Below are 144179 nucleotides of genomic sequence, written 5' to 3'. Positions count from 1 at the left end.
CCCGCCTCCCTCAGCGCCTTGAGACCCTCGCGGATGAGTAGCGCGCTCTATAAATGTATTGATTGATTGATTGATTGAGTGTGTGTTAAAGGGGGAGTAGCGTGGGAAGTAATTTTTTGTTATTTAAGTAAATATTAATTATAAATATTTGGTATTTAGTAATATTTTTTTGTAAATAAAATATTACATCTTTTTTTGTTTAAAAAAATATGTATTTGATAATTATGTTAATATAACGCCTACGCTATCCTGCGCTTTCCCTACTATTGCACCCTCTGGAGTGGGAATAGTAATTTTTACCCATACGCTATCCAACGCTTTCCCTACTGTTGCACCCTTTGGAATGGGCATAGTAATTTTTCCCCTACGCTATCCAACGCTTTCCCTACTGTTGCACCCTCTGGAGTGGGAATAGTAATTTTTATCCCTACGCTATCCAGCGCTTTCCCTACTGTTGCACTCACTGGAGTGGGAATAGTAATTTTTACCCCTACGCCACCCAACGCTTTCCCTACCGTTGCACCCTTTGGAATGGGCATAGTAATTTTTTCCCCTACGCTATCCAACGCTTCCCCTACTGTTGCACCCTCTGGAGTGGGAATAGTAATTTTTAGCCCTACCTATCCAGCGCTTTCCCTACTGTTGCACTCTCTGGCATGGGAATAGTCATTTTTACCCCAACACTATCCAACGCTTTCCCTAGTGTTGCGCCCTCTGTAGTGGGAATAGTCATTTTTACCCCTATGCTATCCAACACTTTCCCTACTGTTGCACCCTCTGGAGTGAGAATAGTAATTTTTACCCCCACGCTATCCAGCGCTTTCCCTACTGTTGCACCCTCTGGAGTGGGAATAGTAATTTTTACCCTTACGCTATCCAACGCTTTCCCTACTGATGCAATATGTGGAGTAAGTATGTTTATTCATTTATATGTAGAGTTTTTAATTTATTTTAAATGTATATGTATTAGCTATTATTTTTTAAATATGTTTTAATGTTTATATCTACAATTTGTTAAATTATATGTATTTTAAAAATATTTTTACATTATTATTAATACATTTAAAAAAACGATATTTTTTACTTCGATATTTTTGTACTACGATATTTTTTCTCTCGATATTTTTGCACTTACCTTTATGTAGATAGAACTTCGATATTTTTGATGTCGATATTTTTGCTTCGATATTTTTGTATGTCTATATTTTGTCTGTCGATATTATGTCATTGTGGGAGGGCGGGTTTGATAAATAGGCGAGGAGGCTGTATAAATTATGGAACAGGAGGCTTTTTATTCTCAATAGCAATAGACGGGGATAGGGTAGGGGTTTTCTCCTCTGGTTCCTCTTCTGATGTTGGACTTGTGCTTGGTGTAGCTCTCCGGCTGAGGGACTCTTGGTCTTCTTCCTCGGCGACAAGCTGTTCTTCCCGGAGGCTCATAGGAGGAAAGCAAAGAGGAAGCCGGTGTAAGAAATAGAGGTAGGACAGAAGATTCCAGTGTGCTTAATAAAAAATTTGCGCCCATCTAAGTTCCTAAGATATTCAGAATGAGTGAAGATAGAAGTTATGATAGCAGTGCACAAATGTGAATTAGCGTGTCTACTAGTGTTCACAGTAGACTTTGCATGTTCTCACTTGTTGGTTATGACATACATGTTAACAACTTTTTCACATCAGTAACATGACAACAGTATTCAACAGTATTCACCACTTCAGTGACATGATTATACAAACTGTTCCCTGTGCTAAACTGATCAAACCAAACATATATAAAAGTTGGATTAAAAGTTGTGATAATCTGATGTTCAGGTTTGGATATTACAATTCAGTTGCAATTCACAACAAGCATCCGTGTACTGGCTCAATATTATGAACATGCAGTCTGAATATACCAGCATTTACTATCTAGGTGACCCAATGACATATCAGTGCTTCATGCTTAGGTAACATAATTGTGAGTTATGATACTCTATCAACATGTAATCCGCATTTGCTATTTTATTAGTTTAAACATATGACGACAGTTCACGTAGGGTTACATGATTTCTGAAATTGCGATGTTCTATCAGCCGCTATACTCACTGCTGATCACAATCGCCTCCTAAGTTGCTGGACCTACATTTAAAAATGCCCACCCTGTAATTATACAATTGTTGTCACAACCATCTTTATTATGGTTAAATTACATATCTAAACTGCTCTTACTATATATGTTCACGAATGGCTTGACTTCTCTGATTTGTGTCCTAGAAAAAACTGGTGGTAGAAATCTCTCACTTATGTTACACTCTTATCAAACTATAATCATCTACCTAGCATATTGGGGCATCAATGATCGCAAGCATGCAATAACCATAAACAGTGTAACTCCACTATTGCTAATTAACTACTTTTGTACTTCCTCCCTGTCTAGCTCTCAAAAAACTAGTTTTGTTGTAATTCTATCTAGGACCCTAATTCAATATTTCTGATTTATGCGCTTATGTGATTATAATAAATAATATCCTTATAAAGGCATAAGAATCATATCCATGTTTAGTCGTAGCCCATGCAGTCCAAATTAAGCAAGGTTACTTCCCCAGGCTCCTAGAGAGTACAACGAGTTCTTTAAACAAACCAAGCCTCCAGCAGCCCGGGAAATCCCCCTGCTCTTGTTTTGATTTGCACAAGAACTCCTAGAGTAAGAAAGAACTGTTAGTTCTTGGTGACGTCTTATGTCCAACCTTACGTCAAACCCGGCACCTTTCAGGTATAAATATACCAACGTTGCCTTAAGCAAACACATGGTGGTTTGGAGCAGAGCGGCTATCTACTTGCCCGAGAGTCCAGCTGATGCGAGAGCACACAGACGCCGCCCCTCCCTTTTGACGCACTGAGAAAGACGCTGTCTTTTTCTCCAGCCGAGAAAATCCAGCTCCGGTGTTTTCAGCCGCCCTTGCGGGTTGCTGGGATATCGAGTCCTGAGAGAGAGATACCAGACCTCCTGCTTTCTATTACCCAGGTACGGAGCTGACTAAACCCTTAAAGAGCATTCTTGATTCAGATCCTTGGCAAAACCAACTTAACTTAAACTGCTACTAATTTACTTCTTCCAAAGTTTAGGCTGAGGTCAGGTACACCGGGGTAGGTGTATTTAGAAGCACCAGTTGAGTACGTTAGTCAATGTATATATGTATGTATATATTTTATCCATTTTAAAGTATCATATGGCTAAGAAACCATATCAATGCTTTTACAGTATTATTTTATAATACTCCTTTTACTGTACGCACTTTACTTTATGCTAAGTATTGCAATTGTGGTAATTCATTTCTCTTGCATGAGAAAGAAGACTGCTCAATAAATAACACCTTTTATTGAAAAATAAAAATGAGTAAAATAGCTGTCTATTGTTTTCACACAACTCTAGAGATACACTCTTATTCTGAGGGAGCAAAGTTGTCATGGTTATGGTTGTCAGAAGCTAATCCCTTCTTGTCTATCCAGGGAAGTTAAACTCTTCCTTGTTTATTCGAGAAAGTTTCTAGTGACCTCTGAGCTAGCTGGCAAAACTAATTAAGTCTAATATAGTCAGTAGAGACCTAGTCGACCTCAATCCTACGTCTACACTGCTGTTTATATTATTCCAATGCAGAGAGCCTATTAGGAATATAGGAACTACACTACATGGCGCCCAACGTTTGGTAAGGCGATAATCTAACGCAAGACACTAGAGTAACTCAGTCGTGCTTTTTCACACAGAACCCCTTTTTCCCGTAAATACTCCAAAAGACGTCTGGAGTGGGTAAAAGTTTAAAATCCGCCGGAACTTAGTAGGATGAGAATCCTATGTATAGTTTTTGGTTTAGTCATCGTTGAAGGATACAGTGTTCCAAAATATTGTGCACCTAATCTTTGTTTCCCTTGAAACTTGATCTGCAACAAAAAACTTTCTGTTAGTAAAAATTACGGAAAGTGAAGACGAAAGGGAGACTATAACTATTAAACTTATAGAAAATGGACTGACACCAAGAGGTGGTACAGTCATATTCGTGGTAGAGGCCCATGAATATCGGCAGATAGAGGTATTCTACTCATTGATAAACTTTCCTGAGCAAACGCTGTAACACACGAATTCCACTATTACAAAATAGAGGAACCTCTGGATGAATACACTCCTTTCGAGGAGGTTGAAATACCATTAAATTACCAAGAGCACCTGCTCTGGTTTAAAGGCACCCTAAAACATAAAAATCACATCACCAGGCTCGGTCCACTAGGTAGACCAGGAGCAACGTGGCCGGTTCTAGCCAGCTACACACCACACCCCGACATTGAAACAATGACAGACCAGGAACTTTTAGCTCAGCTAAAACAGCTAATTAAAATACATAGACAATTAGTCCAATATGTAATGCGAACTTCAACAGTCCAACCAGCGATTAACATTCCACAGCTGACCCCTCATCAGGGGAACACAAACAAGATTACACCACAGAACATACAATCATGTCTTGGTAAAGTACCTACAAAACGGGAACAAATTCCATTCTGGTTAGCACAAAAAATCACTCAAATAGAGGCAGTATTTCCTGATATTACACCTACTGAGAAACACAGAATTCTGACTATCTGTCTTCCAATGGGGACCGCACCACATGTGGAGGACTGTGACACTTGGGGCACAGTCTTTGCTTCCATTTACTCCAAAACACATGGTGTTCCGTCCATGACGGTTATACCAGATGTGTTAAGACAGATTCAAAATGAATACGGTCCAGAACCTGCTTTAACTCTGGATATGAAATTACTGAAAGACTTCAAGCTGGTCTCGGCTCTATTGTTAGCCAACATAAAAGGAGAAGCAGCATCTGTGGCGATCCGCCAGAAATTGAAAGAAACAGATATAGCAGAACAACCATTTGAACTTGCCAGAATCATAGAAAAATCCTATGAAGAACTAGGAAGAGATAGTTTTGGTAGGAAACCAGTAAAACCCCAACTAACTGAAAATCCTGAAAAAAACCTTTATTAAAAATAATCTAAATACTCCAAAAAAGAGCTGGGATCAAAATAAACAATCCACTCTCAGAGAAAAATGATTCCAGTCCAGAGGAAGGTCTCCTCAACGGAGAGAAAGATCTCCGGACCGAGGAAACAAGTCTCCCCAGAGGGAGCCCTCTGAGAAAGGATACAACCTTAGAAATAGGGATAATCTGAGAAAACCTGATAGATATCAAGATATTGATACAAGTCCCTCTCAATCTTTTCCGACTTTCTCACAGAAATCGGAAAGAAGAGGACGGTCAGAACACAAGGAAGAGCACGTCAAGTCCAAAGACAAGGAACCTGCTCATCAAAGTAAAAAATACAATTTCCAAGAAAGAAGGTAGCCAGCATTAAAAGAATTAAACATGCCGAGGATACTGAGGACACAACTGAAAAACGGAGAGTGGGCTCAGACAATGCTAGACAGCGCAGCAGAAGTGACCATAGCTCGCAAGATCCTGATGAATCTTCTGGAGACAGTGGACACGAATGAATACATTCAGGTGGAAACTGCAGATATCAGAGTTAGCAAACCTCATAAAATATACGAAATAACACTGCGTATAGAGGGGGACAAGACTAGGAAAGTAAGGGGTCTCTTTTGGCATAACCTTTCGAAAGGCTATGACATCCTGTTAGCTGAGAAAGACTGGACACCAGAGTTTGTCAGGGAGTGCCCTCATGGCGAAGAAATGATTATGCCTGCCTTCTCAGATAATATTTCAATTCATAAAAAATCCTATATGCAAGAAAATGGGCAGTAGCTCAAGCTCCTGCATTATATAAAAAATCATGTAGGATGGGATGAGGACTCTCCTCCTCACAAAATCCAGTTTAAATGTCAACCCACTGCACAAAGGCAGTACCCAATTAAACAAGAAGTTAAAAAACAAGTCAGGGAGATCTTAGATCAACTTGAATACCAGGGGGTGATTGAAACATGCACCTCACAAATGAACAATCCTTTGTTTCCTGTCTCCAAACCAGACGATTCATATCGTCTAGTTTTGGACTACAGACACCTTAACTCATGTTGCAAAACATATCCAGTACAAAACTCACACAGTGCAGCACTAATGAATAACATTGTGCGCAAAAAATACAAAACGACATTAGACATCTCTAATGGATTCTTTTGTCAAAACATTGCACTTGAGAGCAGGTATTTGACCGCGTTCTCAATCATGGCGTCACAAAAAAACTTCTGTCGACTCCCACAGGGATTCAAGAATAGCCCAGGATTATTCTCAGCAAGGGTAACAGAGTTACTACAAATATATGATGATGAAGCATTATCCTATATCGACGACATCTATCTAACAGATATTGACCTGGATACTCACTTGAAAAGAGTGAACACCATAATACTTGGTTTCGCAGCTGAGGGTTACAAATTCAACTTTAAAAAGTCAAGAATTGCCCATCTAACTGTCCTATTTTTAGGATATGAATTATTAAGTGAAGGCAAGAGCCTAGCAGACAACTTCTTAGAGTAGTGTGCTGTACTCCAAGCACCGAAAACGCTGAAGAACTTACAATCAATACTAGGTTTCCTGAATTTCGGAAGAACATACATTCTAAATTATGTGGAGAGGGTTAAACCTCTCTATGAATTAATAAAACCTTATTTCAAACCAATCAATTGGACTCAGAAACACACAGAAATTTTAAGATCATTGCAAACAGACATGTTAGCTAAAACAAAATTGCAAACTCGCAAAAACATACGCAACCTTGTAATCCGAGTCATCCCAGGAAGATGCGGATTCACGTACCTGACCTCTAATGAGGGAGAAACGGTACCTATAGCTTACAAATCACACTTGTACACACAAGCTGAAATTAAAATCAGCCGTACTAAAAAAATCCTAATAGCGGTTCAAACTGCTGTAGCAAAAGAAAGAGCCCAAGCCCAAGGCAGAAGGATAACTGTTTTAACAGCAGAATCAGCCCTTGAGGCATTAACAAGCCCATGCAATTTGACTACCGTGGCATTAGATCCAAAATGGATACAATGGTAAAATTCTCTTGCTGCGGAAGACGTGAAGTACTATTTTGACCCGAAAATGAAAAAACTAGAAAATCTAGAATATGAAGAAGAATATCCTCTGCCAATCGAAATTCTGCCTCTCGAACAATACACATGTGTAATCTATATGGACAGATTTGCACAACACTACGATGTAGAGAAAAAATACTACAACGCAGCGTGCGCAATTGTTAAAGGCCGCTGGTGCTTGGGTAAATTCAGACCATTAATTACCAAAACTGAATCACTCAGAAACTGCTCAACTCAGCGAGCTGAAATAAGATCTTTAAAGATGGCCCTTGAAAATGCCGATCGTGAATTCCCCACACTAATAGTGTGCGATTCGCATTACTGCGTCAAATCTTACAATAATGACTTGCAGAACTGGGTTCAAAACAATTACAAAGATGACACAGGTGCCACAATAAAGCATAAAAAGCTTTGGGAACAGGTAGTTCTTTTGCAGAAAGAACTACAAAAGACTCACGTGATACATACACTGAGTCATCAACGTGATGGCGTTCACGTTGCAGGGAATTCATTGGCTCACAGAGCCACAGCGGAAGCGGCTCAACCGGCTTCCGTAGCCACAAAAAAGCGTTCAGAAAAATACATAGACGGGGAAACAATGTTGGCGGTAAAAACGTCTTTGCAAGGCGACTGTGCAGAATTACCTGTGAACTATCGACTCAATTATACATATATAATTGATGCAAACTCCGTTCCTTTTGCTCGAGTCCCTGGAGTGGGGGATAGAGTAATTCCAAACACGAAACGGAGAGTCTTCTTGATTCAAGAAGCACATATGGGAGAGGGTCTAAGGCACCAAGAGATCGTGAAATCTCTTAACGAATTACAATCAGAATACTGGTGGCAGGGGATGAGCCTGCAAAACTACAAATTTGCAATGAGCTGTCCAAACTGCAACAGAGATCGCAGTGGCGAACCGACCGGAGTATTGCCAGGACCCTTCTTTTAGAAAGCATAAGGCTATCTATACGCAGAAATCCAATAGGAGAAATGCGTCCCATTTATATTTAACACTAGATTCACGTAGACACCAGCGCTCGGCTGACGCCAGAACTGTTATAAAAGATTTGCGAGTCTTTATCGGCACATACGCAATTGGCATGCTACATTCTGACCAGGGTCCTGCGTTCAGCTCTAGGGCTTACAAAGAGGCCATGACCAGCATGGGCATTGCATTGCGGTACTCTTGTCCATTCCATCCTGAGGGAAATGCGGTAGTGGAAAGAAAAAAACGGGACATAAAGCAATCTATAACGGCGAGGGTATTAGGTTCGGGTGCTGGGTGGGTCCAACAGTTAACAAGTGTCCAACGTAGTCTTAATAATCTGCCAAGAAATTCTCTAAAAGGTCTCAGTCCGTACGAACTATTGTTTGGTACTAGAATGCATATCCAGGACCTTGATAGTCAAACTTCAGTGGTAGAAGAAAAATGCTTTGATATCAAAGACCGTTTGGCTGTTTTACAGGACTTAAACGAAACAAGACGAAACCTGAGCAACGTAAAGTTAAAGCAACAGCCAACAGCCACTGAAGAAAAACCACCTGTCCCAGCAAGACCTGTCTGGATTCCAAAGATTGGGGATCTGGTCAGAGAGAAGATCGCGGTAAAGAAGGAATTTGGTCCTTCTTACAGAAAAGCAGTACCTGTCTTAGCTGTCAGCGGAACAAGATCAGTAGTACTACCGCCCCTTGCTGGTAAAAAGTAGAACCGAGTTGTATCAATCGACCTGGTAAAACCACAATCATGTGGCCAATAATAAGTAGTAGGCCCAGTGGACTCCCAAGAAATAGCAGAGTACCAAAACTTGCTACAATACAAGAGGTTCAAACTGAGAGACTAAACACATTCGATAAACCTGCAGTAAATAAAAAAGGACTATGCAATAATGCCATGAAACTTATGCCTCTTGAAACCCAAATTGCAACAGTTCGTCAAGAAACACCAGTCTACAACGATGTAGCCTTAGACTGCGCTAATGAAACAGAGAAAAATCCAAAAGCAAATGAAAATCGGGAAGCAATTCCAACAATTGACAGAACTGCATCTGGCTACTTCATCAATTTCGATGACTTTTCTGAAGATCCAAGCGAACCCGAAGAAACGCCAGCAACAAAAACTTTCAAAGAAAAAGTAACAATACTCTTTCATCACCTCAAAGAAACCTATCTGATTTCTCCATGGATTGAATTTTGGATTGTGTTAGGTGTACTTTTCCTCTTGCTTTGGCTCATCATGGTTCTTTGTTTGGGAAAATTCATTGAAGGAAAATATAGTACAATGGACACAGCAAGTCAGAACATCAACTTGGTCCTAAAGCCTCACAAGTCATCTTACATCGAGAAAAGAGAACTATCATCAGTGAACGTCACAGCCAATCCAATACCCGGCGGGGTAGCATGGGATAGAACTGATTTTTACATTTTTGGCCCGATTGAGCTCTTGAAATATCTACATCAGTTCAAGATTTCATTAGGTGACTTTGTAAAACCAAATACTTTTTCTGATGATTGGGACTTTGAAAATATAAATAAAATGATGTCAGATCTAGTAATGTCAGCAAAATTCACAGAACATGATTATTTACAGGGTTCATCAAATTATGAAGAAATGTACTGCTATAATCACTTTGGTCATCACTATTTGCATAAATCTGCACAGCCTAGAAATGTTTTTAGTTATAATCAATGGGAACATTGTGCAACTCCACCTAAAAGCAGCTCAAAAACATTTTATGAGAAATTCCCATACTTATCAGGGTTTAAAACAAGTGATGCAGAAACGTTTTATTTTAAAATGTTAAATAAGACAGGAATGAAAACAATGTTGACAAATTGATCTATTCTGAAACATTTTATGAAAAAATGATTACATTTGGTTTTGAATTTTGGAAAAACAACATTGAAACAAAAACCATCTGGGGTACAAAAGAATGGCAGGTCCAAGGTTTAGAAGCATTGTTTAGAGCCTGAATGATCCCAGAACAATTAATATTCTTGAATGACACCATTTAACAGACGACCTGTCTTGGCCTAGCCAAAATTAAAGACTTAAACAAACCGTCTATTCCAAAGCCCTTACCTGATAGTATTAGCACTACTGATATGGAAATAGACGTATCCCATATTTTATACCAAAACAGAACACATCCTGATTGGAAAAAATGGTTGATCTGGCCCATAGACACAAATAACTGTCAAGATAGATTCCTGAACAAAATACAGGGGTTCAAAATGACCAGGCCAGACCCAAGATACTCCCAGAGACAACATCCAGGGATAGTTACAACATATAGTGTAGGGAAACTATGCCTCGAATGGCTACAAAAATCCACACTGGCAGAAATTAAGCAACACTTGACTTTACTTAAAGACGGTGCTGACTTGCGTGATCAAAAGCGGTACAATAAGGGGGTGGTGATGGACGGAGCATCAGAACCAATCAAACACTCACACCCAGTCAAAAGATCTGGGTTTGATCCATCACCGTTCTTTAGCCCACTCTGCCACCCCAGTTCAGACATGGCTATATGCAAATCAGTCTGACCCTGTGCCTCATGGGAACAGTCCATCCCGAACTGCCAAGCCATGCCTTCTCTGGACCGGAAACAAGCTTCCGAGGACCGGTTTCTGGCATTCCAGCCGTCTTCAGCCCGGCTTGCTTGAATCCAGTGGCAAAGTGAGCAAGGGACTCATGTCTGAGCATACCCTGCCACACTTATGGTGGCCAAAAGTGGTACAAAAGGGGGTGGTGATGGATGGAGCATGAGAACCAATCAAACACTCACACCCAGTCAAAAGATCTGGGTTTGATCCATCACCGTTCTTTAGCCCACTCTGCCACCCCAGTTCAGACATGGCTATATGCAAATCAGTCTGACCCTGTGCCTCATGGGAACAGTCCAGCCCGAACTGCCAAGCCATGCCTTCCCTGGACCGGAAACAAGCTTCCGAGGACCGGTTTCTGGCATTCCAGCCATCTTCAGCCCGGCTTGCTTGAATCCAGTGGCAAAGTGAGCAAGGGACTCACGTCTGAGCATACCCTGCCACACTTATGGCGGCCAAAAGCGGTAAACAAGGGGGTGGTGATGGACGGAGCATCAGAACCAATCAAACACTCACACCCAGTCAAAAGATCTGGGTTTGATCCATCACCGTTCTTTAGCTCACTCTGCCACCCCAGTTCAGACATGGCTATATGCAAATCAGTCTGACCCTGTGCCTCATGGGAACAGTCCAGCCCGAACTGCCAAGCCATGCCTTCCCTGGACTGGAAACAAGCTTCCGAGGACCGGTTTCTGGCATTCCAGCCGTTTTCAGCCCGGCTTGCTTGAATCCAGTGGCAAAGTGAGCAAGGGACTCACGTCTGAGCATACCCTGCCACACTTATGGCGGCCAAAAGCGGTACAAAAGGGGGTGGTGATGGACGGAGCATCAGAACCAATCAAACACTCACACCCAGTCAAAAGATCTGGGTTTGATCCATCACCGTTCTTTAGCCCACTCTGCCACCCCAGTTCAGACATGGCGATATATCAAATCAGTCTGACCCTGTGCTTCATGGGAACAGTCCAGCCCGAACTGCCAAGCCATGCCTTCCCTGGACCGGAAACAAGCTTCCGAGGACCGGTTTCTGGCATTCCAGCCGTCTTCAGCCCGGCTTGCTTGAATCCAGTGGCAAAGTGAGCAAGGAACTCCTGTCTGAGCATACCCTGCCACACTTATGGCGGCCAAAAGCGGTACAAAAGGGGGTGGTGATGGACGGAGCATCAGAACCGATCAAACACTCACACCCAGTCAAAAGATCTGGGTTTGATCCATCACCGTTCTTTAGCCCACTCTGCCATGTCTGAAATGGGGTGGCTGAGTGGACTAAAGAATGGTGATGGATTAAACCCAGATCAGTTGACTGGGGGTGAGTGTTTGATTGGCTCAAGCGCTCCGTCCATCATCCCCTTTTGTATCGCTTTGTTCGCCCTAAGTGTGGCACGGTATGCTCAGACGTGAGTCCCTTGCTCACTTGGCCACTGGATTCAAGATAGCGTGGCTGATGAGGATTATGAATCCGAAACCGGTCCCAGGATGCTTGTTTCCGGTCCATGGAAGACATGGCTTGGCAGTTTGGGCTGGACTGTTCCCATGAGGCACAGGGTCAGACTGATTTTCATATAGCCATGTCTGAAATGGGGTGGCTGAGTGGGCTAAAGAATGGTGATGGATTAAACCCAGATCAGTTGACTGGGGTGAGTGTTTGATTTGCTCAAGCGCTCCGTCCATCATCCCCTTTTGTATCGCTTTGTTCGCCCTAAGTGTGGCAGGGTATGCTCAGACGTGAGTCCCTTGCTCACTTGGCCACTGGATTCAAGATAGCCTGGCTGATGAGGATTATGAATCCGAAACCGGTCCCAGGATGCTTGTTTCCGGTCCATGTGAGACATGGCTTGGCAGTTCGGGCTGGACTGTTCCCATGAGGCACAGGGTCAGACTGAATTGCATATAGCCATGTCTGAAACAGGGTGGCTGAGTGGGCTAAAGAATGGTGATGGATTAAACCCAGATCAGTTGACTGGGGGTGAGTGTTTGATTTGCTCAAGTGCTCTGTCCATCATCCCCTTTTGTATCGCTTTGTTCGCCCTAAGTGTGGCAGGGTATGCTCAGACGTGAGTCCCTTGCTCATTTGGCTGCTGGATTCAAGATAGCCTGGCTGATGAGGATTATGAATCCGAAACCGTTTTCAGGATGCTTGTTTCCGGTCCATGGAAGACATGGCTTGGCAGTTCGGGCTGGACTGTTCCCATGAGGCACAGGGTCAGACTGATTTGCATATAGCCATGTCTGAAATGGGGTGACTGAGTGGGCTAAAGAATGGTGATGGATTAAACCCAGATCAGTTGACTGGGGTGAGTGTTTGATTTGCTCAAGCGCTCCGTCCATCACCCCCTTTTGTATCGCTTTGTTTGCCCTAAGTGTGACAGGGTATGCTCAGACGTGAGTCCCTTGCTCACTTGGCCACTGGATTCAAGATAGCCTGGCTGATGAGGATTATGAATCCGAAACCGGTCCCAGGATGCTTGTTTCCGGTCCATGGAAGACATGGCTTGGCAGTTCGGGCTGGACTGTTCCCATGAGGCACAGGGTCAGACTGATTTGCATATAGTCATGTCTGAAATGGGGTGGCTGAGTGGGCTAAAGAATGGTGATGGACTAAACCCAGATCAGTTGACTGGGGGTGAGTGTTTGATTTGCTCTAGCGCTCCGTCCATCACCCCCTTTTGTATCGACTTGCGTGATTTCATATTGGGACCATGCAAACAGCGTCAAAAACGTTTCATAGCGGCCGGTATATACGCTGCGTACAACGAAGCTTGGAAAGTAATGCAATTTCAAACAGCAGAAAAAATACGAGAAATTGATCGTATTAATTTGTAAAAATCACTTTCTGTTGTGGACAATGGTTTAACGACTCTGTCCTCCAGAATATATTCACTGGACAGTATCGTATCATCTGCTATTGATATAATAGAGCTGGACTTACTAATGTTACAACATGGTCAGTCCCAATTACGTTCTATTGTACAGCTTGGCTGGACTTTGCAAAATCTGCGTTCAGGCTACGTACCATGGAGTTTAATCAACGTAACGTCATTATTCTCTATCTTTAACCTTACTGATAAACGAATCAGTTTGGCACAGAAAGGAGCAGACTATACGATTCTGAGCATTGAAAAACTTGAGAGATTACCGTTGACAATGTCAGAAAGACCTGTCATTGAATGGATAAAACACGGAATCATCACAATTCCGATAACAACTTTCCAGTTTAAATATTGCCAAGAATATATACCAGCGGGCCAGTATGAAAGGTTGGGTAAAGGGTACATCAAGTCAACATGGAATTTACCTTATACACACACATGTTACAGTGAAAAGAAAAATAATGTATTTCTTAGTGGTAAAAATTGTAAACGATCACTAAGCGGTAAACTTCTGTGTCAAGGTATTAACTTGCATGGAACCTGCGAAGGGTCTTCTAATAACCTTTCATGTCACCTGCACGGCACTCCTGCAACACAGATAGAGCCATTCTTTAGACAACTCTCTAACGGGAGTTATATTCTAATAAATGACCACAGCTGTTGTGGCATGGTGCCAGGGAAAGCCTATCTCATCAGCGTTAGTTCCATGGTCACTTGCTGTATGCAAGTATTATATCCAAACAGCACTCCAGATACAGAGGCGGCAATATGGCCTCGTTTGAATATCTCTTCTATTCGAATTGATACTTTAAGCAGAATGAAGTCTATTCTTTTACAAACAACTGTGCCTCTGACCTCGTCCAAAGAAACGTATGATCTGCAAGTCGCAAGGACAACGGCAGAGATACATACCCTTTTATCAACAAATTGCCCCGCGCATTTCGTAGAAATGCTAAGCCAAATCCTAAACATGTCAGATACCAGTGGCATCGCACATGTAGTTAAGACAATTTTATCGGGACTGTTAACACCCTTTGAAACAATTCTGGGCATCTTCCCCAATTTTGTCCATTCTGTCTTTGGCGGCCTACCTTTACTTGTGGGACTCGTGGCAGGAATTTTATTTTTGATTCTTCTGCTCCGATATGGCAAGCCAAGTCGCAGACAAGACTCTAGCAACGATGGAAGAAACGATCCTAGCTATACGCTATCGGGACCGCATAACTAAAGTCCTCGGATTAGCCCGGCTAAGTGATCTGAATATGACCTGGTTTCTTTCATTCAGACCTATCTGGCAAAATTGCATCTTACTTGTGCTTCGATGTATGCTATGCTGAGAAGAATGCGTGTTGGACGTCTATCTTACACTACCATCAGCAGTACCAATGGATACAGATAACTTGCGAGGTCCTGTAACGGCTCATGCATCGTGTTGTCCCCAGCGGCTACCTATTCTGATGACGGCATTCGTTGAGACTTCACCACTACGAGTATGTGGCAGTGGAGTACGAGATGAGAGCAGCATCACACAGGTACAACCTTCAGTGAGCATTGCTGATCCTGACATCGATGATAGCAATCATTCTCACGACTGCACTGTTGCAGCATTTTCAAACCTGGTCGAACTTTAACCTGATGCTGTAGTCCAATTTTTTGCGAGTCTTGCTGAAATGATGTTCTCCCCTGACAGAAAGAATAACTTTTTAAGCAACAAGCACACAGCGTTCCCTGAACTCTGAATTCAGCCTTCAGCTTTGAAAAACAAAAGCTACTGAAAACAAATGGAACTATTTTTCCCCTTGAGAGCGAAATTATTTTTTTTCTGAATTCCAAAATATTTACCTTTTTCAGGCACATGTACTCTGCTTAAAGTAGAACTATTCTTAGAGAACAGAGCTTCAATTTTAGGAACTCTGGAGACAATATTTTACCTCAGCCTCTAGCACATGTACAGCAAATTTGTATTATTATGTGATGGAATGGTCTCGACCTTCTCTTCTGTATTAAGAGCCATTTCATGTGTAAATTTTCGCAATTCATTCAGCTGATATATATATGCATTTTTAACTGAATGATACCACTGCTTGAAAAGCGTACAGTACCAATACTCATTTTTCGTGTATTTACCATATACCATTTCAAATACGAATTATGTATTTTGGGGTGGGTTGGAAAACACATGCACCATTATATGTTTACTATTGCTTAGTTTTAAGTAATGAGGGCCATTAGATCGTGGAGTGGGTGTTGTAATTCTATATAGGACCCTAATTCGATATTCCTGATTTATGCCCATATGTGGTTATAATAAATAATATCCTTATAAAGGCATAAGAATCATATCCATATTTAGTCGTAGCCCATGCAGTCCAAATTATGCAAAGCTACTTCCCCAGGCTCCTAGAGAGTACAACGAGTTCTTTAAACAAACCAAGCCTCCAGCAGCCCGGGAAATCCCCCCTGCTCTTGTTTTGATTTACACAAGAACTCCTAGAGTCAGAAAGAACTGTTAGTTCTTGGTGACGTCTTATGTCCAACCTTACGTCAAACCCGGCACCTTTCAGGTATAAATATACCAACGTTGCCTTTAACTATAACACGGTGGTTTGGAGCAGACTGGCTAACTACTAGCCCGAGAGCCAAGCTAATGCGAGAGCCCACGGACGCCGCCCCTCCCTTTTGACGAACTGAGAAATACGCTGTCTTTTTCTCCAGCCGAGAAAATCCAGCTCCGGTGTTTTCAGCCGCCCTTGCGGGTTGCTGGGATATTGAGTCCTGAGAGAGAGATACCAGACCTCCTGCTTTCTATTACCCAGGTACGGAGCTGACTAAACCCTTAAAGAGAATTCTTGATTCATATCTTTGGCAAAACTAACTTAACTTAAACTGCTACTTACTTACTTCTTCCAAAGTATTAGGCTTAGGTCAGGTACACCGGGGTAGGCGTATTTAGAAGCACCAGTTGAGTACGTTAGTCAAGGTATATATGTATTTTATCCATTTTAAGGTATCATATGGCTAAGAAACGATATCAATGCTTTTACAGTATTATTTTATAATACTCCTTTTACTGTACGCACTTTACTTTATGCTAAGTATTGCAATTGTGGCAATTCATTTCTCTTGCATGAGAAAGAAGACTGCTCAATGAATAACACCTTTTATTGAAAACGCCCGTCTCTCTATTCTCTGCACTCTGGTGAAACTAAGTATGCACGATTGACTGAGTAAAATAGCTGTCTATTGTTTTCACACGACTCTAGAGATACACTCTTATTCTGCGGAAGCAAAGTTGTCATGTTTATGGTTGTCAGAAGCTAATCCCTTCTTGTCTATCCAGGGAAGTTAAACTCCTCCTTGTTTATTCGAGAAAGTTTCTAGTGACCTCTGAGCTAGCTGGCAAAACTAATTAAGTCTAATATAGTCAGTAGAGACCTAGTCGACCTCAGTCCTACGTCTACACTGCTGTTTATATTATTCCAATGCGCAGAGCCTATTGGGAATATAGGAACTACACTACAGTTTGACTTCTCTACTACTATGATTTAAATTGAACCTGTACTCTGCTGAAATAATGAGTGAAAAATGCTAATGAATCTCTGCTAAATTACTCCCCATGGTGATTATACTCTGCGAACCCTATGAAAAAAACATCACTGCTGGCTGTTCAGGGTCCAGTCTCACAATAGAATGACACTGCCTCTCCAAAAAGTATCACGCTAACATGAATATTTGCTATTCTCACCAGAGTAAAGTGGCAACTGCCTATGTTTGTACTAATCATGCTCACAAGAAAAAGGGTAACTCTAACTGGTCATCTAGATCCTTAGGGGTCAGAGTGTCCAAGTACTATATCCAGTAAGTTTCTCGTTGTGTGATGAACTTCGATATGTCCCTGTCATTGCGACTCTTAACAATTTCCAATACGGTGAATCTAAGCTGGGCAATGGTATGATGAAACTCGATCCAATGGCTTGCTAATTGTGAGCTCAAAACCTTAGTCCTAATTCTACTCTTATGTTCTGTTATACGTGTTTGCAATGATCTCTCTGTCTTACCCACGTAATATAAACCACATGGGCATCCTATTGCGTAAATTACATTTTGCATGTTGCAATTAGCAGTAAATTGTAGCTTCACTGGCTCTCCTGACCATGGATGTGAAATCAATGTGCCTGTCAACACGTTGTTACAGTGAGAACAGTTATAACACTTTTGCATACATTTTTGTTGATTTAGGTCGTCAATGTCTTTCTTCATGATTAACTCCTTAAGATTGCTTGATCTTTTATATGCGGAGATTGGAGGATCTTGATAAAGAGTACCAAAATCAGGTTCTGTTTATTAAAGATACCAGCGATTAAAAATCACCTTTCTGATAGCTGCTGCCTGAGTAGAAAACGTAGAAACATACACTTCTCTTCTGCCCTGTGCCTTCTTCGTCTTCTCCAGCAATGTGGTTCTCGGAGTTTCATCTGCCCTTCTTGCTGCTGTTTCTCTCTGGGGTACCCCGTTCCATGAAACCTTTCTTGAAACCTTCCAGTGATTCGCTATACGTGTGCTATTCAAGTAATCTGTTTAATTCACAGGAATTGGGGAAAGGTAAGTTTTTTTTTTAAAGATTCAGGATGAAAGCTGCGTATTGCTCCGATCCATGGGTTTTTTAAAAACCTTTAGTAATGATGTTGGTATTAACCAGCTCTACGCTGACATCTAAATATGAAATTCTCTGACTGTCAATTGTGTGTGTGAACTGTATCCTGGGATTCTTGTCATTTAGTTGTTGAAGTTTTCCTTCCAACTCCTGAAACGTACACTCCCGTATGATAAGGATTTCGTCAATATACCTGTGATATACAATCAAATGCTCCATCCAAGACGGGTCATTCAACACAAGGTCTTGCTCAAATTTCATCATTAAAATGTTTGCATAGCTGGGGGCTCCTGAAAAATCCATGGAAGGTCCATTAGTTTCTAAAAAATATCTTTATTGCCATTTGAAATAGCTATGAAACAAGCAAAACTGCAAAAGTTCTAAAAGGAAAACTGTCTTGGCCTGTATCTCTTCCTGCTGGAGAAGAGCCCACTCAACACCTTCTATCCCCTCTACATGTGGCATAGTGGATTACGGTGACACTACGTCCACTGTACATAACCAAATCTCTACTCCTGATGGCAATACTAGATTCCCTAACAATTTCAACAAATGGGTAGTGTCCTGCATAAACATAGGACTTGATTGTACAATCGGCTGGAGAAAAGTATCCAAATATTGTCCCAGTGGCTCATGGATTGACCCGCAAGCAGATACAATGGGGCGAAATGGTGGGTCCTTTAGATTTTTATGAATTTCTGGTAACATGTAAATCAGAGGTTCACGAGGAAGCCTTATGATATAGAAATGCAGTTGTTTTTTTCTGAAATTCAACCCATATCCTTAGCGTGTGACAAAATCTTGAGTAAGATTGCCTGAAACTCTGAAGTGGGATCCTGCATCAAAGGTAAATAAATGGATTAAGCTGATAACATTAGTGCAACTTTTTGTTCATAAAAATTCTGGTCCATAACCACGAGTGCACCTCCCTTGTCTGCTGGGAAAAATGATAAGGATTCATTGCCTCTCAAAGATTTAAGTGCCTGTTTATCTGATGTAGTCAGGTTCTGTCACTTTCTTGATGGGACAGATAATTGAGCCAAATCTTTTTTTACTAATGTCTTAAACGTGTCTAAGACTTTATGAGATGTAGGTGCAATAAAGGTACTTTTTGGTTTAAACTCCTTATATTCAGAAACACTCTGATCAAGTTGTGTGCTCTCTTCATTAGAAGAAAAGTATTGCAACCTTTATTTTCCCATGAATTTATAAAGATCTAACTCTGTGTTGAAAGGGTTAGAGTGAAATGTGGTTACAAATTAAATACCCTTCTTTAGAACTGCTATTTGGGCGTTAGTTAGTTTAACTGCTGAGATGTTCATCTCTAATGTTTCTCCTGTCTGCGACTTGCACTGGTAGTTTTTGTGGCATCCACAACCACTACAGGGTTTGTTGTGTTGGTTTGTACTGTTACTTGCTCTAGTGGTGGATTGTTGGCCGCAGGGCTGATTTCTAAAGAAAAAACCTTCGGGCAGATGTAGAAGGTGCTTCAGCTTGTGCAGTTCCAGACGTAGATGGAACTGGTGCTCTAGTTAAACGTGTGTCGCTAACTGACACTATACTCTCCTCTGAAGAGGTGGTTCCAGATTTCTTAAAAGTACTTTTTTGTGCGTATACCTCCACCCAAGAGTACACTTCACTTAACTTGTAATCTATCTTGTCTCTCCTGAACATACGCACCTTCCTCTCATGAATCTCTTTTGCGTAAACATCTAGCTTTGTGTTAATTTCCTCTAATGATGTTGTCCAACTCTCTGCCTCCATACGTTGTTTGAGAGAATCTTGTAATTCCTGAATCTCTTGCTCCAGACCCATTAGGACTTTGGATAATTCTTCTATTATTAAGAGTATAAGATCAAGTGAACACTTATTGAGAATCGAGTACCACTTCTCCATAAACCTTATATTCATCTTGAACATCATTGGTTTTAATGGTAATCTCAACCCTCTCTGTATCCTGCTTGCCTTATGGTACTAGATATGAGTAGTTGCATGCAGCCTTTGATTATTCCAATTGTCTTAACTGTTACATAACTAGTCCATGGACTATGTCAAATGTCCGGTCCTCCCGTATAAGGCCATATATATCTTGTGCTTCTGCTGCACTATATACTTTAGTCTCTGCCTTGCCTGTAAGATGTAAAATATCTTCAAATGACATATTGTGGTGGGACTGATTCCTGTGTCGGGTAGAAAAATACTAAATATCAATTTCAGAACAGCTGTGATGCACTCACAATTCAAATTTTAAACACAATATTCACTAGAATCCAACTTTCTCAATGTTGGTGTGCACCCTCTGCGGTGGTTCTACCCTACCACCTATTTAACTGTGAAACAAAAAACTAGGACATTCCGTCTTAGACAGAACGTGCACTACCGGATACACTCAAATTGAGTGTTTTAACAAACTTTAGTCCACTATTATATGTAATTGAATTATGTACAAAATATCACTATATGAAAACAAAATCTTTTCAAATTTTCTCCAAAAATGCAGTGACGTCATGAACTGCTTTCTTCTTACTCCTTGTTTATTGAAGAGAACGGTTTAAAAAAAAGTTAATGTTCGTTCACAACACAAATGATCAATTCTGACGTGAATTACATCACTCCCAATGCACGTCGGGTGTAAAAATCACCCTTCGTCAGGGGAAATCTACAAATAAGCCATATGTACAATAAATAACTGATACAAAGCTGTTATATTGATAATAAAACAAAGATGGTCACTACAATCCAGTAAGGTCAAAGTGACTGCGACATTATAATGAGTAGCAGCACACTAAGTGCTGTTTGGATAGCCATTCCAAGTACATGCCTGGAGAAATTAGAGCGTGAAGAAAACATAAAATAGAGAAGCATGTGAGTCAGAAAGTAAAAAGACCAACAACCCTGGGATCTCTGGAGACACCAGTGCTCATTCCATATTAGAACCTTGTTGTGATCCAAATGTCCATTTAATAGTTAATCCACTATGTGGAATTAGCGTGCTTCAATATGCCAGACTGTTAAAAAACTTGCCAATGTACCTCCACATTCTTGAACATAAGCAGTAATGTCCTCAGTGGGGCTCCGCCAGTGCGCACCTGATGTCAGTATACCACAGCTCCAAAAATTCAAAGGGATCAGTTGTAAATTTGTCCCCAAATCCTGTATTATTATTGACTCTGTAATCAATAGAGTTTGCAGTAAACTTCCACCCTTGAAGGAAGAGATAGTACTTTGAACCTACTTATATTGCTGCAAACCAACCCAGCGTGGTGACTCACCTACTTAGCAATGTGCTAATGGATTAGATAAACACGTATCCGGCGTAACTCAACTGTTTATGGCGCCCCTAGTCCTCGAAATTATGTTCCTCTCAGTTTGCCAAACCGCCCACTATAAAAATACCAAAACGCGCACAAGGTTAAGCAGTTGATGACGTCATTGCATTTTTGGAGAAGATTTTAAAAGATTTTGTTTTTCATATAGTGATATTTTGTACATCATTCAATTACATATAATTGTGGACTAAAGTTTGTTAAAACACTCAATTTGAGGGTATCAGGTAGTGCACGCTCGGTCTAAGACTGAATGTCCCAGTTTTTTTTTGTTTCGCAGTTGAATAGGTGGTAAAATGTAAATGTAAATCCGTATTTGTAAAGCGCAAACTACTCACCCTTATGGGTCTCAAGGCGCTGGGGGCTGTCATGGAAATTAAGTGAGCTACTGCCCAGAGTCATATTGTGCTGAGCTGAGCAGACACAGTGGCCGAACCATGAACCCTGTGCTCGGAAGTCAGCTGCCCTGGCCACTGCACCAAACCTCTCCACCAGGGTAAAACCCCCGCAGAGGGTGCACACCAACATTGAGAAATTTGGATTCTAGTAAATATTGTGTTTAAAATTTGAATTTTAAGTGCATCACAGCTGTTCTGAAGTTGATATCTTTCTAAAAGTGGCATTTTTCAAAGGCCAGTTATAAATTAGTCTTCAACAGTAAAGATGATTTATCATTAGCATTCCAATAATATGAAATATGAAAGACCTACTGCTTCTCAATCAGCAATAACAGTTCATAAGTATAATAAGGAATTCCCAATATGAGCTTAAAAGAGGGGTAGGTCTCACAGTATAAAAAATATATTTGAGATTTTCTCACTACCAGGACATTTAGTATTTAAAAGTACATGTCATACACAACAACCTGCCCAGTGGGATGCCTAGGGCCTACCTTAGGGGTGATTTACATGTAATAAAAGTGGAGTTTAAGGCTTGGCAATGGGTTTTAAATGCCAAAGACAGTAAAACTGCACACACCGGCTCTGTAGTAGCAAGTCTGAGACCTGTTTAAAGTGCTACTGGTGTAGGTGGCACAATCAGTGCTGCAAGCCCACTAGTAGCATTTCATTTACAGGCCCTGGGCAAGAGTAGTGCACTCTACTAGAAACTTATCAATAAATGTAATGTGCCAATTGTGGAAAAATCAATCAAACCATGTTTTATGGGAGAAGCACATGCACTTTAGCAATGGTTGGCAGTGGTAAAGTACTCAGAGTCCTATGGTCCACAGAAGGAAATCACAAACAATATGAGACAAGCAGGCGAAAAGTTTTGGGAAGATCACACAAAGGCTATAAGGTTTAACAAGCCCCTTCTGTAATACTGATGGCTCTAGTGCACATGTAACGCCGGCGCTATCATGAGATGCCATTTCCTCATTTGCACGGGGGCGTGGCTACATTCAAACGAGGAAATCACTTTGCCTCTGTTCTGGCGCCATATTATGATAGGAGGTGCAGAGGCAATCATGGCCTTACAGAGTGCGCCACAAAAAGGTGGTTCACTTTCAGTGCGACTCCTAAAGGCAGACCTCTGGAGGGGACAAAGAGGGTCCCATGGACTGCTCTCCCAGATACCCCCCTTGCAGGTGTGTGCACTCACTGCACCCGCCTGCATGGGGATCTCTTTCCCCTGTTCAAAGTGCAGGTGGGTTCCGTCTGCACAGTTAAACACGGAGTGGCTGTGAAGCAGCTGCTCCATATTTCACTTGAATATGCTACCCCCGGGGCAGCGTGACTTCACACCTGCCTTAACATCAGCACATAATAAGGTGCACTTTCCCTGTTTGCATCCAGCACAGATGTTTAAAGGTGCGCCATGGAGCAGACAGGAAAAGTGCATCCTTCTGTTCATACAGACCCTAGTGCTCAAAAACCTGCAGACCGGGGATAAACATTATCACAATTTTTAATACATTTTAAAGTTAATCTTTTTACGATTTTGCATTCCTCCCAGTACTTGGAAGCGAGAGCATTCGGGATATCTGTTACACCTGTTTAGCATGGATTCAGGAATGGTTCTACAGGCCGCAATAATATTGTTTGAACATGATATACTGGTGATGCTATTCAACCTCATAGCTTTAGAAGTAGAGTCAATGCCTAATTGGAGCCTGTGGTTTCCGGTGCTCAGCACTGACATTTAATCGCCAGCACCAGCACTTACGATGGTCTGCCACATGGAGGCGCGGGTTGTGTAATTTAGATATGAGCACAACAACAGTTGTTTAATAATTCGATGTACATTAAGAACAACTAATTATAATACCTACCGCCCAAGCCTTTCAATCCTCAATTTGAGCCTGTGGGTTCCGGTGCTCAGCACTGGCATTTAATCGCCAACACCAGCACTTCTTATGGTCTACTACATGGTGGCACGGTTTGTGTAATTTAGATATGAGCACAACAACAGTTGTTTATTAATTCAATGTACATTAATAGCAACTAATTAGAATACCTGCCGCCCAAGCCTTTATTATGGCGTTTGGGGCTTGGAATAGTCTGCATTGTCACACCTGTAGGAGTTTGATGGTTAGTAGTCAGGTTGCTTCTGTCATTACCAGCGCTGGCAGGGGCAATGGGTAATGCAAGCTGCAGTGGCCTCCTGACAAGGGCTCTGGCACATATTTATTTTTACAAATTAAGCACTGTCTGTACAGCAATAAACGTAGATCTTCATATTTTGTGACATCACTTTCCCAATAGTTATGTTTCTGTTCTATAGTACAGAATGATTATATAGTATTATGTCACTATGGTTGCGTACTTTTTGTGATTCCTTGTTGATTCCAAGAAGCCAAGAATATTAGTTTGTCATTTTGTTGAATGCATTTTATTGAATGGATTACTCCAAATGATAGCGTCATCTGGGTTATTTATTCAATTTGTGCGGTCATTATTCATATTATATCCATTCTTTTACAGCACAGTTATTACCAGCCATAAGAGAGCAGAAGCCACCCTCTTTAAATCCACTGAGAGTCTCACAATACAGATGAACAAGGACAATTGTTCCAAGAGTGAACACAAGCCAATAGGAACCGCATTCAAACCATGTGCTAATGAGAGAGAGATGCAGGGTCACGTGATATAGAATTCCATTAACCTATAAATGGTTCACTAATATCGAACATACAAATATCGTGTGGACAGAATATTGTGTCACAAATATCGAGGGCAAGAATATCGAGTAGGTAAGTGCAAATAGATAGGTATAAATGTACTATTCTTAACTCCAGACCTACGTACCGTGAAGATATATATATATATATATGGTCAAAGTACGTATATGTGGAGTTATATATAGTAAAACTTTACTTACCCATAAGAAATTACCTTCACGTTATTCTTGTCCTCGATATTTTTGACACGATATTCTGTCCCACGATATTTGTGTTTTCGATATTTTGTCCACACACCTTATAAATCATTACCAAAGAGGTAGAAGAAGGAAGAGAGGACAGTGGAGGTCAGAGTAGGAGAAGAGAATGGAAGCTACAGACCAGTAGTCTCAGAGTACAGTGAAGCAGAGTGAGGAGATAGAATTAGTAACTTAAACAGTAGAAGGTAGGGACATGAGAGTGGGGTGAATAGGAAGAAAGGGAAAGCAAGATGTCAAACATGTATGTATAGAGATAAACTGAGGGAAGGAGCTATGGGAAAGGAGGCAAGAGGCAAAATGAATAAGAAGACAAATTTAGAACTTAAAAATGTCAATATTATTTTATGGGGTCCGTTAAAATACATATTTTTAAATTTGATGATAGTGGCAAAGAGAAAAATAGTTTTGGGGGGCATATATGCTGAAATATTAGAAAGAGGAAGATGAAGTGGGTAAACAACAAAAGGGTGTGAAGATCTGAAAAAAGATCAAGAAACTCTAGAACTGCCTCCAAAAATGAGTTGAATTTTCTCGATATTTTGGTGTTGACTGCCACTTCTAGTGAAGTTTGGGTCAGACCAAACTCTATCCGAGATGGACTTTCTGGGATTCCTATTTCGTACAGTGTATATTTCCAGACTTTGTGATGACAATATATAATCTCTTTCCACTGGTGTTGATTGAATAAAGGCGTTTTGCATCAGTGCCATTAAAGACTCAATGAGGAGACTCCTGGAGGTGGATGAAGGATAATCCTCGTTATATAACTTAAAATCAACGTGCACAGAGGCACAGTAGGCATAGAAAAAGTAACAACTTCTTTCAAATTCAGCATTCGTGCCATCAAGAACTCCTCTGTAATTGGTTAGCGGTGTCCATTTAAAGGCAAAAAGAATAAGTTGAAACTTTGGCAAATTCTGCCCAAAAAGGGAACCAAAAACAAGACTTCCTGATCATCTAATAACTGTGCAGAGCACAATGATAATCGTGATAACAACAATTCCAATGGATAGCGCCAGATTGTTCAGTAACAGGGCCATTCGTGAGTTCTTCATTGCCTTCTGAGTATCTCCAGATACATTGGAACTCTGAGTCTGAAAAACAAAAAATATGATAAAGAGTTTTTATAACAGTTCACATCCGGTGTTTAGCATTTGATCACAGTTAACCAAATCCTCTCCAAATCACCACGTCATAGTCAAATCTCCCCAGCGAAGTCTGTTCATACATTCCCTGATGAAATATTTCTATAGTTGTACCGTCCAGCATGTAGGGTTGCCTCCTCACATTATATTGTCACTACACTATGGGGCATAATTATGAGCCCCTTTGTGTCGCTCTTGCACCACGCCACGTGGTGCAACAGCGATGCAAATGTAAAACGAGGTTTATCAAGCCATGTACGGCCCCCGTACATGGCCTTGTGTGGCTTCATAAATCTCGAGTAATGTAACGCAGCACAAATTGCTGTGTTGTATTACTGTGCACCAGGGAGGCATTTCCATGTATGTTACATAGGAAAACACACTCAATATCCATGGATTTTGAAGCATTACCAGATTTAGAAGAACAGGTAAACCTGGAAATTCGCTAAAATTATACGCCTCCCCAGGACAGACGTAACTAGGAGAAATGTGTTTTTTTTCTCCTCATTTATTCCTCTTCCTATGTGAGCTCCATTCTGCACACATAGAAAGAAGGTGCCCCTCCCTGCATAAAAACAATCCTGGCTACAACACAGGCACCTAAAAGGCACCAAGGAGTAAGGGTGCCTGTGTTGGCGCTATACTGCCAAAATGGCGCCGGCGCAAGGAAAAAGGATAGGAATGGGCCATATTGGATGAATGTTGCGCATTCCGGCCCTTTTCCTGTAAAGCAGGGCAGCTCAGCAAGGGGACTTGCTGCGCTGCCCTGCACCACTAATGTCTAGTCGTTTTCTTTTTTTGAGAGCATAAAACTTTGGGGCAGATTTGTGATAACTGGCGAATCCCCAGGGATGCGCCAGTTATTTTGTGCCGCAGCTCCGCCACCCATGGTGCGCCGCATTTACAATGCGGCGCACCATGGGGCAAAAACGGCACAGATGTGTGACGCATCTGTGCCGTAAAGGTGGCGCATTGCTGGAGTTGCGTCGCAGCTCTAGCAATGCTCGGGGGTGCCCTGTCTGTCCAATGCTGCGTCAAGCCTTACGCCTGCTTCAAGCAGGCGTAGGGTTTTGACGCAGCATTGGCCTGAAAGTGACTGAGTGAAATCTTATAGATTTCACTCAGCCACTTTTGCGAGGCGCACCTGCCCCGGAACGCCCACCCTGCGCCGGAACGCCCACATATGGCGCAGGGCTTTACAACGTGACGCATCTGCCTAGATGCGTCACGTTGTAAATGGGTCGTAGGGATGCGCCACGTTTACGCCGCAGTTGCGTGACGCAAACGTGGCGCATGACCAACATAAATCTGCCCCTTTGTGTCAGTTGTACTCTTGCTTTTCGTTGTACAAAAAAACCTTCCGGCAACGATTTACAGAAGGAATGCCCAGGACTTGTAACGCGTTGTTCATGGAGTGAGTTGGCATCCCTAATAGTACAAAAATATAGTCAGGGATCTGAGATTTATATAGGAAAAAAATACACAGGTAAATACTAAAAGAGAAATTTAATAATACCGGCATGAATCTAACCATGTAACAACAAACAAGGCATTGTTTTCCCCAAACTAGCTGAAGTATGACTGAAAACTTTGTTGCAGACACAGCGATACCGATTTGGGGTTTCCAGTCCACGAATATTTCCTGACTTTGGATCCCGAGACACACTGACACAGTGTTGCTTTCGAAAATATGAAGTGTTTCCAGTCCATTTATATCTCCTATGTGGTGGAGTGTGAATTCAAAATTCTGCACGAAGTTTACAACGTTTTACATAGTGTAATTTCAAACTTTGTGGATTAATGAAGTTTTCACCTTCATCTCAACATTCCCTGGATCATTTTTCCAAAGAAAGGTTGAAGCCAAAGAAAAATCCTACTAAAGTTCTGGTTACAGAGCAAACAAAAATCCCACCACTAATTATGTTCATTATTGGGTGCGCACTTTCCACATAATTCTGAATTGTGCCCTTGGGAATTAGTAGCAATTAGGGCCTTATATGACCCAATCATGGATGTACGAACTGAAATTTCCCACCCTGTGCTCCTCCAATTTGCATCCAGTTAAACTGCCACCAATTGCTAGGGCAATCTCCTGCATCAGGGTCACTTTGTGATCGACTTCCAGTTCTGAAACAGCATAACCTGCCAAATTGTTATCAATTTTACAAAAAAAATCTTATTAATTGGGGAAGTTGTGAACGCTGTTTTACCTTTTTTTAATCATACCAGGAACACCAAAGATAAAGGAATACGTAGGTGTTCCGAAGTATTTTTATTGTAGAGAACGTAACAGATAATATCCAAAGTGCTCCCTGGAATATGGTTGAACTCACGCTGGGTTTTAAGGACCTGGATGAGGTCCGATAATGAAGCATGACACTAATAGGGTGTGTGAGGATAAAATAAACAAATAAAATAGTTTATGGATTTAAAATTCTTTCGGCACCTACTCTCTAACACTTTGCATTCCTTTTTTCAAACTTGAAAATGATAATAAAACCAGTGAACATGAGGTTTTGATGGTGTAGTAGTCACCGTAGTTAATGGAACCAGCGTATCAAGGGCATCCAGGATCCTATATTAAAATTTACATAGCTTCAACAAGAAAGCCAATACAAATTTGGATTTTAATCGAAAAGATGCCAGGTTTTGAGTAAGGTTAACAATCAACTCTTCCAAAAATGAGACAATATGTTGAATATCTTCTTAAATCATTCTTTCAGCATGTCTATCAGATCCAAGTGATCATTGGTTCTCAATATCCAATCTCTCCTAATCTTTCTAAGCATCTGTGATGTGGTAGGTGATTATATTATAGGTTAATCCCAAACCGCAGAACCCACACCTGTGTATGAATAAGCCAGCTGTGAAACAGAAAAATATGCTTGTGAAAATAATCGGTGTTGCTTCTTTTTCTCCATGTTGATATAAAACTTACATTGACCATTTTAACTAGTACCAGAGCTTAATTATGGATCAATATAAAACAGAACTAAGGCAGTTATGAGTTTCTACAGAGGTATATTAAATACTTTTTGGCCCTCTAGAGTCTTTCTGAAAATAAAAGGCTCACATACTTTACATCAGGGTGCTTGAGCTCTGTTTGCACAATCGAACTTTTGTCACATATATCAGTGGTCTGTGAATCTTTGTTTGAGTTCCTCTACTTTCAATCTGTCTAGCATTTTCAACAGTCTATTGTTGTGTTCTTCCAGAGGTTGGTCAGTCACCAAGATGTCATCAAGATACTGGGGTGATGGTGTTCGAATCATGGAAGGAATATACATCACTATAGATACACCAGCACTTCCAAAAGACTCATGTCATCTTCAGTGTTTTCCAGCCATCAAATGCTGGTATGTCTCAGGATTCTTGAGAAGCCTTGGGGCACCCAGATGAGAAATCCAAGCAAAGAAACGATGGTGGCCCTGTTATTTCTCGGCATATCTTTTCTTTAGCTCCAAAGATATTAGAATTAGTTGTTAGTACTGATGGAGTTTGCTTCCCATAATCAATGGTCTTGCTGGTGAGTGCAATGGTGCCTAGGTCAGTGTGCACGCTAGTCACTTCCTGGGGTATATAAATGCTCATCTTGCTGTAAAATACTGCACATATAAACCGCATCCTCAACTCTAAGTGTAGGTAACCACTGTACCTAATCCAAGGGTAAATATGTCAGCTATTTCTGAACAGTCCCCTGGCTCTCACGATCCAGGTGCCTAGTTGTCCCTTGTCTGTCATCTGGGCACATCCATCTTCTCTCCAAAAAGTCCAACTGGAATGTTGTTGTTTGTAGTGATCCTTGAAACCTCAGGAAAGGGAATTAGAGCTCACAATTCTCTAAGCTTTAAGATGTTCCTGATTATAACCTCTCACGTCTATCCTGCGCTTCTCACAGCTGATGTACATCCAACCTGCCTCACCTTTGCAGTAGTTCTACTTCTTCTAAAAAACCTTTTGCCGATCCCTTGTGTCCTGCTACCTATCATCCAGTATCTTAACTCCCTTTTCGTCCCCAAATATTGGAACATTTGGTCTTAACTTGCCTTACACTTTACCTTTCTTGAGGCAATCTACTACCTGGCGTCCATACCGTTCTTTCTATGGAAATAAGGGATTTCATAAGTATATAACTTTATAACAACTGCCTATCACATCTTTTGTCCATCCTCATATGGCTTGTCTTGTATGCTGCCTTTGGCACAGTGGACCTCCATACCTCTTTATCACGTGGACCTCAGTCATGAGCATCTGCTGCTCTTCCTATATGTGCTCTACATGGCTACATGCTTTTCCACTCCCCTTCTCTCTGTACTTCTCTTCCCTCTGTTATATTTTCTTGTTGTTTTTACTTCGTTAATCACCTCTATGCCGATGACATCAAAATCATACTCTTTTTTTCTATTTTCAGACTCCATCTTCAGACACACATCACAGACTGCCTCACAGATAATGGATGGAATTACATTCACTGATGTTATTCTCCTCAAAACTGAGGTCCTAAACTTCCCCTTGTTATGAACACTTGTCTCTCCTGTTGATAGCAAATATTTTCCCCCTACTCTCTGATGGTCACTTCCTCATTTAGACCCCTTATAGCTCTTTTATGCCCATCCCTGTAATTAGAAGACCTTTTGTACTATTGCAAATACTGCAATATGCTTCCAAGTATGCATAAAAAAACCCACACATAGCATTTAACAAAACCAACAATTCAATAGACTAGACTATTTGAATTGTCTTCTTGTTGGATTCTATCAATATTCCTCTCCTTTATAAAAGGTCACACATTTTGTACCTGAACTCTGTATACTTAACCCAAATTAAACCCCACAAGAGCTTATCACCACCAAGCCCACTCGCTCTCTGCTGAAAAACCAAGCCTTGTACAAGTATTTGGTACTTGATTTCAAGCAGCAAAAGGTCTGACTCTTATCTACTGAGATGGTGTTCTATCCAGATATGCACCTACTGAAACTGAATGATTTACTGACCACAACTTCAAGTTCAGTTCTTTACACCTGCTAGGCACTCTGTATTGGAATTATCTTCCACCCGACATTCAGGACACTCTGGGGCCGATTCACAAAGGTAAACTTACACACAAGTAAATCTAAATGTCTTAACACTTTTAAATAACTTTACTACTTTTGGCTATTCACTATTTCTGAGTGTTGTTACTCAAAAGTGTAAACTTACATGTCTCCACTCCATGAAACGGGGTGGAGCCAAATGTGCAATTGTAAAGTCACTTCAGCCAAAAAGGAGCAGTAGCTGTCCACAATCACTGACACTGCAACACCATCCTAGAGAATATAATCGAGGCATGGACTTCGAATAGAAGCCCATGGGAAATATTACATGAAAATAATGTATTTTAACTTCTTAATATTATATATGAATTAGATTGAATGTTGACAAAATTAGATAACTCTTTAAAAAATTAATTTTACAAGATGCTAAAATATTTTATCACATTTTTAATTTAAAACAAATTAAATGTTCTTTTCTATAAAATGTAAATTAATACCAATTAATTATATACATAACTCTTTGTAATTGCTATGACACTATGTAAATACAAACATACCACTTTTAGTGTGCTTATTAAATACATCTTTAACACTTCTTTTACATTTCTTATATTTAATTTGAATAAATATTTAATTCAAAATTAAGTTAATAGTGCTGTAGCATTTTTTATTTGTTTTACATGTGAAATAAATATAGTACAATAATTTACATTAATATTTAACATAAAATATTTTTACAGTTTGGTTTCAAGTTTGACTAAACTTTTTTAACTTTCCAGAGACTTAACCAAATGGAGATCTCTGCCAGACTTCCTTTCTCTTATCAAAGGATTAAATACATAAAGTTGGGCTCAGGTAGATTTAAATCGTTCCAGCCGATTGTCTAAAAGAATTAACATGGGGGCATGGCCAAGATGGCGTCCGGTTGCGACGTGTCTCTGTGTCTTTCCGCTTGTGCCCGAACCGGCCCTATGTAATGCCCATCAATCCAAGGGGCCATTGGTGAATATGCATGGTGTTTGACCCCCAGGACCCTTGAAGAAGCAGTGGACTCTAGTGGAGTGGCCTATAGAGGTCACGCTGCCGGAGAATGCTGAGCTTCTGTTGGCAGCAACTGAGGCTGACTGAGCAGCGCTGGCGAGGGGCGGCCCAAATAAAACAGTTGAGTGACATTAAGTGAGATATATACAAGGTTTCTACAGAATGTATTTTCTCAAGGAAAATGAAAAACGACCATGAAAGCAGTAGATACAATTGAATGTTACAGTGACTATCTACATTCATAGACACTATTTGTATGGTTCGTTTTCATAGAGCGTCCATACAAATAGTGCCTATGAATGTTTTAATTTTCCTTGAGAAAATATATTCTGTAGAAACCTTGTATATATCTCACTTAATGTCACTCAACTGTTTTTTTTGCAAGTTTGGTTCTCATTATACACTTGGGACACTTTGCACTGTTGAAAATACTATGTGTATAATGTATATGTGATTTATTTCATTGAAAATAATACAAACTTAACTATGATATGAAACTTTGTGTTATGAGCTTTGTCTCTCTCCCGGACTTCCCCTTTAAACCCTCAAACTGTTTTTGATATTATGTTTTGTACTGATTAATGACCGTACATACATTGCTTCACTGGAACCATTGTTTTCCTATATATAGTAAGCACCCTGGTTCCTTAGTGAGTGGGGTTCCCTTGTTCTTCCCTTTGGGCAGCCAGTGGGAGACAGCAATAAATGCCCATATAGCATACTGCCGGGACACCTGGGCAGCCTTAGATTCTGCTGGGCGGTGTGTGGGTGGAACCCCCGGAGGCAGAGTCGATAATAAGAGCATTGGAGAACCCAATCGCTAAGAATACATCGGAGCCGTTGGTCATGGCTCAACCTAGCAACGCGCCCCCCCTCCAGACCTGGCTACGACCCCTGATCCACAGTGGAACAGGGCCCTAACAGCTCACGGAGGCCTGAACATGATGTCTACCAGCAAAGGGAAGAGTGACAGGTCAGTGAAAGACAGGCTCCTTAAAACTCCCAACCCTTCCCCTGAAGACAATATCAACCAACCAACAACGGAATGCGGACAACACTGGGGAGACGAGCAAAACAGAGGCCCCGATCTGCCATGCCTTCATACAGTCATTGTTCTTGTCCCTGGGGGAAGACCTCCAGTCGATGAAGAAGGAGCTTTCTAGTGACCTGAGAGAGGTCCACGGGGATATCGATTCCCTAGGCAACCAAATCATCACCCTGGAAGAATTATGAGACCAGCAGAGACGGGAAACTCGAAGATCTGCAACACGAGGTCCTCTGCCTTTGTGAGCCAAATCTGGATTTTCAAGCTCACACAGAAGATGTAGAAAACCGCTCCTGGCGCAACTGGCACTAAGGACAGAAACTTAGAAGACTTCGTCTCTGATCTCTTGCGCGCAATTTTGGAAGAGGCCCCAGACATTGTTAAAGACCCCGTACAATTCATGGACCCAAATGCCACCGGGGTTAACTCTGCATGTTTGCATTTTGATATTTAGTCTTTGCATATTATAAGGTTTTGTAAATTTGTGCATAGTGAAAGGCCACCTTTCTTGTAATTATGTTTCAGCATTTTTAAACTTGGTAACACGATCCACACAAATACATTCCCCACAACGCCACAAAGTTTCAATCAGCTTCATTTCACTCAACGTCACACACTTTCACGCCACACAGTTCAACTCTGAGCATTTCCATTCCACATAATTTGACAACAAGCCACATATTTCAACTCAACAACACAATTACACAACACTCCACAAACATCCAATCCACACCACAGAATTCCACATCATGCCACAAAATTCAACTGCCCGCCACATAATTAAACTCCACAAAATAAAATGCCATTCCACCTATTTACCCTCTATGACACACAATCCCACTCCACATTATACCAGTAGACTCAATACCACATATTACTTTCCACATATTTGCACTGCACACCATGCCATATAATTCCACAGCAAACAATTCCAATCCAACCCACATAATTCCACTCCACACCACATAAATCAACTCCACTCCAGATGTCACACATAATGCTGGCCATATGCTGGACTGTATTTGCTCTAACTTGGAAACCCTTAAGGTTATGCCCCCATTTGAGCAAACGTGGACTGATCATACATTTATCCCTTTTGAGATTTTGTCAAAAAATTAGCACCCCCCTAGGGGAAATACTATCAAAGCCCCTAAACAGGTTAAACCCAGATAGAAGGAACTATCAGCTTACCCAGATTTGCTCTCAGAAGCACTGACGTGTAGACCTAACTTGCTAGGAAACCCTATTGCAGATACTCTGCTTTTTGGCTAGTGGATGCATGCCCTTAAAGATCAGTTGGCACTTCGGGCTCCACATCACAGCAGACCAAACAAGGAGCCTTCTGCCCCTTGGTATTCGCAAGCTCTGAAGGATTTGCAAAGCCAGGTCAGGTCATTAGAACCCAGATGGTGCCGAAATTATGAGGATACAGAGCAAAATAATTTTAAAGTGGCCCTCAGGAAATATCATGCCCTGATCAAAACTACCAAAAAAGACTACTATACCAAAGCAATTAATAACACCAAGGCAAACCAGAAAGTGATTTCTAAAATAGTCAATCAATTTACGAACCCTAAAAGTTTACAACAGAAGATCCCCCCCCTCAGAGCCTCTGTAATGATATTGCAGATTTCTTTGAAGAGAAAGTTTTCATACTGCAAAAAGACTCCACCCCCTGCCTATCCTTTCCTTCACCAATAATGACTTGTCTGCAGATTTGGACAAAACTGGTATAAATATGTTTAAACCAATTTCCCTTGAAGAATCACGGCAGGCAATTTTGTCTATGAAATCTGGATCCCCTTTTGATCCCTGCCCCCTTTACACACTCTTATTGATATTGTGAACCCTAATATAAACAACATAATAAACTCCTCTCTTTCCACTGCTAAGATTCTAACAGATTGAAAACTTGCAGCTGTAAAGCCTCTTCAGAATAAAAAAATTCCGGACCCTACTACCATGTCTAATTTGCGCCCCATTTCCCTCTTACCAAGTCTGTGTAAGCTGACAGAAAAGTTTGTAAATAAGCAACTCACAACATATTTGGAGAAAACAAATTTGCTTTACTCGAATCTGAATGGTTTTAGAACCCAACACTCTGCAGAATCTGCACTACTGCATACGGCTGAAACCCTCAAAGCCGCTATGGACCAGGGCAAAAGAGCTGTATTGGTATTATTAGACCTGTTGGCGGCCTTTGACACAGTCTCACATGCCATCCTTTTAGACCGCCTTGCTTCCTTTGGCCTCACAGGTATCGTCCTGGCATGGATAAAAAAAATCCTGCTGGATCGCAAGCAAGTGATTACATTTGGCCAATATAAGTCACAAGAGAAGGCCCTCCTCTCAGTGGTACCACAGGGATCGAGTCCCAGCCCGACCCTCTTTAATGCCTGCATGGCTCCTTTGATTAAGCTGATATTGTCCTTCAATATTGATACCATCTCATATGCGGATGATACACAGCTCATCCTGGTACTGGAGAATAACACCACACAGGCAGAAGAAAATCTCTGCAAATGCCTGACTGCAACTTTCAGTTGGATGAATGCAAACCACCTTAGGTGTAATTCTGAGAAAACAGAAATTCTACCCCTAGGCCAAGAACACTTTTTCTCACCCAAAAGTTGGTGGCCAGCCAATACCACCCCTCCTCCAAACACAGTAAAATTGGTTGGGAATTAAATTTGACACCACTCTGTCATTTAAACAGCAATCACTGGATGTTGCTGGAACTTGCTTTCTCATTTTAAAAACTCTAATGAGATTCTTTGACCTGATTCCCTTTTCAGCAAGGCAAACAGTAGCCATAGCCCTTATTACATCAAGGCTAGACTACTGTAATATGCAGGGACCAATGAGTCAGTCTTGCATCGGCTACAAATGGTCCAGCATGCTGCAGCACGATTAGTACTGAAGTGGCCAAGGAAGTCACCTGCATCAGCGGCTCTAAATACACTTCATTGGCTGCCAATTCACAAACACATTCTTTTTAAGGTCCTTCTCATCACCTTCTGGGCCCTCCACTCTGTGGGCCCTCAATATCTTCACTCACGCTTTAAGCGATACGTTCCATCCCGAACTACAAGATCATCAAATGCAATCTGTTAAAAATAACTGCCTTCAGACTGGCAACGAAGGGAGGAAAGTCACTTACAGTCTTGGGCTCAAAGGCATGGAACAAACTTCCTCCACAGTTGTGCCAGATCACCTCAGAGTCCCACTTAAGGAAAGCCCTAAAAACTTGGACTTTCACCGCATCTGACTCTCTTTGCAAAATTCTGATCTAAGGTCCCTCTCTGATTCTTAGCAGTTTAACCAGGTTCCTGAATTTCCATCTCTGGTTTCCGTTTTAGCGCCGTGATGCTCCTAGGAGTGACAGTTGAGCTTTACAAATGGACCATTACATTACATTACATTACATTATATTACTCCAATCCAACACACATTGTTAAATTACATTGTCCTGTGCAACGCCAATACCTCTAACTCTCGCAAATGCTAGACCAATTTGCATTGCACTTGTTAACACTGTATGGGCATTGTTTGCACCTTATTTTAATACCCACATATCATATGAAATTAAATGAAATGTGGCATTTGTAGAGCGCAAACTGTCACTCCCAAAGGAGCCTCCTGGCGCCATACAGATAACGAATAAACTAGTGAGGAGTTAGGGCCTCAATAAGGGCAAGACAAGATTCCTCACTTATTCCATAGATCCAGGTCTTTAGAGCTTTCCTGAACTGTTTTTCTGATACCATCGATCTCAATTTGTTTGGCATAAGATTCCATGCTTTTACACCTAATACTGTAGCAGTCTTCCCTCCCCTGGTTTTAAGTTTAAAGCCAGGCAATTTGAGGAGGTTAGCAGATGTAGATCTAAGTATCCTCCTTGTGGTGTATGGTGTAAATCTCCTAGAAAGATATTCTGGTCCAATTTGACTGGTAGCTCTGAAGATAATAACCAAGAGTTTGAAAAGGATTCACTTGTGTAGCGGGAGCCAATGAAGAATTTTCAGAGCTTCTGATGCTGATGACCTACGTGGAAGTTTCAAACCCAGTCTAGCAGCTGTGTGTTAAACTACCTGTAGTCTCTTCAAAGTTGATTTATTAACCCCTGCTAGAAGGCTATTACAGTAGTCTAGGCATGAGAGTATTAACGTCAAAACCACTGTTTTCCTTGCAGCCAGGGGAATCAAGTCAAAGAATGTTTTCATAGTTTTAATTAGGCCAAAGCAAGTGCCCACCACCTTAAGGGTATGATGTTTGAAAGAGAGAGAGGAGTCAAACCACACACCAGGTTTTTGGCCACGTCCACTGTGGCTGGGGGAGCTTCTGCCTCTTCTGGCCACCAATCCTTCGGTTGAAAGGGATTGTCTTTCCCAATCAACAGGATCTCTATCTTATCCGTATTACAACGGAGATGGTTGTTTTTCATCCATGTGATGACCGCCGTGAGACAGGCTTTAAAATGTTCTTCAGCCTCTGTGGAGTTTTTCTCAAGGGACAGGATCATCTGTGTCGTCAGCGTAATTCACAATCCCATTAATCACGGGGTTCACTATGTCCATAATGTGATGCAATATCATTGGTGGACAAGCATCCAGTGGGGAGCCTGATTTACATGCTAGGACAGCTTCATGTGTCTGAGATAGGGTAACTGTTTGAAAGGTATGAAGAGAGGGTCTATCCTGCCTGTGATTTGATCCCAAATCGTTCACCACTTCTTCTGTTCTTAGTACTCTAAAGTCATTTTGGATCTTGATGATTTTTTCCTCAAAGAATGTAGAAATGTCATTACAGAGAGATTGAGAAAGGGGGGACTTCTGAGTGAAGGGCTTTAGGATCCTTAAAAAGATTTACGATAGCAAATATCTCTTTTTGGTTTTGCTTTGCCATAGCTAATCTATTCTCAAAATAGTCTTTTTTTGCAAGTTTGATAGCTGTATGGTATTGCTTCCTGTATGATTTAAAGATCTGTAGATTAGCTATCTCATAGCCCCTTCTCCATCTACGTTCTAGTTGTTTACTGTGTAGATGGAGCTTAGCTAGATCTTTAGTAAACCATGGATCATTATGTGATTTTATTTTGCCCCTTCTGGTGGATTGTTTTAGAGGCATTAGGTCACCACTTATGGCCGTCATCCAGGTATGGAAGCGATGGCAGTCTTCAGCTGGCTCTCCAGTCAGCATCAGAATTTTTCTTGGGCAATTTTGGGCAAGCTGGGATTAGTAGCTAGCAGATGCCATTTCTGTTTTGGAACCTCAATAGAGCTATTCTTAGAAGCTTGTGGCACCTTGGATATTAGGATAGCCAAGGGAATAAAATGATGGTCTGAGGGATAGATGCATCTATCCGGATCGAGGGAGAATTTTAACAAACACCATCCAATGTGTGTCCTGTGGAACTTGAACTAATTGATTCAAACCAAGTGGAGTAACAATTTCCAGGAATATAGTGACCCCAGGATTATTGCCACATTCAAAGTGGAGATATATGTCCGCAAGCAATGTAAAGTTAGCATATCTAAGCAGAGCTTGGACAAGAGTTTCCCCTAAAGAGTCTAAAAAGGTACCACTGTTGCCTGGATGGTGATAGATTAAGGCTCCAGCGAATCAGGTTGATCCATTTATGGCACAACAGAAACCAAGGCTTTCGACTCCCTTGAGTTCATGTGAAATAAAGTTCTCCAACAGTAGAGTATCTCTGTGAATGATAGCCAATCCTCCCCCCATACATCCTCTCTGTTTCCCACAGCTGGTGTAATTAGGGGGTAGGGCGACTGCAATATCTGGGCTGCAGTCTTCCTTTAGCCATGTTTTGGTAATGCATAGGAAATCTAAATCATTATCAATGATTAGTTCCCTGATGTCAAATGCTTGTTAAACTAGGGAGCGTGCATTAATTAGGCCCCCCTTCATTAGCATTTCATAATGGGCCATAAGCAACCTTTAGAGTCTTCAAATGGCCTTACAATATGCAGCAACACGTATTGCTGAGTTTTTAGTAACTTTTGAACTGTTTAAGCCAGAAACATTTTGTAATCTGTAGATTATAAAGCCAATGGCAGATTATATAGCTAATTTATAATTATGCAAAAAACACCACACAAGCACATAATTCAAGTAACCCTGCTCGTACCTTTTTACACTATTTGTCACAGTTGGAGGTGCACAATAAAAATACCTGTAATTAATACAATGTACTGACGGTATTGGTGTGTCTCTTTTAAGCAGCTTCCTTGTTCTATCCTTAGCCTGTCCATCTCCTCCCCATTGCCACCCGGTGTCACTGCTAGAAGTGTTTTTTAGGCCAGGCCACAAGTTCAAGTTCAAGTTCAAGTTCAGAAATTTGTATAGCGCGCTACTCACCCAGAGGGTCTCAAGGCGCTTGAGAGAGGGGGGGTGCTTTACTTATCGAAAATCCAAGTTTTAAGTTGTTTTCTGAAGGAGGGATGGTTCTGTGTAAGGCAGAGGTGGATGGGGAGAGAGTTCCAGGTTTTGGCCGCTAAGTAGGAGAAGGATCTTCCCCCCATGGTGGATCTATGGATGCGCGGGATTACGGCGAGGGCTTGATTGGACGATCGTAATTGGCGGGTGGGCGTGTAAAAGGACAGGCGCGTGTTGAGGCATTCGGGTCCTAGGTCGTAGAGGGCTTTGTGTGCGTGGGTGAGGAGACGGAACGTTATTCTCTTGTTGATGGGGAGCCAGTGGAGGTCTTTCAGGTGGCCGGAAATGTGAGCTTGGCGGGGGATGTCCAGTATGAGTCTGGCTGAAGCGTTTTGGATGCGTTGGAGTTTTTTCTGTAGTTTGGCTATGGTTCCGGCGTAAAGGGTGTTTCCGTAATCCAGTCTGCTTGTGACCAGTGCGTGGGTGACCATTTTTCTTGTTTCAGTGGGGATCCAACTGAAGATTTTTTTGAGCATGCGTAGGATGTTGACGCATGATGACGAGACGGCGTTGACCTGTCTGGTCATCGAGAGGGAGGAGTCCAGGATGAAGCCTAGGTTACGTGCGTGGTCCATTGGTTTAGGTGCGATGCCCAGGGCAGGGGGCCACCAGGAGTCGTCCCAGGCGGAGGGCGATGACCCCAGGATGAGGACTTCCGTTTTGTCCGAGTTCAGTTTTAATCGGCTGTTTTTCATCCACTCGGCTACATCTTTCATTCCTTCGTGTAAGTTGCTTTTGGCAGTGTTTGGGTCTTTGGTGAGGGAGAGGACCAGCTGGGTGTCGTCTGCATAGGAGATGATGTTGAGGTTGTGTTGGCGCGCGATGGATGCGAGGGGACTCATGTATACGTTGAAGAGGGTGGGACTGAGTGATGATCCTTGCAGGACGCCGCAGATGACTTTGGTGGCCTCTGATCTAAAAGGGGGGAGTCGGACTCTCTGGGTTCTTCCGGCGAGGAACAAGATGATCCAGTCCAATGCTTTTCCTTGGATTCCGACGTTGCTGAGGCGTTGTATGAGGGTGCTATGACAGACTGTGTCAAAGGCTGCGGAGAGGTCAAGTAGGATGAGGGCAACTGTTTCTCCGTTGACCAGTCGAGTTCAAATGTCGTCTGTTGCTGCGATGAGGGCGGTCTCGGTGCTGTGTTTGGCTCGGAAGCTGGACTGAGAGGGGTCGAGGGATTTGTTGGATTCGAGGAAGGCGGCGAGTTGACTGTTGATGGCTTTCTCAATGACTTTGGCAGGGAATGGGAGGAGCGAGATGGGGCGGTAGTTCTTAAGTTCAGTGGGGTCTGCTGTGGGTTTCTTCAGGAGGGCGCTGAGTTCGGCATGTTTCCAGCTTTCCGGGAAGGTAGCGGAGTTGAGGGAGCTGTTGATGACGTCTCGGAGATGGGGTGCGATAATGGAGTCTGCTTTGTTGAAAATGTGGTGGGGACATGGGTCGGTTGGCGATCCTGAGTGGATGGAGTTCATCAGGCGGATGGTGTCTTCAGTGGTGATTGTGTTCCAGGTGCAGAGGAAGTTGGAGGGTTGTTTTGTTTTGGCAGAGGGTGAAATGGACTGGTTTCCGAGCTGATTTTCAAAGCTGTTATGTATGTCGGCGATTTTGTTGTGGAAGAATGAGGCTAGGGAGTCGCAGAGGTCTTGGGAGGGAGTGATGTCGTTGGTGCCGGCCTTGGGGTTGGTAAATTCTTTGACGATGTTGAATAGTTCCTTGCTGTTGTAGGCGTTGTTGTCGAGTCGATCCTTGAATGCTGATTTCTTGGTGGATCACATCAGTTGGTGGTGTTTGCGGGTGGTGTCCTTGAGGGCGGTCATGTTGTCAGTGGTAGGGTTTTTTCTCCAGGCTTTCTCGAGGGTGCGACAGAGCTTTTTGGATTTCTTAAGGTCATCGTTGAACCAGGGGGCTTTTTTGCTATTTTGCTTGATTTGCTGTTTTTTCAAGGGTGCTAATTCGTTAGCGTTGTGGGTGATCCATTGTGTGAGGTTGGTGGCTGATTGTTTAGAGTCTGATGATTTGGCGGGGGCGTTTTGTTGAAGTGATGTGAAGAGCTGGACGGTGGTAATTTTGTTCCAGTTTCTGCGGGGGATTGGTTGTGGGTGGTTGTGGGTTGTAGTCTTTTTGTAGTTGAAGTGAACGCAGCTGTGGTCTGTCCAATGGAGAGCTGTGGTGTGATTGAAGGAGATGTTCTTGCTGGAGGTGAAGATTGGGTCGAGCTTGTGCCCGGCATAGTGTGTGGGGGTGTCGACAAGTTGTTTGAGTCCGAGATTGGCGAGGTTGTCCAGGAGAGTGGTGGTGTTGCTGTCGTTGTTCTTTTCCAGGTGGAAGTTGAGGTCTCCCAGTAGAATGTAATCCTCGGAGGGTAGGGCGTGTGGGCTGATGAAGTCAGAGATGTCTTCACTGAATTGTGTGCGGGGTCCTGGTGGTCTGTAGATGAGGGTGCCTCTGAGTGTCGTCTTGGGGTCGGTGTGGATCTGGAAGTGAAGGTGTTCGGCGGTAGCGAGGTTATCGTCTGAGCACGTCGTGATGCGGATGGTGTCCTTGTGAACGATGGCGATGCCTCCTCCTTTTTGGCTGGTGTGGTCCTTTCGAATGATCTTGTAGCCGTCTGGGATGGCTATGGCGATGTCGGGAGCTGATGAGGTGTTCATCCAGGTTTCTGTAAGGAAGGCGACGTCCGGCGATGTGGTGTCGAGTAGGTTCCAAAGTTCAATGGCGTGTCTGTTGATCGAGCGGGTGTTGAGCAGGATGCACTTCAGGTGGTTTGTGTCGGAGCTCTGTTTAGAGTTTGTGGATTTGGTGTGGGTCCTGATGCAGTCGAATTTGCAGGAGCGGCAGGGGAAGGGTCCATGGGTGTGACCTGGGGCGGCTTGGTAGCATGTTGGGAGTCGGCCGAGGTTAAGTGCTGAGAGGGTAGCTGCGTCGTATGTGAGGCGGGCGGAGTGGGTCTTGTGGGGACCAGGGGGTCTGGTGCTGGGCGCGGTCCAGGCACGGACGGGCCCAGACGGGCTTACCTTTAGCGCGCCGAAGGCGCGCATAGGGCGCGATCGCTGCGCGCGATCGCTGCGCGCAAGAGCATCTGTCATATGTGGATAGTGGAGTGGGGAGGGGCGAGGGAGGAGCAGCTGGGAGGCGGGAGCGGGGTGGAGAGCTGGCCTGGGAGTCACAACAACAAACAACAAAATGGCAGCAAGCCAAAAGCCTAACACGACGAGATTGGGGCACAATGGCAATGGAAATGGCAAAGGGGAATGGCACCAGCACAATCAGGCACAAATCGATTACACAGTCAAAGGCAGCAAATTGATTAATGATTATTGCGCACTTTAGCAGTACAGCGCTATGATAGAATTATTCAGCAATATAGCGCTACGATAATTTATTCATCAATCAGGCACAAATTAAAGCAGAAGTAATGCGAGCTATGCTGTTGTTTTAAAAATTGTATTTGTAATTTGCACAGCTCTTCGTTTGTAATCTTTTAAACATTTTGACAATCTGTGATAATTTGCTACTTGCACTCACCCACCTGCCAACAGTTGGGGGCTTGAAACATAACGAAATCCGAGCACCGAGAGCCGAGTTTGGGGCTCTTGACACTCACACAGAGCCTTCCCCGGGGGCGACGATTTGGGCCGCCATCTTGGGGGTAAAGGCAGGGTTGGCGCTCTAGCGCTCGGGCGATTTTCGGCCCGAGCCCTACAAAATGAAAGCCATTTCCCGTCCGCGCAGCGGGCGCGCCGATGGCGCGCCAGAGGCAAGCCCGTCTGGGCCCGTCCGGGCCCGACCGGACCTAGGGCCATCCACTATGCCGGCGGACAACAGATACCCGGTAAGTTATTCTAGGGAGGAACTCATGCTTCTACAGGACAATATAGGAGTGAGCTGGTCCCAGTTGGATTACCTCGATGATCATTTCTCTCGTTGTAAACACTGTCCTGACATATTTAACGATAGGGAACCTTGTAGAGATATTAGGATGGCACTATTAAACTGCAGGTCCCTACCTAAACACGCAGTTGAGATTAGTCTACTAATCGAAGACAACAAACTGGACTTACTCTTCCTCACGGAGACATGGCTGCACTCGAACTCAGATTATGATATCAACACCGCCCTGCCAAATGGTTTTTTCATTCAATGTCAGCATAGGGCACAAGGGAAAGGCGGGGGCCTGGCAATAATCTACAAAGACACCTATTCCTGTAGAATCGAGGATGGTGGTGTCTTAGATTCTGAAAGTGTCCAATTCCATATTCAAACCTCCCCCACCAAGTCAGTGGTAGGACTCTTTATTTATCGCCCACCAGGTCATCTAAAACAGTTTACAGGATCCCTACTAGAAACTATATTGGGGACAGCAGCACAGTCGCCCAATTTTTTTGTCCTGGGAGACCTGAACCTACACTTTGATGATCCCACTGACAAGGCGGCCTCTGACCTCAGTATGGACCTTAAAGCACTGGGTATAACACTCCTAAACACAGAGAGCACACACACTAAGGGACATTTGTTGGACCCTATTTTTTCTAATAATAGCCTCATTACGGTTAAGCCCCCACTACCACTTCCATGGTCGGACCACTTTATGGTCCCCTTCTCCTGGAGAATTCCTCAAGAAGGAAAAAACGCCCCCCGCCCGCGAACTCTACAGAGAGCATGGGCAAAATTATCAGTGGAAGAATGGTCCCAGGCCCTAGAACAAACAGCCCCTATGGCAGAATCGGACCCTCTGTTAGCAGACCTAAATTTTCAGAACTGGCTTACCAATTCCCTTAATGTAGTACTGCCCCTGAAAAACATCACTAAGAAAAGTAGCACCTTCAAATCTCCATGGTACACCACTGAATTGAGGGATCTCAAGAAAAACTGTAAAAAGCTGGAACGCACCTGGAGGAAGGACTGGGCAGCCAACAGGAAGCTCTCCTATCAGGCGGCTTTAAGACTGTATAAAGCCGCACGGCAGAAAACCCAGGCAACCTTTTTTGAGGAAAAAATTAACTCATCCGCCAATTCCTCTAAGGAGACCTTTAAAAGTGTAAAGCAACTGCTTAAATCCCCCACTCCAATCACCAACCAGGAATGTACAGAAGCCAGATGTGACCTGCTTGCAGAGTATTTCGACACCAAAGTCCAACGAATACTTGACTCCCTCCCACAGGCTGTCCGCGCTGCGGGCGATGAAGCCCCTCCTGCCCCGATTCATTCTCCCCGGCTGGACAGTCTTAGAACCATCACTATGGATGACTTCCGTAATACGCTCTCCGTAGTGAAGAGCGGGTCTCCATCTGACCCTACACCCTTGTATATCCTCAAACAAGTGGCTGATACCATCACCCCCCTTGCAACAGATTTACTAAATGCTTCATTCATTAAAGGGGTGGTCCCACCTAGTTGGAAGCAAGCAAGAATTAAAACTCTTCTGAAAAAACCAGGCCTAGATATGGCCGACCTAGCCAACTATCGCCCTATCTCGCTGCTGCCTGGTCTGGGAAAAATTGCCGAAAGAATTGTAAATAAACAGCTCTCTGGGTTTTTAGAAAATAATGACCTGTTGAGTGGCTCACAAACAGGCTTCCGCCCAGGCCAGGGCACTGATACAGCCCTCATAGTGGTAACTGAGGAAGCAAGATGCATCTTGGATTCAGGGGGATCCGGGGTCCTGATCCTCCTGGATCTAAGCGCCGCATTTGATACGGTGGACCATAAAATACTAGTCCACCGTCTTGCGAGACTCGGGATCACGGGAATGGCCCTGAAATGGTTGGAATCCTTTCTGGATGAACGAGCATTTAAGATCTGGGAAAATGGCATCATGTCCAAATCTACTCCCCTCCAGTGTGGAGTCCCCCAGGGCTCATCCCTGAGCCCTACCTTATTCAATGTTTATATGGCCCCACTGGAGGAGGTAGTAGCCCCGTTCGGGATTAAATGCGTCACCTACGCAGATGACACCCAACTAGTCGTCTCGCTGACGCAAAATTCGGGATGCTCAGACAACCTCTCGGCCTGCCTCTCGGAAATTTTCCTCTGGATGTCTAACTCCAAGCTCAAATTAAACGGAGCAAAAACCGAGATTTTAATTCTGGGTCTCCAACTCTCCTCTCTACCCAATACATCTTGGCCCCCCTGTATGGGAGAGGTGCCCTCACCAAAAGACAAAATCAAGAGCCTGGGGGTATGGTTCGAGCCGGAACTAACCTTCAGGGCACATGCCCAGAAAGTGGCAGGCACATGTTTCGGCCTGCTCCGAACTGTGCGGAAAGTCCTCCCACTGCTACCCTTCCAATCTAGAAAATTACTAATTCAGGGATTGATCCTGTCTAGATTGGATTTTAGTAATGCTCTGCTCCTGGCAGCCCCGGAAGCCACTATCAACACCCTACAACGAGTACAAAACGCTGCTGCCAGGATGCTCCTGGGTGCCCCAAGAAGAGCATCAGCAAAACCGTTGTTGAAAACCTTGCACTGGCTCCCAGTGCGCGAGCGCATCTCCTTTAAATCATCATGCATTGTCCACAAAGCCCTTCAAGGCAAAGGACCCCAGGCCCTAAGCAGCTTGATACGCCCGTACAGACCCTCACGGGCCTTGAGATCGGACCTTGAAAACCTGGTCATAGTCCCCAGAATTAGGAAGGCCCGCTCGGGAGGCCGGCGCTTCTCGGTAAATGCAGCAAAGACCTGGAACGCCCTCCCCAGACACATTCGCACTGAACCGTCCCTTAGCAAATTTCGTAAATGTCTCAAATTTTTTCTTTTTCCCAAAACCTCTTAAATTCCCTTGCCCCCCTCAGAGTTTCTTATTTTCGCATGGTAGCGCTGGGACGCTTACGGGCAGCCATGCGCTTTATAAATCCAATTTCATTTCATTTCATTTCATTATGCGCTATTGATTACAAGCAAAGAGCAATCTGGCAGTCTAGCGCTACGATACCAGCTTCTGGGTCAGAGCAGGGAGCAGCGTGGGGAGCGACCGCTTCTGAGGAGCTCAGGACGGTCAAGGATCACGGACAAGGATCCCTCTGCTTAATTTCTAAAAGAATAAGTGCAGAGGCCAGTGGCCGGCGCTTTTGAATGTCGGGGTACTCTGCCTATTCCAAGTGCCAGAGCTGCGTAATCCTGATTCCAGTTTGTGCCTCTTTAATACACCACCAGACACAGACTCACTGCAGCTTTATCTCCATTTTGCTAGTTCCTGCTTTCTCCTTTATCACTATGTTCCACTCTCCTCTTCGTCCTCTTCTGGGTATGGTGGCTCAGTGGACTTATGCAACCACTGCAAGGGCATGTTTTTAATCTCATGGTCACAGGTTCAAATCCTGGTAGGTCCACTCAGCCTTACATTCATCTGAGGTTGATAAAATGAGTACCATTGAAATGAGTAACAATAAACATCTTTTATTCAGTGCCAAGATGCCTCCGGGTGAACGTGCGGTTAACAAATACACGTCATGTTATTTTTCCACCTTCTGTGTTTTTCTCTCTCGCTTTATTTTAAGCAGACTAAATTAAACATCAGACAGGTCAGTGGAGGTGTAGTGGTCTATGGAGTGTCTCATTCACTCCCATACTTCTTTTCACAGCACTTTCATCTGCAATTTGTTTTGTTGATTAGACGCTTACGCTCTTTTTCTACTCACATATTTCTGCAACACTTATTTATTTATGAATTTTTATATAGCGCGAAGATTGTGGAAAATGACAAAATGACAATGTATATGTACATAAGCGGTGTTCATTTGTGTTCCCCATACCCCTCGCTGTAAGCAGAACAAATACCGCGAAGCATTGACCGCATCATCCCGCCAGCATAGGCCCATGCACGCACGTACACGACAACCATTTTAGGCACCAAGGCCTCTCTGCCCGTTTGTTAAATCCCGAGGCCCTGGGTTCAATCCCCGGCATCTCCACCAAGGACTGTTGAAATCTAGTTTGTGAACTGAACATCATCTGCGCCATCTTGTCCATTTCCTCAGACTCACGCACAAATATGCACGGCAGCCATTTTAGGCACCATGGTCTCCCTGCTCACGATCGATCGCCAGCACGTTCCCCTGGCGCTGCAAGCACCCCCCCGCGCACTCTGGCTGCCCCCGCTCTCTCATGCAGGGGTCATAAGACCTCTCCTTCTGCGCGACTCTGCCCCTGGGAATCACACCCCGCACCTGACCAGCACCTCCCTTCCTTTCATGAATACCTCTCCTTTGATGACCCCTTCCTCTGAGCCCGATTGTCTGCACGGATCCCAGGCCATCACTTAGCCTGAGGATACAGTTTATTGCCCCTTACTGTATGGAATTGCCCCTCTTCAAAGGAGCTACGATTGATCATGCCCCCCCCCTTGAGATCCGATCAGGCGCACACATTCTAAGAATCGGTGGAATGTCCAGCTGTGTGTTAGCCATCTCCTGTTGTATGTGGGGTGGGGACCTCTACTGTAGATATGTGTGGGAATGGGCCTGAAGCGGGGATTCCGGGGATGTCTTTTCATACTTCAAAGTGTCTTTATTGCAATAAAGAATGTTCACATGTCATGAACCAGGGTATAAGAGGCCAGGCCTCAGAGAGGCTGGGAGAGCACCTCTTGAAGACATTGTGCGCGTGTCCGAAATGACAGGCTCTCCTCATGAGAAATAAAAATCTGTTCTTGCATTCCCGCTTCCAGCGCCCGTCTCTTTATTTGGTAACTGACCAAAATGGGAACTAAGAGGCGTCTTGTGCCAGCAGCCTGGGCATCGGTTGTAATTTGGGCTGTTTTTCCTCAATTGGCGCCCAACGTGGGGCCCATCAGCGACATAAGGTCCGGTAAGAGAGGTCCAGACGATGGGGTGAACATCTGAACGATTGGAGTATACCTGCCTTGAGAGGGCCCTCGTCCGGCTGCCGATTGAATGAACTTCACCGATTCCGAACGGACCTCTCTCAAGCGACCTACTTTCCTGACTGGGATCCCACAGGAATGCTGCGGTAAAAACATGGAGTAAGAGAACGATCGGGCGCTGGAAAGGGAAGGCGAAGAACTGTCCACACGGTCCGGTCCGGGTAAGGTTAAGTAGGACGTCTTTACGTCTGATTGATAGGATGGCTTTATCCATCTGATTGATTGATTGATTGATTGATTGTTTATATTGGAATCGGTATTTAAATACTGGTATTGTTCATTGATTGGTTCATTTAGCCTTGGTTGCTACTTGAAGTATTGGTTCTCTTTGAGACATTCTCTGTTTGCAAACAGCGACGAATAGGAACGTTCCTCTCTCTTTGCAAATAGTGAAGGATAGGTAATGCGGACTTTTGTCCCCCGTTGTAATCCGTCATGCCTATTTTTCTCCCCACTGATTGATTGGTTGCTCTGTTGCTCTTTGAGACATTCGCTGTCTACAAACGGGGAAGAATAGGAATATTCTGTCTCCCTTTGCAGATAGTGAAGGGTAGGTAATGCAGACTTTTGTCCCCCATTGTAATCCGTCATGCCTATCTTTCTCCTCACTGATTGTTTGTTATCGATTTTTTTTTTTATCGATTATCGCTCTTTTGAGATATTCCCTGTCTACAAACAGAGAAGAATAGGAATATTCTGTCTCCCTTTGCAGATAGCGAAGGATAGGTAATGCGGACTTTTGTCCCCCGTTGCAATCCGTCATGCCTGTTTTTCTCCCCACTGATTGATTGATTGTCTGGACATTTATTGTTCAAGGAATAGTTTTTTTGAGGTATTCTCTGTTTGCAAATAACGTGGAATAGAAATATTCTGTCTAGTCTTTGCAAGTAGTGAAGGGTAGGTAATGCGGACCTTTGTCCCCCGTTGTAATCTGTCATGCCTATCTACTCCCCACTGATTGGTAAACTAGTTCCACCCCGACCATTTATTAGAGGTAGATCATCTGGCTCAACCGGAGGGCGCCCCTAATAAAAAGGACATATGTAAAATACGAAGTAATCACCGTATCCTGTTAACAGAAACTTTAGCACAAAACACACTAGAAAAGGAAGGAAAAAGAAATCGAGCAAAATCAGTAGGCCACTGATGAGTTTTTGACTTCGCTAGAAATAAGAAACGTTAGAAATAGCCCGCAATAAGAAACATGAAAGTGGTGAGAGAAGCCAAGCTTGACATCACGGCAGCCACGAGGTAGCTAGGCTCCGCCGCCCCTCACTGCTCCAAACATGTCTGTCCCACCGCCCGCCACGCCCAATAACGGTAACATAAGATAGATACAAGTCAGCAGATACCTACCCCCATTCCGGAAGCTCCCGAAGTGCAACAGGTCCACGGTTACGCCCATCCGGAAGACGAGGCCTCGACACGTGCAGGGCGGGGCCCGGCTGGCCACCATCGGCCGGAGAGGTCGTGGGGTGGATGGCCCAGAATGTACTGGTCCTCCCATCCTCTTCTTCTGGCGCCTTGCAGGCCATGGGGGGGATGTCTTGCTTATGCCTCCGACCCCCCCCTCTCTCATCGCCTGGTCCGGCCATCACGAATGTCAGCGCCAGGAGACGGCGTGGGGTGCACTGGGAGGGAGAGGCGGCACGGACGAGCCTCTCCCACCTCCCCAGGTGGAGGCCCCTCAGCTGCACCCCCAACGCTCCACTCACCCGACAAGGGTTCGTCCACTCTTGCGGTGCAGCAACGCTCCACTCACCCGACAAGGGTTCGTCCACTCTTGCGGTGCAGCAACGCTCCGCTCACCCGACAAGGGTTTGTCCACTCTTGCAGTGCAACGCCACGCCCGACAGGCTGGAGTCCGTCTGCTCTTGCGATCCAGCGACTGCCGGTTGCCGCGGAACTCATAAAATGGCGGTCGACTCTGCAGGATTGGCCCTGGCGTGCAAAGATGGCCTGGTCGCTTGTCAGCTAGAAAATGAGTCCCCCGTCCAGAAGCGTTCTCCTCAGCTTTGAAGATTCTACGAGAACTGCAGGGGCCCCCGACCCCCGCGGACCACCCCCGATGGGGAATGACTGCCATGATTGCCCGCGGAACAACCAAGACGTAGCCACGAGACGTTGGCGCTCTCATGCTGGCGCCAGCCTCAGTTTGAATGACCAAAATCCTGCAGACTACCAATTTGATCAGTTCCGGTGGAACACCAGTATGACCCGGTAGGAAAGATTGTTGCCCCCCTCCCCCCTTTGACTGATGGTTCATATCGCCGGCCCCTTCTGTTGCCCTTTAACGAAACTTTTGGACTGCCGAAAGAGGCTCTGGTCCAACCACGAGTTGGTGGAGACATTTTGACTATACTCGGACCTGCCTGACCTCACCCAAAATGGCGCCGGTACAAATGAAACTCGCAACTCCCTGTTGTGTTCCGGTTGCTCAGCCTTGATATCGTGAGATATGTATGCAGTTTTTGAAGCGCATGGCGGGAGGGGATGGGTACTGATTGAACATTCGGACAATGAATTGATATTAAGTTCTGACGCGTCATTGATTACCGTATTATTGAAAGTTCGAATTTTCAACACTTGTGGTACTTGCCCACAATGAATTTTCTATATGATTTTATTGCACTTGTCGCACCTTTATGAAATCAACGACCACCGACTCCGTTACGTTTTCCTCAAATAAATATCCCCTCATGTACAGTTCCAGTCTGCTCCGTGGCCGGCCCACGTGGTTGTAGGCCCGTATTTGTGCGCCAACATTTTTAAATAAAGGTTTATTTTTTTTAAAAGCAAACATTGTTGTAGCGCTTAGATTGGTAAGTTTCGAATAAATGGCCACTGTTTCCGATATAAGTAAAATACAGGTGAAATGAAGCAACTCGATTACTTAAAGGTTAAAAAGCAAAGTACACTGAAATATTGCAAATGTGAATGGTCCAGGTTTGTTGTGTGTGTTTTTTTATTTTTATTTTTGTGCAACGTAAAGCAATCGATAAAGGTCCCGGTATTTAGCCTTTACTTTATATGCCACATGTATCAGGGAAGTTGTTTCAGATGCCCCTAAGCCACTCCGAAGGAATGCCACCTAGCCCCTCTAGTTTCCGTGCCTGATGAACAAAAACTACCCTGTACCACTGTAGACCATCCCTCCTCCTCGAAGGAGTGCACGAGTTCACCCCCCACTTTACACTGACTGCCCTTTGTTTTGACCCTTCCCTACACACGATCCATAATACCACACTTGGGCGATCTATGCAAAACACAGTCCATCAATGATTATCTCTCCCGCACTACCGGTCCCTCTGGGCTTAAACACCGAGATGAAAGGGACTGCATCCCACGGAGATATTTCGAGTATGTGGTAAGTAAAAGCATTTTTGGGTTTATGCGCGCTGATGTGTTTTAAAACGCTGCCCCCACCCCTTCTTTTTCCCTTCTTTTCTGCAGGTCACATCGGAACGTCGACTAAAGTATGGAGAAGACCTAAACAACACGCCATGGTTCCGCACGGAACAATTGTATATTATCTATGGGGACTACCCCTGAGAACGTGACGAATTTGTGTGATATGAATGCACGCGTGTATGCCCTGATGTGTATAGCTCGACTGAATACACGTTGCACACATTTGGATTGATAAGAGAAATGTTTTATGTATGACTTAAGTGATGATCGAACGGCCGATGGAATGGGGAAAAGGGGTCTGAACATGGTGCCTATACACGACGAACAAACAAAGATATAGCACTCCCTTACTTAGAAACGACTGTCTCTCTCTCTGAACCCAGCGACTGGAAGGGTGGCCTGAAGCAGAAACTTGGCGGGTTATTGCAGTATGACAAAATATGACTCCAACCGGCACCCCAAATAATGCAACCAAGAATGACGTGCACCCATGAGTAAATTCATACGGTAACTAAATAGGGAAAGGTTCAGGAATATTCCGGGGTGAGGTTTACCCAAGTACCCTCCTCCTGGAAGACTAGGAATATTGTCAATGTTTAAGATTTACCACCTCCTTCTTGCACCCTCATAGACATGAAACTCAAAGCTGCCCCATTGTTCTCCCGACTGACACCCTCCGTTGCCTCAGCCTGGATACCCATTCGCTAAAAATGATTCGAAGATCCCACCGTGAGTATTAGCCCGACCAGGTTAGTTCCCGAACAATTGACAAAGGTGTAAGTATTTGCAACCGAGGCCACCAGCAAAGGCAGCCAGATGAATTAAGTAGGATACTAAGGATGCGCAGCATGCAGGAAGAAAACTTTTTGGCCAAGTACTGTTCTATGTTTTGTCTTGGATTTTTGTATATAATACATGTACTATTCCCCCCCGCCTGAATTCATGTATACGTAATGTATGGATCTACGTCGTCCCTCAGCCTGTGTTTCTATATAACTTGACCCCTGCTGTTCTGTGTTGTGTGCGCACTAAATGGCCTATTATTGTACACGTTTCTCTCTCTCTCCATGTCGTACGTGTACCGAATAGTTCATTTAAAATGCGGACGACTCTCTCTCTGAGGGTCCCCCTGTTCCCTCTTCCTTTGTGTGGTAACGTTGTGCCCCGCCGGCACAAGCCTAATTGGTTTTTGAACACAAAGGTGTTCGGCAAAATTGACAGAAACTAAAACAATTGTAATTTGCCATATTACTACCTCTCCTTTCTGTAAAATGATGGAACTTGATTTGGCTAAGAAGGAAAGGACAGGTAAGACGACTGATGTCCCCTAATCTGACCTTTTTTTATAAGGGGGACTATATGTCAGTGGCCTTCTGTTCTCAGTTCGTTAGAAACACAATCCCCAATGCCCAGATTGCCCCACCTCTCTGCACCCAAGTACGGATGTCCAAAGCGTCCTCGTTTCTCCCGATTGACCCCAGCTCCATATCCCGAAGTATAACTGATGACCCTGATTAACCGTTGCTCCCCGAGAAAAGAATGTTTAGCCTCTGTCCCTCTCTCATGATGATAGAAGACTGCCAGGGCTCGGGTTAGAAAGACGAGTCTCTACCGAAGGATCCGATTTCGAGTTTGATGGAATACGCAGTTGATAGGAGTCTGACTTCTCTCCATATACGTCATGAATGAACGCCAAATAGACTTAGTACAAACTCAGTAGAAATGCCCGCATACATACTCCATAGTGATAACTTCTGACCGTGACCGATGAACGTATCCCCAACTACTTAAGATTGGAGGCGGAATTTAAATGTATAAATGTCTTCTCCTGCCAGTTCTCTAAAGCTTGTTTTATACCCATTCAAAGATACACAATCACCGGAGGAGAGGGGCCAGACGTGACGCACAGCCTGGCCGCAGATCATGAAGCACATGTGACCTCGACCAAAGGTGGAGCCGCAGAGCAACGAGACGCGGGACGAGGCACCACTCTCAAACACGGGAAATGAAAGGATGGAGGGCTGCCTTGAAGCCCTCTGCTTGCTGACCCACGCGTGCCAGAAGTCCCCGCCCCCTTTTGAGCCTGATTGATGGGCCTGCCTGCTCGTTATCCTTTGCTCCCTTGGTTTGTCTCAAAGATCTGATCCCACTCCGCCCTCTCTTCCCTCGATTATCCGACAACCCCCCCCCCTTTTTTTCACATGGATTTTGACTCAGAGAAGAAGAACAGCATTTAGGTAGAATAGGGTTTGCCACGGAAGGAGAAAGAAATGCAGGTGCCCAGCATGAGGCACCCTTAAAAAGATTAGTTAGGAAACAGGACTGTGGTCTAACAGCAGAGGACAGATCGCACCCTGCGACGTGTAAGGATGGATCCGAGCTGGACCTATAGCTCCACCGCCGGTGCTCAACAGCGCCAACGGAAGAAAACGAACTAAACTACTAGAGCCTACCAGTGATGGCTCGCTGCTAAAAAGACACTGTGGCGAAGACCCCCCCCCCTCCCCTTTCTGAACTTTCTACCCCCCCCCGACTAATTGCTTGTATTGAACTGAATTCCTCCCTCAACCACTTTGTATTGCTTTCAAAATGTTTCATCGGTCACTTTTAACTGTACATTGATACCGCCGGAGAGAGAGTCAGAACATGGTTCCATAATGTGTCGGAACATTTCCTTGATTGACTCCGACTGAGTAGTATACCGATCTCTAGACTCGTATGTATAACACGACAAATGTAAATTCATATGTATAGCACCTCGTCTATCGCATCGACTGCACATGGTTATATGCAATCCGCCAGTATTGACAAACGCTATTTCATTGACCACACATGGCTATATGTACACCCTGTCAGTTATGATAAACACGGAAATGAACTAACTTATGTTAAAAAGCGGCGACTGTGGAAAATGACAATGTATATGTACATAAGCGGCGTTCATTTGTGTTCACCATACCCCTCGCTGTAAGCAGAACAAATACCGCGAAGCATTGACCGCATCATCCCGCCAGCATAGGCCCATGCACGCACGTACACGACAACCATTTTAGGCACCAAGGCCTCTCTGCCCGTTTGTTAAATCCCGAGGCCCCGGGTTCAATCCCCGGCATCTCCACCATGGACTGTTATGTTATGTTATGTTACGTGAATTCGTACTGCGCACAGCTGCCCCAGCTAAGGGGCGTCCTGGCGCATGGCAAGGTAACACGCAACAGCCACAGGAAACACAACAGCTAGAGAAAAGGAACAAAGTTAAAATAAGAAGGTTTTAATAGCCTTACGGAAGGAGAAAAGATCCTCCAACAGCCGAATCTCCACCGGGAGGGAGTTCCACAGTTCGGCTGCTTTGACCCGGAAGGAACGACCACCAACACGGCACAACTTATATCGAGGGATGATAGTAAGAGCTTGGCCCAGAGATCTCAAAGGCCGAGTGGGGACGTACCAGGACAGGAGGTCCGTAAGAATTTGAGGTGCCCGTACCCTTTAGAATCTTAAAGGCCAAGCACAGTACCTTGAATTGAATTCTGGCCCTAACTGGCAGCCAGTGCAATGCTTTCAAAGTACTGGAAATGGGGCAGAATCTAGGAAGACCAACAATTGCTCTAGCGGCAGCATTCTGCACACGTTGGAGGCGGGTGACTTCAGCCAGGTTAGCCCCCACCAGGAGAGAGCTGGCATAATCCAGGCGCGATATAACAGTCGCCTGTATTACCAACTGCTGGGTGCGGGGGTCGAAGAACTTCAGGACTGGTCGCAGAGCCCGGAGGATTCCAAAACAACAGGCGGCCGTTTTCTTCGTGTGCCCCACAAAACTGAGAGTGGGGTCCATCCACACTCCCAGGTTTTTTAATTCCGTCACCGGAAGAGGGGCCGACCCAAGCTCCGAAGGCCACCACCTTTCCCCCCAGAGATCCGCCCTTCTACCGACAATCATGATCTCGGTCTTCTTCGCGTTGAGCTGGAGACAGTTGGCCTTCATCCAGCTTGCCACCGCCCTAAGTCCACTCTGAAACCTGGGAGCATCTTGGTCCGCATCCCCGCTGATCGTAACCGCTAGCTGGGTGGCATCGGCATATGACACAATGGTCATGCCCCACTGCCTGACCACCTCAGCCAGCGGTCTCACGTATAGATTGAACAACGTGGGACTCAGCGAGGATCCCTGCGGCACTCCCTGTTTCAGAGGATGGAACTTGGACTGGAACGGTGGCACCGCAACGCTGAAGAAGCGACCATCGAGGAAGGACCGGAACCACTGGAGGGCAGACCGCCCACCCCAATCTCCTCCAGGCGATGCAGCAGGATGGGATGAGAGACAGTATCAAAGGCGGCGCTTAGATCTAATAATACCAGCGCCGCCGTCTGTCCTACATCCATCACTGTGCGAAGGTGTTCAGCCATGGTGAGAAGGGCGGTCTCCGTGCTGTGACCAGCACGGAACCCGTTCTGGGTGGGGTCTAAGATGTTAGCTCGAGTGAGATGGTCGGAAAGAACCTTGTTCACATGGGCCTCGACGACTTTAGTCGGCCAGGGGAGCAGGGAAATAGGCCGATAATTTTCCGGTTTTTCCGGGTCCAAGGAGGGTTTCTTCAAAATAGGAGAAACCACAGCCCGCTTCCAACTGGCTGGAACCGTACCCGAAGCCAGCGAGATATTAATCAGGGAGAGTACCGAGGTACGACCCACAAACAGCTGGTCTCTAAAAAGGGCTGGCTTAAGCGGATCAGCGGCACTTCAAATCTTGTTGAAATCTAGTTTGTGAACTGAACATCATCTGCGCCATCTTGTCCATTTCCTCAGACTCACGCACAAATATGCACGGCAGCCATTTTAGGCACCATGGTCTCCCTGCTCACGATCGATCGCCAGCACGTTCCCCTGGCGCTGCAAGCACCCGCCCCCCTCCCCGCGCACTCTGGCTGCCCCCGCTCTCTCATGCACGGGTCATAAGACCTCTCCTTCTGCGCGACTCTGCCCCTGGGAATCACACCCCGCGCCTGACCAACACCTCCCTTCCTTTCATGAATACCTCTCCTTTGATGACCCCTTCCTCTGAGCCCGATTGTCTGCACGGATCCCAGGCCATCACTTAGCCTGAGGATACAGTTTATTGCCCCTTACTGTATGGAATTGCCCCTCTTCAAAGGAGCTACGATTGATCATGGCCCCCCCCCCCCCTTGAGATCCGATCAGGCGCACACATTCTAAGAATCGGCGGAATGTCCAGCTGTGTGATAGCCATCTCCTGTTGTATGTGGGGTGGGGACCTCTACTGTAGATATGTGTGGGAATGGGCCTGAAGCGGGGATTCCGGGGATGTCTTTTCATACTTCAAAGTGTCTTTATTGCAATAAAGAATGTTCACATGTCATAAACCAGGGTATAGGAGGCCAGGCCTCAGAGAGGCTGGGAGAGCACCTCTTGAAGACATTGTGCGCGTGTCCGAAATGACAGGCTCTCCTCATGAGAAATAAAAATCTGTTCTTGCATTCCCGCTGCCAGCGCCCGTCTCTTTATTTGGTAACTGACCAAAATGGGAACTAAGAGGCGTCTTGCGCCAGCAGCCTGGGCATCGGTTGTAATTTGGGCTGTTTTTCCTCAAGATTACCCAGAAGTATTAGAGCGAAGAACATTATATGAGAAATTCAGGGGAACAAGGTAGTAGGTGACAATACGTATAGCTAGTACGGTTACTCATGGTGAGAGTTACTTATTTACAAATTACATATTCAATAAAGATTACAAATTAAGAAATACTAAAGCAATTAATGTTACCCAAATACATATTACATATTTACAGAGTGAAAGCGGAAAGGTAATTCTAGCTCTCAAGAGTGTCAGGCAAGAGTCAGGGTCACGCCATTAAGTAGGAGGACTTATGCCTGATAGGGAGCTTGGCAAAGAGTGTTACTGAGAAAAATGTTTTTTTTTTGGAAGAGAAGAATTTTAAAGTCAAGTCTGTTTTGAAGATCCAGAAAGAGGTGGTGGTGCAAAGGTTTTGAGGCAGAACATTCTAAATTCTAGTCATTACCTGAGAAAAACTTTGCGATAAGACTTTCTCTTTTGAAAGTTGGAGGTGCGAGCAGCAGATTTTCAGCATTTCATGAAGTTCTAGAACCTTCTGAAATCTTGAGTTTATTTGCTAGGTAGCAAGGGGTGGGAGAGTGAATGGCTTTATGGGTGATACAAGCAGTCTTGTATATGGTCCTAGCTTTAATAGGTAACCAGCAAAGAGTTAGCAGCATAGGTGTGATATGGTCATTTGTTTTGGCCGGTAGACGAAATGCGCAGCTGAGTGGAGAATGGATTTTAAATGAGATAGGTGGGTCTTGGGGTGGCCGGCAAGGAGTGAATTACAGTAGTCCAGTCTGGTGTCTCCCAAAGATTGGACAAGAGTTTTCAGGTCCTGCTCCAGAGTTTAACATAGGATCCCCCAGAGAAGGCGCAGGTGGAAGCATACATTCTTGGCTATGGTGTTGATTTGGGATTGGAGTTTAAGTCATTTGTCCAGGATGACACCCAGTGATTTGACATTGTCAACGATGGTAGGTTTACTATTAGGAATGTTCAGATTATCCATCCATGATTGAACAGGAGGTGGAGAGTTTGAGGAAGAGATAAGAAGGAATTTGGTTTTAGAGGGATTCAGTTTTAGTTGATGAGATGTCATCCATTCTTGGATGGAGTTGAGGGTGGTGACGTAGTGATATGTTGTGTGGGGAGAACACTTGATCTGCACCACATCTCACACTCCCTATATTTCCTCTACAGCAACCTCTTTTCACTCTCTCCTCCACATACTTCCTAGTATCTTTTTCACTTCATCAGTCCCGCACACCCCGCACCCACTCACCTGTAAGAGCAGCTTTTCTTTAACTTTAATCCTGTTAATATTTTGACTGCTGTGTAACTCCTTCTTACTCTTTGGTATAGAATCACAATTTCAATTTTTGCACTTAAAAATTGCTCTGTGCACTCTGCAGAGTGGCCAAGGACTGGATGAGTGGGTATCCTGAACCACTTTATCGTCAACTGATGGAAACTGTGAGAGATTTGAAGTGCCATTGACCTGAATCCATATCTCTATATTGTGGCCCATTATATACACCCAACCACAACCTGAACTCACACAGATACATGCAGGATGCAACTCTTTTCACACTACTCACTAAACCTGAGTAATGTGTTGCATGAAAAAACTACAGAAGCACAACATCCTGTAAAATGCTAAAACTCTCAGGGAACGAAAAAGGAAGTAAAACATTAAATATGAACAAGGAGGTGCAGCTGTCTCTGGGCGGCGGAGCACAGGGTCGGGGGTGAAGTTACCATTGATGGAGCCTGTGCAATACTCTAGGCCCTGAGGCTGAAGGTGACTCAGTCAGCCTTGCACCCGCTAAGGTTCCACAGAGGCTGTCTGTTCTGATTTTTATTTTTTTAGACACAGTGAATGTCAGGGACGTGGCTGAGTTTACTTTTCAAGGGTAGGGTGACAGAGGGAGTAGAGGATGAGAAGGTAGGAGAAAGGGGTGTTCCAGATTACATATCTCTTCTGCCCAATCTACTAGTTTCCATCCCCAGACAGACGGCCAAATGGAGAGACTGAATCAAACACTGAAACAGTATCTTTGATGCTATGTTGACACCACTACTGATGCTTGGGTGGATTGGTTGTGGGCTGCTGAGTTCGCCTATAATAATGCTGTACATACATCCACAAAACACACCCCGTTCTACAGTACCCATGGTTTCCATCCACGTTTTACTCCATTAGTTCTCCCTGGCACTACAACCCAACTCCCTGATTTGCAAGTTAGGCTGGCGGACATGCGTAAAACCTTGTTAGAGGCTAGGCGCAATCTGCGGAGGGCTAATGAAAGGTATAAGAATCAGGCCGACAAGAGGAGCAGACCGGGCCCTGTGTTTCATTGTGGGGACTGGGTGTGGTTGTCCACGAAACATATTAGGTTTAGGAAATACAGCGTTTTCAATCCTAAGTACATTGGTCCTTACAGGGTAGTGAAACACATAAATCCTGTGGCTGTGAAATTGAGATTGCCTTCCCACTTCTGGATACATCAGGTATTTCACGTCTCTCTCTTGAAACCTTCTTGGACACCCATAAAGAGTCCTGTGTGGGTTCAGCATGAACGGGAGTACGAGGTCAAGGGTATACTGGACTCCAAAAGGGTGAGGGGTAGGTTGCAGTACCTGGTGTCTTGGAAGGGTTATGGTCCTGAGGAGGATTCCTGGGAGCCAGCAAGGGCGGTCCACGCTCCGAGGTTGGTGTCTCGATTCCATAAATTGTTTCCTTGCAAACCCTCTGGCAGTCAGTGATCCTGGGAACGGGGATGTACTGTCACGTTTCGCCACCGGTAGTCACTGACTGCCGTGATCGAGTAGGCGAAGATCGCGACAAGGGCGTTCTGAACTACAAATCCCTACATGCCTTGCGATCACGCGAGAGTGATCCTAGTGACATCACACGCGGAAGTAAAAGCCTGCGGTGAGAACACTCCTGGCCGCTAATTCTTGGATACTATCGAGAGCGGACCTGTTTCTGAACTTCCCCGGTATTTGGGCGGTAAGAGTGCGTTTCGCACTACGAATTGCTGGAATACCTTCAGGGGGCAAGTTGAACTCCAAACCATTTCAGTATTTTGTTGTTGGTGGCAGAAATCGGAATCTCCGATATTCTGCATATGAACCGGAGTTCCCGGTTTCTATCTTTGTTTGCCGAAAATCCTGTTGGCGGAGACCGTGCTTGTAGGTCTCTTGCAGAGAAATGCTTGTGGGGTTTCTTCGTGTATTCCGACTCCTCTGTTGGCGAAGACCAGTTAGCAGGTCTTCTTGCGGAGAAGTCTCGTGTTACAGATGTTATTGGGGTTCTTCCGCCACCCTTTCACGTGGTGGATTTAACCTTGTGTACACAGGCTCTGATTAAGTAACTTTCCTGATACTTACCCTGTATTTTTGGAGCGAATAAGGACTGTTACTCGGAGAGCCTTGGACATGTTTCTATTGATGAATATAAGACTGTGAGCTTAACAGTCACTAGCAGATACCTCTTTCGTTTGGTTTCTTGATCAAGATGTTATTGCTCAAACAAGCCTAAAGACATACATGCATATGTCCTCTTCTGTTTCACATATTATAGGAGAGAGTCTCCAGAGAGGGTTGGTGTCAAGTAATAGGCAAGGCGTATTAGTTCCACCTCAAGCACAAGTTGGTAGGTATACATAGGGAGCGCTTAGTTCATTTAGTTCATGTATATGCGGGTATGACTAAAACCCCTTGTGGAATGTTCCCATATAGATATATATATATATATATATATCTGTGTCTTTTCTTTTTCCCTGATCAAGATATGCTCGTTGCTGGAAGTGAAACCGCTACAACCCTCTGCTCTCTCCTACCTGATAGGTCCCACCTCCTTTCCTTTACAGGTGAGGGGCAGAAAAATAGTGAAGTGGGAGTGCTAGTGCAAACGACTATTCTGAAGGGTTGAAGTTAGATCTTGTACTGATTCCTTGTCTTTTGTATTTACTACAGATCTCCCTCCCCGCTGTTCCTAACCTTTCCTTCCCCCGCTCGATTACCTCAAAAGTCTGTGTATTTCATCTGCCAGACTTGGGGTTGTCCAGAGGTGGGCCCCCATAGAGCATCGGTACAACCCTGAGGATTTGGAACGGAGGAGCCTGACAGAGACAACTCTATTCTCAGAGCGAGGGGTGGATGTAGATACCCTGGCTGTCTGGCCCAGTAACCTGTAGAGATATAGAAAAGAGACAAATATCATTGAGAATAGAGTGAAGGCCCCAAGGGACACTGGTGCCAGCATCACCATGCTGGCTGAGCCACTGGTGTCCCAGAATTAATATCTCCTAGGACAGACTTATAAGGTCCTCGATGCTGACAATCAGTCTATAGAACATCCAATGGCCTTGGTGACCTTAGATTGAGGATGGGTAAGTGGTCACAAAAGGGTGTCTTCTGCTATCCCTGTACAGTGTATGCTTGGAAATGATGTGGAATACTCAGCATGGGCTGAGTTAGAGAAGAAAATCCTTGCAGCAAAGCTGGGAATACCTAAATGGGTGTGTATAAAAACAAGAGCACAAAGCAAAACCCAAAGTGAAAAAGAAGTATTGGAGGCTAAAATGATGGAACAACCATCTAAGAGAAAATACAGGCAATCTGGGGAACCAGCTTCACTACAGTCAGCAGAGCAAGTACCCGCTGCTTAGTTGGAGGACTTGTCAGCCCCAGAGGGAACTGAGTCTCAGGAGCTTGGGCCTAACACGGCACAGCTCTTAGGAGAAGGGGGATCCTCCAGGGAAGATCTGTGCCAGGGGCAAAACATTCATCTCACTCTTTAAAGCCTGAGGCAGCAAGCTGCTGACTAGGAAAAGGGAAGTGTCACTGGTTCCTACAGGACCTATTGAGAGAAAGGACTCATATTTACTGAGGCCAGAGACACCAAACTGGGTGCCACTAGGACAGTGGTACTGCCTCGACAAATTAGAGAGATTCTCCTAAAACTGGCCCATGAAATTCCCCTAGCTGGGCATCTTGGCCAAACCAAAACTTGTAGTTGGTTGGTCAAATACTTCAACTTGCTAAGTATGTCCCAGAAGGTGAAGGAGATTTGCAGCCACTGTGCTACCTGTCAGGCCAGTGGCAATACAGGTATTCACCTGAAGGTCACCTTAACTCCACTTTCAGTGGTTGGGGTACCCTTTGAAAGGGTAGGGATTTACATTGTTGTTCTCCTTGACCCTTCAATACCATCAGGGATTACATTTATTCTGGTGGTAGTTTATAAGGCCACCAGGTACCCGGAAGCAATTCCCCTGAGGACCACCACTGCACCTGCATGGCCAAGGCCCTCCGTGGTATTTTTACTAGGGTTGGCTTTCCTAAGAAGTTAGTATCAGATAGAGGTACAAACTTTGTCTACATTCTTAAACACATGTGGACTGGGTGTGGGATGACCTACAGTTTCACTACACCATACCATCCACAGCCAAATGGGTTTCTTGAAGGATTCAAAACAACCATAAAAGGCATGATTGAAGGACTCCCTGAAAAACTCCCCCTTTCAACTTTTGTTTGGACACCCTGTAAGAGGACCCCTCTATCTTGTCATGGAAGGATGGGAGAGACCTCTCCAGGACCCAGAGCAAGATATTGTGGATGATGTACTTGGCCTTTGTTCAACGATGGCTGAATACATAAATAAGCAAAACAAAACCTTGAGGCCAGCCAAAAGCTCCAGGAGCTCTGGCATGATCAAAAGGTTGTAATGGTGGAGTTCTAACCAGGGCAGAAGGTGTGGGTTTTGGAGCCTATGGCAACTAAGGATCTCCAGGACAAATGGACTGGGGCCTACCCTATCCTTGAAAGGAAAGGGAAGGTCACCCATTTAGTTCACCTTGACACATGTAGAGACCCCAAGAGGGTGATGCATGTAAATCACCTTAAACCCTACAATGGCAGGGATGATGTGAACCACTCCCTGATCTCCTTTCTCATAACACTAAAGATGGGTCAGTTGATGTAGTGGTCTTTTCAGATACCCTCACTGCCCAACAACAGACCGATTGCAGGCAAGTCCTGACTCAGTTTGCTGAGCGCTTTTCTTTGACCCCTGGTCAGGTAAGCCGCTTGTAAACGGCAGGAAAGGATCTGGAGGGCAGATTACTCAGAGCAGGGGAAGGAGCTTTATAGAAAGGAACTTAGAAGTTATCATAAACTTATTAGAAAAGCCAAGGCCGGCCATCTGTTAGAGAGAATTGACTCAGCCAGTAATTCTACCCGGGAACTCTTCAAGGTTTACAAGGAGCTGACCTCCACCACCCACATAGCAGCACCAGAGGTGGGCTCAGAGGTACTCTGCAACCAGATCGCGGAGTTCTTCTCCGAAAAGGTGGAAACTATTTATTCCACCTTCCCGGAGGGGGCCAGGAGTGGTGAGATAGGAATGGCATATGGAGAACCTATGGTGAAAGGAGCTGGATTGAAGGAATTCTCGATACCCCCCCAGGAACAACTGATTAAAATCTGCAGCAGCATCAAGTCCGGCTCTCCTAAGGATCCGGCTCCCCCAAGAAGGGTAATGGGGAGCTTGGAATGCCTAGAGCCTTTCATTAGGCACTTAGTGATGACCTCTTTTGATACATGTTGTGTCCCTGGCTGTTGGAAGGAAGCTGTGGTCCTACGGCTTCCAAAGAAACCACACCTGGGGTTAGAGCATTTAGACAACTTACGCCCTATCTCTCTCTTACCATACTTTGCTACGGTAGCCGAAAAAGTGGTCAATATACAACTAACAGCCCACATTGAAGAACATGAGCTTCTGCACCGGACCCAGTCTGGCTTTCGAGACAGATATTCGACAGAATCAGCTCTGCTCTATGCCACCGAGTCCATCCGGCAATTGGTGGATGCAGGTCAAACGGCGGCCTTAATTTTGCTAGATCTGAATGCCGCCTTTGACACTTTAGCCCACCACACCCTGGTGCAATGTCTGCGGAAGGGTGGGGTGTCGGGCAGGGCCTTGGGCTGGCTAAAATCTTTTCTGTCAGGGCAGTGCTTCCGGGTGAGACATGGTGAGCACTACTCCCGGGTCATCAGGTTGAACCAAGGAGTGCCGCAGGGATCGACCCTGAGCCCTACCCTGTTTAATATCTATGTAGCACCTGTGGCAGAGATTGCGGAGAGGTTTGGGGTCAGGGTCGTATCTTATGCGGACGACACACAGATGGTGGTCTCCCTAACTCAGGCCCCGGAGTCAGCCGCCCTCAGCTTCAGAGCATGTAGGCAAGAACTAGCTACTTGGATGGCTGATAACTGCCTGAGGCTGAATGGCGGCAAGATGGAGGTTCTGGTGGTGGGGCGGGCCCCAACTGTGTGGTCATCGGCTTGGTGGCCTCAGGACTTGGGGGCGACACCTATACCATGTGCACAGGCAAAAAACCTGGGAGTCCGGCTAGACCCTGACCTGTCGTTTGACTACCAAACAAGGCGTGTGGCAGGCACGTGCTTCGGAATTATGAAGGTCCTGCGTAAAACCTTGGATCTCCTACCCGTGGCAGCTAGAAAGACTCTGGTGCATGCGCTGGTGACATCCCGTCTAGATTACGGTAACATCTTGTATCTAGGGGCTCCTGCGAGATGTGTGCAGCGCCTGCAGGGAGTGCAGAATGCAGCCGCCCGCCTAATTCTGAGACGCCCGAAAAGATCATCGGCCAGGGTAGCACGGGCGGCGCTTCACTGGCTACCTATTAAAGAGAGAGTCGCCTTCAAAGCCCTTTGAGTCTGCCACCGAATCCTGCAGGGCAGGGCCACGGCGTGCCTGGCAGAACTTGTGTCCCCACACCTTCCTGCGCAGCAGTTGAGGTCGAGTGGGATGGGTTTGGTATGTGTACCAGCTATAAAAAGGGCCAGGATGGGCAGCCGGTCCTTTAGACTGCTGGCAGCCAAACAGTGGAATGCCCTCCCGTTGGAACTCCGGATGGAGAGCCAAGAGAGATGCTTTAGGAAAAAATTTTAAACATTTATTTTTCCTTAAGGTTGAGTGAGGTTCGATCTGGGCTTGATTATTGGCTGACTTACCGCAGGGCGGGGACACACTGGCATTAGTGTAACCACGGCGCTTTATAAGTGGAGATATTACTTATTATTATTAACTGGTGGACACTGGTGACAGCCTCTCTGTCAAACATAAAATATACAGGCCTTCTGAACATGTTAAGGAAAGCATCAAAGCTGAAGTAAGCAAGATGCTGGAGTTGGGTGTCATTGAACCCTCGGAGAGCCCCTGGGCCAGCTCAGTTGTGATGGTCCCCATGCCTCATTACCAGGAAATAAGGTTTTGTGTGGACTATAGGGGCCTCAATTCAGTCACAAAAGCAGATGTATATCCAGTTTCAAAAAGTGATGAGCTGTTTACCAAGCTGGGGTTAGCCACATATCTGAATACCTTTGATCTCACATCAGGGTATTGGCAGATAGGTCTGATCCCTGGTCAAAAGAAAAATCTGCATTTTCACTCCAGATGGGCACTTCCAGTATACTATGATGCTGTTTGGTTTGAAGAATGCCCCTGTCACCTTTCAGAGGTTGTTGAATAAAGTTCTAGTTGGACTGGAATCCAAGTTTTGCAGCTTATCTTGATGATATTACAGTCTTTAGCTCTACGTGGCAGGATCACCTGATCTACCTCCAAAGGTCCTGGAGGCTCTGCAGAGAGCAAGTCTCACTATCAAGCAAGCAAGTGCCAGATAGGTCAGGACCATGTGGCTGGAGGCCACGTTCAGCTGCTACACCCCAAACTGCAGATCATTCTGGATTGGGAAGCTTCAACCACTCAGACCCAAGTCAGGGCATTCATTGGCTTAACTGTGTACTGCAGGAGGTTTGTGCAGGGATAAGGATTCATTGTGGCCCACTCACATAACTGACCTCCAAGAAAATGCCCAAATGTTTTAACTGAACAGTGAGCTATCAAAAGGCTTGCACCCATTCTAAAAGCTCCAGATTACCCCAAGCAGACAGATGCCCCTGAACATGGAAACGGGGAAAAATGATGATGGTCATGACCAACCTTTATAAGCAAGAGGCTTCTCCTCAGAGAGCAGCGTTGGAGTACCATAGAGGGGGAAGCCTTAGCTGTGATTTGGCCTCTGAAGAAGCTTGGACCAGGAAGTGAGAACCAACCAGGTATGGTCTAACTGACCACAGACCTCTCAGATGGCTCATGCAGATGAAAGGACAAACCCCCAAATTGTTATGGTGGTCCATCGCTCTACAGGTAATGGACTATACAGTGGAACACAGACTTGGACTGGCCATGCCTATGCATATCCAGGTTCTTCTACTGGGAAGATGAATACTCTCTAGAGAAAGGTTAATTTAATCCTCTTTTGTTTGGGGGAGGAGCATGTAGGAAAGTGCCTCTTTTTGCATGGTTAGCCCCGAATTTGACCTGATGCCTGTTGTGATTTTGAACTGAAAGTGCACTGGGGCCCTACTAACCAGGTTGCTAGAGCCAGACCTATTTCCCCAATGCTGTACCATGATCTGCATACCTTCAGTTCCCCCATAAGTCCCTAGAAAATGGTACCCCTGGCATTTAGGGCATGGATACTGAAGAGGGTCCTCTTGGGCTACAGCACTGATTGTGCCATCCCAGGGCCCCCTCACCAACGCTATTCACTCTGCCATTACAGGCTTCATGTCATGGTGCAGCAACATCGAAAGTTGACATGTCCCATGCCTCCCATGCACTGCATAAGATATAGGTAAGTCACCCCTACTGCAGGCCTTTAGCCCTAATGCAGGGTGCACTATATCTTACGTGTGGGCATATCTGCATGAGCAAATATGCCCCTATAATGTCCAGATGGTAACGAAAAACAACTGGCTGACTTGCATCTTTGGTTTATTGCTCAGTCTCATGACATCCAGTTCGCATTGGACGTTAACAGAGTGGTTAATTTTTGGGATATTTCCATCAGGGAGGAGGGGGGAAAATTACACAATACCCTATACAGGAAAAATAGTGAAAGGAACACCCTCCTACGGCACTCCAGTCACCATCCACGCAACCTCAGGGACAATTTCCCATTTGCTTTTGCTCAATTTCTGAGGTTGTGGAGGAATTGTTCCTGAAAAGATGATTTCTTCGAGCAATCGACTTACCTCATGACTTGCCTCATAGAGGGAGGATACCCTAAGAGTCTCTGAAAAAAAAGGCACGGAAACTAGCATGGTTCTGCCATAGGGAGCTTCTCCTTGAACCTAAACCCCCAAAATAACGGGGTAGGAACGCCTTGTGTTCACAACTACATTTTGCACCGAGAGCAACGAAATAAAGAAAATCAGTAACCAACACTAGCATTTAGTCGCAGAAGAGATAGGAATGGCTGAACCTCCCATGCATGCTTTTAAGAAAGGCAAGAATGTAAGGGACTACGTGGTCAAACATTGTTATTTACCATATATCTATGTATCTGAGATATTTACCTTGTAAAGCGCTCTGATACCCGCAAGGGTCTTGTTCGCACTATATAAAACCTTCAAATAAATAAATAAGGAGATCAAACAGTGTACTTATAACAGTCATACATACACAATGCAGGACCACACTAACTGCAAATCCAGGGGAGTGATATACGCGATAGTCTGTCCATGTGAGTCCATGTACATAGGCCAAACTATACAAAAGTTAAGTCTTGCGTACTGCAGCATTGCAGCAGTATACGCTGCCAAGTACAGGGTGCACCCCTTGTGGAACATTTCAGTCCCTTTGGACACTCTGCTGAGTGTCTGCAGTGGTGGATACACACTGAGTATCCGGGAGTGTAAATGGATACATGTTTTTGACACAGTGGCAAAGGGTCTGAACAAATATGAGTTGATCGCCAGACAAGTAGCCACGCTTAGTAATGGTTGGACTTTTTAGCCATGTGCCCCGTTTTAGTACATGCATACATCCATCACTGTAAACGGTATATTATAAACCCTGTCCGTTCTCTGCACATCATTTAATGCTATGTCACTATGTATAATACACCTCATGTAACAATTATGCAACTATGTTAAACGTTTTGTCTCAATGCTCTACATGTATGGTATTCCCTGGAATCAATTACGCATGATTAGCGTTTTTAACCTATTATCACATTGCACACCGTATTTAATTTCTTCCATTTATCTTCAATCATCACATACAGAATGGGAAACATGATCCTTCTATCCCTTTCAAACTCACGCCGACTGGTTGTAATTTCGCAACTACTGCCTTTAGATTTATGTTTTGCCTTTATTGTAACAACTTTGTTATGTTATGTTATGTTAAAAACACTTTTATAGCGCACAGCTGCCCCAGCCAAGGGGCGTCCCGGCGCTTCATAGAAAGTACCCAAACACAACACAGCAATACAAGAATGAAAACGCACAGAACAGAGTACTAAACTGTATGGGGGAACAAAAGCGTTTTGATAGCTCTCCTAAACTTCAGGAGCTCATCCATACCACGGATATGGGGCGGAAGAGAATTCCACAGTTTGGCAGCCAGAACTCGAAAGGACCAGCCTCCAGCTCTGCACAGTCTAAACCGTGGGACAGCCACTAAATTTTGCCCCAGAGATCTCAAAGAATGCGAGGGCACGTAAGGCACCAGAAGATTATCAAGAATCTGGGGGGAGGCCAACTTGAGGATCTTGAAAGAGAGGCACAGGGTTTTAAAATGGATCATCTGTGCCATTGGCAGCCAGTGCAAAGAACGGATGGTACTTTCCGCAGAACAGAACCTCGGTAAACCTACCAGGGCTCTAGCTGCGGCATTCTGAACACGTTGCATCCGGGCGATTTCAGCCTGGTTGGCTCCCAACAGGAGCGAACTGGCGTAATCAAGCCGAGATAGAATGGATGACTGTATGACCAACTGCCGGGTGGAAGCATCAAAGAACTTCAAGATAGGTCTCAACCCTCGTAAGATGCCAAAACAGGTAGCCGCCACTTTTTTAGTGTGGCCACTAAAACTCAGGGCAGGATCAAGCCAGACCCCCAAGTTTTTTACCTCTGAGACTGGAATAAGAGTTACACCCAGCTCAGGGGGCCACCATGTGTCACCCCAAAGATCCGTCCGCTTGCCCACAATCATGACCTCAGGTTTTTTAGCATTCAGCTGGAGGCAGTTGGCGTTCATCCAGCTAGTTGCCACCAACAGTCCCTCCCGGAATCTGGGGGCATCAAGGTCGGAGTCCCCACTCAAGGTGACCGCCAGCTGCGTGTCGTCAGCATAAGAGACCATAGTCATACATAAAGATTGAATAGTGTGGGACTCAATGACGAACCTTGAGGCACACCCAGCTCCAGCGGATAGGACTTAGACTCAAAAGGCGGGGTAGCTACTTTAAAGGTCCGATCAGCAAGAAAGGAGCTAAACCAATCGAGTGCAATGCCCGTGACACCCGCCTCTCCAAGACGTCGGAGGAGGATCCTGTGCGAGACCGTGTCAAACGCGGCACTAAGATCCAGTAGGACCAGTGCCGCAGTCTGACCAAAGTCAAGCACAGAACGAAGATGTTCTGTCATTGAGAGCAAGGCTGTTTCAGTGCTGTGACCAGCACGAAAGCCATTCTGGGAGGGGTCCAGAATGGCTGCTCTCACAAGATGTTCAGACAACACCCCATTCACAAAGGCCTCAGTGATTTTAGCGGCCCAGGGGGGGAGAGAAATCGGGCGATTGCTCTCGGGTTTAAGGGGGTCCATGGTAGCCTTTTTCAGAATGGGTGTCACAACCGCCTGTTTCCATTTAATTGGAACAACACCGGAGGCGAGAGAAAGATTTATAAGGTGGCACAATGAAGGAAGACAAATAGCCGCAGAGTCTCTGAACTGGGCTGGTCTCAGAGGATCCGCTGGCGAACCATATTTTATCTTGTAAGCCAGCTTGAGAAATGTCTCCTTTGTACATCATGTTTTGTTTCAATAGTGTTTTGATTGTAATATGTTTCAATTATGTTAAATCGTGTTTGTTTATGCATCGTCTATATAATGTAGGTGTTACTGTATTTACATTATTTGGTCTTTTTTCACGTTGTCTCGTAATGGGAAAGACAGTCTGACTTCCTTGCCGGCCCCCAGCACACAGGCGAGTCATGCAGCTACGTGTCTGTTTTGACACAGCACCTTGGGAACGTGCACGCGGTCCTCGGCGGTTTAGTAATCTATTTTTAGACATGCTGACTCACTCACACTCTGACTCGAGGAGTGTAACATGGATCCCCCGGGCTGCACCTGAATAACTTCTAGAAGACAATTACATCTTGATAAAGCTGTTCCAGTGATTTACAGGCCCCCCCACCCTTCACGACTCGTGAAATGTAGTCTTTGTGTTTCTTGTTTTATGTTATTTTCAGATCCAGTGGGCGATTAACTCACCCCGGATTACTTGAATGATTTAAGAGATGATACTCTCCTGAATTAACAATTGCCACGCCGCAACCAAAGTGCGGGTAAGTGGACAGTAATGTACTCTGCTATATCTAAGAGTTTTACTTTAGATGAATGAATAGTTTAATAAGTACATCTTCATTTTCACAGACCACCGTACAAGGGACTGCATCCTAACTTTGCTTCACCATAGGTTAGTGAGTAGGCACACAACCTTTATATCCTTTATATCAGTTTCTAGTTTTCATTCATGATTTTTTAAATTAAATAATATATTGTACCCCTAGGTTGCATTCCTTCCACCTGTCCTGAGGAAGACCCACCAGCAAAGGAGGTAAATTACCCTCTATGCGCTAGGGTCGAAACAACGACACTTTCCCCAAGTGGGCCTGTACCTGATGACACCCCAGCCCTGCTATTTCACAGATGATAACTCTCTGTGCATCTTCCGAAAATCGCAAACCAAACGTTTTTGGAACTCGATATGAGGGACACGCCTAATTGTGAAGTGGTGTCATTCTAAACCGTAGCCAGTTTGCTAATAGATAAACATTAATTGACTGTGTTTTTGAAAATCCTGACTTTATTCCCTTCTTTCACATCTGTCCTATTCACAAGCACATTTTTCGGATATATGTCAGTACAACGCGGTTGTTTTCAACGCGGTACTTTACAGCGCAGATTTTACAACGCAAGTCGTTACAACGACTTGCGTTGTAGGGTGCGGATTTCGGAATCTTATAATCTTATATTCCAACACCAGTCCCCGTAACAGTAGGGAAGGTGTTGGAATATAAAATTACAAGATTCCTTATCCCACAGCGCCATCCAGCGCAAGTCGTAGTAACGACTGGCGTTGTAAAAGACGCGTCGTAACTGCACTGCGGGGTAACATCCGCGTTGTAAAGGATGTTCCCCACATTTTTCCCTCTTTTCACACTCCGTTTGGAGCAACCTTTCTGTTGAAAGTATTTATTTACTGCGATCTGTTTTAAATAGCTATTAAAAATAAAAAACAATCACCATTATGAGATATATTGAATGCCTTTGTGTCATTTGAGGATGTACAGATTTGCATATTAGAGTATTTGATGTATGCCAATGATCCTATACCAAACATATACATTTCTGATGTGTGGTTTTGAATAATTAATCTTTTCTTAACTAGACTGTAATTAATACTAAATCTGGAACAGTTGTTTCTCTATACCAATCGATATACAGGTCTGTACCCATTATATCATAATGAATAAGTAGTACAGGGGCTAGATACTTATCAACACGAGTTTCCTAGCTCCATGATGGCTTCACTGATTTCTAAGATGGTTGGTGCCAAACATCTGCTCTTAATAAATCCTCACTATTGCAGTGTTAGATTTAATAATAAATTTACACAGGAGACTTTTGAGAGGGTTCCCTGAAAACCTATCAAGCACTGATGTGGATCCTGACTGCTGTAGTCAGTCTGCCACCTTCAGGCATGTTTCTGACACCTCATGGGGTGAGAGCCAATGCTCTTAGAGGACAGAGACAAAGCCTGCTCTGGGCGTAGGTGCTTCACACCTCCCCAGGACAGGATGGCCTTCCTGGGCAGGAAGCTTCAAAGGCAATGTCACTGTTTAAATCCAAACCCAGAGGGAGGCAAACCCGCTTTGCTGCTCCACTTTTGGCGGGAGGAAAGGCAGGGAAATTAGTTAAGCCAGGAGGTGTGCACCACTTCTACGGCAGGGCAGGCTAGGTGGACCCCACTTTTCACTTTCCACCATCTTGAACATGGGGAAGATAGCCTACCAGGGTCAAGGATATGCCCACTCCCCACATGGGTTGGGCATATAGAGGGTGTAGGCATTCTACAGGTAAGCAGCCCATTGGCTGCTACCTGTCTCTTCCTCAACACCCCTAAATTTAGTATTTAGGTGGCTCCTGCACATCTTGACTTCATATTCTATGGACGAAAAAAAGAAACAGAAGAAGACATGCTGCTGATCCAAGAACTGGCCCTCATGCAGAGAAACTGGCGCTAAACCCTGCCTGCTGCTAAAGGATTCAATAATTGTGGTCTGCTGTCTCAGCCTGAGAATCTCCCTTTGGACTAGTGTAACTAGTCGCCGGCACACCGCTGGTAAAGAACTCCACCTGGTGAATACCCGCAAGGACCATGTCGAGGTGATTCATCATGACAATAAAAGTTTCAGCAGCCAAGGCTTGTTGGCCACCAGTCCGGTAACTGACCCCTTCAACTTATCTGCCAGAAAGAGGGCTCCTGACAGTACCTGAGACTTGATGATGGAAAATGCACTGCTCCTGTGAACCTGCACCCGCTTTCTAGTGGCATTGACTGCGTGAAAGCAGCAACGGGCATGACTGCCCTGACCACGACAGTCTGCCCCAGATCACACCTGTAGCGGACCACCGCTGGTGACGAGCACTTCTGCATCCCACGATCTCAAGTATCTCTGAACCACATAACCCAGCATTGCCTGCAGTGCCCGAACCCTGGGACTCCCAAGACTCTTAATCCTATGGAGTAGAACTTTCCCTGAACTCTGCATGACTGTTGGCACACAAAACTATGTGGCGGAGCGCTGCTTCCATTGACCACTATGGTAAAAGTGTAGGGCACACGTAACCCTATGCCTTCTTTCCATTGACTGAGATGATAAATATTTTGATGTGTTCCACAACCATTGCATCCCATGCTAGCCATTGCTTCTTTACATTGACCGCGACGGTAAATGTTTTAACAGGTTTTTCCGCTGTTTGCTTAAACAGTGGAAGCATTCATAACTTGAACTGCATTTTTGTTGAAAATCGATTTACAGAGCATTTATTTACTGTTGAATACAATTCTTAGTTTCTAAAAATATATAAAACAAGCATTTGCAATGCAATCGGTCTTGCTATTAGTATTGTAAATGACAATGCCTTTTATTTAAGTTTTTGAAAACCTGCATGCGGTGCTTCTCATAAGCAACAAGGGTTTCAAAACACATAAATGAAAGGCACTGTAATTTAAAAAGCCAATAGCTCAAACTCTTGCAAATGCAAGACCGATTGCATTGCAAATGCTTGTTGAGCTATGAGACAGAGGGAACAGTCTACAAAGTCAGAGGGTGCCCTCAGAAACATGCAAAAATATGGGGAATATGGGCAAACTACAGAGGAATTATTATCAAGAAGAGACACTTTAACAATACAAATCTAGCCATCTACATCCGGACGTACATAGGATTGGGGATGCAATTTAGGAATAATACATAAATTTGCATGCAACGGCTGGAAGTGGAGTGTGAGGGGATGGGAGTGCTAGGATTATATTGTATTTTTAATGGGCTATATCTTTTGTATCTCATGCAAAACTCAATAAAATGAGGTATAAAAAAGATTGAGGAAACTTAGCGACTTATTGCATTAAATTGGGAGAAAGGCCTTGTTATATAGGGAAGCATGCATACGAAATCATACAAAACACTGCGTTGTGTTCTAAGCTACTACCTCCCAGTGAACAATAACAAGTAATATGTAATAATAGAGGCACAGACTAAAGAGCCTCTAGTAATCCGGAAAGTACCTACAATTTACACAGAGCAAGAGGACTTGCTATGCTATAAGCGAGGAAAAACAAAAAAAGACCAAGATGAGGACCTACTGCCCAGACAATGGAACAGCCGATCATCTCTACAAGGTGGGTTTGGGGGGCAGCTGAGCTGCACGAGGTCTGCCCCCGGGGCTGATTGGGAGGGGGTAGGGCTGGCAGAGTAGCAGCCATTTTGTGTATTTTGGGCTTCACGTTTTATAGCCCAATCATAGCCCAAACTATAAGTGTTGGCTCAGTGCACTTCCAGCCACCAGTTTAGGTTTGGTCACATGGTGGCTGGGAGAAGAGTGGCGTAGTAGGAGTTTTTGGTAGTGTTTTTTGGGTTTCAGGCAGTTACCGAGTTTTTGTGGGTTACTGGGCAGTATCATCCCGCACGTTAGCGTGCGTCAGTTGGGAGAGTTTCCTGCAGTAATTGAAATATGGAAGATTACCGCGTTTTAGAAGCGGTGAGCCTTCTCAGCGAGGCGGGCGCCTTGACTTGTTGCTGCCGGGGGCGTCAGGGAGCGCTCGGACCCCACGGCTCGCTTCTGCTGGGGTGGCAGCCACCGTGGCGGAGTGCACATCTCCAAAGATGGGCTCGTCTGTGTGGGGGAGTGCCAGGGGTTGCTCTTATACCAGGAGAACTGCCCCATTTGGGGAGGAGAAACCGTAGCCTTGTGTTCGCACGGAGTCCCAGTGCGGGATGCAGCCTTGGTCCGAGGCGCTGAGCCGGAGCCTTGCGTTCGCGCGGAGGCTCCAGTGAAAGTGTGCGCTCCTTTTGCTCCAAGCCACGCTGAAGTCCTGCCTGCTCTGTGGAAGGGCCAAAATGAGCCCAAGTCCCTCGGGGAGGCAGAGTATGCACAGAGTGGGGAGGCAGGGGAGGGAGGGGATGGAGGTTTGTCCCAAGATATAAAGGGCCATGAAAGGAGCCGGCTGGTGAAGATAGCTGGCCCCTCAATGGGAGAAGGGGAGTGCAGCCTGTTTGGCCGGCAGTGGGGATAGAGTCAGGGGGCCACTGGGGTCAGTGTAAATTGGGGCAGTCCCCTGGGGATTTTGGGGATTAGCTGGACCCCGGTTGGGGCCAGCAGGACCATGACAGTTCTTTTGGGTAAGGGGGGGCGTAATCACTAGAAGAGGTTACTGAAGTGGGGTTAGGGGAGGAGGGGGATGTGGCCGGGTTGACTTGCGGGGCTGAACATGGGGTGTCTCATAGCAAGTTGGAGCCAGCCGGGGGAGTCAAACTTGGGAGGGCTTTGACATATTCACTACCTGGAATGAGGAAGTGAGGGGTTTATCCTCACCAGGGCGGGTAGATGCCTACATGGCTCAAGGTTGGTCTGCAGGTTTGGAGGCTCGGGGGTGGCCAGGTAAGAAAGTGGGTATTGCGGGCATGAAGAAGGGTAGGGCAGGGCTGAATGGCGGGCCTCTGGGGTTGGGGGCAGGCCCCTGGGCACCTCAACAGAGGTAATGGTGGGTCTTGAATGGAGCAAAGGGGAGAAAGGGGGGATAGCAATCAGGAGACAGGAGATTTGTTCAAAGTGGGACGCAGTTGGGCGGAGAGCATGCTGGGAATCAGTAGGAAGAGGAGAAGGGAGGTAGATGAGGGGTCAATTATGCCCAGCACACCAGACCATTCCTTTTTGTTTCAGGTGAGGGAGCAGCATCAAAGGTCGGACTTGGCAGAGCTGGGAGTGGCTCAGAGGTGCTGAGGAAAAGGGAGGGTGAAGCCTTGTGTGGCACGCCCAGTACCGGCGAGGGATCCCGTCGCGACTGGCAGAGGTAGACCCAAGCGCTCTCACTGGCCCCAACACCCGATGGACCTCAAGGTCTTCAGGGTGACAAGGACACAGGAATGCGCCATCAAAGGGTGCCGGGGAATACAGGTGAGTGCAGTCAGCACCCCCCGGAGCAAGGATTTGGGGGCATGTTGGGGGCCCACAAAAGGAATGTAGCGAGAAATGGGAAGAGTTAGATTACGAGGAAGAAACCCTTGAAGAAGGTGAATTAAGAGAAGTTGATGACGGGACGCATTGTGCATCTGAGCCTGCGGAAGTCAAGTCGCCTCGGAATAAGACCAACGTGGCAAAGCGGAGTGCTGCAACACGGGCACCCTCCTTTGAGCCAGGTAAAGTAAAAGGGATTGGAGAAAAACCGGAATGATCTCCATAGGAATAGGGGGGAGGAGGATAAAGGAAGGGAGGCGGGTAGAATGAGGAAGAGCAAATTAGTTTTGGACATAGGTGTGGGCACAGACGATAATGGTAAGACAGCCACGACAAAAACGGAGGAGGATAAAACTCTGGGTAAGTCTGATAAAAGGGAGGAAGCTGCCACAGAGGGCAAGGATAAAGCCAAAAGTAAGGAAGTGAAGGTTAAAAATTACCCTACATGGGGGTTACTAAGCCACTGGGTGCGCATTTAATGTTAGCAACGAAAGAACACATTTGGAAGGGAGAGTACGTTGAGATGCTCAAACTGCGGCTCAGGGAGGTGCGCACGAAAGAGGGCTTGAAAGAAGAGGAATATGAGTTTGCCAAGTGGCCACGAGTTCCACTCACAGTAGAAAACTGGACAGCGGAATTTTTTTGTTAAGCAAGTGTTTATTGTGAGAAGTACCCCGAACGCTGTGTAGCACTTTTTAAATAAATGGATGTGATCCGGAAGGCCCAGATCACAGGGGGTGATACGCCAGTATGATGAGGAATTTATTGTGCGTATGGCAAGGGATCCCAAAGAAAAATGGGGGGATTTAGACACGGACCTTCGGCAACACACGATGGGGGCTTCCAGGGCGGGAAAAAACATTTTCACAACCAGTGGTCTTCCGTTAGTCTACCAGCCCTTTCAGGGGAAGGCCACTGAGGGAAGGGTGGGAGGAGCAGGTAGAAGACAGACTCGTTTGGGAGGGTCCTGCTGGGAGCTGTACACTCAAGGATTTTATAAATTTAAGCACGAGTGCTCAAAGTGCGGGGGCCAGCACGCATTGGTCAATTGCTGAGGGGTGGTTCAGGACACCAACAAGGAGGTCAGCAATGGCAGCAAGGGGTGTACCACAGGGGCCAGCAGTCCCAGCAATTCTCAGGAGGGCGGGGGACTAGGGGGCTGGGCCAAAGGGCTTGTACACTGGTTAGGGTGGACAAGTTGGAGTCAGCTTTACAGGGTTATGACAACCAGAAGGCTGTAGAGGTTTTGAGGGTGTGCTTTAGAGGGGGTTTTAGACTAGGATATGGGGAACCAAGATGTAGAAGATGGGCCAAAAATTTGAAGTCAGCAATATAACATCCAAAAATAGTTCAGGAGAAATTAGACAAGGAAGTGCGCGAAGAAAGGATGGCAGGCCCCTTCAAGAACTGGCCTTTTAAGAATTTGATTATTTCACTGATTGAGGTGGTGCCAAAGAAGGAACAAAGACAGTTCTGCCTTATTCAACATATGTCATGGCCAGAAGAGAGCTCAGTGAATGACTTTATTGATGAAAAAGAGGCTACTGTTTCCTATTCTTTAGTTGACATGGCCATGTCACCAGTCGTGACGGCGGGCACATCAGTAAAAAGGTCAAAATGCGGCATAAAATCAGCTTTCAGTTTGCTTCCAGTACATCCAGATGATTGGGATCTTCTGGGCATCCATTTCTATGGAAGATGGTACTTGGGCAAAGAATTACCGATGGCTGCTCTATGTCATGTGCATTATTTGAGTGCTTTAGCACATTTCTCCAGTGGCTGTTTGACGCATTAGCTGGACAATTTCTTTTTGTGGGCACCTCAGGCTCCACGGAGTGCCGGGTAGCTCTGGAAAGCTTCAGAGAGCTGATGAGGTATCCCTTTGGCACCCGTGAAGATGATGGGGCCCAGCATGGTTCTTTCCTTTTTGGGTATTAAAATCGATTCCAGGGCAATGGAGGCGCGCTTACCAGAAGACAAAAAGTTAAGGATGTTGGAGCTGCTTAAGGAAATGTTAGCTCGGGTAAAGAGTACAGTCAAAGAGATCCAGGTTCTGCTGGGTCATCTTAATTTCGCCTGCAGGGTGGTGAGAGTAGGGAGGACTTTTTGTAGAAGGCTGGATAGGGCACTTACGGGACAAAGATCACCACACCACCATGTGAGACTTTCTGCAGGTGTGAAGGAAGACCTGAGAATGTGGAGAGTCTTTTGGCAGGAATTTAATAGCATCCCATTGACAAGGGAGGGGGATCTAGTCTGGGATGTACAGATTTTTTCAGATGCAGCAGGTAGTTTCTGGCAAGGGAAATGGTGTGCGGAGCAGTGGCCAACAGACTGGGTGGGGGGGTTAGGAGTATCGCATTTCTGGGATTCTTCCCGCTGGTGGTAGCGGTAACGTTGTGGGGAAACAGCTGGCACACAGGAAAGTCACTATTAGAATTGATAACATGGCGGTAGTGGAGATTGTGAACCGTCAATCAGCCAGGGATGAACAGGTTTTGAAACCGTTGACAGTGTTTGTGTTGGGCTGTCTGCGCCATGATATAGTGTTCAGTGCTTTGCACATACCAGGAGTGGACAATGACATAGCAGATGCTTTGTCTCATTCACAGTGGGGGAGATTATGTGGGTTATCCAAGGACGCCGACAAAACCCCGATGCCCATGCCGCAGCAGTTGTGGTACATAGGCAACACAGGATGCTACAACTGGTGGTAGGGTCGCTGGCTCTATCGACGAGGATAGCATATAGCTTAGTGTGAGAAGAATGTTTGCTCTCCAGAGCCCGCCGGCGTTCCAATGTAGATCACAGGTGAGTAGATGTTGTTCAATTCATCCTAAATATGATTGACAGAGGTCTATCTCAGGTTACAATCATAGGTAAACTGGCTGGGATAGCCTTTGTGGGCAAGCTTTCTTGGGGCTACGACCCATCTGAGGGGGGACTAGGTACATAAATGCTGGAGGGGTGGGCCAGTGAAGGGGTCAACTGGACCGGGCCAGGAAGCCTGTGTCTTGGCACCTGCTGGGAAGAGTTTTACAAGTACTGCCACAAGTGTGCTTAGACGATCTTGAGTCGTATCTATTTTCCACAGTGATGGTGTGGATGTTTTTTGGGGCATTTTGGGAGTCTGAATTTCTGGGGGGCTGAAGGGGAGAGGGAAGCTTTGGAAGGATGTGGTGACACGGGACAATAAGGTTTGCATCTGGCTGCAGAAGTCAAAAAAGGACCTGAGGGGTTTGGGAAAATGGGAGGCCCTGTAGGCCGCGTTTCCCTGAAGTACTTGTCCTTGTGTGTGGGAGGCGAAATGGAGGGAGGTTTCCAAGAGGAACGAGGGTTTAGTTTTTGGGCATGCAAAGGGGAATAGGGTGACTGTGCTTCAGCTGTTGACGGTGTTATGGAATGCATTAGAAGTTTTAGGAATTGATGGTGCAGGTTTTGGGACACATTCCTTTCGTATTGGGGGGCATCTGAAGCTAATAACAGGGTTTGGGGGCGGAGAGACATCATGCTGCTCGGGAGATGGTCTTCTGAGTGTTAACAGCTTTATTTACGCAGTGCACATGTGCGAGCTAAGGCAGTCGGTTCCATTTCTTAAGTTCACAAAGTTTTTCTTATTTCAGGTTCAGTGGCCAGTCACCTTTCCAGGGATATGTCCATCTGGATAGTGGGGCATTCATTCATGAAGTGGGTCAAGATTCAAGCATTCAAAATTTATTTTTGAGAGAATTTGGGTTTTAACAAAAAGCATTTTAATGTGTTTTGGAAAGGGAAAGGAGCTTATTCATTATCTGAATTGTGTGCTGAGGTCGTGCAGGTGCCCTGATATTTTGGTCCTTCACTTAGGCGAAAAGCATTTAGTTAAGGAGAAAGGAATAGTGTTAATGAGGAGCATGAAACAGGATTTGTCCCTTATCAAGAGGCAGTGGCCCAGGTGTTTAGTCATTTGGACTGAGTTTGTTCCCCGCAGGGTGTGGCGTGGGTCAGTAAATCTGGGAGCTGTAGACAGGGCCAGGAGAAACTAAATATAGAAATGATGCGTATTTGCAGGGAGCTGGAATTTGGCAGGATTGCACACAGAAAGATTTGTTATGACACAGCTGAGTTTTTAGGGGAGATGGTGTTCACCTGTTGCATTTGGGCCTGCACCTATATCTTTTGGAGATCAGGAGTTGTTAGCTCAGGCTCTGAATGTGGACAAAAACGGAGGCAGTTAGCCCTATATGCAGGGGGCAGAAAAAAGGGGAGGCGGTGTAGCCTACTATTCTCCCTCTTTTTCCTGGGTGGCAGGAGTTTTAAAAGTTGTCCAGGGTTGGCAGAAGTTTTTGGTTGATTGTTGGAAGTTTGTGAGCAAGGGCAGGGAAAGGGTAGACTGGTAGGCTATGTTTTAGAGTGGACGTTGGTTAGTTACAGTTGCAGAAAGGCAGGTAAGAAATTTGGGTCATTGGAGGGCATGAATTTTTATCTGCAATACTGTGTAATGTTGTTGGTATGTTAACTGCGGGGTGGAGGAACAGCTGAGGGGATCGTAGGGGCGGGAAGTGATCAGGGGGTCAGTTATTAGATGTATAATGAGGTTTTAATAATGTAAAGCAGTTGTCAGAGTTTTTAATGTGATATGCACCTTTTTCAATAAAGCAGCCTTTTACACACACAAATTTGGTCTCGCTTTGGCTTGCCCCCTCCCAAGTGGGGTTTGGGGGCAGCCGGGCAGCCCTGTTACAGTTGCAGAAAGGCAGGTAAGAAATTTGGGTTATTGGAGGGCATGAATTTTTATCTGCAATACTGTGTAATGTTGTTGGTATGTTAACTGCGGGGTGGGGGAATGTCTGAGGGGATCGTAGGGGGTGGGATCAGGGGGTCAGTTATAGGATGTATAGTGAGGTTTTAGTTTTGTAAGGCAGTTGCCAGAGTTGTTAATGTGATATGCACCTGTGTCAATAAAGCGGCCTTTTACACACACAAATTTGGTCTCCGTTTGGCTTGCCGCCTCCCTCCCAAAGCTTGAGTCGCTCTCTTTAAATTCTCTGCCACCTCCTCCTGGCCCTGTTGTAAAGTGACCTGCTCGGGAGCCTCATCATCACTGTTTAACTCCTCGGTTTCGGGGTCCGCCATGTTGCTGTCTCATGTATCCACAAGTGCTTGCAGAACTACCATTCACCTCTGAACCATGCATCATTTTCCCCTACTGAACTGTCCCGACTGCAGAGATATAGAACAAGAAAAAGACTGGGGGAGAACGGGCAAGAAATAAAGAACTGAAACGACAGCCAAAACAGCAAGCTTACTTTTGTTTGCTACACTCCTCTTCCCAAAGGCGATTTTCGAAGGACTTCTTAAGAGAACATTGTTTAAAGATTTACAATGTTATCATTTGATTTGTTATTTATAAAGTGCTCCATTTTATGATCAGTGTATAGTGACCAGGGAAGGACAGTATTCTTGGATACATATATATATATGAACACCAACTTCAGTCTCCCTCCAGAACCTCCAGAACCTGCATATCAACTTAGGGACTCCGACTACGATTTTGGAACTCTTGTTTTTCTGGTATATATATCTATATATTCACGGAAAAAAACATAGGTTTCAGGGACGTTATAGTTAGTTGGACATTTCACTTGTACAAAACCAGAGAAATTCGGCCATTATAGTTAGTTGAGCTAACTATAACTCGCGGCCCTGCAACACACTGCTGATGACGTTACATATTACATCACTCATGACATGGTCAGTGACAACACTGATGACATCATCCATGTGATAATCTGATGCACCTCCTCACACCTTAATATAACCTTTGATACACCCACTCTAAAATGCTAATTTCCAACTATAACGTCCCTGAAACCTATGTTTTTTCAGTGAATTTCAAAGGTTTTTTAAATGCTAATTTCTAACTATAATGTCCCTGAAACCTATGTTTTTTTCAGTTAATTTCTAAGGTTTTTAAATGTTAATTTCTAACTATGCCTACAGAGGAAGGACATGTGAAGAAAGAGGAAGAACGGCACAAAACGAAGCCAGAGAAATGCAGAAAGAGGCAACAGAAGTCCAGAAAGAAGAACAAAAGTGCAGAAAGAAGTAAGAGATATGCAAAAGAAACAACATAGGTGTGGAAAGAGGCCTTGTTTCAAAGTCATCCCATGCCCCCAACTTTTTACTGACTGGTACTGGTAGTAACTGACTCTAACTAACCAGGCCCAGAGCCAGCACTATGCTGAAAGACACTTAGAATACAGTGAAAACACCTACATAAACTAGGGTACACTATGGGTTGGGGTATCCCTGTGATTGGCATGACCTCCCCTATAAGGCCCTACTCCCTAATAGGGCAGGTGGATTAAAAATACCTCTAACTCAGAGATGCAGAAAGAGGTATGAGAGGTGCACAAACAGGTAGAAAAGGTGCCGAAATAGAGAACAGGGGAAAGTGAGTTGCAGAAAGAAGTAAGAGCAGCACAGAAAGAACCAACAGAGGTGCAAAAATAGGCAAGAGGGGTACAGAAAATGGTAGGAGGGGTGCACAAAGAGGCTAGAGTGTTACAGAAAGAGGCAGGGAGGATGCAGAAAGAAGAAAGAGAAGTGCAGACAGAGGCTAGAGAGGTACAGAAAGAAGCAAGTGAAGTACAGTACAGAAAGAGGCAACAGGTGTAGAAAGGGACAGGAGGGGTGCAAAAAGAAGGAAGAGAAGTGCATAAAGAGGCAAGAGAATTTCTGAAAGAAGCAATAGAGGTTTAGAAAGAAGCAAGAGAAGTGCAGAAAGAGGCAAGTGACGTGCAGAAAGAAGCAAGAGCAGTACAGAAAGAACCAACAGAGGCAAGAGGTGTACAGAAAGAGATAGGAGAGGTGCACAAAGAGGCAAGAGAATTTCTGAAAGAAGCAATAGAGGTTTAGAAAGAAGCAAGAGAAGTGCAGAAAGAGGCAAGTGACATGCAGAAAGAAGAAAGAGCAGTACAGAAAGAACCAACAGAGGCAAGAGGTGTACAGAAAGAGATAGGAGAGGTGCACAAAGAGGCAAGAGAGATACAGAAAGAGGCAGGAAGCGTGCAAAAAGAAGGAAGAGAAGTGCAGAAAGAGGCAAGAGAATTGCTGAAAGAAGCAGCAGAAATGGAGAAAGAAGCAAGAGAGGTGCAGAAAGAGGCAAGTGAGGTGCAGAAAGAAGAAAGAGCAGTGCAGAAAGAACCAACAGAGGTGCTGAAAGAGGCAAGTGAGGTGCAGAAAGAGGCAAGAGATCTACAGAGAAAAGAAACAGAGGTGCTGAAGGAGGCAAGGGAGGTGCAGAAAGAACCAAGAGAGGTGCAGAAAAAAGGAAGAGACGTGCAAAAAGAAGTAACAGAGGTGCAGAAAGAGGCAAAACGGGTGCAGACAGACATAAAAGGGATACAGACAAAGGCAAGAAAGGTACATAAAGAGGGAAGAAGGGTGCAGAAAGAAGCAAGAGGGGTACAGAAAGAAGCACATGAGGTGCAGAAAGAGGCAACAGACGGGCTGAAAGAGAGGTGCAAAAAGTAGAAGAGATTTGCAGAAAGAAGCAAGAGAAGGGCAAAAAAAAGAAAGAAATGTGCAGGAAGAAGCAACAGAAATGCAGAAAGAGTCAAGAGAAGCACAGAAGGAAGCAAGAGCAGTGCAGAAAGAACCAACAGAGGTGCAAAAAGAGGCAAAACAGGAACGTAAAGAGATAGGAGAGGTGTACAAAGAGGCAAGAGAGGTACAGAAAGAGGCAGGAGGGGTGCAAAAAGAAGGAAGAGAAGTGCAGAAAGAGGCAAGAGAATTGCTGAAAGAAGCAACAGAAGTGTAGCGAGAAGCAAGAGAAGTGTAGAAATAGGCAACTGAGGTGCAGAAAGAAGCAAGAGTGGTACAGAAAGAACCAACAGAGGTACTGAGAGAGGCAAGTGAGGTGTAGAAAGAGGCAAGAGATCTACAGAAAAAAGCAACAGAGGTGCTGAAAGAGGAAAAAAGGCTGAAGAAAGACATAAGAGGGATACAGAAAAAGGCAACAAAGGTGCCAGAAAGAGGGAAGAAGGGTGCAGAAAGAGGCAAAAGTGGTACAGAATAAGCTAATGAGGTACAGAAAGAGGCAAAAGGCGTGCAGAAAGAGGGAAGTGAGGTGCAGAAAGTAGAAGAGATTTGCAGAAAGAGGCAAGAGAAGTGCAGAAAAGGAAAGAAATGTGCAGGAAGAAGAGGCAAGAGAGGCACAGAAGGAAGTAAGAGTGGTTTGCACACTATTAGTACCAATTTACCTCCCACATTTAGCAATAAGTACCAGGTGACCATTCTAGGTTTGCAAAGGACCTTCCACCAAGCTGTAACACTTGTTGCTGCATTTTTGGCAACATTTGAGCTGTTTGAGCTAGATATAAGGCTTTTTTTGTTCAAATCTGCAGATTAGGGAACAGATGATGAATTATGTGGCTAATGCAGAAAATTTATAATTGTGTGAAAGTCAGTGCAGCCAAACAGTTGCATAATTCCAGTGGCTCTGCTCATACCTCTGACTAGGTCCACAAGTGCTCCTCTGTGATTCCTTCTTTGTTTGTCTCACTAAGTTCATAGTTGAGCTTCTATGGAAACAAGGAAGACTAAACCTGAGGTTACCACACCACAACACAGACTACCATACCATATAATTACTGTCCATAACACTTAATCCCACTCTGCAAAATTCCTATGCACTAAATACCACATACTTTCTATGCACCTAATTTCACTGCACAACATACCACATAATTCCATTACACACAACGTACATCCACTCCACTCAAAAAAAACATTAGTAACAAAGTATTACATTTACAACGTCAATAGCTCAAACTCTCGTAAATGCGAAACCTATTACATTGCAAACACTTCTTTAACTAGTAGTCACGTTTGCAGAGTTGTGGAGAAAGGATGCTGAGCCTCCAACCAGAGCTCAGGAATTCTGCTGCATAGGATTTATAGGAGGTACCAGAGGGCTTCTTTGCCCCCAAAATCCCTCAGGAGTAAAGTAGACTTCATCTCCCATCCAGTAATCTGCCAGGAGGCGCGTTTGCAGAGTGGTGGAGAAAGGGGGCATGGCCTCCGAAGACGTCTTAGCAATTCCTACTGTGTGGGACTTACTGGAGGTAAAATAGAGGGGGACTTGACCCCCAAGGACATCCTTGGGAGACACCTACCCCTTCTATTACCTCCAGTAAGCACCACACAGCAGTATTGCTAAGTTCGCATAACAGTCCACGCCGCCTTTGCCCATTACTCTGCAAACGCGCTCCCTGGCGCGCTCTTGGATGGGGATTGAAGTCCCATTCACTGCTGGGGGTCATTTAGGGGCCAACTAGCCTACCTGTTACCTCCAGTAATCCCCACACAGTGGGATTGCTGAGAGGTGGACACAGGCCACGCCCCCTTTGTCCACCACTCTGCAAACGCGCCCCCTGGAGCGTTCTAATTTGGGGGGTTAAGTCCCCTTGAATGCTGAGGGTCCCTGAGGGCCAACTAGCCCACCAGGTGCCTCCAATAAGCGCCACACTGCTGGATTGCAGAGAGGTGGTCCGAGGCCACGCCCCCTTTTTACACCACTCTGCAAACGCACCTCTTGATGCACTGCTGCCCGGGGATGAAGTCCACTGGTGTCCTGAGGTCCTCGAGACACAAGAGGACCTCATCGCCCCACCAGCTTATTGAGGTACCTGGGACTTAATTCTCCAACGTGCTTAACATAACAACATTTCTAACAGATGGTTTCGCCAATTCCTCCTCTTCCCTCTGAGCCATCAATCTGTTTAAAAATTGATTTTTTACATTTTTTATTGCGGTTTTACTTAAGGCCCTGGGATTTGTAAATAGATCAAGGCTACCCATTATGTCCATTTGAGTTTTAATATAATGGATCCATGGTATAGCCAAGGCCTTGTCTAGGGTCAAACAATCCTGGATAACTAATTGGTTTAAATTCTGGGCTTCCTGGGCCCAAATTCTTAGCCACCCTAGTATCGGCGCTACCGCTATTTGATCAGAAATATAACCTGCTCCCAGGTCTTCGTGCACATTAAAAGTTGCTGCAGATTGGGGTAACGATAGAACTTTTCTGAAAAAGATATTTTCTGACCTTTGGATCTCCCTTGAGTCAGTATAGCCCCACACCTCCCATATAACACCATGGGCAAACATTTGGCATTGTAAATTTTCATGATGGCCGGTAATGGCTTGCAGCCTAAACGTTTTGCAAAGCCTAGCAGGGCCCCTGTCGCCCTTGCCAATGTGTTGTTTTTCAGGGCAGGTTGCATTACCCACGATCTTTTATCATCAAATACAGTACCCAAGTAAGGTAAGGTAGGAACTTTCGTGAGGGCCTGCCCTTTACAGAAAAAAGGCACCATTTTCGCCCGCCCACCACCTAGTGACATGACCTGTGATGTTTTAAAATTGGTTTTCAAATCCAAAGAGTCCATAAAATTATTAAAACAGTCTAGAAGTGATTGCAGTCCTCTTGCCGTCCTGGCGATCAGCAAAGTATCATCCGCATATAGTAATGCAGGAATCTTTTTTTGGCCAACTCTCAGGATGTCCATACATGATGAAATTAAGGCGTCACCCAAGTTATTTATATAGAGTGTAAACATCAAGGGTGCAGGAATGCACCCTTGCCTGACCCCTCGCTTTACAGGCCAAGAATCCGTTAGGTTCTCATTTTCACTATAGCGGACAGCTGCACTAGTGTCACTATGGATGAACGCTAAAAAGGATATCAGAGCAGGGTCCAGACCCGTGTCAAACAGGGAAGTCCACCATTTCTGACGATTTACAAGGTCGAAAGCAGTGGACAAATCCATAAAAGCTAGATGAATGTTCCCCTGCTTAGCGACTGTGTACTTCCCTATGACAAGATGTAAGTTGAGGCATTGGCCAGCAGTACCTCTTCCCTTCCTGAACCCATACTGCAGATCTGAAATAACTGATTTCTCGTCCAACCAATTAGTCAGCCGTGCCAGGACGGCTTTTCCTATAATCTTGACAGCCGAATCCAAGAGAGAGATCGGCCGATAACACGCCGGATCCTCTCTTGAACCCTTCTTAAATATTGGGACGATGACTGCTTTGCCCCAGGACACTGGGGGACCCACTATCGTGACTGCATTAAAAACAGAAGTTAAAATCTTTGCCCAATAATGGGGATCTGCCCTATACAGGTCTGCCGGGACCACGTCCGGGCCTGGCGCTTTCCCATGGGCTGTGGTCTCAATAGCCTCCAGGACTTCTTCTATGCTAAAAATGACCTTTCCTGCCTGTACAAACTCGCCCTGAGACAGAGGAGATAAGTAATTCATTTCTGCGTAAAGACCGCTATAGTGCTCCACCCACTTTTCTGGAGGAATGAGACAGTCCTGATTAGTATTTTCTGTCTCATTAAACATGGGACTATTAATCATATTCCAAAACTGAGTGCTACTTTTCAGAACACTCACTTTGGTCAATTCCTCCCAAGCCATGTCCTTAAGCTTAATCTTCCTCCGTTTAATAGGCGGCTGGTGAGATTTAAAAGTGGTGGGGCGTAAACTGGTAATGATACTGCACCCTAGCGAGCGAGCGTAGCGAGCGAGCCCGGACCCCCTAAGGAGGGTTCGGGGGGATTTCCCCCCGAGAAAATTTTGAAAAAATAGTGGAAAAATGGTGCATTTTCAAGCAAATTTGAGAAAGCAGGAAGGTTAAAAAAGCAATTGTGAAAGTGCAGGTATTACATTATTAAAGAGCTGTCATATAACATACTAGGTAGCTGCTTATTCAGTATAACAACAGAGCTTCATAACAGACAAATGCAGTGACTCACTGACCTATTTACAGCATTTTGTGATCTCGATCAGGTACAAGGTCCTTGCAGCAGGCATATTAATCTTCTCTGCTACCTTTCCATGAGTCAAAACCTCCATTAGACAAAACTCTGATCTCTCTCTAGGATAAACATGACCTGGGGCCACAAATTATGGCAGAGCAATGCGGGGAGTGTTTTAGGGTGTCCCATGGCAATGAGGGGTCATGGGCTCCAACTGAGTCAATTCTATTCAGTTCTTCACCTCTATAGTTCGGCCCCCCTTACCATGAGCCCAGCACTAAGCAGTGTCAGCAGCACCAAATAGACCTCGGTAGCGCCTGTCCTTTTAGGGGCGTCTGGGCAGTCAGCGACTACTGTCCTCTGACAACCAGACCCCTTTTTGCTGTTGATGTCCAGAGGCTCAACCCTAAGTGTTGGACCCAAAGCAGATCGCCAAGTAACCCTACAGCAGTGGCCCTGTGGGCAGTGAAGTCCCTTCGTCACACACCATGAAAAGCTAGAGTCGATCCACCTAACCCGGCCAGCAATGCTTGCCTGCCTGCCTTAAAATCCCAAAAGCCCCCTCTATGCAAACCACCCTCACACTTAATACCGTTTCTGTTCAGAAAAGCACATAGAAGCAGTTCAATTATGTTGCGTGCGCCTTACAAACAACATTGTCATGGATTATAACAGAGGGTCGGTCTGTCTCACTACTCACACATCATGAAAAGCTAGAGTTGAGCTAATGCCTGCCTGCCATAATATGAAAACCTATTCAGTAGCACTTGAAAAAGGGAATTGTGTTTACATACGCTACGCGGAAATATTCCACTTCGGCTGCCAGCTGTTTCCATTATTTGTAAACAGAATGTTTCCCTGAATGGGGATGAAGCTCGACTCTGTTTGGTACTGACAGCTAGAGAAAGGAACAGTTTACTGAGCGGGATAAAATGCTTTACTGGCCCTTTAAAATGAAAATTGCATTCTACCTTTGTGGCCCCTGGCTACATCTTATCAGGTCTGCTAGAGACAGATTTTGCGTTAGCAAGATCTCATTTAACAGCAAACATGAGAATGCCTGGGAAAATATAAACAGGGGATTTCGGGGCTTTTTTGAGCACTTGTACATTTTGAATTGAGTTTTTCATTCGTAAGAGCAATGAAAAACAGTCCCTTTATGCGACTGAAATATGCAGTTTTCCTGACACACATTCTGCCCCCGGTACTCCCAGTGACTTGAGTGAGCATTCACAACAGAGACTACAGTAGTAGCCACATCTATCACCACAGAAGGGACCAGAGCGGCAACAACAGCTGTCACTACAGCAGTAACACATGTGCTGTCATAGCAGTTACCAATGAAGCAATCACAGCTTCCATCATGACAAGGACCATACAAGCAACAACCGCTGTCTGCACTGCAGGGACAACAGCAGCGACCACAGTAGTAACCACACCAGTGGAGTATAATAGCATCAACAGTTTCGATTGAGTCACAACCGATGCGACAATTGCCACCACCACTGTAGCAACAACTGATGCAACAGCAGTAACAACGGCTGCAAGTACTACAGAGCTAATGATATAACAGGACTCCAGTAGTGATCAAAGGTGCCATCAGGGTAGAGACCAACGCAGTGACCACAACTGTAACCACAGCAGGGAAGACAACACCAACCAATGAATGCAGCATACAATCACAAGCGCTGAGTGCAAACCTCTCTCACACGTACTGGTGCTGCTCTCGAAAGCACCTCCTAGAAGCAATTTAACTAGTAACAGTGTGCGCTTTACAAACAAAATTAACTTGGTTGGATGTACCAGCAGGTAAGTGCTCACTAATAGGATTACTCATTAGTAGGACAAGGATGACGTATAGCTACCTTACTGTTTATAATTTAAGTTTTAGGTCCTTGCTCATGGCAGACCAACCAACCAAACCCACCCACACCCCCCCCACACACACACCCCCCCCACACACACACACCCCACACCCACCCACACAAACCCCCACACACAACCCCCCCACACAACCCACCCACACACACACAACCGCCCCCCCCACACACACACACACCCACCCACACACACACACACACACCCACACCCCCTGCCCCACATCTACCATTCGAATGTGGGCCAAACCAGGGGTTAAAAGTGGGTGGCGGCCTCCTTAGAACCATTTTGGGCACCGACACCTATGTGTGTTCCAAATTAATCACTGCTCTTTGCTCTTCTAGGTCTCAATAAGAAAACAAAAGTGAGATTACGGAAATCTCACACACAAAGGAGATCAGTGCCAGCGCGTGCAGTGACTGCCGGAAGCAAACAACATGCGTCATTACTTTATTCACCTTCACACCACATGTCAGGCAAACAAACTTTCATAGTCTCGTTGTGGTCACGTAATGAACAACATGGGGGTTCACTCGAGCTGATAATGCAATGCGATGCAGTGGTTGCTTAACCTACAGATCTAATATTCCCCAGTTCTCTTAATACTACATTACTACATTCAGCATTTAAAATAGACTTAAGGTCAAACTTCACATCTCTGGTTGCAAACTGCAGCCCCAATATCTGGATTATCTGAGTGGAAAACATTGCCTTTCATGTGTCAAAAGTGGATAAAACATTATAGACCCATCTGAATTAAGTAGCAATCACTAAAGTTCTAAGAGACAATTTTTTAAAGAATCACATGCAGAGTCACAATGAAGGATGGTAGGAGCACTGTATGCTCCGTAAGCCAACACATTACACATACAACACCTAAAATAAGAGAACAGGCCATATTGAAAACAGTAAAACCATAATAACCATGTTATTGATCCTAGACAGATGAACGCTGAAAGCCACCCATCCTCATCACCACCCCTAGAATTGGTTTGCATAATGTTGTAAATCTGATCCCTACTGTACCTTTAAAAAATCTGATTGCTTTGTCTTCACCTATGCCTCATTTCCATTAAAGTAACTATTTTCTGTGTAAAGCACTCTATCACTGATGGGTTTCAATGGTGCTATATAAAAACCACTACAATGATTGCCAAACAACTGAGTTGGAAAAATAAATAAGTAAACATGCAATTTTTTAAATCATGCATGCGATTCAATCAGCTTTACCTCAAAGAACTTGTGCTTTAATGTGCTGTGACTTATTCTTGGTTTTCTATTTCTAAGAAACACTAAAGAAAAAAGTGCTTTGTTTAGTTGTGTCGAAGGGCTGCAGCACTACATTGCAAACCAGCGCCTATGGGGCCTACAAACGCAAAACCACAGTTAATTGCACAGATCTAAGGGGACTTTAACCCGGGCTGGAAATGTGTACAGTACAGGGCAAGTACACATGGAATGCGAGGATAAAAAGGCATCAGACCCATTATTTAGGCTTTGGCCTATTGTAGCTCGTATTAAGTCTCCATCCCTAACCCTGTGTGCTTCTTTGTGTGCTTATGCAATAAAAATGTCACAACATCGCAAAGATTCTCTGGCCAGTAAAGGCAAGCAACTATTACTTGTTGCTTTACAGGTTTATGTTTATTTTTTTGCAGTTTTATATGGCGTAATATCAACCTGAAAGTATTGTCGCTTTACATGAACGATTCATCACCACCCCCTTTTCTGAATCTCTTTACATGAACACCAGCTATTACAGAACAACATATTCATTTTTGTAGCCACAGGGAGATTAAGTAATGTGCCCAGACTCACACGATCTTGATATGGCGCCTAAAATAAACGTGTGAAAAGCAGGTCTACTGTATGGGATTACAACTCCAAATGTGTGAAAATTACCCCTGTTCAAGCCGAATCAGATATGACCTGCAGGAAACTCCTCCTTTCTGAAAATCAAACAGGCATGGGCCATAGGAACAGGTCCTGAGCCCCCGCCAACCCTACAACAACTCCGGCAATGTCTGAACCCCAACCTGATCCCACACACCAGAGTTAATAAAAAACGATTCCTTGAGCATTGTTGTGAAGGGCAGCCTTCTGCCAGTAAAACGGAAGCTTGGTAAACCACAGGCGGCACTGCAGTACCCTGGTCAAAAAGGAAGATCATCCTGGAGTGATTCTGAAGTCATTGGATGACTTCTCCTGCAATTATCTGGGGACGTCATCCCAAACCATCCTGAAGTCTGCCCACAGGGAAAAAAATTTAAATGGGATGACTCTTACTGTAATCACAAAAACTATTCTAGGATGGTGTTCTGATGACTCTCTTACTGTAATCACAAAAACTATTCTAGGATGGTGTTCTGATGACTTCCACTGGCAGGGAGTGATTACCTTTTACAACTCCACGAATACTAATTGACAACTTTAGGATGAGTGTGAATTACTCCCGGATGATCCTATTGGAAGTGGCTTACTCTGGAATGACCCCATGATAATTTCAGGATGAGTGTGGTTTACTCCAGGATAATTTAATGATAACTCAAAAATGAGCATAGATTCTTTAGGATTATATTAGGACAACTACAGAATGAGCGTGGATTACTAGACAATGACTACATAAGGGCTTTAAGATGGCTATGAAAAACCAAGTGTAGATAGCTCCCAGGTGATTTAATGAATAACTTAGCGTGACTGTGGATCAATAATAAATCTTTACGGGCTGAATTACACCGTAAAAATTCCATGTTACAAGCACATTAGCCGACTGCCAGTATTCCCTTGCAGGGTCCCACTATTAGTTTAGGAATATGGATTTGCTTGTAGGGAAATATTTAGAGTCTCACCTCCTCAATGGACCTTCCTGTCAAAAACAGGTCTCTTGGATGCAATATGCCCTCTTTATACAATACCATGAATTATTTGCAATGCCATGAGTTCCAAAGTAAGGCCTAGATTTACAAAAGTGTCACTTAACGCAGCACAACACCCAAATTTGCTGCGTTGCATCACAGGGTGAGATCAGGAAAGTGCCATGTCTACACCTCTCCCTTGCACCACTGCACCATAAGGCAGTCGAGCACCATGGACATGCGTTTGCACTATGGTGCAAAGGTGTCTAGCTTAGGTTTTTTACTGGAAGGGCCCCCTTGCAGTACAAAAAATACTATGCCTAGAAAAACCTGAAAACTTTTCCCATGTGGATGAGTGTTGTAACAAATACCAATTTGCTCTGGTTTATAAATCCTGAAAAGATTGTGTGTCAAGTCCGCATTATAAAGCTTAAGCAAACCAAAAACAATACTTCCATAAATCTGGTCCCAATTATAACATCAATATTCTCCTACTCTGGAAAGATTATTTTTTAAACTCTACTGTGAGATGGGTGCACTGTACAAAATAAACCTTAGAAAGATTCCTTCTGGCTAGCTTTGTGCTGTAGCAAGACCATATGCATACAAATGTTGTGGCTTCAACAATGTTATATTTTGCATTCAGATAAGATTAACAACTTGTGCAGCTACTCTCATACTCCTGACTCACTGGGACTTGCCTTACTTTGAGGTACAGAGCATTAGCTGAAGCTGTTTAATTTGGTGACCAGTGGCAAAAGACTGAAAAAAGTAATGGTTAAATGAAAAAGCATCAAAGGGGATGTGTTAAGATGTAATTTTATTGATATAAAACACACCTTTGGCCTCATAGGAGCCAGGATACTGAACAAGAGAACATAGAGAAAGTCCAGGACACTGTTCAAGAGGGGAAAAATGCTAGAATAATACAAAAAGAACAAAAAGGCTTAATGAAAGCCAGCAACTTCAATTTTTGTTTTTAGATTCAGAGTTTTCTTTAGTCCTCTTCCAGTATTGCAAATCTTTATAGCCAGCTTCCTTCTCATAGTTCCGTTTCCCAGTGATGGCCAGCCTTTATCCGTGCACATAGACTTCATTGAGTCTGGAGGAAAAAGAAATTAACATACATCAGTAACATGTTAACACCACTATTTTAGGTTTTTAATAGGACTGGGCTGTCTTTAAAATGTTCCAATCCTTTTACTTCATATAGTGTGCCCGATGAGATATGCTTAAAAGGGTTCATAAGTTTAACATTAAGGTTACTTGGTCAAAGAGGTAATGGTGAGAGCAAGGCATTGATGAAGAGGTAGGCAGGTAGAAAGAAAGAAGACTCACCTGTCCAAGTGAAGAAACCACCGCTGTTCACCAGATGCTGTCACGCTTCCTCTGCAAACAGAAAGCAATCAATATCAGATTTCATTTACAAAACCATCATGGAGGCAGCCATTTTTAGACTGAACTCTACTTACAGTATTCTTATCTGGAAAACAGTCTAAAAATTTACCATACTGACCAGAAATCCAAATAGGAGCTTACAACCTAATGCTAGGAACAGGGCAACTGATCTAATTATCGGGAGAGCTGAAATTAAATCCCAACTCAAGGCTATGCACCAGATTTGCATGGCATTTGTAGTGCAAATTCTCAATGAGTTACAACCCCTCCCCCATGGCTCTTTTGCAGACGGCTGTTAGTTAAGTGTGAAGGAGTGCATGTACAATAATATGATCCAGGACCACATATGCAAACATATATTTTAACACTGTATATATATTCATGTATTTTCATAGTCCTAAATCAATCAGAGTAGAAATTGTGCCAGTAGTGGCTGCGTGTGGTTCTGTTTGTGGTTGTTTGGGCAACAGAACCCCCCAATACCAGTTGACAAGTGCAAACAGAGCCATGAGGCCATGCTTAGTAAGAGCAAAGCAAGGCAAGTTTGCCCCATGGCACTGTTCACCGCCATGCGGAATGGGGCACTGACCACATAACTTAATGGACTCATGATTATAAGGAACAGGGCACAACTCTGTTCTAGACCATGGACAATGGATATATCATGTCAGGTCACCAGTTGCTATTTCTTTTTTTAGGTTGTAAGTTGCTTAGTCTTACTGGCTGAGAAAAACTTGGAAAAACTAAGGGTTCGCTATATATTAGCACATGGACATACTTTAACATTTTTGCCACGGTAGCACGAGAAAGTTAATATCACTGCATGGGTTCAAACATTTTTGTAAGACTGAATCTCAATGCACAGCCACGGTTGCAGTGGCTTTCCCATGGCCAAGTGATGGTCCAGGTCAGAAATGGACGTCTAAGACATCCAGAGACAGGAGAGAGATATCCTGTGTGTTCTTTTCCAGCTTGGGGAAGTGACAAGTTTGGCATTTAACAGTTGACTGAGTCAATGTTGTCCCTTTACAGTTGCATAACTGTGGCACCAAGCCCCTTCACCACTCATTCAAACAAATATGCCTCTGGAAATACTATCAAGACAGAGTGATAGCTTTCCAGGATACCAGTGATCTATCTGTTCCATAATTATCAAAGCATTTCAAATTTGTTGAACAAGGATCCATTCTACATCCTCCTTTCAGCATCTAAAACAGGTAATACTGAAGATGGCCATAATCTATGACACAGAAGCTGGTTCACAAAAAACAAGGCCCTAAACAGCCAGCATTAGACAGAACAAGGCTCAAAGAGAGCAGGGTGCGGGCATTGTCAGTCATGCCCGCTTATATTGCAGACAGAGAGCTGGGTGGAGTCAACTGCGGATACATTGGTCGGTCCGTGACAAGAACGTGGTTCGCGTCCAGTCACAGACCTGCCTAGCATTTCCCGCACTCCCTTTGTGTTGTCGACTTACCTGCGCGGTCCTGTTGTCCCGCAGTCGGGAATTTGTGGTACCTTGATTGGACGTCTCTGACATGTTACGGCTCCTTCATGCGGGTCTTCCTCTTACAGGTCGTTGATCTCTTCTTCCGGGTTCCTGTCCGCATCCATGTTCCCTCTCCGGAGGTACCTGCTTGTGTAACTCTGTTTCTTCGCGCCGGAGTTTCTTTAGCCTCTGGTCCTGTACAGAATACAATGGGAGAAGAAAGATATATTTAACCAAAGAATCCCCAGGTATATGGTAGGATGATGATGTTATATATGGTTAGAAGGACATAGTTACTTATCTGATTTATCTGATCCACGGAGAGTGGAAAAACAGTTATTCTTTTGTTTCCCTTATTTAGCACGGGCTGGATATAAAGAGGAAATATATGTAAGTTAGTTTCCTGATTTCTTAAGGACACGCTATATTCTTATCTGACCCAGCACCTTTTTGTGTAGATTTTTCATACTACATCCTATCTAGGAAAATATGTTTTTTGCCTAATATTAACTAGGATGTAAATTTTGGGGGTCTAATTGAGTGCTACAGTGGCATTTGTTAAGGTTAGTCCCTCGCATTGTTTTTGCAATTATAAATATAACTTCTTTTACCATAAGGTGAATAACTAAGCTCACAAACAGGGCCACTGCCCATTCTGCAGATATAGGCAAACAAAGCTAGGGCTCTCAGCCATGGTGCATAACCAGGCTAAGAAAAAGCAGGGCCCTGGCCGAAGGTGCTCAAATAAAATATACCAGTGCTTAGCTGTATAGAACACATTTAATTCATGCTATATACACTAGATGTGGAGCACTGATCTGTGCCAGACACAAGAGCTTACATTTATAAGGGGTCACTGGTCTATGCTTCATACTCTGGCTTCACCCACAGAACTTGCCTATGTTACACAGTAACGTTTAGGGAGACAAAACAATAATAAATAGTGCCACGTTTTTTGGGTTGCGTTCAGTGAAGCCGCCCTGACACCAGGAGTAGGGGCTAGTGGAGTTACAGAAGGACAGCATCACAATACAAAGTTTTACTTTTTGCTTTTATACACACTTTTTCCAATATAAAAATAATTATTTGGGCTACCGCCCTGTCTTGCCTCTCCTCTTGTGCAATTTAAAAGGTAATTTTTTTTCCTTTCGCTTTATAAACATAATTAACCACATCAATGCTATGCATTTTCCCGCTGTGTGCTGGAAACAACAAAAACACATGTTACATGACGAGCTGGGCTCGTCATCAGCGTAGCAGGAGGCTACCTCATGACGAGCCCAGCTCGTCATGAGTGTGGAAGGGGTTAACTGTGCGCTGCCACAGCAAATGTCAGTTTTAACTCTGCAACAGCTGAAATGCATGTTTTAAATCGTTGCACTGATTAGGTTTACCTAATGTGTGCTTGCGAACGGCATGGTCTCTGGACAAGGCCTCTCCCAGAAGCCAGGGTGGGCGTGGCATGCTGTGTGGCATCTCAATCATACCCATCCGTTGCAGCTTGCTGACTGCTGTGGAGGAAGGAAAGGGCTCGGAAAGAAGGAGGCTGTGTCTGCGCTACTGCTGCATTACTTTATTACACACAGATTAGCAAATGTCGTCCAAACAAGAAGCATGGCATCATGAAGAGGGCATAAAGCAACAAAAAATAACCTAAGCATTAATGGGGAAAAGACCACTGCTGTAGGTGCTGTGTGCGCTCGTATGCTGGGTAGAGAGCTTTGTAATGCGAAGCAGAAGGGGAATCAAAACGGGCAGAAGCAGCGACTGGAGAAAAGCATTAATAAAAAGGTACATACAAAAGTTCTTACACAAAGGCTATAAGGAAGGCAAGCCCTAGTACACTGGTGCACCTGACTTTTCAAAGGAAAAAAAAGGCGGCAAAGAAGTTCAATGCTGGAATAAACCAATTGTAGGCAGGAATAAAGCGGTTGTATCAATTACAGAACGTCTTGCTTGCACGCTGCCAAAGCTCAACCTAAAAAAAGCATATTAACCATACAAAATAAAAACAAACACTTTAGAAAAAACATATACAAATGATTTAATTATGTAGAAATATATTGCAGGATTTCCCAAAACCATCGAAGATAACCATTGTGTTGATTTTGCTGGGGTTTGTCACAGCAGTGAAGTAGATGAAGTAAGCAAAATGGGGAGATGAATGGTAGGGGTATGTGAAGCACAGAAAGGGAGAAGAGGCAAGGCTGAAGAAGACTAGGTGTATTAAAAAGGACTACAGGCAGAAGAGTCAGAGCTGAGCAGAAGGGGAGAGCAGCGTTGAAGGGAGGCTGAAGAGGAATGAAGGAGAGGCTAAGACCGAAGAATCCTGGCAAGAAACAACTAAGTGGAAGTGAAGGAGCAAGAGGAATGAGGAAGACATACCCGATAAAGAGGAATAAGGTATAAGAGGCAACATGAAGGACATTGTAGGGTTAGGAAGGACTAACTTGTTAAGTTTGGGGAAGTTAAGTAATAACCTACCTTTTTATTTATTTATTTTTTTAAAGAGTTTTATATATCGCAAACTTGACCCAAAGATTTCAGATATCAGAGCGCTTTACATGAGCACCAGTTTCGTTACAGATGGGCACATTAATTTTTTTTAGTCGCAAGGAGATTAAGTGATTTGCCCAGAATCACAGGATGTTGAGCATCGTTGCCGAGACTCGAACCCAGTTCTCCAGCTTTGAGGTCGACCGCTCTAGCCATAAGACTATATCCTCTCACCTCTTGTTAGGAGTACTGAGTGTTATTCATGCCCCCTAATACACATACCACTGATGCACCGGAAGTGCTTGGCCTCAGCGATCTCTCATATTAAGGGTCAGTATGGTGGCTGCCCCTCCCAGGCCTCCTTTTCCTGCCTCAATGTGCTCTGTGGCACCCACCTTACAGGTGTCAGGGAAGTGTTTTCCATTTCTCCATCTATCTCTTTATATCTGAACAATTTATCTTTCACAACCATTCAGAGGGACGCAGGGGGTCAGACCCTGGGTGTGCCTGTTCTGTCCTAACTCTCTGTGCTATTCAATTGTTATTTCCCTAGGTGGCTGGTATTTGTATGGTGATTAGGACGCCATTGCTCCCCTTCTATACTGACACCACACGTGGTCTGTGGGCTGCAGTCGGAGGCCGCATCCCATTGGTGTTAAACTGATGGACCCAGGCGCATGCCACAACAGCAACTGGAGGTAACAAGACACCTTCTTCAGTTATGTGTACGACCAACCACCCTAATGTGCCCACCATTGATGTCCTCCTTTCAACCTCCAGCCCCCACTGTGGAACAAGGGGACGTTGGGGCTCAGAGTGGGATGTTGGCTGGGCATCTGAACCCTGTAGCATCCTTTGGTACAACACTGTAAAGTTTTTCCCAGGGTGCGGGTGGTGAAATTTAGATTTACACTACTGAATAAGTTAAATGTTCGGTCAATACGGCAGTTCGAAAGAATTGCATTATAGAGAGCAACAACACCTGCATTAGTTTGCACCTGTGCCCCGCTTAGGAGCTGTACTGCAGAGTTGCTCCCTTCTGATATTGGGGTGGGGTAGAGTGGAATGGAGTAGGTTGATTTAGAGTAGAGTGGATTGGGGTAGCATAGAGTAGGGTAGATTGATTTAGAGTGGAATACAGTGGATTAGATAGTAGTACGGTAGCGTGAATTAGAATGGAGTGGGGTAGACAGTAGTGGTGTAGAGTGGGCTAGATGGAGGAAAAGGTGGAACGGGGTACATTGGGGTGGAGTGGGGTAGATTGGAGTTGAGTGAAGTGAGATATACTGGGTAGATTGGGGAAGAGTGGGTGGATTGGAGTGGGATAGATTTGGGTGAGGTGGGGCAGACTGAAGTGAAGTGGGTAGATTGGGTGGATTACAGTAGAGTAGATTGCAATGGAGTAGAGTAGGTTGGAGTGGAGTAGGGTAAATTGAAGTGGAGCGGGATACTTGGAGTGGAGTAGATTGAGGTAACAGATTGATTTAGAGTAGGAAAGGGTATATTTGGGTAGCATGGAATGGAGTAGATTGGTTAAAAGTGGGGTAGATTGTACTGGGGTATATTGAGGTAGAGTGAGGTAGACTGGAGTGGGGTGCATCCTGTAGTGGTGTTGAGTGGGCTTACTTGGGTGTAGAGTGCGGTACATTTAGTGGGCTAGATTTGAGTAGAGTGGTGTACAGTGGAGTGAGGTAGATCTGGGTGGATTGGGGTAGATCGGAATGGATAGAGTGGAGGGCGGTATATTGGGGGTGGAACGGGGTACATTAGGGAAGAGTAGGGTACTTGGAGTGAGGTTAATTGGGTGGATTAGAGATGGGTAGATTGGAATGGAGGGGGTAGAGTGGAGTAGGATAGAGGAGATGGAGTGGAATAGGGTAGAATAAAGAGGAGTGGACTAGATTAGGCTAGATTGAAAGGGTAGATTGGAGTGGGATAGATTTATGTGGAGTGGGGCAGATTGAGGTAGAGTGGAGTTGGGTATCTTTGGGATGGGTGGGGTGGACTAGAGTGAAGTGAGGTAGACTGGGTGGATTGGAGTAGGATAGAGTGGATTGTGGGGGATTGGGGTAGAGTGTAGTATGGTAGAGTGGAGGTAGATCAGTGGAAGAGTGGGGTACATTGAAGTGGAGTAGATTGGGTGGATTAGAGCATGGTAGATTGGAGTGGAGTAGAGGTGGAGGTGGATTAACTGGGGTAGATAGGAGTGCAGTAAATTAGGGTACAGTCGAATGAGGTATATTTGGGTAGACTGGAATTGGGTAGATTGGGGTGGAGTGGAATAGGGTGGGGCAGTGTAAGGCAGATAGAGTGGATTTGAGAGGGGTACATTGGAATGAAGTGGGGTAGGTTGGAGTAGGGTGAGGTAGATTGTGGTAGAGTGGGGTAGTTTAGGTTGGGGTGGGATACATTGGAGTAGAGTAGATTGAGTGAATTAGAGTATGGTAGATTGAAGTAGGGTAGATTTTTGTGAAGTGGAGTTGGATGTAGTGGGGTAGCAGGGTGGAGTATAGTGGGGAAGGGTTGTAAAGTGTCTTACAGTAGAGTTTCATGGAGTGGCATGGCATAGAGAGGAGCAGAGTGAAGTGGTATAGAGAGGAGTAGTATGAAGTGGAGTATGCATGGTGTGATAAGCACACTGCCATTAAAGACAACACATTTCCAATTGAAATTGTCCATTACATTTGCATTCGAGAGGGTGGAGGGTCAGAAACAGGCCTTGGTGAAATTTAAATCATGTGCAATTTTTCAAATTTCACATTACACTTGTGTCAAAAAATAAATGACAGGTTTGCATTTCACATAATGTTCTTGAAATTTCACGTAATTACTTAAAAGAAAATTATACTTATTCCATACTCTCTTAGTCAAATGAGCTGAAAAAGGGGCAAGAGGGAGGTGAGTTAGAAAAAAGGATGGGGAGAGAACTGAGAAATAACTAATGCTTCTCTCTAGTAGTTTCCTGCCACCTTAATAGTTTTCAGTTTCAAAACATTCCCCTCACAAGTTATCAATGATGAGAGAGAACAGTTCAGCAACAAAAATGTATACTGAAGCCATTAAATAATTATTACAATACAGAATATGTGATACAGAATAAGATACCTCACATCCTCAAGTTGTTAAATCTTATAACATTTTCTCTAACACTACTGGTTTACAATTTGCTTCTTGGGGAACTGCTAAAGCCCATGGTTAAGCTATGCCAACAAGCGCTCTCATACTGTTCTAATAGACCTATGAGAGCGCTTTAAAGGTGTTACCACTGTCCATGAAAAAGCATACCAGAGTGAGTGACGTGATAATTACATTCAAGTGCCAACATAACTGATACCGAAAGGACCAGTTACATGAGTACCTAAAAGGCCATCAATTCGAATGTAACAAGAAGCAAACATCAAATATGCTTGTAGGATTAAGACAGTCTAAATACGCTGATATCAAACCGTGCAATGCTAAACATTCCACTCAGTAATGTTGCAGGAATAGATTTTCGTGATATGTACTGCCTACTTCTTGTCACAGAACAAAATCCAGAAGTTAATTTCCACTCTTCCTTGTCCAGACCGGAGTGCATGTTGTGCCAGCTAGATAATGCAGCAGAGGGGCTTCAGTGCCCAAGAGACTAAAAGAGAGTAAAAACAATGTATCTAAATCATATCAAAAGGTGTACTTAAATGCCTTCCTACAGATCTACGGCTGAAGAACATCGTGTTGACTACATAAAATCACCCTTTAGGCGGTCATCAAGACTAGTGTTTTGCCACAAATAACCCACTTTCTCTCCTATGCACGGTTCCATAGTCCCACAAATGCAGACTGTGGGAGAATCATCTTCTTGCAGGCCAGTTATTTCTTTCCTCGGAAAGTAAAAATGTTTTCCCTTTTTCATTGCCCACAACTACAGGTCAATCCGGAGGCTAAGATGTCGAGTTATTTTAGGCAAATACAGCACGATATTTCTCTCAAGAGTGCTGCGCATTGGGTTAGTTCCTTTAAAAATAGATATTATTCAGATTTTTTTTTAATGTTTCACTGTCCTTTACTTCTAGGCCCTGCAAGTGCTTAAGAAATAAAAAAAAAACGGAAGCTTTTGCTGTAGGCTTTTCTCATTAGAGGGCTAATTTAAACAAAGCAAAACCTTCCCGAACCACAAAAACCACATGTCCATCAATTACCTGAGAAGCAGTAATTCGATCTCTTGCTCCTGTCCCGATAAGGGTTTCTCCCACACGAACATGCAAATGGTCGAGAAGCGCTGAAGAAATCTTCAATACTCTCGAAGTAGAGGTTGAGTAGGCGCCATGTCCACTTTTGTAAATATCTTGCTGACCCACGGGTGTTGACCTAACGATTGCCCGACGCTCCGGCATGCCGTCACTTCCGGCGCCAACGGAAGTGCATTTCAAAGCACTTCAACATTGCATTCTGGGACTTGTAGTTAACCCGGTGTTGCATGCAGATGTCCAATTGATAGGAAACTCCGGTAAGGTATGAATATAGGTCAAGTGACTAGAGCGCACTGAGTGAATTTGTGAAAGTCGACAGTAACTCGCTGGCACTTATGCACCCTGTGCAAAAAGAGACCTCTGTGAGGACCGCAGACGCTCAAGTGCAGCCTTGTAGTCTGGGCAGAGTTCAGCAACCGGCTTCCTTCTTACGAAAGATAAAAGTGTAGATCTGTTTGGCAGGCCAACTCTCACCGAAATGAACCGCCCAGCGCAGGCAGCGAAGGAAAACACCACACATTGCAATAATGAGCTTTTAAGTGACTTTACAGGATGCAATAATCTTCACGTGCATTCTAATAATTTCACAGTAAAAAGCAATTCCAAGTTGATCGCACAGGTAACAAAATGCTGCAAGAAACATTCCAAGAGATTCCACTTAAATGTTGGCTCTGTGCAGCACAACAGTGGGTTTGATAGCCCACTGATACATTTTGATTCCCGAAGATACAATCAATTTGTTCTTTCAGTAATGAAGAGTTACCGCTGTATTACTTTTAGTATGTGCTTTTTTGTGTGTGAAAAACGTTATTATAATGTCATATGTTTATATAACCTGTCTGTTGTAAATATTTCTCGTTTTTATGCATATGTATATTTGTGTAAAATAATCTATTTTTATACTTTGCGACCATTTTGACGTGCAATTTGGTATTAATGTATTTAAATAAATGCAGATGTCCAAGCGCACAAACAAAAAACATACAACTGTGTTTTCTCAAAATACACCTTCGGGTAAAGTCCGCGCTATATAAAAACGCACAAATAAATAAATAAATACAACTCTCACCCCTCTCCTGCCAGAGCACAGTTCACTCCCCCCACACACAGTTTCTTCGTTATTTATGTTTTGGTAAATCCACGGAATACGGAATTACTATGCGAACTGGATTCTCTCAATTAAATGACACACATAATTTGCTATTTCGTGCAAATGATCGCTCCAATTTACCACCTGGTGCAAGTGGTAAATGGGAGCGACTGGTGGTGCGGGGCTGCAGGCCCCCCTGGGGGCGCGGGGGGAGGAGGGGGTCACCAGGAGGGGAGGGGAGTGGAGCAGGCATCAGTGAGCACTGAAGGTTAGTCTCACAGGGAAGGTCCGTCGTACTGTAGAGGGCATTGAATGTTAAGTGCAACTTTTTATTTGATATAGACAAATTGTTTTACTCTGCATGTTGAAGCGTAATACCAATAACAGTACCTACCCTGTTCTTCAATGCAAAAGAAATAATTACATGTTGGGGAACACTTCGAATAGTATGTACCGAAAGAGTATATTTTCAAAAGCACTGGAGTGCACTTTGTATTCATAGCTCTCTGTGTTATAAATGAGATAGGTTTACCCTTTGCCACGAAGTAACATCATCAGATACTCGATTCAGAATCATCGTCAAGTCATCAAGAGCAATCACATCCTGTAAAGTAATCATACAGCCATTTTCAAGTCGTCCTGAAATCATCAAGCTGAGTTTCTAAACTCTGCTGATGACTTCAAGAGCTTGATGATGTCTGATGTTGAGGAAATGACTTCTAGAGTAGTTGGATGATCATTCGATGATTCTGGGATGGCTTCTAAAGTCATTCAGTTTGACCTGGGTAGGCCTGCTTCTCACCCTTCCTGGGGCATGTGGCTCGATAGCAAGGCTCAGAAATGTGGTATGATAATTAGCAGCAGGCCCTGAAGTAAGTGAAAGAGAGCAAGAAGGGTGTGTTGATGAAAGGAAACACATCGAGGCACACAGGAGGAGAGGATTAAAAGAAGGTTTATAGTGATGTCCCGTACCAAGAGAGGTGTAGGAGGGACCCAATTACATATGCCTGTAGTTAAGGCAGGTTTGTGCAGGCATAAGTTAACCCCCGTAGTCTGCCTACCTATTGTTTCTGCAGCGTGCAGCCCAACTGTAACGGGTGACTGTGGCTCGGAGGAATGCATGTGGAGGCTCCAATGCCCGAGTGGAATGGAGCTTTTGTACATGAACCCCCTCCCCCCACCGCTCTGACAGGAATATGCATCCAGACATCACGTGCGTACTGGGCATTGTAACGTAACTGGTTCTAATCTATTGTAAAGCGCTCTGACACCTTCGGGTAATGTCAGGCTTTTAAATCTGCACTAAATAAATAACAATTTTGTAACGTAACTGGTTCTAATCTATTTTTACATCACTCTGACACCTTCGGGTAATGTCAGGCTTTATAAAAATGCACTAAATAAATAACAATTGCGGGGAACAAGGCTTTGATGTTTTACTCCAAAGGCACGCAGCTGATTTGAGCTGTACAAGCTGCTAATGACCAACCTACAGCAAAGTCTTGCTTTTCACTCGTGACCTGCCCTTGACACTGCAAACAGATAAACCCACTCACCACGAAGAAGCTCTCGCTGCATCTAATGGCGGAAAGGGGCTCCAATTTCGAGAATACATCCCCTCACCGTCCCACAAGTACATGGCAAGGAGAGACACAGCAGATCTCTCTCTGGCGCCGTTCTTCGTTCTTCTCAGCAGTGGCAGTCAGCCACAGTAATTCTGCCAACGAACCACCTCCTGTAAGCCTGGGTGGTGGTGTTTGGTGTACATTACAACGGACGCAAAATCTGCACGGCGCCACTTTCAGGTACAGGCGCCATCTAAGCACAACTTTCACGGTGCACAGCCAGCAGCAGTAACTTGAAATGTGCCCTGGCCCGCGCTCCCACAGGCAGTAGGAGGGAACTGACAGACACCGTAATTTGATTGGTCACAGTCAGGGCAGGGTGGGGTTAACACTACAGTGAGGCTTGCTCAGCTATGATTGATGTGTAGCCCTGGCTCTGTGGAGCTGAAGCCGTCAGCGCCCAGGAATAGCTTTAATGGCGGGGGAGGTCCTTCAGCAAAGACTTCAATAGCTTTGCCGAGCTGGTGACGTCACAACCCTCGGGGCTGTAGCTCCTCAGCCGGCAAATCTGTGTTGCTGGCGCATGCCCAGAGTTAATGATTTGTGCCTGCCATAAACCTGACTAGCGAACGCTGCCTGAAGTCATCAGACAGCCCGAGTCAGTTTACTGGCACGCCGCACTTTGGCACAAAGTTGTTTTCACTCGTCACAATTGTGCAATAAAATTAAAGCACAAATTAGGGGGCAGAAAAAGGACGAGGGCGTAGCCCCTCCGCCCATATAAAGGAACCGCCACTCGCCTCCGCTATCTTCTGCGCGTCCTTACCAGGCTCTTTTAGCGCTTCTAAAAGTACCGTGTGGGTGTCACTACAGGCTCGATTAAACCAATTTTTCAGTTTCTTAGGCCTATTTTTACTTTTCCTAGTCAAATCAGCAGCTACCTGATCTGTAATGCGATTACAGCATCCAAAATATCCATTGGGTCTGAGTTTTCACCTAGACATATAGACAGATCATCAGCTTTGCTCCTGTAAATATTTTCCTGGAATTCAATAGGAGTGATCACCTCCCACCTTAGTCTGTGTCCTTGACATTTAGAGGCTATATTAGAATTTAAGATGTTAGAGGCGACCGGTTCACTTTTAAAAGCCCTCAAGTCGATAGTCAACATGAGCGGATTATGGTCACTGAAACCTCTCTGCTCAACTCTTAAAAGACCTGTTTTATCCCTCAGAAGGCATGACACAAAAATGTAGTCAATAATAGACCCACTGCCTTGGCCATTGAAAGTTGGGACAGGGCACTGAGTTTCCCCTTGTACTGGGACAAACAGATGATGTATTGATAAAAGACTCTCCAGAAACAATCCACTCCCTGTGTGCTGAAAATGAGTATTCCCCGGTTGGTTGTTTTCAAAGTCCAAATTCTGCAAACATTTCACTGGACAAACATGAATATTAAAATCACCAAGCACTAACAAATAATAAAAACTACTGTTGTGTTCATCATAATCATCCGAAAAAACTGATAGTGCTTTTAAATGCTCTAATTCGTCCCCCCTGGTAAAAGAATTATAAAAATTGACCACTAAGGTTGTAGGCAGGTTGTCCCCTTCCAATCTTACTGCCAAAATATTTAGGGAGCTTGTCACTACTAACGCAGCTTTGTATTGCAATTTCAGGCTAAATAACAGCAGAAGGCCACCCCTGGGTCTCCCCATCGTGGAAGGTGCTGCAAGTTTAATAAATGACTGATATCCCTCCAGATGGTAACTATCTCTGGCTTCCCATGTTTCCTGCAGCGCAATAATATGATGTGCTGCAAGATAAGCCTCCCAGTTCGTATCCCCCCTTTTTAATCTTAACCCAGCAATGTTCCATGACAGGATAGCCAACTTGTTGTCAGCCACCATGGGTCTTGATACCTTGAGATTGTGGGTCCCTAGTAACAATGCGTCATTTCCTGCTAAGACCTTGGCCCCGTTTTCCCCTGTGGGGCTCGTGGTTAAATCTTCGTGACCTGTGAGCACCCTGTTTACAGTAACACTTGGAGCAGGCTCATTTCTCAAATTGCCCCCTTCACTAGTCAAAGAAATTAGAGCTCTGTCACTATTAACTATATCTGTCGGGTTAAATCTTAGATTGAGGCTGACATTAGACTCCAGTGTAATAATTCCATTGGGGTAACAGTCCAAATTAATTTGGTGGTCTTGCTTAGGAAGCACGGAATTCCATTCCCCCCCCCCCTTTGGAGACTTGCTGCAAATTTTAGACTTAGTCAGTCAGTAAACCATTTCCAGCGGACGAAACCTATTGTGTAATGGTAGATAGTTCTCTAAGTATGGTGGCCCCTGTCTGTATCCACCCATCCTACCCTGTCCCTGTCCATGCCCCACGTATGACCATACTCCTGCGGTATCCGGGTGAATGGGTGGTGGAAAAAAGAACGATAGCGGTCTAACTTCTATTGTTGTCCCTTGGTTAGGGTTGAAGTTGTTCTGCTCCCACGAGCAAATATACTCCACCGTGCGGGGATCTTTAAAATTAACCAAAGCACAGTCACCCGCGATTGTTTTCGGTGTGTGCCCCACCCAGGGAACCCTGCGGACCATCAAGATGTTACTTCGCATATGGGGGGGTAACGGTCTGTTAACATTGAGCCAGTGTACTACTTTGTTTTTTAGACAAATAAATGGCTTGTGGCTAGAGTTTATCAATTCAGGCACTCTCGTTAGGACTATAACATACGGGTTCGATTGTGGAGGCAATAATGCCGGTTTCGGCCACCTGGGATTTCTTCAAAGGTGTCCCTCCCCACAGCTTTGGGTTGTGATGAAAGTGGCGTAGCTTCTTTGCCCATAAGACTAGGGGTGTGTTGAGAGGTTGTGGGACCTTTTACTGCCTTTGGGAGGGTTGCGCTGGGTTGCGCCACTACTTGCGTGTGATTCTGTGTAGGCTGCCCAACGGGGGCCACGATTGTTTGTGGTGTACCTGTTGGGAAGTTTTTGGACTCCCCCCCCCCCTTACAACTCTTTACCTCTAACTCCAACTTAATTAGCTGTTTTTCTATGCCAATATGTCTCTCTTCCAAGGGAGCAAGTAAGGATTTTAATAAGGACGCCACATTATTTAGAGATAAGTCCTCAACAAATCCTTCGGGGCCTGATCTACCCTGTGTATTATTTGTGTAATTGGCTTTACTAGTCCCTCGTGTCTTGTCCTGGGTTATATCTACAAGCCCGCCTCCCTCCACACTGGAATGTTGATTATTAGAAACAACCACTAGTTTTGCAGCGACTGGCATTGCAGTTTGATCCAAACCCTTAGTGGATTTAGGTTTTTTGCTGCTTGCAGCAACATGCGCTGGCGCTTTCCTTTTTGGTAATGCCCCTTCCTTTTTTCCTCGAAGTTGCCTGGTGTTTTCTAGGTTTTGGGGACTAACCACTGCTGCCTCTGCTACCACTTTCACAACTTCTAAATCTATTGGCGGCCCCACTGTTGTGTGTGAATTGGGAGTGGGCAGGGAACAAAAAGAACCCTGCGAACTGGGAGGGCTGTGCATAAGAACCTCGATGTCCGTGGTATTTACCCTTTTAGTGGGTTCCGGCATAAGTGCATTTGCCAGGTGACCCATAGAAGATCTTTTAGCAAACGTCAGATCCTGTGACACCCTCCTTTCCATCAGGATAATCCCCTGGTCTATGACAGAGTTCGTTCTAGTTATAAAACTGTCTAGGGTGCCTAATAACAGAGGCCCATCGACAGTCTTATTTCTTTTCTCCCGGGCAGGCATTGCTATGGACAGAAATACAACCTAAGCACATTTACTGCAATTTCAGAAGTCCAAATATTGGCAGTACACTAAATGTCAGGAGTTAGAGGGGGGGCCCAGTCCAGTCTCGCACGGTCTCAAACGGGCTACAACGGGCCCGCCCTTGGCCCAGGCTTAGCCCGGCATCGCCCGCGCGCGTCCCGTAACGCGGGGGCTGGCCTCGATTTTAAAGCGCCTCCAGGCGCGCGGATCAGCTGTGACGGCGGCTCCTGCCGCAAAGCACCCTGGATGGTAGAGTCTCCCCCACTCAGCGGCCGCGCCGAGGTGGTGAAGGCTTCGGCGGCGGGGGGAGAAAAGGCCGAGTGAGACGAGCGCTGGGGAAACCACAAAGCAGGTGGGAAACAGCGACAATGACAAGCAGCAAAGTTAATTGAAACCCGCTCCCCCGGGGCTGGCCTCGATTTTAAAGCGCCTCCAGGTGCGCAGATCAGCTGTGACGGCGGCTCCTGCCGCAAAGCACCCTGGATGGTAGAGTCTCCCCCACTCAGCGGCCGCACCGAGGTGGTGAAGGCTCCGGCGGTGGGGGGAGACAGGGGGGAGTGAGAGGAGCGCTGGGGAAACCACAAAGCAGGTGGGCAACAGCGACAATGACCAGCAGCAAAGTTAATAGAAACCCGCTCCCCCGGGGCTGGCCTCGATTTTAAAGCGCCTCCAGGTGCGCAGATCAGCTGTGACGGCGGCTCCTGCCGCAAAGCACCCTGGATGGTAGAGTCTCCCCCACTCAGCGGCCGCGCCGAGGTGGTGAAGGCTTCGGCGGCGGGGGGAGAAAAGGCCGAGTGAGACGAGCGCTGGGGAAACCACAAAGCAGGTGGGAAACAGCGACAATGACAAGCAGCAAAGTTAATTGAAACCCGCTCCCCCGGGGCTGGCCTCGATTTTAAAGCGCCTCCAGGTGCGCAGATCAGCTGTGACGGCGGCTCCTGCCGCAAAGCACCCTGGATGGTAGAGTCTCCCCCACTCAGCGGCCGCACCGAGGTGGTGAAGGCTCCGGCGGTGGGGGGAGACAGGGGGGAGTGAGAGGAGCGCTGGGGAAACCACAAAGCAGGTGGGCAACAGCGACAATGACCAGCAGCAAAGTTAATAGAAACCCGCTCCCCCGGGGCTGGCCTCGATCTTAAAGTGCCTTCAGGCGCGCGGATCAGCTGTGACAGCGGCTCCTGCCGCAAAGCACCCTGGATGGTAGAGTCCCCCCCACTCAGCGACCGCGCCAAGGTGGTGAAGGCTGTGGCAGCGGGGGAGACAGGGGCCGAGTGAGAGGAGCGCTGGGGAAACCACAAAGCAGGTGGGCAACAGCGACAATGACCAGCAGCAAAGTTAATAGAAACCCAGAGTCCTTAATACGCCGTGTTTCAAATATCCAGCTAATGGCGTATTTCCAAATTCGCTACTTGAAGGTTCCACGTAGCGTCGGTCTCGGACTGGAATATTCAGTGTGTTCAGCCCCTTCTACCAAACATATCCGCTACAGAATCCGGTTAAAGGCAGGGGCCGCCAGCAGGGCGGTCCGCATCCAGGGTACCGGAACCCTGTAACATCCAATTGCAAATAAACTCTCTCACTCCAGAAAGTTTACACGGACACCGTAGATGTGTAGCAAAAACATTGTTTATTGCAGCAAGGTAAAGCAACACGTTTCAGCTTTCGCCTTGATCACGCTTGGTGATAGGCATCCATTCGCATGCGTTTAAATAATACAAAATAGTGAAAATAAACAAAACACCATAACACCACAGTGGTAAAGTAAGCCTAATGTGGCGGCCATCTTAACATGGTTAATTACAAGTATTGTTCATGGACTTAACGCATTTTATATACACAATTATATACACAGTGCTCATTATAGCTTCAAAAAATCAAAGTTGATAAATGACAATTGTACATATAATCAAATATAACAATTTATATACTTTTAGTTTGAATAATAATCACGTCTATATATTTACAACGCATAAATATTTTTTGTATATATTATCGAATTTATGTTCATGTCTGTTGCACACTAGCTGCCAGTAGATGGCGCACCCGTTACAGGAGACCAAGCTCCCTCCTCTCGTCAGTGCCATGTACTTAGAAGGGAAGACGAGCAGCCTGTAGCAGGCAGAACTCAAGAGTGGTTTGGTTTCATCTGTTCAGGTGGGTGATTGCGTGCCTTTTGCGCGCCATCTTAATGATGAAGGAAAATGTCAGCTCTCTTCTAACGATAGATCCCTAGAGAGATCACTACAAGCAAGCATGATCCATGCCGATGGAGTGCAAAAGTCAAACGCTTGAAATGGGCCTGTAGAGTGCATAAGTGGGGTACACATTTGTCAGCTGTTGGCACTTACCTGTTGCGGAGTGGGCGTGCAAGGAGGTAGAGTGTAGGTGCAGACACTGCTCCTTATGGGGCACCACAAACATGCAAATATTGGAGAACCGATGGCGTGGGTGTTTGTTGAATTGTTTCTTTAGCTTTCAATAAAACGGATAACATTATAAACTGAAATCAGCTAAATTAATGCTATATCAAATTGGGAGTTTTGGCATGCATGGTGAGAGGGCTCTTGCATGTCCCGTGGTTTTGTTGATTGTTTTTCATTGCTTATGAAGTGTCAGAACGCCGCCTATTTCTTGGTGCTGCTTATAACATTTAATATAAAAAAGATGTCGTCCTTTTATTAGAAGTGTTGACAACACGCAAAGGAAAAAGATAACTAAATATGGCATTTCACTATCTACATAGCGTTATTTCTGAAATCATTCCAAAGAACAACAGTAGACTTCATTCAGCGTTATGTAGAGTCAGCACCTATTACCTTCTGTGCTGCTTATAACGCTACGTTTGAACACTTTTTGCACAAATTTGAGCATTGTAGTGCTTGTATGATTGATTTTTTCCAATCCTGGGACGCAATCACTTCTGTTAGATTTTTATTCGTGTTAATGTTAGCTTTAAATACAAGCATTTCCAATGCAATAGGTCTTGTAATGACTTAATTCTGGAAAAGGCGAGACCTACTGCATTGGAAATTGTTGTTTGCAAAAGCACCTCGCGCAGTGCTTTCATGTTAATGGCAGCCTTGACTCTTTCCTTAGACTCCGCTCATCTCAAGAAAGGGGTGTGGCCACCAATAACGTGAAAGCGGGCGGTTTCACAAACAAAAGTTGAGAAATAGAATAACAATGAAAGCGAAAGTAGCACAGTTCTGGTGAAACAGGTGCTGCGCTGATAAAGTATGCGCACAAACATTAAACAAGCATTTGCTATGCAAAAGGACTCGCATTTAAGCAAGACCTATTACATTGCAAAACGTAGCTATCACAGACAATGGGAGGGAGGGCGGGAAGCACGGACAAAGTAGTGCTAACACGTACCATACCGTGTAACACTCGAAGTAAAGGAGCCAGTAGCCATGGGAGTGTACAAATGACGACATGCCCATGATAAGGAGGGACTAACAAGCCTCATATTCAATCAAAAGGCAGCATTTATGAAAGACAATGACACAAGCCAATTACAAACATGGGTGGAGAGTGGGCGGAGCGTCCACTTCATTACTGCATGCCTCGCAGAGCGAGCAGCGCATGTGCGCCGCGGCGATAGGCACGACCTAAAAACTGTGAGTGATTTTTCCAAATTGGTCATGGATTTATTCTTGAGTGTGTGTCTCATTTATTGCCTCTGTGAGTACAACAAATGCTTAGCACTACCCTCGGATAAGCCTAACTGCTCACCTATGCTACCACAAAAAGAGCATTAGAATGATATGCTTTTACCTCTGCTAACTTATTGGGGATTCACTGGACTCTCTGCACAGTGTACTTTATTTTAGTACACTATATAGAAAGCCAGCTTCCTGCATATGCCCTTAAATGTGTTAGAGGGCAGTTTTGTATAGACTCACAGAGCATTGCAGCCCTGGAACTACAGTTTCCCAATATATTTCCAAATCCTGTATCTAGATCTGCAGAAATGCAGCAAGATCTGAGTCTTTCTAAAATCCAAACCCAGATATATTATGAACTCTAGCATAATCACAGAGGCTATCAGAGCACAGATCGAATGAGAACACAGCATAACTCTCACCTCACTGCATAGCTCGAAATTGCAAGTTAATTTGTTATGGGCTAAGCAGATCTCATAAGATTAAGTATGTTGCACAAGTAGAAATTTTATAAAATTCCAACTCCCTTGACATGAAAACACTAATGAACACTCAGACTATAAATCAGAATTAAACATTAATTAATAAACTCCTTTTCATAATGATGTCATATGGTGAATATGTAAGCAAATATGGACGGTGGGTTCATAAATATTGCTTTTAGAAAATGGAATACTACAGTAACAAATATATGTCCACAAATAAATACATTCTATAATGAATGTTCTTGAGTGTGAAAGTTATTCAATAGCTGATTTCCACACATAAGCAATTTGAGTACATTGTTTTAGTGGCACCAGCCTGAGGGCTTTATTAAGAGTTTGGGGGATGCAGAGTCAATCGCAAACGTGAAGAATATCCCATCCACCCCATCACAAGTGCATTATTTCCTTACTCACTGCTGAATCCATCTGAAGTTAAAATATTAAAGCAGGGTCTAGTTTGATCTAAAGCTAAAACCTTCCTGTGCTCATGGTCTACTGCATAGGTTAAATATGTTTTCTTCTCTTCTTGTATACATACAGATTTCAAAACATTCCTCTCTTCTTTCCTTAATAAAAATGCTGTTCCATTGCTCTGTAAATTTCAGGTTACCCTCTCTGCGTTCTAATACAGGCCTTGCTAGTTCTAAGTGCACGTTTTCTTTATTGATTGACATGTTCATGTTCATGGTTGTTGATTGCAAAAACAGAAGGAGTATGCTGTTCCTATGGGGGAGATGAGGGAGAAGGAAAATGGGAAGTGGCGGTATTAGGGGAGTGTTATCAACCAGGCGCTGGAAGAAGAGAGTGCGTCTCACTGGGATAGCTCCAATAAGGAGCAAAGGCCCTCACACACCCCGAGGGGTGCCATGCTTCATCATAGGGCAGGTCCTTATTGGGCCGGCGCTGCAATGCCCAACTGCCCTGCGAGGGTCTACCCATTTTCTTTCTCCCTCCTCTCCCCCATAGGAACAGCATACTCCTTCTGTTTTTGCATATTTGATTGGGGCCTGTATGCAGCCACGGCGGGCAGTAGGAGTACCTGCAGGGCGTTGACGTGGGGAGGGGGAGGGGCAGGGTGGCGGGTAGTAATGTATGGATTACAGAGTTTTACAGGTAAGTAAACATTTAAATAAATAAAACAAATTTCGTTGTGTGCACTGCATCGCATTTGGGGATGTAGTGCACTCAACGAAATTCGTTTTATTTATTTAAATGTTTACTTACCTGGGAAGCTCCGTAATCCATACATTACTACCCCCCACCCTGCCCCTCCCCCTCCCCACGTCACCACCCTGCAGGTACTCCGTCTGCCAGCAGCGGCTGCCTGTATGGTGGACCTCCCGAGCACTTATCCCTCCTTGTGATATTCGTGGCTGTCGATTGACATGTTTATGTGTGTTTCTGTGGTAGGGTGAATGGATAGGGATGAGAGGGGTCAGTGGCTGGATGCGTGAGTGAGAACAAGGATACCATATAGGTGAGTGACAGCATGAACGGATTGATTTCAAGGTGAGGGCTGAATGAATGTCTGATATGTGACTGGCTTGAAAACTGGATGAATGAGTTATTGTAAGATGAATGGATGCAAGACAGACAACAATCTCACAGGCTTAGACCTCGGATACCTGAAGGGATGATCTTGTAAAGATGTCAACAGTTACGAATATGATCCGAATTGTAATTAATACTTTTGTTCTGGTCATCACTGTGCCTGGTTTGTCCACTACATATATAGAAGAACTTCCAATATGCATTGCAAGCATTACAGCAGGAGACAGAGTACCTGAAATATGTCAAGAATCACCACCATCATAGCCGGACTGATTAAAGATGTCAGATACAGAAGACATGGCCAGTACAAACACACACCCTGAGAGTATCTGGTATACTCATTGCTTTATAAATAGGGGTTAAAGGGCTTCAGCAACGTCACACAGAAGAAATGTCAAACATTAGAAGATGCCATATTCAGAATCAGAATACGCTTTATTCGGTGTAAAATCAATTAACCATAAAAGCACATAAATGGCAGCATAAAATTTAACAATATAAAATTTAAATAAATACAAAGTGTTTAAAAACCATCCATTGTTTTCCTAGTTTTGACCATCAATTTCAGAAATTTCGCAATTTGCACAGACTGTGATCTATCTGCCAGCAGTTGTAATTTAATAAAAGCAGGGCGACATTGTCATCTTGATATCTTTTTTTCTCATAGCACACTCTGAAAAGAACATGGAAGGAGTCACTTGCACTGCAATGAACTGAAGCTCTCTGAGACTGACTGCCCATGAAACCGTTCTGAATTGAGGCAGGCGAGCTGCTGTCCTGCCTAGCAGGCCCGCATCATGCGTGACACCTTCAGCCAGCTCTCGGTCTTACCCAACAACAGCATATTGAATTTTCGCAATTGTATTTTCACTTTCCAACATTGCATGCCTGTGGACGTGGCAAAAAACAGCGCTGGCTCTTTACACGAAAATGATTTCTGAGCTAAAAAGACAGGCAGCAGGGGAAGTCTTTCTATAAGGGTGAATTCACTCTAACAGGTTTCTGATCTTAGATTTAGTATTCCATGTTTTTTTTGATAACCTGAGGTCCTGCAATGTGTGCTGGTCTCTGAATCGGTGTTACAGGCATAAGAAAAGTGGTCAGGAATTGAGCAGATTAAAAATGAAAACCATCCTGGGAAACTGGAAGAACACCAGCAAAGTCACCTTCAAACGCTGGTTCAACTGGGTAACATTCCTTCGAGGGGCAGACAACATTACCGCCAAACACAAGGCAGCAAACCGCACAGCCAAAGAGGACATGTGGGAGGCCCTAGATGCCTATTTGAAGCAGTGACCCGGAACCCCCCCCCCCCCCTCCTTTCTCCTTTCTCTTTTCTCTCTCTCTGGCACCACTACATTGTAAGAGCAGCCAAGCAAGACAACTGTATGCTTTGTATATGTAAAATGTATTTTCAATAAAAATATTTGAAATAAAAAATAAAAAAAATGCAACTGCTCATACAACTCCAGAGCAGAAAGTACGTCCGCTTCATAGGTCATCGTGTTCGCTGTGTATCAACTAGATGTGCTGGAAAAAGGCTTTTGTGAGTCACACTCCAGTGGTTTGTGTTGTGTTTGTGGTGATGAGTTTATCAAGGTATGTTTTTGAGTACTTTTTTAGGACCACGTCTAGAGGTCAGTGGATGAGCGGAAGTCCCGCCCCCATCCCCTGGCAGAGACCCATCCATTCAATTTAGAGAATTCTCCCTGTTGGCAGAGATCTCTTTAGCAAATGTGACCTACCAGCTTTATCTGTTGGAGCTTTTTACCAGGTCGGTCCAGCATTGTGGAATAAAAAACTTTAAAGTGGAATTGAGCCTGCTAGAGTGGGCACTCCAGTGATTGTCAGCTAAGTGATGCATGGTGTCTACTGATGAATGGCATCGCCTCTTGGTCTTTAGTGCTGTGTGTGATGGGCTGACATGAGGTCTACCAGATGATCAAAGCTGTTTCTAGCCGGAAATAGAAAAAAGTTTCAAATAGACTTGTGCAGGTGAGTCCTGTGAAACCTAGCTACTGTGTAGCAGTCTTCCTGTTGTCCCAGCCCCACGCAGCCCAGTCTTGGTTCACATCTGGCCATCTTACTCCAGTACAGACACAACACCTGCTGCCTGGTGCCCTCTGGCACTCCAGCACCAGTTCAGCTATTCCAGTGTGAACCCTGGACCTGACACACAGATTCCCCTGGTGGCTCAATCCTGAGACACCACCACATAGACAGCTTTAGCTTGGATGACCCTGAAACATTGATAGCAAGGCGTAGGAGGCTGCAGAGGGGAAACAGTGTGGCTAGGGTCCACCTTGGGTTGCCTTCAAGGGTCATAGAGTGCATTGCTGGTACCCCAGGCCCTTCGGTGAAGCCCTCCCTGGACAAGAAAGAATCTCTCCCTCGAACACCTACCTTTATTGAGTAGACCAAAGCTGCGATCCCGATGAGTGGGCAACAGAAGAGTAGGTTGAATACTGAGTACACCATGTAGGATTGTGGACGGAGCAGTCTTATAGTCGGCGTCACCACTGGCTGGGTGGTCACCACTGTGTTCTGGCCATTGATGTAGCTTACAGTGTACTGCGGGTAGTTACTGGAGTACTGAGGGTAGGAAGGCGGGTAATATGCAGGGTTGACGGCGACCGCATAGGGCGGTGGCAAGGGCCAGACTGGCGCGGGTTCATTGCTGTACGCAGGTGGTGGATGGTCCGGTACCCCCTGCTGTGGGTCACTCTTAGGTGGCCCCTGGCTGCTCATCCTTGCAGGGGCTCTGGTGGTCCTAGCCTCTCGGTCTGTGTGAGCCCTCCCAGCTGTGTTCGCCTCCTCTTCTCCTGTGTGAATGTGAGCAGCTCTCGAAGAATGAAGATCAACAAGTAAGTGTCTACAGATCCCACCCTCAGAATGAATGCTGCAGCTCGCCTCCTGTGAGGAGGAATGCTCGAAGGAGGCATGTCACAGTACTGGTTAGACAGGAAGAGGCTAGAGGTAAACTCCTCCCTTCACTGCCCCTGACTCTGGGCACCTACAGTGCCTGGTGACATGGAGGCATTCTTCCTGTAGGGGAGGGGGCACCGTGCAGAGGGCATTGTATATCTCAGGCTGGCACACCCTGGTGGATATACGTCACAATCACCGTGATCTACCCCTGCCTTGACCGGATCTGCACCTCCCCCACTACCTCGAGCCCAGCATGTATGCATCCCAGCACTTCTACCTTCCACTGGCTCTGATACACATACAGGCGAGCCTCACGGGTCACTCCCCTGTGTGCGCCGGACACCCTGGCAGGGCTGGTCTGACTGGAAGTGCTGACGTCACCGCTGTAGATATCCTCTCTGTGTGCTGAGTGCACGGTTACAGACACTCTGGATCTGTGCAGGGTCCATGGTGCGAGGGGCCTGTCTGTGTCTGTATATTCTGATTCGAAAGTAGTATACATAGTCCCTGTAATAGGGGCGGGCCCTACCTACTCCTGTCCATTTGGGATAGATACACTCCTGTGGACAGCCTATAGGGTCCTGGTGTGCACGTGGCTGGAAGCAGTGCTTGAGAAATCTTGGAAAACGCACAAGTCACTCACAACGGGAACTTTTGATGGGCCTAGGCCCGCCCCGTCACAGTTTACATTTACAGACCTGATCCGTGAACGTTTATGGCACTTTACCTTCTCCCCCACCCCAGGCAGTTTAACATGATGTTCTGCTTGCAACTTTCAAAGGTGTTAAACTATATTTACAAATTCAGCAACCTGCGGAACGCAAATAAAAACATTACACAGGGACGAAGATGGCCCCATTCTGTGTGTACACTTTGGGGCAGATTTATGAAGGCCTTGCGCCGCCGGTGCGTCACTTTATTTGACGCAACGGCGGCGCAAACAATGCGCCCTATTTACAACGTGACGCATCTAGGAGATGCGTCACGTTGTAAAGCCCTGCGCCATCAGGAGGCGTTCCGGCGCAGGGTGGGCGTTCCGGGGCAGGTGCGCCTCGCAAAAGTGGCTTAGTGAAATCTATAAGATTTCACTCAGTCACTTTCAGGACAATGTTGCATCAAAAGCCTGCGCCTGCTTGAAGCAGGCGAAGGTCTTGACGCAGCATTGTGGAGATGGGGCACCCCCGAGCCTTGCTGGAGCTGCGTCGCGCTTGCGACGCAGCTCCAGCAATGCGCCACCTTTTCGGCACAGATGCGTCACGCATCTGTGCCGTTTTTGCCCCATGGTGCGCCGCATTGTAAATGCGGCGCACCATGGGTGGCGTAGCAGCGGCGCAGGATGACTGGCGCATCCCTGGGGATGCGCCCTTCATCATAAATCTGCCCCTTTCACTTTGAGTATCAACCGTGCATGTGCGCTGTGTTAGATGGTCCTTGTGAAGCACTCTAAACCTGAGGCCAATTTAGGCGCTAAGACAGCCAGAAAGCATAACTTAGAAATAGAAAAATGCAAAACTTTCTCACTACTCCCGAGCTGTGACCTCTCCAATGAAAGCAGAACTAAGAGAAATAGTAAATTAATATAATTCTCTTCGTCCACTACCTGGGCATTAAACAAGTGATTGGCTGTGTGCTGCTCCAGGAAAGCCCATCATGATATGGCCTCTGCATCTGTGCAGCCTGGAGAGTATTTTGAACCATGGGCCAGATATACGAAAATTAGGAATTACAATTGTGATTCTTACTGAATCGCAATTAGGAAATCCAAATTACTAATATAGAAATCCTTTTAATTAGTGATTCCTAGTGGGTCACAAATCGACCTACCTCAGGAATATTAATCAAGTAGGTCGCAGTTTGAAACCCATCAAAAATGATGGCCATCCGAGGGATGGTGGCCTGCTGGGGTCAGCAGACCACCATGTCTGGGATTGTTTTTTCATCAAAGAAAACGGAATAAGTTTCAAAAACAAAAAATAAAATGTTTAAGTTTCACTTATTAACAATAGGCAGTGGTCCTTGAGACCACAGCCTGTGCTTAAAAAATATTTTGTTAAACATTCTCAAAGGGGAAGAGGTCCCATGTGGAACCTTTCCCATTTGTGAATGGTTACCCCTACCTTTCAGTAGTCAGCAAAAGATTAATGTTTTGTGACTGTAATTCGGTCACAAAACATTAATACTTAGCACTGCATTTTGAAATTTGGACGGCACACCCTAAACACTCCTCTACCAAATTTCAAATCTTAAAACCAAATTGCTATTCGGTAACAAGTTACTGAATCACGCATTTCAAAATTGTCAACACTGCGACCTCCAAAAAACATTTGTACATATGGCTCAAAGGTCTGTTGCCACAGGAATCCTGTTTACGGATGCAAATGTGTGTTTGCATCCAAATCTATACTTTAACTGTTGGGTTAATTACTACTTTTGCACATGTTTAAGCTGTGCAAATTTGGCCTGTAAAAATCTGGTGTAATTTGCTAGGGGAAAATGCAGCAAATCCAGAATCTTTAACCTCGGAACAAGGCAAGAAATTTGGTCCTATTGCGTTATTCCACATTCTGAGGTGCACAACTCAGACATGCCAGGTAAATGCTGCACCTGACGGTATTGGTATAATTTACGTATTTTATTACAATCGTGAATAACCAGCTTCTCAGAATGCTCTTTTCAATACAAGTCTGCCGCTGAGCAGACTCTGCCATTTTGGAAAGTTTGCATTCTCTGCAAATATATTTTTTCCCAAATTCTGTTATTGAACATTTTTTTTTTTTTTTGGGGGGGAGGGGTGGGGGGTTAATATTTACACAGAATGGACCAGAATTGACCCTGGAGCTAGAGCAGTATTTACATAGAACAGGTCAGTGTGTACGGCCAGATACAAGTTTGAAACTGGCGGATCAGTACATAAGCGGTCATGTGTTTAAAAGGTGCTGGTCATAAGTATGAGATGATTTATATTTTTATATTTATGGGGCTATTGTCTTTTAATTTGCATTTCTAGGGGTAGCATTGGATTAGGGCATGTGATAGCCCGTTTTTGCTCTTCTTTTGGTGCCTCTGTTTTCCTCTGGCGGCCATCTCTGTTTGCCATGACACCACTACATTCTGCAGAGGGAAGCATTCTAGTTGTTTGATGCTCCCTTTTGCAGTATGTGCCGACCTCAGGGATTTAAATGTACTGATGCAGTGAAGCCCATCTGCATCCTTCCGTGCCAGGACAGAACTCACCGGCCAGGGATGCTGCTGGTTTGAGTACAGAAAAGCACCAGCTTAGCTATGAGAGGCTGATCCTTATAAATCTGAAGCAGAAGGTGAGGTGTGAAGAAGGGGTAGTGTGAGACCTGGGGTGATGGGACAGTGGGTGTGTTCATTGTGCAATTGGACCACTGGGAGGTGTAAATTTGTGGAGGTGGTGTTGCAGGGATTCTGCACATATACAGAACTATGCACAGGAAAACAGGACCTCAGTGAGTAGGGGTGTACCATCCTACCACATTAGTACCCAAAATCCCAAATTTACTAGCTATAGCGTCTCATTCGTTCTCCGACTGAAGCGAAGCTACACATGATTAGACAACCCAGAACACGTCACTCTCTCTCTTGGGAATCGCGGGAGCCTGACAACTCTTTCGCTCACTCACCCATACTTGTCCACAATGCAAGTAATCAGAGACGCTGTATAGTTTAAAATGTATATTTTAACGAACACGCTCCATGGTACAGTACACATGCCACTAGCAGTAAAATGCATAAACACAATATAGTCAGCATTGTCACAATTCCATAGAATACAAATGGGAATATCACTTTATAAAGACTGTGGAAAAGGACCAAAAGACCTAACAACCGTCCCATTGTAAGAAATAGTTTATCATAATAAAGAAGACCTCTGGGCTTTGTCAGCAGACCCCATACTTTAAGGCCTAGATGAAATGTTCACATCTCAGGACAAGCACAGCTCTTCTCCCTGGAAAGGTGTCTCTCTAAGTGTGTCAAAACATGTTTAGCTTGCAATATTAAAGCACAAGATTTCCAGTAGTGCAGCTGTGGGTAGTATGTTATGTCTAGGTGCGAGGGACTGACCAGAACAAAATAAAAAGGGGCATTGTTGATCAACCTTGCACCTTGTGTGCAGACTAAACCTCAGAGTATAGCAGAGAATGCAAACATCAGACAGTTCTCATGTGAAAGGGGCACAAACCGAGTCTTACAAAATATATGCTTGCAGTGTCGTATGCAAAAGCAGCCTCATGGCAGCGAAGCTCATGATAACCTAGCAAATGTCGACAATGGACCCATAAGCCAATCTACAGTGGTGGCCGCACTGGAGGAACTCCCCAGGAACTGTGGGGAAGAGCATATTGGGGGGGTGGGGAGCGGGGACAAGGACAGAAGAGGCCCTATGTTGTGAGTTAGTTAACTCCCTCTCCCTTATAAAACACAGTCTAGAAATTAGCGAGTTGATTGGGACAGAACAGTTAGACTGCCTGTTTGTTACGGAGACATGGGCCAAGGAAGACTCTGGCCCAGACTTTGCGGTTGCTACTCCACTAGATTTTGCAGTGGTGAGACTGGATATGAGTGTTCTTAGCGGTGGAGGCCTGGCCATTATTTTTAGGGAACAGTTGAGTTGCATGCTAGAGCACATTAACACCGGTGGCAAAGGTTGTGAGGTGGGCAATTGAAAATTGAAAATAAACATTCTGTGATTTTGGCGGGCCTTCTCCTCTTTCATCCGAATGGTCCCAAAAAGCAATTAATTATGAACTGACATCAATTACTTGAGCCCTTTATCTCCTGTGATAGTCTCACCATTCTGGGGGATTTCAATTTTTATTTGAAAGAAGAGAGTGGCCGTGATACAAGGGCTCTACTCGACCTCATGCACAGTTTTGGCCTTAGCCAGAGGGTCACTACTGTGACTCATAAAGCCGGACACACATTGGATGGGATCTTTTCCAATCAAGAGACCCTGACTGTTGGCAATTGCGTACAATTAAGTTGGTCAGACCTCAGTCTGGTAAAGATTCGAGCAGACGAGGGACATGTTGTGGAAGGTATGTGGGCACCAGCTAAGAACATCAAAAATTCAGGAAAAATCATAGCTGAGAATTTCACTGAGGCGTTGTTAAAATTCAAAGAGAACTATCTTGAGGGTCCTGGCTTGCTGACAGAGAATTTTAACAATTAGGTGAGGTCAGCCCTTGAGGAGATTGCCCCTCGAGCCAGAGCCTGAGCTAAGGGTAGGAGGAAACCCATTGCCCGTGGTTTTCTGAGGAGCTCAAGGAGCTTCAATGGCAATGTAGTAGGCAGGAATGCAGCTAGATATTGGCTCCTAAATTGAAGGAGAAAATTAAACATAGCGAGCTCTTTCTCAAATACAAGCAGGCTATCAAGAAGGCGCAAGCAATGTAATTCTCCCAGAGTATTAGGTCAGCTATTAACGTGCTGAAGGATCTATATAACACTGTCCGTGCTCTCTTGGTATCTCCTGCACATCAGGCAGTAGAAAACTTGCAGTTTTTTTGTAATAAGGCTGCAGATTTCTTCAAAAATAAGATCTTTTCAGATTTCCATGTGCCTATGGATAGTCCTGGAATTTTCAGGATGGCCAAAGATGAAGGGAGGGCTATGGCATGCTATGAGGAAGGTGTAACCCACGAACTGCTTTAACCCAGATGTTTAGCCAGGTTAGCCCTGCATCCTGCATCTAAATTAAGACTTGGTTGGGAGGAACTACTTCAGTATCACTGGATGATCCCTGTCTGCCCAGGGTCCTGCAACTGGTCCCTCACCTGATTGCGGAGGCCCTGTAGAAGGTCTATTCTCAGGTTCTGGAGTCTGATTTTTACCCGCAGAGTTGAAAGGAGGCAGTTGTCATCCCTCTGAAGATAAAACAGAGGGAGACTCTAGAGACTTAAAAAACGTTCACTCTATTCCGTTGCTGCTTGCTCCAGCTAAAGATTTAGAAAAGCATCAATCCCAGTTCCTCCTGGATTGATAACTTCTTGTTCCCTCTGGAGTTCTGGAGAAATCCCAGCACTGAATCAGTGCTTATAACGACTGCTGACTCAATTCGCTGGTAAGTCAACCAGGTTGGCACAGCTATCCTGGTGCTGTTGGACCTGGCCACAGCCTTTGACACCATATCTCCATCTCTGTTGGTGTATAGGCTCCATCAGGCTAGGCTGATGTACATGGCACTCAATTTGCTGGAGTCCGCCCTGTTAGACAGGATGCTCATGGTTAGTTGTGGAGACTTCAGAGCTACTCCTTTCCAGCTCCCCTGTGGAGTCCCACAAGAGTCTTCCTTAAGCCCGACCCTATTTCATTTATATGTCACCTCCTTGGCAAAGCTGGTGCGCTCTTTTGGTTTTCTGGTGGTGTCCTATGCAGATGACCCTCAGATCATCGCTCACATCTCCGATGACTGGAAAGAATTGGCTGTCAGGTTCAGAGATTGAATGATGGAGATTAGCAGGTGGATGAGGGAAAACTGGCTCAAAATGAATGAGGAGAAAACGGAGACCTTAGTCTCCATTTGGAATAACAGCTGGTGGACAGAAATGTGTGGTACTGTATCACTCCCGGCGGCTGCAGCCAAAAACCTAGGTGTGATTTTTGATAACACCTTGACTTTCGACACCTATGTGAATAGAATTTTGAACTCTTGCTCCTGAATCATCAAGACATTGAAGAAAATTTGAGTTGTGACTCCCGTAAAATCTTAGTGTGTCAGTGGCTATTGTGCTTATCAACTTTTGCTTAGACTACTGTAAATACACTGTATTTAAATGTTAACAAGTTCTCCCTAAACAAGCTTCAAACCATACAAAATACAGCTGGTTGCTTGGTCCAGGGAGTTCCTAAACCTTGTTCAGTCATGGAGGGGTTGAGGTGCCTACACTAGCCGCCAGTTCAGAACCGGTGGTTTTTAAAGCCGTTAATTGGCATGCCCCACTGAGGTCCCTGAGATCTGCTGGTGAATGGAAGGTGGATGCCCCTAGGTGCAGGAAAGCTAGGTGGGGGAACGGGTCTTCACAGTGGCGGCCACTAGGCTGAGGAATTCCCTCCCAGAATACATCAGGAGTTTAAATTCGTACCTGATATTTCATAGACAGGTGAAAACAGGGTTATTTTCAAATTAGCCCTCCATCAGAATTGGCAGATTGTTTAGGTTCTCGCTGCTCTTGGTCCTCACCCGTCACACAGTCTCATTACGCTCAGCGCTTAAATGCTGTTTGTTTTTTTGCTACTACAATTACAATTTATCAATGTTACACAATTCATTCAATTCATTTATGAGTTAATCATTTAACCCCTCAGGAGAGGTTGAAGCATTTGGGAGACAAAATGGATGGCCTCACAAGTATTGTACCAGAATACTGAGTTTTAAATATCATGGTACAAAAATATAGTAGCAAAATATTGACCAAGAAAATATTGACAAGTTAAGTATATGTAGTTATGTACACATTTACCATAAGCTACGTACCTTGAAGATTCATGTGTGCCATGAAGATATATATGAATAGAGTATGTAGATTTGGAGTTAAGTATGGTAGTTACCTATGTATATAACTCTACTATTTTGTTGTTAACAATATTTTTGGTATGATATTCTTGTAGCATGATATTTCCAAAGCCAATATTCTAATTCACAACCCTTGAATGAGTTAGCAAGTACCAAGTTAGTCAAGGGCATATTAGCAAGAACCTCGTTAAAATTATCGCCGTTTTAGCGGCAGGAAACTGAGCAGGGCATCTAACCTGGGGTTCTATTGGAATTCTATAACGCATATTAGCAAGGCCATTATCACCATTTTAGTGGCAGTTTCCTGCCGCTAAAACGCTGATAATTTTAACAAGGTTCTTGCTAATATGCCCCAAAGTTTCCATCTAGGGTTTTTGTCCCCAACAAAGGGGCTTATAGAGTTGCATTTGGAGCTGCATAATTTAATGTCCACCACTTTTATATGCAATTTATATACTCGATGTGTGTTTAACTGTATATGTGTGCATTTTATTAATCACTTGTAGTGAGTGGCTGTATATTCCTTTTAATGAGAGTCACTCGTATATTTAGCTGAATTATAAGAAATGCAGTCACCATGAAAGGAATGTGTGCTTTCTATAAAACAGCAATTTGCATAATTACTTATGCTAACTGTATTAATTTAGAACTTGTTTACATCTAATTTGACCTAATCTGTATCAGGCTTCAGTGCACATATTACATTCCAAGGTCGTCCAGAAGATTGCTGTAAAAGTTAGGGAGTGTATCTGCTCCCGGAGAACAATGTATTTGATTGGTATGTTCAGTGGGAACAGAAAAGTTCCTTGATGGAACCTGCTTGGGTCATATTTTGTTTACTGTATGTTATTCTCTTTTGCATATTCTTTTTGATCATATATACATTTTTGAGAGTATGAACATTAAAATATGCACACCCTTACCATATTTTTCTATCTGATTGATTTTATATGTAACCTGAACTACATTTTTTCATAAACCCCTAAGGTTTGGACACCATCTTCTCTGTTGTTGCACTGTATTTGGAATGATTTTCAAATGTTAGCACCTTTATTATATTTGACGTTGGCAATCAAAGGTTCATATTACCAGTGAGAGGTCTTGTCTGATGACTTTATCAATAGATTGAGATTCAAGAAACCATTGGCGTATGGTGAATTTAAAAACGTGATGTAGTGTAAATAAAGTCTGTTATTTTGACTGAGCAAGTTAGCGAAGATAATGAGCTACAGTTCTAGCATTTCTAGGTCACATATAGGGTGCACATTACAGCAGACTTTCCTTTTAGTTCAGTAATAGCTTTGTCGTATGGAGAGGGATGTGGGGTGCATGTTACTAAATTCGTGTTTAAAAACACAGGGTGGCATATTACCAACGATTAGCGATATTTATCGCTAACTAGGCTTAGCAACAATTTTTTTATCGCTAAGCATCGCCGGAAAATATCGCTGAGATAACGTGCTATTAGCAACGTTTATCTGTAAAGCGATACATTTTCCGGCGATAGCGTGAATATCGCTGAGAATACAGCGATATTCACGCATTAGCGACAAAATGCTCTTAGCCATGTTATCCACATCCCATTGGATAACATGGCTAAGAACTGGTCTGAGCAGGCGTTAGTTTTTAGAGATATTTACGCTTAGCGCGAATATTTCCAACACTACGCCTGCCTTGTTAATAGGCAATAGCGACGTTATCGACTGCTTTTAGTCGCTAACGGGTTGGGTACGCCCACTTTGCATGTCATTAGCGATAAACATCGCTGACATGCAAAGCGGGCCCCAAACCACTCGCTATCGCCTGAAAGCTGTCGCTAACATCAGTTAGCGACAGCAGGCTAATAGGACGATAGAATTATCGCCGCTTAGCTCCCGAAAACGGCTGCTAAATCGGCGATAATTGTCTATCGCCCCCCTTGGTAATATGCCCCAGGATGTGGTGTAGTCTGGTGGCTATAACTGCCAATCATACTACATGTACAAGCTGTTTCGAATCGCAGCACATCTCCCTGTCCCAAAAAATGTAACGTAGTCTGTGTATTTTGTCAAGCACCCATATATCCTTCGGCAAGATTCGCTTCATGTAAAACGGTCAAAAATAAAATGTATTCAAAACTCTAATCTCACCCTCCAAGATTTAATCCAATCCAATCAGAAATTTGTATAGCGCGCTGCTCACCCAGAGGGTCTCAAGGCGCTTAGGGGAGGGGGGGTCCGCTATTGATCGAACAACCAGGTCTTGAGTTTCTTCCTGAAGGAGAGGTGGTCCTGGGTACGACGGAGGTGGGTGGGGAGGGAATTCCAGGTTTTGGCCGCCAGGTAGGAGAAGGATCTTCCTCCCATGGTGGCTTTTCGGATGCGGGGAATCGCGGCGAGGGCTTGGTTGGATGATCGCAGTTGGCGGGTGGGGGTGTAGAAGGTCAGGCGGTTGTTAAGGTAGCTGGGTCCTTGGTCGTGGAGGGCCTTGTGTGCGTGGGTGAGGAGATGGAACCTGATTCTCTTGCTGACGGGGAGCCAGTGCAGGTCTCTCAGGTGTCCGGAAATGTGGTTGTGTCGAGGTATGTCCAGGATGAGTCGTGCGGAGGCGTTCTGAATGCGTTGGAGTCTTTTTTGCAGTTTGGCTGTGTTTCCGGTGTAGAGGGTGTTTCCGTAGTCTAGCCGGCTGGTGACGAGTGCCTGGGTGACCGTTTTCCTGGTTTCGGTGGGGATCCATCGGAGAATCTTTCGGAGCATGCGTAGGATGTTAAAACATGATGATGAGACGGCGTTGACTTGTCTGGTCATCGAGAGGGAGGAGTCAAGGATGAAGCCCAGGTTGCGTGCATGATCCGTTGGTTTGGGTGCGCTGCCTAGGGCCGGAGGCCACCAGGAGTCGTCCCAGGCAGAGGGGGATGATCCCAGGATGAGGACTTCTGTCTTGTCTGAGTTAAGTTTTAGGCGGCTGTTCTTCATCCACTCTGCTACTTCTTTCATCCCTTCGTGTAGGTTGTTTCTGGCGGTGGTTGGGTCTTTGGTGAGGGAGAGGATCAACTGGGTGTCGTCGACGTAGGAGATGATGTTGAGGTTGTGTTGGCGCGCAATGGCTGCGAGGGGGCTCATGTAGACGTTGAAGAGGGTGGGGCTGAGTGATGAACCTTGTGGTACGCCGCAGATGACTTCGGTGGCCTCTGATCTGAACGGGGGGAGGCGGACTCTCTGGATTCTTCCGGCGAGGAACGAGGTGATCCACTCCAATGCCTTATCTTGTATTCCGATGTTGCTAAGGCGTTGTACTAGGGTGTGGTGGCAGACAGTGTCGAACGCTGCGGAGAGGTCCAGGAGGATGAGGGCTGTTGTTTCCCAGTTGTCGAGCAGGGTCTGGATGTCGTCTGTGGCTGCGATGAGGGCGGTCTCGGTGCTGTGGTTGGCTCGGAAGCCGGACTGTGAGGGGTCGAGGGAACCGTTGGATTCGAGGAAGGAGGCAAGCTGACTGTTGACGGTCTTTCGATGACTTTGGCGGGGAACGGGAGGAGCGAGATGGGGTGGTAGTTCTTGAGTTCGGTGGGGTCTGCTGACGGTTTCTTCAGGAGGGCGCTGAGCTCTGCATGCTTCCAGCTTTCTGGGAAGGTAGCGGTGTTGAAGGAGCAGTTGATGATGTCCCGGAGTTGGGGTGCGATGACGGAGTCGGCCATGTCGAAGATGTGGTGGGGGCATGGGTCGGTTGGCGATCCGGAGTGGATGGTGTTCATCGTGCGTATGGTGTCTTTGGTGCTGACCGGGGTCCAGGCGCGGAGGGTGGTGGTGGGGGGCTTCGGATTTGTGGTTGGGGGTGTGGTCGGGTCGCCGAAGCTGTTGTGTATGTCTGCGATCTTGCTGTGGAAGAACGAGGCGAGAGAGTCGCAGAGTTCTTGTGAGGGAGTGATGTCGTTGTTGCCGGCGCTGGGGTTGGTGAGCTCTTTGATGATGCTGAAGAGTTCCTTGCTGTTGTGGGCATTGTTGTCTAGTCGATCCTTGAATGCAGATTTCTTGGTGGTGCGAATCAGTTGGTGGTGTTTGCGGGTGGCGTGCTTGAGGGCGGTCATGTTGTCTGTGGTCGGGTTTTTTCACCAGGCTTTCTCGAGGGTGCTGCAGTTCTTCTTGGAGATCTTGAGGTCGTCGTTGAACCAAGAGGCTTTTTTGCTTCCTGGCTTGCTGGGATTGTTTTTCAGGGGTGCGAGGTCGTCAGCGCAGTTGGAGATCCACTGTGCAAGGTTGTTGGCTGCTTGATTGGGGTCCGTTGATCTGGTATGAGGGTTCTGGTTCAGTGATGAGGTGATCTGGTCGGTGGGAATCTTGTTCCAACTTCTGCTGGGAACCTGTTGCGGGTGGTGGTGATTTAAGATTTAAGATTTAAGGACAAAGCATTTAAATTTGATGTCAGAAAGAGATAAACGTCACAGAGAATCTACGAAATCAGTGGGGTACGGGATAGTTTGATGCATTGTAACAGAGTAGCAAACCAAATACCAATAACAGTAAGACCTTTTTTTTTTCAGTTCGCTAGTTCATATTTTGCAACAATTTTCAATGTCAAAGGTACAGGCCTTCTAAATGTGCTGTACTGTTTTTCAAATACATTTTTAAGTTCCCTTTCCTATAAACCTCCCACCCAAATCCATATGAAATGTTAAAATATATTTGTGCAGTAGGTGTTATTTAGCCATAACAGTCACATTTATGAGAAGTATTATACCGGCAAGACTTGTTCATTCTAGAAAAAATTGGGTTCCACTCATGAACTTTCGGATCTTTTTGAAATACAGTTAGCACATTTTGTGGAAAAACACACAGTGTGTTAATATTTGTACATAAAAGCATTTACTTCTGTATTCTTTAAAAACTACACTGTAACATTGGTTTAAATGAAGGCAATAAAAGAGAAGCGATTGCACCATCTCAAGTTAAGGTCAGCCTTATTCATCTCAACTCAGCACTGTTTACTCTACCAGCTTAATAGGGCCTAAAAGATGTCCTACAGCTTGGCACTAAAATGCTAAACAATTTTATGTTTCAGAAAAGGGGGTGGTGATGAACAGAGTGTCTGAATTAAGCAGACCACTCTTAGCCAGTCCAAAGATCAGGGCTTGATCCATCACCGTTATTTATCTCACTGCCCCATCCCAGCTCAGAACCTGGCTATATGCAAATTAGTCTGTCCCTGGCCCAGTGCATCATGGGAACAGGGCAGACCAAACTACCAAGCCAATTCTTCACCAGAAAGGAGACAAGCTACCGGGGACCGGTTTCTGGCATTTCAGCCTCTTCGGCCCGGCTTGCTTGAATCCTGATGGAGCAGTGAGAAAGGGACTCATGTCTGAGTATACCCTGCCACACCTATAGTGGCCAAAAACGATTCAGAAAAGGGGGTGGTGATGAACAGAGTGTCTGAATTAAGCAGACCACTCTTACCCAGTCCAAAGATCAGGGCTTGATCCATCACCGTTATTTATCTCACTGCCCCATCCCAGCTCAGAACCTGGCTATATGCAAATTAGTCTGTCCCTGGCCCAGTGCATCATGGGAACAGGGCAGACCAAACTACCAAGCCAATTCTTCACCAGAAAGGAGACAAGCTACCGGGGACCGGTTTCTGGCATTTCAGCCTCTTCGGCCCGGCTTGCTTGAATCCTGATGGAGCAGTGAGAAAGGGACTCATGTCTGAGTATACCCTGCCACACCTATAGTGGCCAAAAACGATTCAGAAAAGGGGGTGGTGATGAACAGAGTGTCTGAATTAAGCAGACCACTCTTACCCAGTCCAAAGATCAGGGCTTGATCCATCACCGTTATTTATCTCACTGCCCCATCCCAGCTCAGAACCTGGCTATATGCAAATTAGTCTGTCCCTGGCCCAGTGCATCATGGGAACAGGGCAGACCAAACTACCAAGCCAATTCTTCACCAGAAAGGAGACAAGCTACCGGGGACCGGTTTCTGGCATTTCAGCCTCTTCGGCCCGGCTTGCTTGAATCCTGATGGAGCAGTGAGAAAGGGACTCATGTCTGAGTATACCCTGCCACACCTATAGTGGCCAAAAACGATTCAGAAAAGGGGGTGGTGATGAACAGAGTGTCTGAATTAAGCAGACCACTCTTACCCAGTCCAAAGATCAGGGCTTGATCCATCACCGTTATTTATCTCACTGCCCCATCCCAGCTCAGAACCTGGCTATATGCAAATTAGTCTGTCCCTGGCCCAGTGCATCATGGGAACAGGGCAGACCAAACTACCAAGCCAATTCTTCACCAGAAAGGAGACAAGCTACCGGGGACCGGTTTCTGGCATTTCAGCCTCTTCGGCACGGCTTGCTTGAATCCTGATGGAGCAGTGAGAAAGGGACTCATGTCTGAGTATACCCTGCCACACCTATAGTGGCCAAAAACGATTCAGAAAAGGGGGTGGTGATGAACAGAGTGTCTGAATTAAGCAGACCACTCTTACCCAGTCCAAAGATCAGGGCTTGATCCATCACCGTTATTTATCTCACTGCCCCATCCCAGCTCAGAACCTGGCTATATGCAAATTAGTCTGTCCCTGGCCCAGTGCATCATGGGAACAGGGCAGACCAAACTACCAAGCCAATTCTTCACCAGAAAGGAGACAAGCTACCGGGGACCGGTTTCTGGCATTTCAGCCTCTTCGGCCCGGCTTGCTTGAATCCTGATGGAGCAGTGAGAAAGGGACTCATGTCTGAGTATACCCTGCCACACCTATAGTGGCCAAAAACGATTCAGAAAAGGGGGTGGTGATGAACAGAGTGTCTGAATTAAGCAGACCACTCTTACCCAGTCCAAAGATCAGGGCTTGATCCATCACCGTTATTTATCTCACTGCCCCATCCCAGCTCAGAACCTGGCTATATGCAAATTAGTCTGTCCCTGGCCCAGTGCATCATGGGAACAGGGCAGACCAAACTACCAAGCCAATTCTTCACCAGAAAGGAGACAAGCTACCGGGGACCGGTTTCTGGCATTTCAGCCTCTTCGGCCCGGCTTGCTTGAATCCTGATGGAGCAGTGAGAAAGGGACTCATGTCTGAGTATACCCTGCCACACCTATAGTGGCCAAAAACGATTCAGAAAAGGGGGTGGTGATGAACAGAGTGTCTGAATTAAGCAGACCACTCTTACCCAGTCCAAAGATCAGGGCTACAATTTTATGTAGCAGCATCAATTCTGCAGAAAGTTAAAGATAGCGTAAATGAACATTGAATCAAAGGGAAGATCACAGACCTCCTTGTATTATATTGTGAGTTGCTGCACTGTACTTGTGAGGCGTCAGCATCAGCTTTGCTCTGATACTAACACAAATTGTGTTCCTGTATTATACTGCATTGCAGCATTTATATAGCACTTACTACCCTCATGTGCATTGCGGAAGTGCTTGCCTACAAGAGTTGCATGCTACGCTTGTAGGGAGTGTGGATGAAAGGGTGTCTTTTTAGTTTTGATCCTATGTGAGAAGTGTTTTTGTGTCATGCATTGATGACCACCGAGATGCAGTTATCGTGTTATGGGACGCAGCATATAGCAGTGTGGTGGATGAAGAAGTGGAAGAGACAGACACACAGTTTTATGGTTTTCAGGATGTTGGAAGCTTTGAACAGCTCTGCAGATCCCTTTATGGTATTTCTTGTGATTTACTCTGCTTAGCTGATTACGACACAGGGTTGTCCAATCTGAGATTTTGTGTATAGTTGTGGTCCTGAGCTTGTATGGTTGGTGGGAGAGAGAAGTGGAGAGATAACTATGGCATTTGAACTCCAAAATAAGAGCCCCAAATTATTATATTATGCTCTGATGTCTCAAATCTTGCCCATGCTAAACACACATGCTAATTGAATAAAATGTGGTCCAGGCCTCACCTAGCATGCCAGGCATACACGCTCATGTGGAGAAATAACTGAAATGGTCTGCAGTGGAAAGGGGAATTCTAGTCTAAATTACATTTCACTCACCAATTAAAATACAAGTTCAATTTGGAGAATAGAATCAAACAAGTAGCCCCCATAACCCATAGACTGTTCCACCATTAACTACTAATGAACATTGTTCAATGCTCAAAAAAGTACTTATCATTGGAGTAAAGAAGTTATCACTTAGATAAACGTGACCTACTCACATGGGGTAAAAGTGTGCTAGATTAAGATGATAATAAAAAATCCACACAATCTCTGCAAAACTAAGGTTACCAATTTATTCCGTGTCACCAGGACAGTCTTCGCCGTTATAGGATTCTCCTTCACAAATCATTGTTTTGGTGATAGTCCGATTAGTTAACCACAAGTGCAGAAAAACTACAGCTAAATTAAACCTTAGGGTACAAAACAGGTGTTGCAAGGATTTGAGCTGCTTGTTTATCCTACGCAGTGCTACTTAAGATATTATTATGCAAAACAGGAATTGCCCTTGAAACAAAAGAAATAACATTAAAACGTGGATATCACTAAGACCACTTGTAAGATAGCACTTGAGCCAGATGTCTACAGCCCAGTTGGGAAGGGCAGGGGATGAAGGCGCCCGCTTTTGTACCATCACTATGAGCATTTTCAAAAAACGTGCTTAAAACATTAGAGGTGAAGAAGTCACTAAAAGCTAGAGTCAGATACCTGGCTTTGTTTGAGGTCTTCTTAGACCAATGCTTGATTTTAGCTGGAAGTTGCTGGTGCTCGGCGTTGCACTTATTTGCCAACACCAGCATGTTTGGCAGCCTGCCACAAGGTGGAGCTGTTTTCTAATTTAAAGATGAGGTCTTCATTAATAAAGCCCACCTTAAAAATGACTAATACCTACTGTCCATACCATTCTTATAGCTTTGGGGATCTGCAATAGTCTGATTTGTCACACTTTTAGGAGTGTGATGGTTAGTTGTTGTATTGGTACTGTCATTGGCAGTACTAGCAGGTGAAATGGGTGGTGAAAGCTGCATCAGAATCCTGACTAGGGCCCTGTACTTATGTTTTCAAAAAAATTAAGCACTGTCTTAGATCCTCAAGATGAAAACCAGCAGAGCTTTCTTGCGGCTTCCGCCTGCCATACACGCTCTTATTATAAGCCCAAAATTAGAGCAAAGCATTAACCGTTGACGTAAAAGAGAAGAGACACACATGTAGCCTTTTAGGTGCAAAATTGCACAATGTGATACCCAAGATACAATCATGGATACTGGCCAGATAGCTTTAGTTGGATAGTTTCATTTAACAGTCCTTACATAAGCAATGGGATAGAAATTAGTGCATCCCAATGGGTAAAATGACTCTGGTCAACTTTGATTCAGAAAACCATGGGACTAAGATAATAGGAGCTGAGATAAACTCCTGACTTCCCGATTGCAAACCCTTATCTGCTGATGTTTCAGCTGAACTCACTTCCACTCACAACATTCTGCCTTACAGGATGCATGTATGGGTCAGGAAAAAGGGACTACGGGGGTTATTATGAAGGCGGAGGGCCCGCCACCACCACCTGACTGTCAATTTCCCCCTGCCACATTACGATAGTGGGAGGGATCGTTCCGCAAGCGTGGGAGCGCAAAGACCGCCCGACACGCTTCCGCCACAGGCAATCACCTTTTTAGGCGAGGGCCATTGGAGACCTCCGAGGGGCCGTGGAGGCAATTGTCCCAGAGGCCCACCAAGGGGCACTACACAAACAGGTACCACTTGGGAGAGAGACAGAGGTCGAGTACAGAAACAGGTACGATTTCCACCAGAGAGCCACGGGAAGATTGCAAAACGGCGGAAAGTTTACAGGTGGTGATCAACCAACCAACAGCAATTGTGAACATTTCATCATATGTTTTGAAGGATGAGGAAGAGAAGATCCTCAATAAGGGACTTTCGTTTGTGCCTACAGCATACCCTAACCGCTTCACTCTGAAGACTGAGCTCCGTAGATTCTTCCGTAAGATACGCTTGCGATACTTCTTTAGACATTCGGACGCTCCACTTAGAACATCACAAACTGGATTACGAGTGCCTTCTACTTTTGTACCACCACCTAACTCTATGACTCATCAAATCTTGGCATATGAGAACACTGAACTCAAAGATGTTTCAAGGACGCTTGAGACACCTAAACATTCTAATATCAATATTACCAAGTTGGAAAAAGAAGCTCTCATGTCACTTAAAAACAACAAAGACATTGTTATCAAGCATGCTGACAAGGGTGGTGCCATTGTTGTGCAGGACTTGAATCAATACAAGCTTGAAATTATGAATCAACTACAGGATGGTGTCAGCTACTGCAAGTTACGTTCTGACCCATCTAAAGATCTGGCCCGAGAAATTTTGTCCATCACAGAGGTGGGTTTTGGAGAAGGCTTTCTATCAGAGCATGAATTTCACTACCTTAACCAGAAGGATTCATGGCTACCCACAATATACATGTTGCCCAAAATCCATAAAAACATGTCTAACCCTCCAGGAAGACCCATTGTGTCTTGAAGAGGATCCATTTTGGAGCCTTTGTGTACATACATAGACCATTTTCTTAAGCCCATCACAGAAGGACCTAAGACATACCTACGGGATACCCTACAAACTATTGTGATTATAGATGAAGCCCCCTTTGACCCTAAAGAACAGCTATTGGTGACGTGTGACATAGTCTCTCTATATGCGAGCATCCCCCAGTGCCTGGCACTTGAAGTCATCCACAGGGCATTAGGCAGAAGACCAGCACCTATGGCGGTGCCAACTGACTTAATTGTGGCACTCCTATCCATAGCTATGATGAAGAACTTCTTTCTCTTTCAAGGAAATTTTTATCTCCAAACCAAGGAAGTGGCCATGGGAGCGGCCTTCGCACCGGACCTGGCCATTATCTTTATGGATGATTATGAATGTTCCTTCATTTACAATCCGAACAACCAATACCGTGACAAAGTGACTGAATGGAGAAGGTGCATTGACGATGTCTTATGATATGGACTGGGTCTGCTGAGGAACTACAATCATTCCATGAGTGGCTCAATAAACAGAGTAAAGACATCCAGTTTACAATGCATTCTGATAGACATCAAGATAACTTCCTAGATATTACGATCTTTCACGAGGATGGCAAACTACATACCACCTTATACCACAAACCAGCGGAGCGTAATTCACTCTTGCGCTACAGCAGCCACCACCCCGGGAGTCTAAGGGATCATCTACCTGTTGGTCAGTTCTTCCGATCCACCGGAACTGCTCTAAGAAAAGTGACTACATGATGGAAGCGGATGTCTTGAGTCAACGACTACTGGAGAGAGGTTACCCACGACGCCTCATCAAGAAAGCCTCCAAGAGAGCTTGGTACAGCCCTCGTGAATCCTTACTGATGGTAAAGGACAAAAGCGATTGAACTTTGGAAAGAATGATCTGCGTGACCACGTTTAACACTCAAAGTCATGCTATCAAAAAAATCATCAGCAAAAACTGGTCATTATTTTCTGATGATATTGCCCAACCTAACCCACCAATGAACGCCTTTAAGAGAGCAAAAAGTGTTAAAGACCATGTAGTCCGCTCTTACCTGGACAATCCAGCTACAATGTCCCTACAAACACTCTGTAACCTTCCCAAATAGATGGGGCACTACAGATGTGGGAACTGTAAGGCATGTAAGCTGACTATCCAAACTAAGCAATTCACTTTCAAACACCACCAGATTGAATTACAGGCCTTCACTAATTGCAATACTAATAATGTAATTTATGGGATCATCTGCCCATGTGGATCCATCTATGTGGGCCAAACACAACAAAAAATCAAAGCACGGATACTACAGCATTGTAGTAGAATAAGATGTGACGTACAAGGAGCACCATTGGTGGAGCACTTTAAGAGTGCGGGACACACTGCCGAGGATTTCCAATAGATAGTCCTTGAAAAGGCCACCCTGGGGCCCCGGGGTGGTAACATTGTCTCAATCCTGAATGTTAGGGAATCCAAATGGATGACCCGTTTTAACTCCATACAGAGTGGTCTAAATGAACTCGACTCAAGCCATGCGCAACTGGCCTTTCTAACATCAGAATGAAAGTGGGCCATTGCAATGCTCTATTACAATGATGGACCAAGTATCTGGGACACTTTGCCTGGTATGTGGTTCCATTGCTATTGTTCGCAAGACACACCTGGTATTGTACACTGTGTTTATATGAATTGCCATGTTACCTTCACGGGCCTTTCACTCAAACTTTCTGTATATGAACGGTCTCCCACATGACCACTAAGGCATTGATGTTTTTTATTAATGACTATCATACTCTTATACATTGTCATTATGCGATGCAATTGGGATTCCTATGATATGTAAATGAATATATTTGGAGGCGACCTTCTATACATGCCCTAATATCCTCTTTTATGTTCAACCCATTTTTTCACCGCTAATATGGCGAGTTAGTACTCACTCATAATTACTGTACATGTCCTTGTAATTTATTTTATACATGTATTGTATTAATACTAATACTATAATGAACATTGGTGCATACCTGTTATTCTGCATAGTGACCCCATGTTTGTGTTTTCCTCTACAACCTGCAGTCTATGGTTCATTCAAGGTCCCATTACTCTATGGAGCCAAACACTCAGAAACGCTCCGGGATGCTTCCTCTGAGTGGATGCCTTTTAGCTAACAAGCCTTTATTTATTTGGGCTAACCTTCTAAAATGTATGTGTTCATTTACGTTATAATCGCCACGTAGACTTTCCTTTTATCAAAGACTGCATGAGTCTATTGTCACTGTCTATGTTTGAGTGATGACGGGATGCAGTTAGCATCTAGCGTCTGTTACCGGGCACGTCATGAGATGATTCACGATGTCGGGCGGCACTATTTAATGGCATCAGTGTTGCCGGCTCATTTCCCTCGGTAATACATTGATGTTTGGAATCAGCGAGTAGCGGTAAGCTTTCTTCTGTTCCCCTTTAGTGGTGAGATTAATTGCTGCAGTATGCTCCAGTTTTTATTAGAGTCTTACATGGGGCCTTTGTTTTTACTTTATTCAGATAGAGCACCGCTTGAGCATTAACCCCTTCGCTGCGGCGGCTATTCCGCCGCAGCGTTAAGGGGGAGGAGGGCCGCGCGGCACTTCCGTACTTGCGACGGAACCGCTCCATCACGGCCCTCGGGTGAGCTGTGCCTGTGACGGAACGGTTCCGTCACGGCCCCGCCCGCTCTTTAGAACGTCAGCGCAGGTGCGGAATGCGCGGCGAGCTGGCCGTGACGGAACCATTCCGTCACCAGTACAGCCCACCCGAGGCTCGTGACGGAACGGTTCCGTCACGAGCATGGGAGGGGTTAAGACGTTTTCTCCATCGAAGATCGGTGAGTCCCTTAACATTGGGCCTTTTTGACACAGTAATGCTACCACAAACTCGGCAAAAGACGTTGTCAATTGCATGATTTTTCTGTTTATTTTACAGATACGGTGTCTCTTGCACCATGAATTTCCGATACAGATCAGGTAATGAGATACCGGGACATACTCTCCTTTGGTTTCTTGACTGCCTTTAGTAGTTTAGTTCGGTTAGTGACTCCTCCCTGTATATTTCCTTTTTCAAATATTAATCACTGAAAGTCTCTCCAGCAGTGACACATGTGGCAAGAATTATTCGAATGGTGTATTTTCAAAAGGGACACGCAGGATTGTTTCGCGTTATGTGTAAGTGTAGCTATATTTCCACTACCGCCTTACATGTTAAGTATTTTTGAAGCTTTACCCGTCAGTTATTATGGTCCCTTATCAAAACACCTTGTATGTACCCTTCAGGTGTTGCTGTCGCACTCTTTGTTCAGGAGCTTACTGGCCCTCAACCCTTATTTGAGTCCTCATTGCAGGATCCTGGTAATTATGCGTGGACCCTTGTGGGTTTATAAATAGTTGTTACAATTTTTTCCTCTGTACCAATTGTGTTTTATACTTTGACTTTATGTGCCCTGCCTTCATCACTGTCCTGATGAAGACCCCTGTGTAAGGTGTTAATCGCACTACGTTAAAACTTTGGGGTCGAAACGTCGACACTCCTCCCTCTTTACGCCAGCCCTTGGAAACAACAGAGACTATATTAATTGTGTTTCATCAATGGGGTCTAGCTACTTAAATTTTATGGATAATTCATGTACCCTTGGCTTGATACTGAAAGCCTGAATTGTTCTAAATTTGGCATATGATTCCACTGTTTTCCATGCTTTCCTCACGACCACGTATCCTCACCAAATTCACCCTCCCCTCTCTCTTTCCCTGTCCTGCTGGGCACCTTTGTACATATGAGATTTGAATTTTGACATATATGTAATGTATTTCACTATGTGGCAGTGTGATTTAATAACATTTGCTACATAATAATTTTTTGCAGAGTATTGCTAATTGGATGTTTATGTTACTCTATATATAATGTCCAGCTAGTCTTAAATTACTGGGACCACTATATATTGCACACCTTGAGTGAACAGGCAGGGTCGCCTGCCTCACAGGGCACAGCCAATGTCTCCTCCATGTGTAGTAACGGGTGCAGCTAGCTTCAGATGAGTTTGTTGCGGTGCAGATAGAAACACCCTGTTGCCCTTTCTGTCATAGAAAGGACCTGGTCGTTTAAAGGTGAAGTAACTTCTAGGAGTAGAACAAGATTTTCTAAGAGGCTCTGATAAACTGGTTGCGCTGGGGGAGAGTCAGGGAGAACCCTCCGTATTTGTCCCATAACGTTTCAACTTTAACTAAGGTAACTCATCCACAGACTCTTGTCTGAACCCCACAGCCCTCCGCCCCTGACTCTGAAGCAAGAAGATCTCCGGTCAGGAACTGGAAGTTCAAACCCTATGTAGACTGTTGGTGAATAAATGATGTTTCCCTCTGAAACATCGTCTTTCCTTTCCGCTTGATGGCTTTGGCTAAACAATCGTCGTTCATATGCAAACACCAAGTCTCAGTTTTGGCTTTGTGACCTTATCCTTATCAGCCGTTCAAAAGGTCAGGTACTGTTGGCCCAGTGCGCTTTTGATATTGTGGCTGAGAATAGGCAAAACTGCAGTGTTGTTGGATATTGCTTCCCTGTGAAATGGATCCAAAAAAGACAAGCTTGTGCCTCTCGCTGAGGAGGAGAGTAGGAGACAGCAGGGGGAGGGGAAGAAAGGAGGGGGCCTGCCTCAGATTCCCTTGCGGGAGCCATATGTCAAAGCTCGCTCCCGCAACGGAATCGCCAAACGTGCACACGTTGCCATTGAAGGCAATTGAACGCATGCACGTTTTTTACCTCAAAACCAACTCGAAGGCTAAAGGTCTTTTTCCTAGGAGGCGCATGTGCGCTGCTAGGCAAGACCTAAAAAGAAAGAAATGGTAGAAGTTGGGGGGTATGATAATAATACCATCAGCACTTCCAGTTGGAAGTACTGCAAAGACGTACCCTTTGACGGAGGTACATGGAGAGGGATATGTGCATGTACCCTGTAGTCGAGGTGATCTTACCACATCTAAACTGAGGGAGTGTCCTGACGTGGTACACTCGGGTTGATTGGTTTGTGAAAAGTTTGAAAGTATTGTGGGAAGATTTGTACACCTTTTTCGATACAGTGGTGCCCTGTGATTTATGGGCTGAGTGTAAAGTGTTGATATAATGGCCAAATGTTAGACCTCAGAGAGTGGCTAGGACAAATGCACCATCTCCTATTGTAATGCAGAAGTACGAACAAGTGATTAACTTCTTGAAAATGAGAAGGTTCCACAAAAGGAGAGTGACCGTTTTCAAATTATTCAAACTACTGAAGAGACTAAGTAATCAGTGCATGCTTATTATGAGTGCCTGTTACAAGTGTTTAGACAACATAGTGGTGTTGCCTACCCAGAAAGGGGTGATATGCATAATTATGTGTCACATTTTGTTCTTGGGTTGTGTCCAGAGATTAGACTGTATATTCAGCAGAATGTGATTTGTTGGTAAAGTAAGCCTTTGGATGAGATACTTCAATATGCAAAGTATTGCAGTGATGAACAGGAGATAAAATAGATAAGGCTTAAGGAGAAGTTCATGTTGACCCAAACAAAGTTTACGCAGTACGTTTTTTCAGAATTTATTGATGTATTCACTGCTTGTTGAGGTCGCAGTTATGCAATGGGTGTCCTCATGCTAAACCAAACATGCATACTACTACATACCTGTCAGCATATCAAATGTTTTTTTTTACATTTTTTTTATAGCATTTGATATAAAGGACATTTACACATTTACATATATAGCATGTCTCTATAACCTCCCACAGGTGTGGCCCCGCTGATCCTGGGCTGGGGGTAAAGGGGCAATTATTGTAATTACAGCAGGCAGCCAATGATGGAAAAGTCAGTGCCAGGCCACTGGGAGCCTTTTCAACCAGAACATAATCTGGCATTGGATCCATAGTTGTTTCTGTTGTGCCCTACTGGGGACCCACCTTGGGACAATGCAAATGGGGTATGTGCTGGTAAAAGCAGTGGGGCTGGGGGGAGGCGGGGGTATTTGATAGATGACCATGAGGGGAAAGTAAATAAGTAATTATTTAACTCTGTTTCAAGTCTTCCCACACCTATTCTGCCGATCCAACTATTCCTCTGTTCACCATGGTCACTTTCTGTCAGTGCGGGGGATTCTCAACGGCGGTCCAAGCCGGATGTGCTCTCAATTGGTTGATCCATCACATGTATCCTTTCTAACATAATACCCCACGTTTCCTGGTCCATTTCAACAGTTTTGTCCGTTCAATTTTCTGCAATCCCCCATTCACACATGTCTGCCTTCCACTTAGTTGGGCGAGCGGTCACAGCCTGTATCCAATATATAGCAAATTCGGCGCGTCTCCAACCCCAACCCCAGCGTGGTAAATTTGTACTGCATGCAGGTCTTTGGTTTGGGGGCCGGTAATGCCTAAGAGGCAGTGCTTAGTGGACATCTCAAGCAGGAGACTTGTTGCTTTTTCCAACATGTCCAGGATCTCTGTCCAGTATGGGTCGAGAGGGGGGCAGTCCCAGGTCATGTGTGCAAAATGGTCCGGTTCCACTCCACTTCGAGGGCATGCCGGTGTGCGCGCCATGTCAAAGCGCGATAGTCTGAGGGGAGTCAGGTGGGTGCGTTGCAGGTAATTAAACTGTTTGGTTTTTTAAAAAAATGTAACATTGCAATATACAACTTAAAAATTTTTTTTTTTATTAAACACAGTTTCAACATAGAGGGTATGCAGCACCATACAAAAAGCAAAATGTAAAGAATAATACATATAACTTGATTACAAAGTACTGTGTAAATAAAAATGGGCTTACATCATGCATTCATATAATCGGAGAATACTTCCCATATATACAGTCCTATTTTTCATTTCCGTGCCCCCTTTATAGAGTTAAGACTCAGTTCTAGATTTACTAGGTTATACATTTTTACCCGCCAGGTCTCAAACACTGGGGGATCGGGGCTTAGCCATTCTGCAGCTATACATAATCGGGCAACAGTCATTGCTACAAACAATAAATACCGATGTTTATACAAAGGGCTCCCTTTCTTAACCGCCTGTCCCATCCCTAAGAGAATTATGGCAGGCGTTATTTTTAGCGATTGCCCAAACATATAGGAGAAGAACTTTTCAATACCCTGAATGAAGAAATTAAGTTTAACACACGTAAAAAAATATATGTAGACTGTCTGCATTTTCACTCCCACAACGATAACATCTTCCATCATAACGATCGCCCCACTTGTGCATACGCGCGGGAGTATAATATAAATTAAATACGGTTTTAAAAAATTGTGCTTTCAGGTTTGCAGACAAAAAAACTGTATTAGCCCTCTATATTGCCTCTGCAATAGATATATCAGTTTCCCCCAGTGTTACCTCACACTGTTCATTATGCTTTGCCAAATCATCCATTGCAAATGAAGACAGTATTTTATACAATGATCCTATCTTCCCCTGAGCCTTTACTGCTTCAGTAAGCAAGTTTGGGCTCACTTTCACATGTCTGCGACTAAGGAAGTCCCGAATTTGGAGAAATGTAAAAAATTGTGAGTGGGGGAGATTATTTTGATATGAGAGATCCTCATATTGAATAATTTGTCCTCTAATATCATAGAAATCTCCTATCTGGCAAATGCCCTTGTTTCTCCAATCGGAGACTACCTTATCTCGAAATATGATCGGAGGCAATTTTGCTGCATTTAATGGTGTATAATATGTCAGACCTTCTAATGCAGATATTTTGCGTATCTTCCTCCAAGCTTTAAACGCCGCTTCAAGAATCTTAAAACGTATTCTTTTTTAGTAGTTCCCATCTATTTCATTAAATAAACAGTATTTTGCTTTTGATTCTAAAATTAAATGAAAAATTGAAGGGGCTTCAGCTATAGAGCCAGTTTCATTACCAGTCAAAAATACCGACATTTTTTGCAAAAAACAAGCATAATAATATAACGCAAAATTGGGTAATGCCAAACCTCCCCTTCCAATTGGAAGCGTCATATATTTGGCAGCTCTGCGAGGCTTCCTGGAGTCCCAAAGAAATTTAACACATAATGATTGCAAATTTTGAGGTAATTAAATTGAGAGAGTTTGAAAAAGGCAGTGCTGGACACTTCCTGTACCTGCGCAAAAGCTATTTTCCACTCCCCTCTCTGTAAGTGGCGAGGTCAATCTTCCAACCACCTATTCGGGACCTTTGTTACAGCTACTCCAATGTCTGCCTTTAGGGCCTTGTACAATCAGGAGGTTAGTCGAATAAAGGAACCTGGGTCTATGATCATCATCAAGGTGTGGGACTGCTCTGGCTCATCGGGAATGTGGACCAATTTTCACGTGCAGTGCGCGTTACCTTAGCATATTACAGAAAGTGATCCTCCCAGACTTGGTAACATTCTTTTGAATCTGCAAAGTAGATGAATGTTTCATTTAAGTAGAGGTCGCCTGCTGCCACCAGCTGCGGTCAAACCACTC

The 144179-nt window shown here is 44.8% G+C and overlaps 3 long non-coding RNA genes across 4 annotated transcripts; 1 reads left to right on the top strand and 2 right to left on the bottom strand.

Moving 5' to 3' along the window:
* Window positions 1–24397: 24397 nt before the first annotated feature.
* On the bottom strand, window positions 24398–117627 carry LOC144770700 (uncharacterized). Its single transcript, XR_013598977.1, has 2 exons — window positions 117158–117627; window positions 24398–26015 (listed from the first exon to the last, which is right to left on the bottom strand). It is a non-coding gene; the product is annotated as an uncharacterized LOC144770700 (long non-coding RNA).
* LOC144770701 (uncharacterized) lies at window positions 70820–116118 on the top strand. The gene is made up of 3 exons (XR_013598978.1): window positions 70820–70970; window positions 82411–82515; window positions 115422–116118. It is a non-coding gene; the product is annotated as an uncharacterized LOC144770701 (long non-coding RNA).
* Window positions 93790–102687, bottom strand: LOC144767638 (uncharacterized). 2 transcript variants are annotated; one of them, XR_013598291.1, is made up of 4 exons: window positions 102538–102687; window positions 95852–96058; window positions 94315–94365; window positions 93790–94078 (listed from the first exon to the last, which is right to left on the bottom strand). It is a non-coding gene; the product is annotated as an uncharacterized LOC144767638 (long non-coding RNA). The 2 variants fall into 2 exon arrangements; XR_013598290.1 differs by lacking the exon at window positions 102538–102687 and having other exon boundaries at window positions 95852–96289.
* Window positions 117628–144179: the final 26552 nt, after the last annotated feature.

The sequence above is a fragment of the Lissotriton helveticus genome, chromosome 7 (assembly GCF_964261635.1).
Source record: "Lissotriton helveticus chromosome 7, aLisHel1.1, whole genome shotgun sequence".
In the NCBI taxonomy this organism is placed as follows: domain Eukaryota; kingdom Metazoa; phylum Chordata; class Amphibia; order Caudata; family Salamandridae; genus Lissotriton; species Lissotriton helveticus.
The sequence above is the reverse complement of the archived record's forward strand: the minus strand, read 5'-3'. Positions and strand labels throughout refer to the sequence as shown.